The sequence below is a fragment of the Plutella xylostella genome, chromosome 13 (genome assembly GCF_932276165.1).
Source record: "Plutella xylostella chromosome 13, ilPluXylo3.1, whole genome shotgun sequence".
Classification (NCBI taxonomy): domain Eukaryota; kingdom Metazoa; phylum Arthropoda; class Insecta; order Lepidoptera; family Plutellidae; genus Plutella; species Plutella xylostella.
In genome coordinates, this window is record NC_063993.1 from 37,703 (window position 1) to 181,881 (window position 144,179).

Below are 144,179 nucleotides of genomic sequence, written 5' to 3' on the forward strand. Positions count from 1 at the left end.
TCCGTATTTGTGTGAGACAATCCGTAATTCATAATGAAAAAAGTTTTCAAGGTATTATTAACATTCCTGTGGAGTTTTTTCATGTACTTAAACCCAAATTCAAGAAATAAAAAAGAAATTGAATGAATAAAAAAGAAAGACAAAGTGTAAGTTTGGGCTCGTTTATAGTTCCATAATACCTATGCAACCAATTATGGATTAAAATTTAAGTAAAGAATAGTTCTATAATGTTAAAAAAACGCACTTTATCCTACTTACTGTGTCTTTTAAACAGCAAACCCACATAAGAAATGAATGAATCAAAAAAAGCCTGTAAATTTCGTTTCTATGAAAAAGTTTCTCTTCAGGACAGAGTAAATAAATAATCGAGAAGCTAGAAAAACGCGCAAATGTAGGTGACTCATATTTTTTATGAGGTGTTAAAGAACCCAAAATTTGTACACAAAACTATGTCGGCTCGATAAGTTAACGTAAGTAAGTAAGTAAAGTTTACGAAACAATAATACAATGACCAGTTTCTCTACCGTATTTTTGTGAGACGAGAGAGAGTAATTCACAATGAAAATAGTTTTCAAGGCAAATATTAACATTCCTGTGGAGTTTTTTCTGTGTAAAGCCATGCCAGAAATATCCGTTGTATTATGGCAAAGTCAATACCATTTAAAGGGAAAACTAAACCCCATAAAATATTCGATATGTTTTAGTCAAGTGAATAACCGTATCTCACCAAAATTCATACTGAAAACCGTATCCCACCTAAAACAAAAATCATCAGTACGCCTGTTATAGTGAAAATCATAGTGAAAACAGTTTTAAGGCATAAAAAAACGCAAGAATGATTTGCTACGGTATATTCAAGTCAATACCCTGCTGAAACTGAAAATCATACTGAAAACTGTTTCCCACGTCAAACCAAATCGTCAGTACCCCTTTAATAAGAAAAAATCATAGTGAACACAGTATTTAAGGCGTAACAAAACGCAAGAAAGATTTGCTACGGTATATTCAAGTCAATACCCTGCTGAAACCGAAATTCATACTGAAAACTGTCTCCCACCTAAACCAAAAGCATCAAAGCACCGCGCGGCTGCTTGCAGCCCGCGCCACAACGCAACCTCTAGTTATAATATATATAGCTGGATTACCACTGACTGATTCATTGACATGATTGTTCTCCCAGAAGGAGCCATTTTTTGATATGAAAATGTTTTAGGGAAATGTACAGGGTGCTCAAGTGAGTAGAGAAAAAATCCGAAATTTTAAAAAAAGTTGTAAAAAAAAAAAATTTTTTTTGCTCCTCTTTTTTGGTGACCATACATTTTTTTATATTTCGAGGGTGTGTTTAGAATGTCTGACAGATTATAAAAAAAATATAAAAAAATAAAAAAACAAAATGGCGGCCGAGTTGCAGTGAAGCAAAGTTTAGGGCGTGTCAGACCCGACTTGAGGTGAATTGATCTCCCGGAAGGGGGGGAGGTGGGGGGATGGTGTTTTTTGTAAACGGGGGGACACATGATGAAATTTATGGGAAAATTCCAAAAAATGTTTTTTTTTTAATTGCGGGGGGAGAGGAGATTTTTTTATAAAAACGTGTTTTTTCGGGGATTTTCAAAGCATTTTTTTATTGTGTTCGAGGCATTTGACAGGTTTGACTTGTATAGAGCGGTTGTGTAGTTTGATGAGTAGAGTTGCCATGTGAAAGAATTTTCCCCATTTTTAGGGTAAATTTCGAGATTTTCCCCAAAAACATGAAAAGTAGAAATAGCCACTTTTGATTTTAAAATTTGATGCAGTTTTGTCGGAAAGACCCGCACTAATGACATTTGACCATTTTTATTACTTTCGACTGGCAACCCTGCGCGATAGGCGAGATTATATTTTTTCAGATTTTTTTACGTCGACCCAACTTGAGGTGAATTGATCTCCCAGAAGGGAGGCAGGTGGGGTGATGATTTTTTTTGTACACGGTCTGTTGTATGGTGCAATTTATGGGAAAATTCCGAAAAGTTGAAAAAACAAAATGGCGGACTGCTTTGGCGGCCATTTTGTAAAAGTGACTTTTTTTCACGATTTTTGATTGGTTTTTTTACATGTTTAGAGTGGTTGGGGAGATTTGTCTTGTATGGCGCATTTGTGTAGTTTGTTGGGTAGACTATACCAGTTAAATAAAAAATCCCCATTTTCAGGGAAAATTTTGAGATTTTCCCCAAAAACATAAAAAATAGAAATAACCGTTTTGGATTTTAAAAAATGATGCAGTTTAGTCAGAAAGACTCATACTAATGACATTTGACTATTTTTATTACTTTCGGCTGGCAACCCTGAGAAATACGGGAGATTATATTTTTGAAAAAGTTCGACGTCGATTCAAGTTGAGGTGAATTGATCTCCCAGAAGGGGGGAAGGTGGGGTGATGTTTTTCTTTGTACATGGTTGTATAAATGGTGAAATTAATAGGAAAATTCCGAAAACTGCAAAAATCCAAATGGCGGATGAAGTGGCAGCCATTTTGTAAAAGAGAAATTTTACATGTTTTAAGGCTATTTCACCTGTATTGAGGGGTCTGACAGTTTTGACTTGTAGAGCGCGTTTGTGTAGGTGGATGCATTTAGTTCGCCTATGAAATAAAAACTCCCCATTTTTAGGGAAAAAAACAAAATTTCCCTAAAAACATGGGAAATTTTACATAAATATGCAATTTTATCGTTTTGTGATGGTCTGAGGGGATTCAAATGTATGGCGCGTTTGTGGAGTTAAATGCATAGATTTTTAATTAATAATAAAAAACTCCCCACTTATAGGAAAAAAAAACAAAATTTCCCTAAAAACATGGGAAAATTTACATAAATATGCAATTTTATCAATTTGAGATGGTCTGAGGGGTTTCGAATGTATAGCGTGTTTGTGTAGTTAAATGCATACAATTTTAATTTAAAATAAAAACTCCCCACTTATGGAGAAAAAAAAAAAAAATTTCCCTAAAAACGTAGAAAAAATTACCAACATTAGCAATTTCACCCCTTTGAAGTGGTCAGACAGATTGGTGCATTTGTGTAGATAAATACAAACAATAATTATTTTAAATAAAACCTCCCCACTTGTAGGGAAAAAATCAAAATTTCCCTAAAAACGTAGAAAAAATTACCAACATTAGCAATTTTACCTCTTTGAAGTGGTCAGACAGATTTGTGGTATATGGCGCATTTGTGTAGATAAATACAAAGAATTATTTTTTGAAATAAAAACTCTCCACTTTTAGAGGAAAAAATATTTTCCCTAAAAATATACAAAATGTAAATCAACTTTACCACAGTGTAAGTGCCGAGCGCAGCGAGGCCATAGTCCTTCTACATGCTATACCAAAATAAAACCAGCCGAGCGCATCGAGGCATCCGACAAGTAACCTGGCAGGGTTACTTAAAGGAAAGAAATTTGAGCGAAGCGAGGCATTACGTATCATAATTATCAATATCAATAAATAAAAACTACGGGAAAAATCCCGTTTGAGAAGTGGAAAGCCGAGCGAAGCGAGGCAAAACAACCTAAACCATCATTCCAAAACCTAGAGAGCCGAGCGGAGCGAGGCAAAACTACTGAAACCAACATCCGAAAACCCGAAGAGCCGAGCGAAGCGAGGCTAAAGTACAATTAGCAGCAAGTGCCTATGTAACTGCAGAGCCGAGCGAAGCGAGGCAAAACAACCGAGACTACCATTCCGAGACCTGGAGAGGAGCCGAGCGAAGTGAGGCTAAACTACTTTAATCACCAACTGCCTGTTTAACTGTAGGGCCGAGCGCAGCGAGGCAAAACAATCCAAACCATCCTACCACAAACATTGAAGAGCCGAGCGCAGCGAGGCAAAACATTTCAAAACATCATACCACAACCACTGAAGAGCCGAGCGCAGCGAGGCAATCCAACTTAAGTATTTATAACCTTACCGTAAAAGAGGAGCCGAGCGAAGTGAGGCAAAACAATCCGAACCACCATACTGCAAACCCTGGAGAGCCGAGCGAAGCGAGGCAAAACTACTCAAACCCTCGTCAACACAACTATATAACCTGAGAGCCGATTGTAACTAAGAAATAACTTCAAAGACAAAGTTTGGCCGTGTTCATAGTTCCATACGTGTGCAACCAATTATGAATTAAATTTAAGTAAAACATAGTTCTATAATGTTAAAAAATGCACTTTATCCTACTTACTGTGTCTTAAACAGCAAACCCACATAAGAAACTAAAGAATAAAAAAAGCCTGTAAATTTCGTTGCTATGAAAAAGTTTATTTTCAGGACAAAGTAAACTAATAATAGAGACGCTAGAAAAACGCGCGAATGGAGGTGACTCAGCTAATTTATGAGGTGTTAAAGAACCCAATATTTGTACACAAAACGATGTCATCTCGATACTAGGTAAAGTTTACGAAACCGAAAAATGTCCGTATTTGTGTGAGACAATCCGTAATTCATAATGAAAAAAGTTTTCAAGGTATTATTAACATTCCTGTGGAGTTTTTTCATGTACTTAAACCCAAATTCAAGAAATAAAAAAGAAATTGAATGAATAAAAAAGAAAGACAAAGTGTAAGTTTGGGCTCGTTTATAGTTCCATAATACCTATGCAACCAATTATGGATTAAAATTTAAGTAAAGAATAGTTCTATAATGTTAAAAAAACGCACTTTATCCTACTTACTGTGTCTTTTAAACAGCAAACCCACATAAGAAATGAATGAATCAAAAAAAGCCTGTAAATTTCGTTTCTATGAAAAAGTTTCTCTTCAGGACAGAGTAAATAAATAATCGAGAAGCTAGAAAAACGCGCAAATGTAGGTGACTCATATTTTTTATGAGGTGTTAAAGAACCCAAAATTTGTACACAAAACTATGTCGGCTCGATAAGTTAACGTAAGTAAGTAAGTAAAGTTTACGAAACAATAATACAATGACCAGTTTCTCTACCGTATTTTTGTGAGACGAGAGAGAGTAATTCACAATGAAAATAGTTTTCAAGGCAAATATTAACATTCCTGTGGAGTTTTTTCTGTGTAAAGCCATGCCAGAAATATCCGTTGTATTATGGCAAAGTCAATACCATTTAAAGGGAAAACTAAACCCCATAAAATATTCGATATGTTTTAGTCAAGTGAATAACCGTATCTCACCAAAATTCATACTGAAAACCGTATCCCACCTAAAACAAAAATCATCAGTACGCCTGTTATAGTGAAAATCATAGTGAAAACAGTTTTAAGGCATAAAAAAACGCAAGAATGATTTGCTACGGTATATTCAAGTCAATACCCTGCTGAAACTGAAAATCATACTGAAAACTGTTTCCCACGTCAAACCAAATCGTCAGTACCCCTTTAATAAGAAAAAATCATAGTGAACACAGTATTTAAGGCGTAACAAAACGCAAGAAAGATTTGCTACGGTATATTCAAGTCAATACCCTGCTGAAACCGAAATTCATACTGAAAACTGTCTCCCACCTAAACCAAAAGCATCAAAGCACCGCGCGGCTGCTTGCAGCCCGCGCCACAACGCAACCTCTAGTTATAATATATATAGCTGGATTACCACTGACTGATTCATTGACATGATTGTTCTCCCAGAAGGAGCCATTTTTTGATATGAAAATGTTTTAGGGAAATGTACAGGGTGCTCAAGTGAGTAGAGAAAAAATCCGAAATTTTAAAAAAAGTTGTAAAAAAAAAAAATTTTTTTTGCTCCTCTTTTTTGGTGACCATACATTTTTTTATATTTCGAGGGTGTGTTTAGAATGTCTGACAGATTATAAAAAAAATATAAAAAAATAAAAAAACAAAATGGCGGCCGAGTTGCAGTGAAGCAAAGTTTAGGGCGTGTCAGACCCGACTTGAGGTGAATTGATCTCCCGGAAGGGGGGGAGGTGGGGGGATGGTGTTTTTTGTAAACGGGGGGACACATGATGAAATTTATGGGAAAATTCCAAAAAATGTTTTTTTTTTTAATTGCGGGGGGAGAGGAGATTTTTTTATAAAAACGTGTTTTTTCGGGGATTTTCAAAGCATTTTTTTATTGTGTTCGAGGCATTTGACAGGTTTGACTTGTATAGAGCGGTTGTGTAGTTTGATGAGTAGAGTTGCCATGTGAAAGAATTTTCCCCATTTTTAGGGTAAATTTCGAGATTTTCCCCAAAAACATGAAAAGTAGAAATAGCCACTTTTGATTTTAAAATTTGATGCAGTTTTGTCGGAAAGACCCGCACTAATGACATTTGACCATTTTTATTACTTTCGACTGGCAACCCTGCGCGATAGGCGAGATTATATTTTTTCAGATTTTTTTACGTCGACCCAACTTGAGGTGAATTGATCTCCCAGAAGGGAGGCAGGTGGGGTGATGATTTTTTTTGTACACGGTCTGTTGTATGGTGCAATTTATGGGAAAATTCCGAAAAGTTGAAAAAACAAAATGGCGGACTGCTTTGGCGGCCATTTTGTAAAAGTGACTTTTTTTCACGATTTTTGATTGGTTTTTTTACATGTTTAGAGTGGTTGGGGAGATTTGTCTTGTATGGCGCATTTGTGTAGTTTGTTGGGTAGACTATACCAGTTAAATAAAAAATCCCCATTTTCAGGGAAAATTTTGAGATTTTCCCCAAAAACATAAAAAATAGAAATAACCGTTTTGGATTTTAAAAAATGATGCAGTTTAGTCAGAAAGACTCATACTAATGACATTTGACTATTTTTATTACTTTCGGCTGGCAACCCTGAGAAATACGGGAGATTATATTTTTGAAAAAGTTCGACGTCGATTCAAGTTGAGGTGAATTGATCTCCCAGAAGGGGGGAAGGTGGGGTGATGTTTTTCTTTGTACATGGTTGTATAAATGGTGAAATTAATAGGAAAATTCCGAAAACTGCAAAAATCCAAATGGCGGATGAAGTGGCAGCCATTTTGTAAAAGAGAAATTTTACATGTTTTAAGGCTATTTCACCTGTATTGAGGGGTCTGACAGTTTTGACTTGTAGAGCGCGTTTGTGTAGGTGGATGCATTTAGTTCGCCTATGAAATAAAAACTCCCCATTTTTAGGGAAAAAAACAAAATTTCCCTAAAAACATGGGAAATTTTACATAAATATGCAATTTTATCGTTTTGTGATGGTCTGAGGGGATTCAAATGTATGGCGCGTTTGTGGAGTTAAATGCATAGATTTTTAATTAATAATAAAAAACTCCCCACTTATAGGAAAAAAAAACAAAATTTCCCTAAAAACATGGGAAAATTTACATAAATATGCAATTTTATCAATTTGAGATGGTCTGAGGGGTTTCGAATGTATAGCGTGTTTGTGTAGTTAAATGCATACAATTTTAATTTAAAATAAAAACTCCCCACTTATGGAGAAAAAAAAAAAAAATTTCCCTAAAAACGTAGAAAAAATTACCAACATTAGCAATTTCACCCCTTTGAAGTGGTCAGACAGATTGGTGCATTTGTGTAGATAAATACAAACAATAATTATTTTAAATAAAACCTCCCCACTTGTAGGGAAAAAATCAAAATTTCCCTAAAAACGTAGAAAAAATTACCAACATTAGCAATTTTACCTCTTTGAAGTGGTCAGACAGATTTGTGGTATATGGCGCATTTGTGTAGATAAATACAAAGAATTATTTTTTGAAATAAAAACTCTCCACTTTTAGAGGAAAAAATATTTTCCCTAAAAATATACAAAATGTAAATCAACTTTACCACAGTGTAAGTGCCGAGCGCAGCGAGGCCATAGTCCTTCTACATGCTATACCAAAATAAAACCAGCCGAGCGCATCGAGGCATCCGACAAGTAACCTGGCAGGGTTACTTAAAGGAAAGAAATTTGAGCGAAGCGAGGCATTACGTATCATAATTATCAATATCAATAAATAAAAACTACGGGAAAAATCCCGTTTGAGAAGTGGAAAGCCGAGCGAAGCGAGGCAAAACAACCTAAACCATCATTCCAAAACCTAGAGAGCCGAGCGGAGCGAGGCAAAACTACTGAAACCAACATCCGAAAACCCGAAGAGCCGAGCGAAGCGAGGCTAAAGTACAATTAGCAGCAAGTGCCTATGTAACTGCAGAGCCGAGCGAAGCGAGGCAAAACAACCGAGACTACCATTCCGAGACCTGGAGAGGAGCCGAGCGAAGTGAGGCTAAACTACTTTAATCACCAACTGCCTGTTTAACTGTAGGGCCGAGCGCAGCGAGGCAAAACAATCCAAACCATCCTACCACAAACATTGAAGAGCCGAGCGCAGCGAGGCAAAACATTTCAAAACATCATACCACAACCACTGAAGAGCCGAGCGCAGCGAGGCAATCCAACTTAAGTATTTATAACCTTACCGTAAAAGAGGAGCCGAGCGAAGTGAGGCAAAACAATCCGAACCACCATACTGCAAACCCTGGAGAGCCGAGCGAAGCGAGGCAAAACTACTCAAACCCTCGTCAACACAACTATATAACCTGAGAGCCGATTGTAACTAAGAAATAACTTCAAAGACAAAGTTTGGCCGTGTTCATAGTTCCATACGTGTGCAACCAATTATGAATTAAATTTAAGTAAAACATAGTTCTATAATGTTAAAAAATGCACTTTATCCTACTTACTGTGTCTTAAACAGCAAACCCACATAAGAAACTAAAGAATAAAAAAAGCCTGTAAATTTCGTTGCTATGAAAAAGTTTATTTTCAGGACAAAGTAAACTAATAATAGAGACGCTAGAAAAACGCGCGAATGGAGGTGACTCAGCTAATTTATGAGGTGTTAAAGAACCCAATATTTGTACACAAAACGATGTCATCTCGATACTAGGTAAAGTTTACGAAACCGAAAAATGTCCGTATTTGTGTGAGACAATCCGTAATTCATAATGAAAAAAGTTTTCAAGGTATTATTAACATTCCTGTGGAGTTTTTTCATGTACTTAAACCCAAATTCAAGAAATAAAAAAGAAATTGAATGAATAAAAAAGAAAGACAAAGTGTAAGTTTGGGCTCGTTTATAGTTCCATAATACCTATGCAACCAATTATGGATTAAAATTTAAGTAAAGAATAGTTCTATAATGTTAAAAAAACGCACTTTATCCTACTTACTGTGTCTTTTAAACAGCAAACCCACATAAGAAATGAATGAATCAAAAAAAGCCTGTAAATTTCGTTTCTATGAAAAAGTTTCTCTTCAGGACAGAGTAAATAAATAATCGAGAAGCTAGAAAAACGCGCAAATGTAGGTGACTCATATTTTTTATGAGGTGTTAAAGAACCCAAAATTTGTACACAAAACTATGTCGGCTCGATAAGTTAACGTAAGTAAGTAAGTAAAGTTTACGAAACAATAATACAATGACCAGTTTCTCTACCGTATTTTTGTGAGACGAGAGAGAGTAATTCACAATGAAAATAGTTTTCAAGGCAAATATTAACATTCCTGTGGAGTTTTTTCTGTGTAAAGCCATGCCAGAAATATCCGTTGTATTATGGCAAAGTCAATACCATTTAAAGGGAAAACTAAACCCCATAAAATATTCGATATGTTTTAGTCAAGTGAATAACCGTATCTCACCAAAATTCATACTGAAAACCGTATCCCACCTAAAACAAAAATCATCAGTACGCCTGTTATAGTGAAAATCATAGTGAAAACAGTTTTAAGGCATAAAAAAACGCAAGAATGATTTGCTACGGTATATTCAAGTCAATACCCTGCTGAAACTGAAAATCATACTGAAAACTGTTTCCCACGTCAAACCAAATCGTCAGTACCCCTTTAATAAGAAAAAATCATAGTGAACACAGTATTTAAGGCGTAACAAAACGCAAGAAAGATTTGCTACGGTATATTCAAGTCAATACCCTGCTGAAACCGAAATTCATACTGAAAACTGTCTCCCACCTAAACCAAAAGCATCAAAGCACCGCGCGGCTGCTTGCAGCCCGCGCCACAACGCAACCTCTAGTTATAATATATATAGCTGGATTACCACTGACTGATTCATTGACATGATTGTTCTCCCAGAAGGAGCCATTTTTTGATATGAAAATGTTTTAGGGAAATGTACAGGGTGCTCAAGTGAGTAGAGAAAAAATCCGAAATTTTAAAAAAAGTTGTAAAAAAAAAAAATTTTTTTTGCTCCTCTTTTTTGGTGACCATACATTTTTTCATATTTCGAGGGTGTATTTAGAGTGTCTGACAGATTATAAAAAAAATATAAAAAAATAAAAAAACAAAATGGCGGCCGAGTTGCAGTCAAGTAAAGTTTAGGGCGTGTCAGACCCGACTTGAGGTGAATTGATCTCCCGGAAGGGGGGGAGGTGGGGGGATGCTGTTTTTTGTAAACGGTGAGGCACATGATGAAATTTAACGGAAAATTCCAAAAAATGATTTTTTTTTAATTGCGGGGGGAGGGGAGATTTTTTTATAAAAACGTGTTTTTTCGGGGATTTTCAAAGCGTTTTTTTATTGTGTTCGAGGCATTTGACAGGTTTGACTTGTATGGAGCGGTTGTGTAGTTTGATGAGTAGAGTTGCCATGTGAAAGAATTTTCCCCATTTTTAGGGTAAAAATTCGAGATTTTCCCCAAAAACATGAAAAGTAGAAATGGCCACTTTTGATTTTAAAATTTGATGCAGTTTTGTCGGAAAGACCCGTACTAATGACATTTGACCATTTTTATTACTTTCGACTGGCAACCCTGCGCGATAGGCGAGATTATATTTTTTCCGATTTTTTTACGTCGACCCAACTTGAGGTGAATTGATCTCCCAGAAGGGAGGCAGGTGGGGTGATGATTTTTTTTGTACATGATCAGTTGTATGGTGCAGTTTATGGGAAAATTCCGAAAAGTTGAAAAAACAAAATGGCGGACTGCTTTGGCGGCCATTTTGTAAAAGTGACTTTTTTTCACGATTTTTGATTGGTTTTTTCACATGTTTAGAGTGGTTGGGGAGATTTGTCTTGTATGGCGCATTTGTGTAGTTTGTTGGGTAGACTATACCAGGTAAATAAAAATTCCCCATTTTTAGGGTACATTTTGAGATTTTCCCCAAAAACATAAAAAATAGAAATAACCGTTTTGGATTTTAAAAAATGATGCGGTTTAGTCAGAAAGGCTCATACTAATGACATTTGACTATTTTTATTACTTTCGGCTGGCAACCCTGAGAAATACGGGAGATTATATTTTTGAAAAAGTTCGACGTCGATTCAAGTTGAGGTGAATTGATCTCCCAGAAGGGGAGGAGGTGGGGTGATGTTTTTCTTTGTACATGGTTGGATATATGGTGAAATTCATGGGAAAATTCCGAAAACTGCAAAAATCAAAATGGCGGATGAAGTGGCAGCCATTTTCTAAAAGAGAAATTTTACATGTTTTAAGGCTATTTCACCTGTATTGAGGGGTCTGACAGTTTTGACTTGTAGAGCGCGTTTGTGTAAGTGAATGCATTTAGTTTGCTTATGAAATAAAAACTCCCCATTTTTAGGGAAAAAAACAAAATTTCCCTAAAAACATGGGAAATTTTACATAAATATGCAATTTCATCGTTTTGTGATGGTCTGAGGGGATTCAAATGTATGGCGCGTTTGTGTAGTTAAATGCATAAATTTTTAATTTATAATAAAAGCTCCCCACTAATTGGAAAAAAAAACAAAATTTCCCTAACAACATGGGATAATTTACATAAATATGCAATTTTGTCGTTTTGTGATGGTCTGAGGGGTTTCGAATGTATGGTGTGTTTGTGTAGTTAAATGCAAACAATTTAAATTTAAAATAAAAACTCCCCACTTGTCGGGAATAAATCAAAATTTCCCTAAAAACGTATAAAAAATTACCAACATTAGCAATTTCACCCCGTTGAAGTGGTCAGACAGATTTATAGTATATGGCGCATTTGTGTAGATAAATACAAACAATAATTATTTAAAATAAAAACTTCCCACTTTTAAGGAAAAAAATGAAAATTTCCCTAAAAACGTAGAAAAAATTACCAACATTAGCAATTTCACCCCTTTGAAGTGGTCAGAAAGATTTGTGGTATATGGCGCATTTGTGAAGATAAATACAAACAATAATTATTTAAAATAAAAACTCCCCACTTTTAAGGAAAAAAATGAAACTTTCCCTAAAAACGTACAAAAAATTACCAACATTAGCAATGTCACCCCTTTGAAGTGGTCAGACAGATTTGTGGTATATGGCGCATTTGTGTAGATAAATACAAACAATAATTATTTAAAATAAAAACTCCCCACTTGTAGGGAAAAAATGAAAATTTCCCTAAAACGTATAAAAAATTGCCAACATTAGCAATTTCACCTCTTTGAAGTGGTCGGACAGATTAATCGTATATGGTGTATTTGTGAAGATAAATACAAACAATTTTTTTTTTAAATAAAAACTCCCTACTTTTAAGGGGAAAAATATTTTCCCTATAAACATACAAAATGTACTTAAATCAACTTTACCACAGATTAAGTGCCGAGCGCAGCGATGCCATAGTCCTCCTACAAGCTATACCAAAATAAAACCAGCCGAGCGCAGCGAGGCATCCGATCGACAAGTAACCCTGCCATAAAGAAAAGAAATCCGAGCGAAGCGAGGCATTACGTATCATAATTATTTTTATCAATAAAGAAAAACTACGGGAAAAGTCCCGTTTAAGAAGTGGAAAGCCGAGCGAAGCGAGGCAAAACAACCTAAACCATCAATTCAAAACCTAGAGGGCCGAGCGGAGCGAGGCAAAACTACTGAAATAAATATCCGGAACCCGATGAGCCGAGCGAAGCGAGGCTAAAGCGCAATAAACAGCAAGTGCCTATGTAACTGCAAAGCCGAACGAAGCGAGGAAAAACAACCGAAATTATCATTCCGAGACCTAGAGAGGAGCCGAGCGAAGCAAGGCTAAACTACTTTAATCACCAACTGCCAGTTTGACTGGAGAGCCGAGCGCAGCGAGGCAAAACAATCCAAACCATCATACCTCAAACCTTGGTGAGCCGAGCGCAGCGAGGCAAAACATTTCAAAACATCATACCACAACCACTGAAGAGCCGAGCGCAGCGAGGCAATACAACTTAAGTATAACCTTACCGTAAAAGAGGAGCCGAGCGAAGCGAGGCAAAACAATGCGAACCACCATACTTCAAACCCTGGAGAGCCGAGCGAAGCGAGGCAACACTACTCAAACCCTCGTCAACACAACTATATAACCTGAGAGCCGATTGTGACTAAGAAATATCTTGAATGAATAAAAAAAAGACAAAGTGTATGTTTGGGCGTTTATAGGTCCAATTATGGATTAAATTGAAGTAAAACATAGTTCTGTAAAAATTGTCTCAAACAGCAAACCCACGTAAGAAATTAATGAATAAAAAAAAAGCCTGTGTATTTCTTTTCTATGAAAAAGTTTCTCTTCAGGACAGAGTAAACTAATAATCGAGATGCTAGAAAAACGCGCGAATGGGGGTGACTCAGACTTATGAGGTATTAAAAAACCCAATATTTGTACACAAAACGATGTCGGCTCGATACTAGGTAAAGTTTACGAAACCAATTTTTTTTCATATAGATTAGTTTCTCTACCGTATTTGTGTGAGACAATCCGTAACAGGAACCAATTTTTTTGAGTACGAGTACGGGATGGAGTGTTGGGATATGGTCCGAATATTTGGATGCGTCTTTGACTTGAACACCAGAAAGATCCGCTACGTCATTGTAAAGTATACCTACCTGAATTTTCCTACTGGTATTTTTAAGGCGAAATGAACCACAAAATACCACTAAAGTAATTATAATAGCAACATTTCATAATAAGAAAATCATAAGCATAAAACCATAAGTATTCTTCACTCAAATTTGAATACAAAGGAAAACGCCAGAAATTTGGTATATTATAAGTAAAGCCAGCTGACCGATTATTATACTTAGGGCCTGTTTCACAATCTCTGGATAATGGCTACCTATCGGTTAAAAGACATGCTGTCACTGTCAAAAACATTATGACAGAGTGAAGAGAATGTATTTTAACCGACAGGTAGCCATTATCCAGACATTGTGAAACAGGCCCTTAAAAAACTGTTTTGAAAACAAAAACAAAAGCATCAATACCGACATGATATCGAAATTCATAATGAAAATAGTTTTTAAGGCCTAACAAAACGCAAGAAAGATTTGCTACAGTATGTTCAAATCAATACCCTGCTGAAACCAATATTCATACTGAAAACGTATAACTACCTAAAACAAAATCATCAGTAGGTACCCCTTTAATATAGAAATTCATAGTGAAAACAGTTTTGAAGGCATAACAAAACGCAAGAAAGATTTGCTACGGTATGTTCAAGTCAATACCCTGCTGAAAATGAAATTCATACTGAAAACTGTTTCCCACGTCAAACAAAATCGTTAGTACCCCTTTTATTTAAAAAAATCATAGTGAACACCGTTTTTAAGGCGTAACAAAACGCAAGAAAGATTTGCTACGGTATATTTAAGCCAATACCCTGCTGAAATGGAAATTCATACTGAAAACAGACACCCACCTAAACCGAAAGCATCAAAGCACCGCGCGGCTGCTTGCAGCCCGCGCCACAACGCAACCTCTAGTTTTAAAATATCCCTTATACACCTGGAGTGCGGGACTTCTCCAGGGTTGGTCGTTAACGACGGAGATACTCCCCCGCCTCCTACCCTTGCGAGTAGGAGCCTGACGCCACGCTAGACCCGTAGGTACCACAACGCCAGTAACTTGAGGATTTTTATTGAGGTTTTCTCCTCTTGAGCCGGCCGATTAAGGCAAGCTCCCTGGTCCCAGGCCGCGAGACATGACCACGTCACCTTGGGATAACAGGTTTGCCGGCGGTGACTTGTAGAAAAGCCTGTCTAGCAGCCTGTGAATTCACAGACCTAAGACCCGCCGCCCGTGGTTTTTGAAGAGGTTGTCTCCTCGTGGCCCCTATCACGAACTGTGAGAGCGGCCCCCGTTCCTCGGAAATATCCAAGGGATACGGGTTGCCCGGAAACTAATCAAATAGCACCGCGCACGGGCGTTTCCGCCTCCACCTTGGATTTTTTACAGAGGTTTTCTCCTCGCAGCCCCTCCCACACAAGGAGAGCGGCCCCCGACCTTATGATGTCCCACCACAGTACATCCAGGGTTACGGGTGGCGTAAGCAAAAGCATGCCCGTGGCTGGGCACGCTAGCCGCCCATGGGTTCCTCTTGGTTTCACCGTATCAGTCGAGTTAAAGCGGCAGACTCGACAGTTACAGCTACTCAGCCCCCCCGGCACGACAAGCCGAGAACCCTTCGGGGGGGAACCTAACCTAACCTAACCTTTTTTTTTTTTTTTTTTTTTACGTGGGGAAATGCCTAACGCATACCCAGCCGCTCGGGGAAGCGACTGGGTTATGTCGGGCTTGCACCGACTAAAACCCCACGGTGGACTCCATCGCGCTTTTTGGAGGCGTCCCGGGAACCGCCTTGTGGCATACTACCGGTAGCCTCCGCGCAACCTAACCTAACCTAACCTAACCTAACCTAACCTAACCTAACCTAACCTAACCTAACCTAACCTAACCTAACCTTTTTTTTTTTTTTTTTTTTTACGAGGGGGAAATCTTCAGAAAGATTCCCGCCGACCTCGGGGGAGGAAGGCGGGATATGTGGGATTTTTACCCACTAAAACCCCCTCGGTGGCCACCATCAGTGCAGGTAGGTGCTCCGGGATCTCCAGGGGAACGCACCGGAGTCACCTCGCACTGTGCCGCAGCTCTTCTCCGGGAGACTCAAGGTCTCCCAACTCCTTCGCAGCCTGCGCGGCTGTACATGGCCACATGCACAGCCGCTCTTCCCGGGGCCGCTATTATGCGGCGGCTCGGACCCCCGTCCTCACCGCGCACAGCCCCTACCCTCCTTTTGGTCGCCTTCTACGACGGGCAGGAGATACCGTAGCCTTATTCTTACTCCCGGGCTACAGGGACGCGACGGGCTCACCTGGCCTGAGCCCTTCGCCGTCGCCTCCGAGCTGGATCGGCCCTCTCCCGATCTCGCTCTGCGGCCTCTTTCTGGACCATGACGGTCTCACAGAACGAGACCACGGCCTTCCAACACTCCTTGCCTCGAGTCATGGCTGCCACCACTGAGGGCAGTGACAGATCCGGCCCGATCCTGTTAGACAGGATCTGCCTTTCGGACTCCCACGCTGGGCACACTGCAAGTGTGTGCTGCGCGGAGTCCAGGCTGCCTTCACAGTGGTGACACGACGGTGCAACCTCACGCCCTATCCGGTGCAGGTACTCACCGAAGCAACCGTGCCCGGTCAGCACCTGCGTCAGACGATACGTGAGGTTGCCCGGTCGTTGCATCCATGCGTCGAAGCACGGAAGTACGGCTGCGACAGCTCGCTGCCGACAACTTCTCGGCTCCTCCAACCGCTCCCGCCAGTGCTCCAGAGCGACCTGGTGCTCGTATCGCCGGACGGCTGATGCCGGCTCCGCATCGGCAACTTCCACATTGTGTAGTCGCTGGTACACTCGAGCGTCCATTTCCGCCAAGATGTCGAGTGGCGGAAAGCGACCCAACAAAGTCGCCGCATCGTACGATATCGTGCGATATCCGCGAACAACGCGGATGGCCATCTTACGTTGGACGCTGTTGAGCAGTGCTCGGTTGCGTCGGACACCCGTCAGTCTCTTCGACCAGACAGGTGCTCCGTAGAGGGCCATGGATCGCACGACTCCCGTATAGAGGCGGCGGACTCCTTCGCAAGGACCCCCCAGATTCGGAAGCAGCCCGTGCAAAGCACCAGCTACTTTTTGTATCCGGGGGGCTAACCTTTTGAAGTGTTCCTCGAATGACCAGCGACTATCCAGGACTAGGCCGAGGTAGCGCATATGCCGTCCTATGGCGATACGAGCATCACCAACTTGCACCGCTAGGTCAGGTGGTTCCCTGCTCCTAGGCAGTTTGTGGAACCACAACGCCTCGGTCTTGTGGGGCGCTGTTTTGAGACCCAGCTGGTGGATCTTGCCAATCACTCTGGCCACAGCATCTTCCGCCCTTGGTATAGCCTCCTCGAAGGAGGCCCCGTTAGCAACTACCAGTGTGTCGTCGGCGTAACACACTGTGCTAACACCATCTGGGAGCTCAACTCGCAGGACCGCATCGTATGCTAAGTTCCACAGAAGAGGGCCCAACACCGACCCCTGTGGAACTCCGCAACTGACATCCCTCCGCGATAACATACCCTCTCTACCCGGGTACTTGATATACCTGTTCGACAGGTATGACCCGACTATTCGCTGCAGGTAGGAAGGCAATTGGTGGTACACAAGAGCCTCCCTAATGGTTCCCCAAGGGATGGAGTTGAACGCATTAACTATGTCTAGGCTAATAGCCAGCGCAACTCCCCCTTGGTTCACAGCCTGCTCCGACAGTGAGCGAACGCGAAGTATCGCATCCACTGTCGATCGCGCAATCCGAAAGCCGTACTGACTATCCGAAAGGTCGGGACCATCCCGTCTCAGGTGTGCCTGGATGCGATCGGCGATGACTCGCTCAAAGAGCTTGCCAGCCTCGTCCAGCAGACAGATGGGTCGGTACGCAGAGGGAGAGTCTGCGGGCCTGCCTTCTTTCTTCAGGAGCACCAGCGTGGCCTCCTTCCAGTCGGTGGGGAACTCGCCGTCACTCAGGCAGCGGTTCAGCATATAGATGAACTGTCTGAATAAACCAGCCCTGAGCGCCAGCACCCACACACGTCCTGGTATGCCATCGGGGCCGGGAGCGGTGTTCCGCGCTCCGAGACGCCTGACTGCTCGTTCCAGCTCCGGATCCTTCACTCCTAGCTCGTCAGACCACGTGGTCGGGTCTAACGGGAGAGGGTCTTGTTGACCTTCCTGGGCCCTGGGAAACAGTGTGCTGACCACCGTCTCTACCAGAGCGGGTTCCAGGGTTTCGGTCAACGGAGGGACCCACGGACGCAGCCTGCCCAGTACTGATTTGTACGGTCGGCCCCATGGATCCCTGTTGAGACCCTCCAGGAGCTCTTTCCAGGACCGAGCCTTCGCGTCTGCAATCGCGAAACGAAGCGCGTTTTTGGCCTCCCGATAGGCGTCATAGGCGGTACTCTTTTCGGCCTCCGTTGCCTGGCGTCTTCTCCGTGCTCGGGTGTACTGGCGTCGACTGCGGAGACAAACCGCGTGCAGCTGCGCAATTTCCTCTGACCACCAGTACGCCCCTCTGCGCGTGGATGGCTTGGCCCGGGGCATCGACGCGTCACAGATGAACGTCATCGTTTCCCGGAACCAATTGGCCTCCTCTTCTACGCTGACGCCTTCGGCCGGTCTTCCCGCCCATGACGCTACCGTTGCAGCAGCAACTAGGCTATCCCGGTCCAGCGATTTTAGTGCCCAGCGGCGTTGTGCAGTGTCCGTGCGGATGGTATGGCCAGCTGGCCGGAGGTTCACCTCAAACACGACGTGTCGATGGTCCGACAGGGTTACCATCTCCTCAGCCACCCTCCATCCAGACACAAGACGTGCAGCAGGAGGAGTTGCCCATGAAAGATCCACGATCGACTCCCCCTGCCACCGCACGCACGTGGGCACGGACCCCCGGTTCAATAGCCGTAGGTCGAGCCCAGCAGCCCATTCCAGCACTGAGTCTCCCTTAGCGTCGTCTGCCTCCCCGCCCCAGGCTCTAGAGTGGGCGTTGAAATCGCCCAGGACAAGCACGGGGCGAGGCAAGCATCTGCGAACACACAGCGCTACCGCATCCAGATGAGACTCATACTCTGCACGGGGACTGTTGGGGGACAGGTAGCAGCCCACTACCGCCATAGGGCCCAGCTGAACCGCCACAAAGCGCAAGCCTCGCTCGAGGAGAGTGCACGGGGGGTCACCCGATCCACCGCACCAATAAACGGCGACGAATCCTCCGGTATCGCCGAACCATCGGGGGTGATTTGGCACTCGGTAAGGATCCGACGCGACTGCCATGGCAACCGAACGCTCCGCCAGAGTATGCAGGAACAAGTCCTGTGACTCTCGGCAGTGATTCAGGTTGCCTTGCAACAAGTTTATGGCTGCGAATGGGAAACCTCCATTGCCTCCCTCGGGCCCGTGTTGCCCGTTGGAACCGGCAAGCTGGCTGGGACCGGTTCATCGGCTCGTGGGTTGGCAGGCAAGGCCTGCGGCTTCTTTTTACGGCCCTTTGGAGGAGTGCACCTCTTGCTGCCCAGCCGGTGGTCTGATGGCCTACCGAGGTCGGCACAAAGAGGGCATTTCGGCCTATCCGCCCTGCACTGGCTTGCGCGATGACCGGTCTCCCCACAAGTGTAGCACCTGTCGCTTCTGTCAACAGAGTTGGGGCACTGGCGGCGGACGTGGCCAGTCTCGAGGCAGCGGTAGCACTGCATTGGTCTGGCCGCCAGGACCTCAACTCTCGCCGATGCCCACCCCACGCGGATGCGCTTCGCTGCTGCCAGCTTGCGCACCGCAGAGAGCGGACACCGGACCCACGCCGAATTCAAACCCGACCGTGCTTGTCGGATCTCGCCCACCTTGATGTCGGCAGCCTGGCACTCTCCCGCATTCGCAATCGCCGCGGCCAACTGAACAGGCGAGATTGCCTCATCCAGATCCATGACGCGCACCTCACCCGTCTTAAAAGGGCGCGCGATATGGACCGGCATGTTGGCTAGGGCCTCCCTCATTTTCGCGACAAGATCGTCCGCATGCTTCGAGCAGTCTGCGCCAGAAACCTCTAGGACGAGGCCCCCAGTCACGGCTCGCTTCATACGGACGGTGCTAATGCCGCAGTCACTCAGGCGCACACGCTCCTTCGCTGCTGCCATGACAGCAGCGTATGTGACGTCTGCGCCCTCCCGAATTGTGACGGCAATAGCTGCCGATGAGGGAGGCTTCGCCGGAACCACCTTCTTCGTCTGTGCCGGCCACTGCGATGCAGTGACCACTGCTTTCGGCTTCTGGGCTTTCCTGCTCACTACGGTGGCCCAGGTGCTTCCTCCCGCTGCCGGAGTAGCAGAGGATGGCACTGGTTGTGTACGAGCCACCGGAGCTGGGGTCTCCACAACCCCCTTCTTCCTCTTCTTCTTCCTTTTTTTGGCCTTAGGCCTGGGCTGTGTCCCTGGGACTGCCCCCACTGCTGGCCTATTGTGCCCGGCTGACGGTGTCGAGCCGACACGAGGTGGAGTCTTAGGAGCGGAAGCGATGGACGCAACTGCCGCAAGTTTCTTGTCCATCAAACTCCCAATGCGCTCCATCAGGCACCGCTCCCATTCTCCCGAAGGTTCGGGGGAAGGCCTGACAGGCGAAACCGGCGCTACGACCTGGTCCTGGGTCTGCCGGAGTATTGCCACCTCCTTGGCCAAGTCCTCCAGCCTCGAACTGAGGGCGGCTACCTGAGAGCGCAGCTCTGCGTTCTCCCACTCTAGCCTCTCCTCGTTCCGGCCCGACACCGTGCGTTGCACCAGCTCTGTGGTAGCGGCCTGCACCTATCTCGCGGCAAGGCGAAGACTGTGAACGAAGGTGCCCTTCAAATTTCTCGACCTGTCGGCAACCCCTTCGACAGTGGACAGCTGAGCTGCAATAAAAGCATTCAGATCAGCTGTCGGTCGTCCCTGCATTTCTGCCAACAGGTCATCCACCTTTGGTAGTGAGGCCTTCGCTCTGGTGTTGGAGGGGGTGAGAGATTGGCCAAGAATCTCATCGTCCTCCCCACTTCCATCCCTAACCGAGCGCCTTAGCACTCGGCGTTTTGAACCCGGCGGGCTGTTATTGGCTCCCGGGTTCCCCCTTTTCCTGGGCCGTTTAGACACGACGTCCGATGATGTCATAGAGATAAATGACACCACCGACGACGTGTCCGACCCGACACTGTCTCTGCGCTGAGACGTGCGCTCAAATGGGCGCGCAAATTCTTTATCACAAATTGAAACTTCAATACCTGACACATTGTCACAAGTAGTTTTTTCTAAATCATAAAGGTGCAAATTGCCCCCCCCAGAATACGAGGGGCAGCCCGAGCCAATTGGCTCGGGGAGGGATTCTCCAGTTACGGGACCCTCCTGGGGTACAATATCATCTATTTTTTGTACCTCCATGATTTAGAACTCCTCCACCTTGGTGTTTGGTCCGCGAGAGTTAAACTCAACCTCGACTCACTGTCACTAGTACGAGTGTAGTAGTTGCAGAGAGCCGAGGCTCCCTATCCGCCACCTGGGACGCGCCACGTAGGGGTTCACCTCCCCTCCCACTTAGACAACTAAGCAGGTCCGTGGAACCTAACCTAACCTAACCTAACCTAACCTAACCTAACCTAACCTAACCTAACCTAACCTAACCTCACCTGCCACACCCACCCCTGCTACAGGGTAAAGAGGGAGGGCCGTGGAGAAACGGCAACGAATGTAAAACGAATGCCTTCAGACTGGAAAATTACAACTTGGTGTTCCAGGCCGAACTGGTGGCAATTTCAAGGGCACTGAATCTTATCGCCAGGGAACCCCATGTGAAAAGAGGCAACATACTCAGCGACTCTAGATCTGCACTGGAGTTGCTGAGGGACCCATCATCAACCCATCCCCTGGCCTACGAAATTAGAAAAAAGATATAAGATCTAAAAAGGGCTGGGGGTGATGTTGCATTTTATTGGGTCAAAGCTCACATCGGGATCCCTGGCAGTGAAAGGGCTGATGAGTTGGCCAAGAGAACAGCATTAACTCGACAAGACTCGGCGGCGTACATTTCGTTTCCCCTCTCTCATGCAGAATATGCAATTAGATGGGAGACGACGAAGCAATGGCAGGAGAGGTACGCAACCTCCCCCACTGGCCGAGTCACCTTCTTGTTCTTCCCAAATGTCACGTCAGCCTACAAAATCCTTGGTTCCTTCACAATGTGCAACACCAAGGCGCAGCTGTGGACCGGACACGGTGGCTTTCGAGCGTTCAAACTCTCCGAGAGCCCATGCTGCTCTTGTGACGATGAGACTCCGGAGACCATAGAACACCTGTTGGAGGAATGCCCTAGGTTTGGAGCTGCTAGGTTTGACTGCGAACAAAAGGTCAAAGGAAGAATAAGAAGTGAGCAATTCCCTGCTCTCATGGCCAATGAATCCACACGATCAATGTTTATGGGTTTTGCCTTAAATGTCGTAAAGCTAGCAAACGGTGCGAATAGGACCAGTGATAATAAACTGTGATAATTTTAGTATAAATAAAAAAGATTTTTGTAAATAAAATAAAAAATTATAATAATAATAAGCTTTAACTTATTTAATTGTAATTTATGATATAATTTTGTTTTAGATTTAATGAAATTAATTTATAATTATTTATTGTAATTTGTAAAATATTAATTATTATATGAATGATGCATTATATTATGTTATAATGCATTACTATTGTTATTATGTTTATTTTAATGTAACTTTAACTTACTGTCTCTTAAACTTTATTCTTCTGTTTCTACATTGTATTCTTCTATTGTTTCTTTTCTTTATACTGTTTAATTTGTTACTGTATCATTTTGTGTATTGTATACCTACTTTCTCATATTGATTTTATTATGGAAAATGATTTAAATAAAAATAATGCTTTAAATTAATAATGATAAATGGTAGGGGGTTTTTAGCCGGTAAGAGTCCGGCACTACCTGGGTCTTCCCTTCCCAGGTGTCCATGATGGATTTTCCCCCTACCTATTGCAATTTTAGTGTTGATAAAAGAAACTTAATTTATTAATTTTTGGATATATAAAAAGTTATAAAAAATCATTTTAAAGTATTAAAGGTTGACGCATAAATAGCGTCAATAAACAAAGTTTCAATTTAAAAAAAAACCTAACCTAACCTAACCTAACTGACGATTCAAAATCAAGTCAAAATCTGGTATAACATTTTGTGCGGCTTGCAATCCAGCTCCAGGAGACGCGGTGTTATTACGTTCATTTAAAGCAGTGACAAGTTTTTCTACCAATGTATTTTCGTTGGCTGGTTTCGAGCAATACGATGAATTCTGGTGTCGGTGCTTTTGGGCGGACACTATTGAAGAGGAACGATGTTTCTTCCTACTACTCACGCACCGACTTTTGTGGTTCATAACAAGAGATGAATTACTGTCCGAAGAACTAGGCCTGTATGGACGTTTACGGGTCTTGCTGTGTCCGCGTTTGTAATGTACGTGATACCTGCCACTACTATCCGTCGAGTCCGATGATGAATTTATACTGCGATACCTTCGATTTGTATGCAACGGAGACCTCGACCTACTCATATGATCTCGGCGGGACGAGACTTACTCCTTGACCGCCTATCTGAAGTTCCACTTTTATTGCGCCGCGGCGTTTATGAGCGTTTTCGACGCGATTTACGCCTGCCAACGTCGCGAAGTTGCGGTGGAGTAGAGACCTACCCTACTTCTAGTGTTATCGCGTCGGTCACGTGTATTGCATCTACTACAACTTAATGGAGGAGTTCCAATCTCTGACTTATCACTTTCCATTTCGCAATTCCTATAAGGATAGAAGGATAGTAGGGAACTAAAGGAATGAACTGTTTTCGATTTTCCTCAGTTATATTATAGCTTACAACAATTATATTTATTTCGTATCCACTAGTGGGATATCAGATCGCACTTCTGAACTTTTAAATTCACAAGTTAAACACTTTTTAGCTCAAATATAATACTTTTTAACCGACTTCAAAAAAAGGAGGAGGTTCTCAATTCGTCGGGATATTTGTTTTTTTTTTATGTATGTTCACCGATTACTCCGCCGTTTATCAACCGATTTTGAAAATTCTTTTTTTGTTGTATTGGGTTGAGCTCCCAGCAGGTGGTCCCATTTTTTTTTCAGAATTTTATCTCATCCCCAAGGGGTAAAAACAGGGTATGAATTTCCATTTTGGGCACATGTTAACCGATTCTAATGAAATTAAGAACGTAAATATAGTTATAGCAGGAACTGTTCATTTTTGAAGTTGGTGCCATATTTCTTCAGATTACTTTGTCACCGCACCAACATCAAAAAAGAACAGTTCCTGCTTAGGTATATTTGTACTGTCACATACGAGTAGAATTTGTGTAAACCTTAAATTATTTCTTACATTTTAGTGGTTTTTTGAAGTCGGTTTTTTTTTTTATTATTATATACGTCAAATATCACACGGGCTTAATAATATTACAGAAAGTAACGATTAAAATTACATAATCTTAACAATTATTAATTAATTATTTATTAAGAAAACCGTGCAATCACCAACACATGTTATTGGCAGAATTGACAGTGTTAGTCACACACAGTCAGAGAGCCACAAAAACAAAATTGTAATAAGTATAAATATAATTATAAACTGTATGCTGCATGCCAATAATGGAAGTAGAAAAATAAAATTTCTAGCAAGACATCCGTGCTTTACTCGTGCTTTATAACAAAAATAACTCGGTAAGTGTTTTAAGATGATCATCACCTTGCTCTTTATTTTCATAAAAATCTTTAACGTGTTTTTGCTGTTAGTTCCCTTTGATTTACTTTTATCAAAGGGGAAGTCACTGAGCGAATATTGTATTATTTTAGGGGAAGGTGAAAGTTGCCGAGGAATCATGGGAAAGCGTTATTTATGTGATTATTGTCACAAAAGTCTGGTGGCGGCGCCCTCCGTGGTGCGGACGCACCAGCGCGGGCTGCTGCACCAGCAGCTCGTGCAGGAGCACTACCAGCAGTACAAAGGTTAGCCATTTTTATTTATAAGGGATATTTAGGAAGATAGGCTCAAGTGGTAGACGTTAGTGGAGATGTGCAGAACCTCTAGGACATTGGTACTCAACCTTTTTTATATAAGGGCCACAAACACGTTTAAGCATTGACATATATATTACTGCGTAAGGACAGGCCAAACCACTCAAGAAAATGGCACCCACGCGTTGGCCCTAAAATAGACATTTTAGGGCCAACGGTCCTCAGTCGACAGTTGTCTGTGACGGAGAGATGAGTCTTTGTTTCTTGTGTAAATATGCCTATTTATGTTGTGAAAGGCTACAAAAACTATGATACGAAGGTCAAAAAGGAATATGGAATATCATATCATCCTGAATTAATAAATAAACACATTTTAAAGCGATAATTATTTTACTACCAAAGTCTACAATGGCCGCACGATGTAACCTTGTACGGACGTCCGCATGCAACTCACTCATATTATTATGTACCTACTGTCCGGTGACGGTAAAATATGAACGCACATACAAGGTTGCGTCGTCAAGATAAGTAGCTCGGCTCTGACATAGTTCCAACAAATTATAACAAATTATGACAAATTATGCCAGTTATTTTGCTTGTATGAAGAAGGTTTGAGTAAAATGCTCTGAAGGGCGTATCCTTCCTTTTGAAATCATTGCGTTTAAGTCATGGTGTCGCGGGACGCAAGCATTTTTTTTTAACTAACTATTATCAAGCGATGTAAACTATTGAATAATAATATAAAAACATATGCATATACTAACTCTGTGTAAAAAGTATCGGGATTAGATCAATAAAACAAAAAATGATTGTTATTCATCCAAATTTATTTTATCTCCTTCAAAGTATGCTCCTTCAGAAACGATAGGTACACATACGCCAAAGAATTATTTAATCATCACAACATTTTGTTGAACGCTGTTTCCAGAGTTGTGTTTTGCACTCACGGCGAATTTTCCATTTTGTCTTCTATCGATTGTTAGTTAAAGTCATGTTGACTGTTTTCTTTGACTATCGTGCTGTTGTGCACTCGGAATTCTTGCCAGAAAGTCAAACGGTAGGAAAATAATATTATTAAACCCTGTAGCTGATTCGAAGCCTAAACATAATGAGAGTAACATCCGTTTTTCCCCTTTTATTTCTTGCTTTGTGGCGGATTTCCGCTGTCTCTGACGTCAAGTCCGCTAGGCAGTTTAGTCAAGTTTGAGTTTTGACGTTTAGTAACTTGATGAATCTTGCTCATTGACGTCCATTCCCCTGGACCGCACGGTTGTCTGCGGAGCGCTCTGCCAATCAACCGTGCCAGCAACAGTAAGAATTTAAAAATTTATTTTTAAATTATCTTGTTTATCCCTAACGGTTTTACCGTTCGTAAAAAATATTTGCTTTTATGTGGTAATAGGATTTTATGTGTTCCAGTATAACAATTGTGGATTTTATACAATATTTTTTCCAGAAATCTAACGATTGTTTTCAGAGAATTTGTAAAGTGGAAGTGAATCTTTAGAAATGAGTGAATCCAACTTAAATACAGTGCAAGGTGAAGTGGAGGCGACCGAAGTAGAACCAGCCCCAGGGCCAAGCAAGGGTCGCCCTGACTCCTCGGATTCTTCTACGGAAAGTTCATCAACAACTTCATCCGATTCCTCCGGCTCGGATCGAAAGAAAAGGAGGAAGAAAAAGTCGAGGCGTACAAAGCGCCGCCGCCACGACCTGTTGGAGAAACTGGCTAAAGAGGTTAGTGAATTGCGTAATCAAGTGCAGTACCGTAGCGATCAGTGCAATTATGAACAGTCTTGCCCGGAAGTTGATTTAAATATTAGTGGGGACTTATATAACGACTCGAACGCCCAGTGCAATGACGAAAACTCCCAGGCAGATTTTAATCTGAATCTAGGCACTTCCCTCAAACAGCCAGCAATACCTAAAACGTCCGATGAGTATTTAACGTTGTTACTCCAAGTGCAAAGATTTAATAACAGTGAATGGTCGGAGATTAGATACGCTGAAGCACAAAAAAGCTACAGTACTGCACCGGGTTACACAGAGCTCGATACAAACGAGGAAGTGCGTGCTTATGATACTGCCCGTAACCTGGCTTTTGCCGAAAAAAGTTATGCTGCTCTGACAATGGCCTTGCTAAAGCAACAAACTGCCCTGCAAGAAGGTATACGCAGTTTCCTATCCTGGGTGCGCAACCCAGAGAATTTATCGTACGATAAAATCAACGAAAAAATTGTTGAAACTTTTACTGGTGGTGAATACTCAAAAATATCAAATGATCTTCTTCAAATGGTGTGCGGCCACAGAGCGGACATGGTGGAGCAAAGAAGGGAGCTCATTCTGTCCTCCGTGAAAGACCCGCTCATTAAAAGTAACCTGCGCAAGGTTCCTCCTTCTTGTAAATACCTGTTCGATTCTGAACAATTTACACTAGCCCTGGAAAAGGCCGGAGGAGTAAGGAAATCCTTTTGGCCTAAGCAAACAAACAAACCGGCTGCGCAAGCTGGTAATTATGAATATTCTAGAAACCCCGCGCAGGGGATTAATTGCAACAAGCCTAACGGTGCTAAAAACAAAGCTCCCGCGCAGGGATGCTCTCACTGGCCAAATAACAACAGGTCCCAAAGCCACTTTTACACAAACAGCTCTGCGCAAGGGCCTAGCAACTCTAATGCTAATCACAGACCCTCCACCTCAAACATAAAACCAAACAACTATCGCGAAGGGAGGGGGGGGCACTATAACAACAAGCAGCAGCGACCCCGTAAACGACAGGCATCGCCTTCGTTTCGATCAAAAAATAAACGTTACAAATACTGACTCGAGGCCTTTTCGGGCGGGCCAACTGAAACATTTTGTACATACATGGGCCAAGCTGGGCGCACCAGCACGACTTCTGAAAATGATAGAAGGGTACCGCATTCCATTCTCTCGCAAACCGCCATTGATACATCCGCATCACACAAATCACATTCATACACCTCCTTCAGAAGAAATGTCCCACCTAATATCACAAATGAAAAAAGAAAATGTACTACAGCCGGTACCAAGCTCACCCAGCTTTCTTTCAACAATGTTTCTAAGACCCAAGCCCGACGGATCACTACGACCGATTTTCAACCTGAAGAATCTGAACAAATTCGTGTGTACGCCACAGTTTCGACTGGTGAATATGCACAAAGTTCCAGAATTCCTACAAAAACAGGACTGGATGGGAAAAATCGATATTTCCCAGGCCTATTTCCACGTGGCAATAGCTCAAAGCCACAGATGCTTTTTAAGGCTCATATATCGCAACGAACTGCTGGAAATGACGTGCCTACCTTTCGGCCTCAGCTCGGCGCCATCAGCCTATGCCTCCATAACCGCATGGATAGCACAGCTCCTGCGAGACGAGGGCATAAGGACACTGGTCTACCTGGACGACTTCCTCTTGGTCCACCAAGACCCGACCACCCTGAGCCAGCACTTGGACTACGCGGTCCAACTGTTGAACCAACTGGGTTGGCAAATAAATCGAGCGAAGTCAATCCTGAAACCTCAAAGAACCCTAGAGTTCCTGGGAATCATTTGGAATCCATGGTCCAACACAAAAACCCTACCGGACAAAAAGACTGCCAAAATAAAATCCAGTATAAATCAAATTCTATCCTCAGGGCAAGCCAGCTTCTCAGAAATTCAATCTCTAGTCGGCCTACTGAACTTTTCGAGCTTCGCTGTTCCGAGGGGCAGATTGAATTTTCGTCACATACAATCATTCAACCACAATCTGCCAGAAATAGCGCAAAAATTCAATGTACCAATTCTCGCCAAAACAGAAATGAAATGGTGGCTCAAAAATTGTTACCAATCAACAGCCATACACATAGCGCCACCGTCTCACTTCCTGACGACCGACGCGTCGGACATAGCCTGGGGGGCACGGCTGGACAATACCAATATACAGGGCCTGTGGAGACCGCACGAAAGAGACCTTCACTGCAATCAAAAAGAGTTACTCGCAGTCCACAAGGCAATAGAACGAATGCGAACGACATTAGCCAACAAAACTGTAATGCTACAAACCGACAACAGAACAGTCATCGCATACATTCGAAACGAAGGAGGAACAAGGTCTCAGGCACTGATGACCTTAACGTTCAACTTGTTTGCACTACTGGATCGGTACAACATAAAACTGACAACGTTCCATATTCCGGGCATTTACAACAGCGAAGTGGACCACCTATCTCGGAAAATGCTATCACCGGAATGGCACCTGCTGCCGTCAGCGCTGGAAACAATATTCGCCAAATGGGGAGTGCCGACAATGGACCTCTTTGCATCGAGAATAGCACACGTGGTGAAGGACTATTGTTCGATAGACCTCAGCGACGACCAAGCGAAAATGCACGATGCGTTCGCCCATCCATGGTCATTTCAACTAGCTTGGGTATTTCCACCACCCTGTCTGATGCCACGCGTACTGAACCACTTGAACAGTGCATCAGGGATATATCTAGTAGTAGCTCCTCGGTGGGAACGAGTATTTTGGCGACCGGACCTGAAACAAAGAGCGTTAGGCCCACCACACACGATCTGGAACTTACGCCAAGTACTAGTGGATGCAACGTCAGGCCATCCTCCTCCGAAGGTAGACGAGATGACTCTGGAAGTATGGAGATGTGGGGGTGGTCGGATGAATTACCAAACTGGTCACCAGAACAGAAAAAACTTCTACTGACAAGTTGGCGACCATCGACCTTGAAAACTTATAGGCCAGCATGGAATCGCTGGTGTGAATGGGCGAGGACAAAGGGAGTTGCCCCTACTAACCCCTCGGGTTCCGATCTAGGAAGATTTATTATCGACTTGCACCTTATCCATAAACTTTCTTACAATTCTATACTGCTACACAAGTCGGTAGTTTCTACTATGTGCAACACTCACTCATCACACCTTAGTTCAGACAGCGTGGTTAAACATGCACTAAAAGCCGTTGCCCTACAAACCCCAAAAGCATCCAAATCTCCAATATGGGACATAGATATTGTAATAGATTTTATATCTAAATCAGATACTCAAACAAGCAGTTTGTATGAAGCGTCAAGACAAACAGCAACCTTGCTTCTATTATGTTCGGGCAGAAGGGTCCACGATCTCACCTTGTTACGAATTGATGCAGATCACTGTGTGACAATGCATGACTCTATAATATTCTGGCCCGAATTCGGATCCAAAACTGACTCTTATGATTATAGACAGTCCGGTTGGAAACTGTTAATGAACAAAGATAACCCAGCGCTAGATCCTGTAACCTGGATCAAAAAAGTTATAGCTCTGTCTGCCGAACGACGAAAACATAATGATGTCAAAAACTTGTTCATCAGTACATGTGGTGCTCCAAAAGCTGCATCCAAGACCATCGTAGGAACATGGGTTAAATCTGTTCTAACAGATTCCGGAGTAACGGCCACTCCCGGTAGTGTCAGATCCGCTGTAGCATCAAAAAGCTGGATCAATAATTCTCCCCTGGATGAAATACTGACTAGAGGTAACTGGCGATCAGGCAATACGTTTGCCAGATATTACCGAAGGCAAGTTCTAGAATCTCAATCTAACCCAATATCAAGACTTTTTGATTCCATATAAATATAAAATTACTTGTAATATAAACAAGGTACTTAACTTAAGTATATAATTTATGATTAAATCCCTGATAAGGGTCAATATGATGATTGACAAAGCATATTTTGTATGATTACTTACATAATTAATTAAGTATAAGTACTTAACATAAGCAATAATGATCACAGTTAAACTTGATTGATGTTTAAAAGAGAAAATATTATTTGACCTTGCTAATTGCTGTCTCTGATTTACCTACCTATTTGTGTCCAATTCATTTAACTAAATAAGTAGTTATTGATATGTAAAAAATAAAACATGTATAAAATCAGAATATTTATTGTTTTTATATTTAAAAGTTTACAAATAAAGTTAGTAACATGAATTCATAATCACACATCTTTTATTAAATCACATAAATGTGGATTTACCAGCTCTCCAGGTACTTCATGTAAGTGTGTCATGTCTTGATTTCCCAAAAACACCTTCTAGCTATATTATTTGTCGTAGCAAATCGTATTAGGTACACTGCACTCCTACAATGCGAATACATCTACTAGATGTCATCTAGTCACATTGACGCCCTAAGTCCGCCAGGCGATAATAAACAAATCTCATTATGTTTAGGCTTCGAATCAGCTACAGGGTTTAATAGACGTGTTTTACCTACCAATAAAACACTTATTAAACACTTACCTGATTCGAAGCCTAAAAGATTAGCGCTGCCTGGCGCTAAGGAAATGAGTCAATGAGCAAGATTCATCAAGTTACTAAACGTCAAAACTCAAACTTGACTAAACTGCCTAGCGGACTTGACGTCAGAGACAGCGGAAATCCGCCACAAAGCAAGAAATAAAAGGGGAAAAACGGATGTTACTCTCATTATGTTTAGGCTTCGAATCAGGTAAGTGTTTAATAAGTGTTTTATTGGTAGGTAAAACACGTCTATTTGCGGGTTATATAGAATTTCATTCAGCAAATTTGACGAAAAAAGCCAGATTTGAGGAAAAAAATTCGGGAAAAGATTTTGCACCACATCATCATTGTGAATGAATTTGTGAGCAAACACTCAACAAATAGGTACCATCGAGCATCAACTATATTAACCAGATATAGCTGCAGCTCATGGCTTTAGCTTATTATTTTTTTTAACTCAAATTACCACTTTGAGGCACTGTTTTCAATCGATAGAAAACAATAAGGAGAAATCGCCGCGAGTACTAAACACAACTCTGAAAAAATCGTTTAAAAAATGGCATCAGTATGTGTATCGTTTCTGAAGGAGCAAATAAATTTCGATAATAACAATCATTTTTTGTTTTATGGATATAATCCCGATTCTTTTACACAGAATTTATATTCTCTATTATCTCTCATGGCACGCGGGCCACTGATAAAGGCCGGCGGGCCACATGCGGCCCGCGGGCCGCAGTTTGAGTATAGCTGGTCTAGACCATTGGTCTCATCCAAATTTATTTTATTACCTTGGATGAATATCCAAATCTATTTTATCACCTTCAAAATTTGCTTCTTCAGAAACGATACACATACGCCAACAAATTATCCAATCACCACAACTTTTTTTTAAACGCTGTTTTCAGAGTTGTGTTTAGTAGTCGCGGCGATTTTTCCTTATATCGATTGAAAACAGTGCTTCGAAGTAGTAATTCACGGCTCTAGCTTCTTTTTTAGAGCCAGAGCCGTGAGCTGCAGCCATATCTGGTTAATATGGTGGATGCTCGATGGTATTTTTTGAGTGATTGCTCAAAAATTCATTCACAATGATGATCCTTGTGCGAAAGGCGCGATATCGTAGTGCAAAATCTTTTCTCGTTTTTTTTTTCCACAAATCTGGCCTTCTTCGTCGAATTTGCTGTACTAAATTCTACATAACCCGCAAATAATATCTTTTTCCTACCGTTTGAATTAATGGCAAGAATTTCGAGTGCACAACACCACGATAGTCATAGAAAACAGTCAACATGACTCTGACTAACAATCGATAGACGACAAAAGAAAATTCGCCACGAGTACTAAACACAACTCTGGAAACAGCGTTTAAAAAAATGTTGTGATGATTGGATAATTTGTTGGCGTATGTGTATCGTTTCTGAAGGAGCAAATTTTGAAAGTGATAAAATAAATTTGGATGAATAACAAACATTTTTGTTTTATGGATATAATCCCGATACTTTTTACACAGAATGTATGTATATTCTCTATTATCTCTCATGGCACGCGGGCCACAGAGAAAGGCCCGGCGGGCCACATGCGGCCCGCGGGCCGCAGTTTGAGTATAGCTGCTCTAGGACCTCAATAACAGCAATCAGGTTATTTAAAGCTTGAGGTTTTAAGTATATGTAATTATTATGCCTAGTTAGCTATGCCTTTCACTACAGTGGAGTTTACTTTGTTTAACTCACAAACAGCAATTTATTACTCTTAATGTGAACAACTCCCTCACTTCTCAGTGTGCTGACAGTGGAGATATCCTGGGGTAAATGATAGGGGTCCCATACATAATTGAAAACACCTGCCTAAGAACCCGCCTGCATATTCTACTATTTTACATTACCTAGCCTTTCAGTACCTAAATTTAAAAGATTATTTATTAAAAATTGTTTTACTTACTAAAATATTTTTTTCAGATCCTGATGTTATATTAGCTGAAGAAGCTTTGAAGAAACCATGTCTCCGGTTTGCTAATGGAAGCTGTAGTTTCGGAGGGCTGTGTCGATACTCACACTACTCAAATGAAGAGTTGGATAACTTAAAAAGAGCAGGTAAATGATTGTACAGTACAACAGTGCTGAGCATTGTATTAGAACCCTTACTATATTATGAATGAATAGTATGCTATAAATCCATTGCACAAAAATAAAGTATTAACATTGTTATCTAATCTAGCCTCATCACATGTGCCAACAGTGCCACAGCTACCAATCTATTGGTACCACACCCTTACTTTACTATTTTAATAGTAAGTATGCACAGAGAGTATTACAGTATAGTTAAGCAATATATAATATTAAAGAAAGTAAACTACATTTAAATACTATGTGATGATCTCCACACTTGGCACTCCAAATATCTATCGCGGGCCTGGCTTGTGCTACCACACCCGGGACCTATTGCACAGCAGTTGGGGTCACTAACCACTACAAAATTTATTTTTATTAGTTGTACAAAACTTAAAGTCTGTAATTCTAAATAAATTTTCAAGAGGGGTTGATTCGTCCATGGTCTTAAGGTATTTTCTTTTTGTTACAGTAGCCGTGACAAAGGCGAATAGCGGAAGCGTCCCCCAGCCACCGCCCGAGGGTCTGTACCAGGAGCTGCAGCGGCTGCGGCCACCCGGGCTCGCCGTCAGCTACAATGCTGATGGTGAAACCAGTCTGTTCCCCTGGAAATACAATGTGGCATTCGACAAATACGCTCTACCCCCCAGCCTGAAAAGGATGGATGATGACGACTTTTCTTTTCCGTGTAACCCTGAGTGGGGCTTAGGATGAAAAACACTACGCCTACAGTCAACTTTGTTATTATAAAAGGGTGTGTACTAGAGTAATATTAGTTCAATGGTATACTTACATACATTCCTTTTGCTGAACGAACCTAGTCATGGGCATCATTATGTATAAGTACCTACACTTTTGTACCTTGTCCCAATAAAATCTGAAAGGACATTGGGCATTTTGTATGGCAATTTAGGGAAAAGATAGATAATATTTTATGGTGACTTTTTCGTAGTAGGTAAATTAGTAAAATAATTACAGAATATTAAATCTGGTTGGCAACACTATAATTTAAAAGTATTTTCAAAAAAGCGGGGCAAATCGCCCGATGTCTTATAATACACTTAAGTAGAAAACTATTTGCAAACCCAAGAAACCTAAGCAGGAGGTATAAAAGAACAGAACGTGGATTTGTTAAATATTATTATTTTACTAAGCTTTAACATTTAAAATGCACAAATAACACAGTAATGGTTGAACCATTTATTTGTAAAATATACAACATAGGCCCGGAGACCTGTGCGATGGTGGAATTCAAGTTTAGGCGTTAATACTATTAGAAATCAAAAAGAGATTGTTTAAATAAAAACTTTTTTAAACATAATATGTTGCATAATTTGATTCAATTTTGAGAACTATACTGGTCGTAGCTACGTATACAATGCAATGTCATATCACTCAGGTTAAACGGTGATATTATTTTTAGAGTAAGATGCATTAAGTTCTACACTGAATGAGCAACATTGGCCACAGCCACACTAAAGTGTAAGTACAGAAGTGAAACGTACATATATTGGAAAACTATTATTTTAGGTATTTGTATTGTGAAATTTTAACTACTTCTTTCAATGGTTTAGTAATTGGAATGTTTATGTGCGATTCGAGTAAAAATGAAAAGTGCTAAATTGCCCAGAATCTTCCCAAATTGCTCATTCAGTGGCAATTTATAACACCGGCAGCACCTGCCATCATATTAGAATTATTAAAATAAAATGCATAGTTAAAAACTAAGTACAGACGGACCGCAAAGAGATGATAGAGTATTATAGTAAGGACCAACAAAATTACAATGTCAAAAAGCTATCTGCAAGCCTCTTAAACAATAAATTACTATCTCTCCACGGTTCGTTAAATAAAAAACGGGCCTCCAAACATTTGCAATGAATTAATTATTACAATAATTTGTCTATCAATCACATCATAACTAATATTTTTCTTTAATGTAAATACAAAATGTCCACAGTGGAATTCGAAACAAACGGGACTCGAGCCAGGCGAGTGTGTATAAATTAAACTACATAAGTATATCATAAATTATATACTGTGTATAATGTGCACACAACACATTCCTCCTATCGTTTAGTAGATCACTCATACCGGACAAGCTGTATTGCACATTGCACAAATATGATCCGTTAAGTTCCGACCTCAAACATGGCCAAATAAAACAAGAAGCTGACGAAAATTATACATGAAAATGTATACTTTAAACGTACTAGTCAGTCAAGAGTGAAGTCAATACTTATCACAATAAAGCAGATAAGTAATGGTATGAAGGCTCTGTACTGTAAAGTTTGAGGTCTACAGTGGATCTACAGTGGAGGGTGGTGCGAGGAGTGTTTTCAGCGTGCAGCGTTGCAAAAAACCTAATAAAACTGAAAGTAGGTATAGCTGTTGCTACATGGGTTCGATTTCGACGTGGACAAACGTCACTATATCGCGATTCACCATAAATACGATTAGTACAAATCGTATTAAACAAGTTTAACGACGTCGATAACGAACTCATGTATCGGCCGCAGCTCATTTATACAAAAAGTCGAATGATAGTTCATTTGTTATGGAAGTAGATCATTAAAATGAAAATTACAAGTCTCTAGAACAAATTCGCATCAATCGCACGAACACAAATCAAAATTGGGACTGTAAACCCGCGGCTGTAAATGACTTATCAAATAGTAAGCGACAGTCCGTGAGAAGAGGCTGCACTCTGAAAGCACCGGGAGCTGGCGGGGGGTCTACTCCACGTCCATGTTCTCGGCGGGCGCCGGCGCGGGCGCGCCCTCCGCGGGGGGGTCGGCCGCGGGAGGGGGGGTCTTCTCTTTAGGCTTTGGCTTGTTGAGGATCGGGTTCACGGTGTTCTCAAAGTTCTGTAAAGGCAAAAGGCTAAGTTCGTAAAAAGTTCACGTTTGTTTTGTTTGCTACTAAATAAATGACTGTCTGTGTCCATTGATTCGGCTTCACTCGGTAAAGATGCAACATCGGTACATAGGTGAGAATAGTTTGACAGTAGGTACATAAGTCGGCGTCCACCGAGCCAGCGGCAGAGCGGGCGCGGGCAGGGCGGGCGCGGCCAGGGCGGCGGCACGCACTGGTAGTGTACAAATACTACAAATCTCCGGCCCCATAGATTAAATAGGTAGACGTACGTCGTGGGCGCGGACTAAGAGCGGGGTAAAGAGTTCTCCCACAATATTGCCGCAGCCGGGCGGGTCGCAACGCAAAAAAAATTGGTCGTATCGCTCGAACACATTTTAAATGAACTAAAAGAAAAGTAAGCGTGCATATATCCCGATTTAGGACATGTAGAAGTGTGAGCCGACGCGCAGTGGATCAGCGGCCACCACCAAAGGTTAGCTTAGATAATAACAATGATAGCAAGTAACCTGTCGCTCGGTCTTGATCTGCATGACGGTGATCTCGGGCGGCGCGTGCTTGGGCGCGGCGGCCAGCGTGCCGCGCGCGCGCTCCAGCCACTCGCGCGCCGCCGCCGCCGCCGCCGCCGCGCGCGACGCCTCCTCCGCCGTCAAGTGGGCGTATTTATCGTCACCCGCTCTGAGGAAAGCAAAGGATATGTATTAGCGACAGTTGAGAGCGGTAGTAGCTCAGTCAGACAGATGCGGGTTCGAATCCCGGCGCTGACATGTACCAGTGAGTTATTTGAATTTAAGAACGTACAATGTATACCATCGCTCTTATGGTGAAGGAAAACATCGTGAGGAAACCTGCATATCCGACACATCTGGATAATAATAATATGTGAACCCACCAACCAACCCGCAGTGGACCAGCGTGGTCAATGCTCATTTGTCCCTCGACATCCAACACTACTACAAGGCACTACTTTTTAGTGATTATTGATTGAAGTCGATTTATTATTGACGCTCTAGACAGCGCCTGTTATATTTAGTTTTGTATGGTAATATGAATAGTTGTTGTTGTGAGTGTGTTGTGTGTGTATATTGCGCTCACTTGTACAGGTCGAGGGCCTTGCTGGCGCGCTGTATGGCCAGCGAGTAGTCGTCCAGCGCGCCGGGCCGCAGCGCGTGCTCGAGGCGTCGCTGCTTGATGGGCTCGCCCTCCGCGCGCAGCGCCGCCAGCTTGTCGCTGTACACCTGCAATCATATTCATCACGGAGTCAGTTTAGCTGTATACAAACATCATTATTAAAAGATCTTCCCTTTCACGTGCTTTTACAAAATTCCACCCTGTATACCTCGAATAAAATGAATTTTCGACCCGGGTATGGAACGCCCGACTGGCGATAAAATCAGACTTACTTGGATAAAAGCTCGTTACTGGATGCGAACTATACATTTCCGCATCTGATCATTACCAGCCACCTTTCGCAAGTAATTACTCCAGCTATAGTGTGACCATTAACTGAACTGAACTCGCTGAGGTATGCGCGCAACAAGATGGGGGGAGAAATCGGCTACTGCGCTCTGTCACGTCTCTACCTCTGGCGGCCCCGCGCCTCGCCGCGCATGCCTCAGGGAGTGCACCTCGGTAATGGTCACACTTTAGTGGCAACACTACTCTCACAGCGCCACGCAACCTGGCGGCGCCACTGGCCACTCACCTGGCGCGGCTGGTGCTACACACACTGACCTGGCGCGGCTGGTGCTACACACACTGACCTGGCGCGGCTGGTGCTACACTGACCTGGCGCGGCTGGTGCTACACTGACCTGGCGCGGCTGGTGCTACACACACTGACCTGGCGCGGCTGGTGCTACACACACTGACCTGGCGCGGCTGGTGCTACACTGACCTGGCGCGGCTGGTGCTACACACACTGACCTGGCGCGGCTGGTGCGACACACACACTGACCTGGCGCGGCTGGTGCTACACACACACTGACCTGGCGTGGCTGGTGCGACACACACACTGACCTGGCGCGGCTGGTGCGACACACACACTGACCTGGCGCGGCTGGTGCTACACACACACTGACCTGGCGCGGCTGGTGCGACACACACACTGACCTGGCGCGGCTGGTGCTACACACACACTGACCTGGCGCGGCTGGTGCTAAACACACACTGACCTGGCGTGGCTGGTGCGACACACACACTGACCTGGCGCGGCTGGTGCTACACACACACTGACCTGGCGCGGCTGGTGCTACACACACTGACCTGGCGCGGCTGGTGCTCGCCGTCGTCGTACAGCCAGGTCTCGAGCGCCTCCAGCTCGGCGGCGAGGCGCGCGCGGGCGGGGGGCGCGCAGTGCTCGTGCAGCCCCCCCCCCGGCGCGAGGGCTCCGCGCAGCTCGTACACGTACTCCTCCAGCGCGTTGCGGGCGTCCGCGCGCTCCTTCTCCTGCCGGTCCGTCGCCTGCATCTTGCCCTGGAGGAAACATATGGTATGAGATGAGTCCTATCGTGGGAGTGGTAGATAGGAAACACAAACTCAGGGAGTACAAGTTCACTGTATTTAGGGTTCTTCGGACACGTAATATGCAAGTGAGGTAATCTTTGTGCTTAAAACTGTTATATTAGAGATGTGTGATGTTACAATGGTATTTAAGTTAGTTGTGATAGCGTAGCTTATGACCGCGCTACTATGATGAAGCCAACAATGTTCTACAAAGGAATTTCTAGCTATTAAATAATAAGTAATGTAGTGTAGTGTACCTCCTGCTCGGTGTAGTTGTCCAGGTCGCGGGCGGCCGCGCCGTGCGTGCGCGCCTCGATGGGCAGCTCCACCGTCTTCACCAGCACCTTCTTGCTCTTGTCCTTCTTGTCCTTTTTGTCATCGCCCTCCTGTAATGCGCGAGCCCTTTTAATACTTTACAAACGACCGGCCCCCACCACTGATATGCATGGATTGTTTGTTTCATTATGGGCCTTTGAGAAAGACTTTTGATTGTTTTAGAGTTTTAACAGACAATTTCATAGAGAATTTAACGAGATGAAGGTTCGTTGGACAATCAAAGGACTTTCTTCAAAAACCAAAGCATTTCTAGGTTAGTTACGCATTTAACTTCCATGCAACTCAGTGACCCATTTGCACCCAAACCAAATTAAAAGCGGCTATTTAAATAAAGGGCAATCAATAACCATACATTACTTTTGTGACAATCCCATCTTCTGACCGCTGGCCGAAGTAGGTTTTTTAACCACACGCACAGAAAAACATGCGTGGACACAGAATAAAGGTAATTCACAAGGACAAAGGTATAAACAATGCAACTAAAGAATCTGAAATGAATGTTCAGATGTAATGTGCAAATGGGGCCTCGGGGAGGGTGGGGGTGGAGTAGATACTGTGATGTCTGCTGCCGGCAATCTATTTCATTCTTCTGCTTTTCATTTAAATTTCAATGTCACATACAAAGACTATTGGTAAAATACCAGATACGAACACAACGGGATAAGACAGAGAAGGAATAAATATAGCATTTTTAAAACTATTTACTCATTATCTGTCTGTCCAAACACTTGGCATATGAGAACTCGACCGAGCAACGCGCTGTATTCCCGAAACAAGGGCATGCACTTAATTAATTACAATCCGTAAAAAATCTAAGGCTTGACAACACCACGACGCAAAACCAAAAAAATACTATACAAGAAACGGCACCGCGCCGTGGCATTGCCAAGCAACAGTGTCTATTCCCACACGCCAAGCGTCACGCGTCACACGTCACACGTCACACGGCCGGCAGCAGACAGCACTCGGCACACGGCGGCACGTACCCCGATGAACCAGGACCCTACTTTCTGTGTCCACGACGGTTTCTCCTCGGCGTCGCCTTGCCCCTCTCTCACCTCTGTATTCTCTCCCCCATTCTGCTCTTGGCCGTTCGTTTCCATCGGGGCCTCCTCATTGGCCGGCTGTTCGCTAGAGTTCTCCATTTCGACGTTCTCATTGGCCGCGTCAGCTTTCTTCTCGACCAATGACGCGGAGGCTACAGATATGATGCCGTGAATGTTTACGCGCACTTTCAGTTTCACTTTCTGCGATTCTCCCTCGGGTGTCGGCGTCACGTCTTTGATGTGCCATTCACCTGTGGATGTTGGGATTGGGTTTTAGTTTGGAAGCTGAGTCAATATCGCTTTTAGTTGCCAATAGCCTCACTATCCATAGATTAACACTGTAACAGCGCGCATGCGCTTAGTTTTCTTTGATTTGTACTCCTTCTTTTCGAGATTTATTCCCGCGCTGCAATCCAAATGAGGGGGAACCTTCTGTTGTGAAGTTTTTTATTTAATTTTTAGTCCGTACTGAAGAGCTGTTGCGATGACTCACCGATGAAGGTGTCGGGGTAGGGCACCGGGTCGGCGTAGTAGGCGCGCACGGAGAAGGGCTCCTTGCGGTAGAACGTCAGCATCTTGGAGAACGGCGCCGCGTGGTACGCCGGGAACACCTGCACAGGACACACACAAGCATGTTAACGTAATAACTCCTGCTAATTATATTCAGTCAGGGTATAATCCAAAGGAAATCAGTGGGATCTTGGCCTCACCTTTACACTTCTGCACCTTGTCAGGCTATAGATTCAGAAACTATCAAATACTACCCTATTCTCTCTGGGGTGTGGTGTAGGCATCTGCACCTGGCTCTCTCGGGTGGCAGTAGTATTAGTGAGTGTGTGTACCTCCATGTCCGTGTGCTCTCCGTGCGCCGCGTCCCACGCCAGGCGCACGGCGTAGGGCTGCGTGTCCGTGACGCTGAAGTCTCGCACGCGCACGGCGGGGCTCAGCATGGCGCACTGCAGCGCGCACCCGCGCGCCACCGCCTCGTCCTAAACACACAAACATTACATTTAAACATCATTATAATAAGGGAATGCAAAATGAAGAGTATTCTAATCCCACTTTGCATTTTACGTCGTTTAAATTCGGCTCTTCAGTGTTGTGGTATGGTTTGGATTGTTTTGCCTCGCTGCGCTCGGCTCTCCAGTTAAACAGGCAGTTGGTGATTAAAGTAGTTTAGCCTCGCTTCGCTCGGCTCCTCTCCAGGTCTCGAAACGGTAGTCTCGGTTGTTTTGCCTCGCTTCGCTCGGCTCTGCCGGTTTTCGGATGTTTATTTCAGTAGTATAGCCTCGCTCCGCTCGGCTCTCTAGTTTTTGCATTGATGATTTAGGTAGTTTTGCCTTGCTTCGCTCGGCTTTCCACTTCTTGAATGGTACTTTCCCGTAGTTTTTCTTTATTGATATTAATAATTATGATACGTAATGCCTCGCTTCGGATTTCTTTTATGGCAGAGTTACTTGTCGGATGCCTCGCTGCGCTCGGCTGGTTCTATTTTGGTATAGCTTGTAGAAGGACTATTTAATTGTGCGCAAATTATTAGCTATATTTTTAAAATGATTCTGTGTAAAAATTGTTTTTTGTGTGCAATAAAGTGTAAATAAATAAATAAATAAACATCATAACATGAGCTACTTAAACTCACTCAAAATTAATTGCTACAACGGTGTAAGAATTACAGTGTTGCGATGTTCTATGATCTGAACATATGGCCTAGTGTACTATATGTCTGTATATGACGCACCTGGTTGAGCGTGGTGGAGGCGGTCTTGCCGAAGACCTGCTCGATGAGCGTCTTGACCGCGGGGATGCGCGTGGAGCCGCCCACGATCTCCACGGCGCTGATGTCCTCGGGACGCAGCTCTGCGAGGCAATACAACATCATAAGACAAAATATACATTAAATTTTGTTATACGAGTATTGGAAATACTACTGCATTAGTCCTTACTGGGCCGCGGAAGTGTTAAGTGTAAGTTGCCATCGACACGACAAGAAGAAGAAGAAGACTGCATTAGTGACACTGAAGCGGCTCGACTCAGAAATGTACCGTAAAAGTAAGGTCATAAACCTCAAAAGTTCTATTAATTAGGAGGGAGAGGGAGAGACAGAGACAGAGGGACAGGGACAGGGAGAGACAGAGTGAGAGGGACAGGGACAGGGAGAGGGAGAGACAGAGGGATAGGGAGAGGGAGAGACAGAGGGAGAGGGAGAGACAGAGACACTCACTGGCGTTGGGCAGCAGCGCGCGCAGCGTGCGCTCCACGCGCGTGAAGGTGTCGGCGCAGATCTCCTCCATCTGCGACCGCTGCAGCTCGCCCGACACGTCGCGCTCCTCCATGAAGCACTCGATGTTGAGCGGCAGCCGCGTGCTGTTGGCCGACATCTGCTTCTTCAGCTTCTCCACCTCCTGCATGAGGCGCAGGAACGCTCTGCGACAAGTAGGGTAGTGTCAGCTTTTGTACACAGGTTAATAAAGAGGCTCAATGTTATAGGGCAGCTAAATAAGATTGATTTGAATAGTTCAATATCAAAATATGTATACCTCAACAGGCCATAATCTATGCATATCTCGTCAATAATAACTCGAGACCAAGACAAAAGTCTCACTATCTATGCAAAAAAGCTGTATACGTAGAGCGCGACAAGTAATGTCACGATTTGGCCGTTCCATTCACGCCTTGAGTGGCCATATGCATTACATATGCTCACGCCTGTCTCCCAGAGGGGTAGGCGGAGCCTATGGACCTCCACGTGCCACGATCCTTAAATACTTGTTTTGCTTTCTCTTCATTTATAAGCCTCCTTATACACGCTCGGCGGTTCCGGAAACTCCTGTGGCTTTTCTTGAATATGTCGTCATTTGGTCGACATACTTTCGCCTAGGACGTCCCCTACCGACACTAACATTCATCACCACACAGTAGCCATATGGCACTAGAATATCCTTAATGACGGGGCCTTTGTGAAATGGTGGTAGATTATGACTTTTGACAAGTAATTCTAAAATTCTACGTCGAAAAATAAACGATTTCATTTCATTTCAACATTCTGTCCGCTGTAAAGTCGACGGCACCCACCTCTGGTTCTTGCTGGCGTCCAGCTTCAACCTGGCTTGGAAGTCCCTGGTGAAGTGGTCGGCCAGCGCCAGGTCGATGTCTCTCCCGCCGCACTGCGCGTCCGCCGCCGTGGCCAGCACGCGCAGCTTGCCCTTGTTGAACGCACACGCCGACACCTGCCGGGACCGGGTTGAGATTGTAGTGTACGTTCGGTTCGGTTAAGAATGGCCGTGTACAGAGTGTTGCTAAAAAGGTATACTAAGCCGAAATCTACGTGTGCAGCATGTTAGATCTAAAGCTAGGTCTACGCTAGACGAACAGAGCACGAGCGGAGCACGAGCCGAACACAATTCGTATAGTGTAAAGCGACCTACAAAACTCGAACGCGCTGCGAACATTTCGTTCGTGCTCGGCTGCGTTCCGCCTGTTGTCGGTTTTTTAACCGACTTCAAAAAAAGGAGGAGGTTCTCAATTCGTCGGGATATTTTTTTTTTTTTTTATATATTTTTTTATGTATGTTCACCGATAACTCCGCCGTTTATGAACCGATTTTGAAAATTCTTTTTTTGTTGTATTGGGTTGAGCTTCCGGGTGGTCCCATTTTTTTTTCAGAATTTTATCTCACCCCTAAGGGTGGGTAAAGGGGTAAAAACAGGGTATGAATTTTGGACACATATTAACCGATTCTAATGAAATTAAGAACGTAAATATAGTTCTTATAACAATAAAATATGATGGTGACCTTGAGCTGATCTGATGATGGAAACGGAAGGCAGTCAAGGGAACTCCTCAACGGTATATAGCAACTACCTCGTGTTTAGGCTTGAATGATTCGTATTGATTAGTAGGACTTTTTGGTATCATTTGCATCTTACTTTTGATTAAAAATTATTGCAAATAAACTAAAAACTATAAAATAAAATAATAATTTAAAAAAATAAAAAACCGACTTCAAAAAACCACTAAAATGTAAGTAATAATTTAAGGTTTACACAAATTATATGTGACAGTACAAAAATATACCTAAGCAGGAACTGTTCTTTTTTGAAGTTGGTGCCATATTTCTTCAGATTACTTTGTCACTGCACCAACATCAAAAAAGAACAGTTCCTGCTTAGGTATATTTGTACTGTCACATATAATTTGTGTAAACCTTAAATTATTACTTACATTTTAGTGGTTTTTTGAAGTCGGTTTTTTATTTTTTTAAATTATTATTGACGAACACAAAGGGTTTTGCCCACCTTAAGTCGAAAATGAAATCAGAATGTCAAAATTCGCGCTTAGTACACCCTTTTTGCAACACCCGTATATTGACATAAAATACATCATAATGCATCGCGTACAGATAGGTAGCCCTGCGATCGCCAATCCGCACTACCGAGCGTGGCGATTATAACAAATACCTCCCATAGAGAATGAGCTCTATGGCAGAGGCATATGTGCAGCAGTGGACGATAGTGGGCTGATGATGATGACTAGTTTAACAGCGAGCTTCGCCGTAGGTGTTACGCTTCCATTTATCCCAGCTTCTTAGTTATGTTGATGTTAAAGATAGTACTAAGAATTTGAAGAGACAAAACAAAATGATTTTCTAATGAACACTTTGCAGAGGCGTAGATTGCAGTCACATTATTTACAAACAAGTCGGTAACAACAAGAAAGCATCGTTTTCAAACATTAATTAAGAAGCAAAACCAAAATCTTTATTTTCGACCGCATCATAATAAACGCACAATAATAGTAAAATTATGTCATAAATTTGTATTGAGATTGCGTATGACACAATAACAAACCGTAAACCAAACATTAGGAGCACTTAGGGAGTGGTTTTACAGCAGTGAATCAAATAATTTATGTTCCATGTTGATAGTTTATGTTTATTTTAAGAAAAATATATACTAGACAGAACGGACACGCGAGGTCAGCGGCGGGTCAAGGAGTTAAGGTACACATCCATAAATGCGTAGACATGCGGCATATGGCGCTACTTTAAAAGCATTATCCCACTAATATTTTTTATCAGGCTTCTATACAAACGTCCTAACTTGTTTGTTAGTTCATGGGCAAATGGCTGAACGAATTTAGTTAAAACTAAAAACCTTAGGATTAACATATACACTCTTTATACCTGCCGGTTTTTTTCCCAATAAGGATAAAGGAACTCTGAGCCCATTGACACTTTCTCCCCAGACGTACGTACATAATTAAATTAAATTAATTTTATTTAATGATCGCACCTGTATAACTGAAATAACCTGTATTCTCACCTCTATTAATGTAACTGGAACTTATATCTGAGACACTGGGTAAGTGGAATACCTCTATAAGTGAAACGATATTGCAGGACCCTTGAAGTCTCACTTAACCAGGTTTCACTGTAATTACCTGAAGCGCGCTCTGTCCGAAGTCGACAAACACGACGTTGCGCGGCTTGTCCTCGGGCGCGGGCAGGTCCTGCTTGTAGATGCCGTACGCCAGCGCCGTCGCCGTCGTCTCGTTCATCAGCCGGAGCACGTTCAGGCCTGGTGGGCAGGGAGTACAAGGCAAGTTAGATTGTGGGTTAGCATTGAAAGCTTTGTTTAGCTTTGGTTAAGATTTTGAAAGAATATTACAGCATGATATTATAAAATTTAGAATTGTGGGAATGGTTACTATTAAGTTCACAGACTCGATCAACATCACAATGCATACCTATTAAACTAAATTAGATTCAATTTGTGTAAAGGGTATTGATTTTCTGTACAGCTATTCAATCACAAGGTCAGAAGGTCAAAGAGTATGACTGGAAACTTCTAGTTAGAATATCAACATGCAATGGTTAAATGGTTTCAGAAGAAACTTCTAGTTAAAATATCAACATGCAATGGTTGAATGGTTTCAGAAATGTGATCATGTCACAGTGATATTGATAAGCAAACCACATGGGATTTTTTATCGTTTTTTATTTGGTTTCGAACAATGTGTTATGTTATGTATGTTACATCATTAACTTCTATACAGGGTTATTGGTAAGTAGACCGGATCCTTTCAGGAGGTGATAGAGGAAGGCATTTCCAGTCGATTGAACCCTATAATGCATTATCCGAAACTTAACCATTTCTAAGATATTTAATATTTAAGTTTTTTTTAAATTTTTTGCCGAAAATTTATGTTTAAAACCGAAAATAAATAAAAATTGCCATATTTCAATATTTTTTTTGGTTGTTTTGCATTAGTAATACCTTAATACACTAATTAAAATAATCAAATGTGCATTATTCGACTTAAATTAGACACAATACCTCAAAATAGTTAAACATTTTAAAGAAATATTCAAAACGCCAAAACAAATAAATTAAATTAAAAAAGAATTTCATATGACATTTTTTTGTGCACTTTAGTATGGAAGCCCATGTTAAGTTTTCTCCGTTTTCTCTGGTTGTTTTGGCCATATCTTGGTGATACCTTAATCGATTTGATATTGAAATATCTTATTTGAAAGCTTATAAGTTGACAATGTTTTTAAACTGAAGTGCACAAAAAAATGTCATATGAAATTCTTTTTTAATTTAATTTATTTGTTTTTGCGTTTTGAATATTTCTTTAAAATGCTTAACTATTTTGAGGTATTGTGTCTAATTTAAGTCGAATAATGCACATTTGATTATTTTAATCAGTGTATTAAGGTGTTACTAATGCAAAACAACCAAAAAAATATTGAAATATGGCTATTTTTATTTATTTTCGGTTTTAAACATAAAATTTTGGCAAAAAAAATAAAAAAGCTTAAATATTAAATATCTTAGAAATGGTTAAGTTTCGCATAATGCATTATAGGGTTCAATCGACTGGAAATGCCTTCCTCTATCACCTCCTGAAAGGATCCGGTCTACTTACCAATAACCCTGTATAAATTTGCCTTTTCACCAGATTTGGAAGATTATAATAGGAAATTATTATATTCTATTCATATAAAAAATCACACAATTTATTTTAAACACACTGAAATATAATTAATTGTTCCAAATATGCTAAATAGAAGAAGTGTAATATGTTTTAAATTATTTGTATTAGTAATGATTTCACATAAATATTTGTATTTTTAGTGACCACATAAGAGCGGTGGTAGCTCAGTCGGGTAAGCGTCCGCTTCTCACGCAAGAGATGCGGGTTTGAATCCCGGCGCTGACATGTACCTATGAGTTCTTTTAACTTTAAGTACAATGTATACCATTGCTCTTACGGTGAAGGAAAACATCGTGAGGAAACCTGCATATCTAGATTTAGCACATCTAGATAATGTGAACCCACGAACCCGCAGTGGACTAGCGTGGTGGGAAATGGTCCAAGCTTAGGAAGGCAGTTTAGACCTTGGGGATATGCACAAAGGTTCCACTCGAGAGAGCCAGGTGCAGGTACTTAGACCCCCACAGAGAATAGAATAGAATAGTGACCACCTACATTAACAGAGAGATGATTTGTCTGAAGTTCAAGACGCAACATAGATTGCAGAACTTACCAGCAATGGCAGCCGAGTCCAGAAGAGCATTACGTTCTGCATTGGTGAAGTAGCTCGGGACAGATATGACGCAGTCATTGACCTGAGTCTGCAGGGCCACTGTTGCACTGTCCTTCAGCTTTGTGAACAGCATTGCGGTTATCTGAAAGAACAATATATATTTATTTAAGATGCACAGAAACAGTGGTGAATGTGGTGATACAGACTAATACAGAGCTGCTTTAAACATGAATTAAAAGTGTGAAAGACAGCATAGATACAACTGCATCATTGTAATTTTACCTCCAACTTATTTTGACTGTTTTTTTATTATATATGGAAGTGTTGTGTTACCTAAGCTAGAGGTAACTAACTATAGAATTAATAATAAGGCAATTAACTGTATCACACTGATAAAAACAGTAAGTGACCTGTTCCGGCGTGAAGACATTGTCCTCTTCTAGGTAGTTAACACGGATGCCGATGCCGCCATCACCTCGCTGCTCCACTTTGAATGGGAAGTGCTTCAGTTCCTTCTGGACATATGGGTCATTGAACTTTCTGCCGAGTAGCCTCTTGAAACCAAACACGGTGTTCTTCAAGTTGGTCACAATCTGGTTCTTGGCCGCCACACCCAGGATGCGGTTCTTGGCAGAGAATGCTACACATGATCTGAAAAACACATTACAAATTGAAAGGAATTTCAACAGATATTTTGGTTGCTTACATTTTTGTAGGTTTACTGTTTTAAATAAAATCAACAATCACAGATGCACATAATACATGTGTGAGATAAATAATAACAGATGCATATACATACTACAACTGCTAGTAGTAAGTACTCATGCAATGAGTCAACTGCACAAGACAATGACCCTTAGTAACCTAGCACACTAGGGGCTGAAGGTCATTCTTATGAGAAGCATGTATGAAATGTTGCTCCAAATATCATCAGCATTGTTAGTTTACATGCAATTTAAAAAAATAAACTAAATAATTTGTTCAAATTATGTGCAAATACAATGCAAAAATCGAAAATCATCACAGGTTTCTATGACAACCATATAAATGCAAGCAAAATTGTTAAGATAATTAAGTTGGAGCCAATGGTGCAGGTTGCCAGCACAGGATAAATTTAGGTTGTCTTATGCGAACTGTTACATGTATAGCACATTTTGAAAAAACTACCTATATGAGTGCAGAAATCAAATTCAAGGATAGGGAAAGATAAGGGATTTAGGTTATGAAGATAGAAATCAGATGCAGGTTTAAGCATAGGTATACATGTTTTGAACAATTAGGCATAGTTTATAGAAGATGATGATGACTCAAATCCACATGTTTTTGCAATAAAGTAAGCAGTATCGATGCTGACTATAAAAGGAAGTGCATTTTTGGTGGAAGTATGGGAACATCAGTTATGATGACTTGAACCAAGTGTACTTACGGTGTACCGCGAAGACTGTAATCGTTGGCTATTGTTTCGATGCCACCTGCTTTCGCCACAGCAATATAACACGATTCATTACCGAAATCAATACCGATGACAGACATAGCAGCCATCGTTGCTAATAAATATTTTTTTCAAATGGAGACTCGAATAACTATAAACACAAACGAAAATTGTAACACGTTAAGAAACGTGAAAAGCACAATAGAATAAAACTAAATTCGGTAGATTCAGTCGCCGGTAGGTCGTAAGTAATCGCAAACTTGCACTCTTTCAATGAAATCGCGCGTGCTCGTTTCCCGAATTTTCTAGAAATGACAGATCAGAAAATTAGTTTGACAGTTTTTCCATAGACAATAACCGTATTTTTTTTAATTTGTAATGTTTATTTATCTGTGCATATAAAGCCGGGAAAAAATGTAGCTCTATGGCCCAAACAGAGATTGTATTCCAGGAACGTAAATCTATTCCAGCCTTTTGGGAGCTAAATTAAAATAATATTATCTGCTCTTTTTCTATCTATCTAAAAAAATATTCAGGTTACTACTCTACACTGTTCAAACTATCGGACGTAAAGGCTATATTACACCGGGGCAACACTGTGCGGCATTGAGGCATGCCACAAGGCCGCATGCTACAAAGTCAAAAATGTCGCACATTGTGGCAAGAACCGTGCGGCACGACAACACCTTGCGTCATGTGGCAGACTGTCGTAACTTGTATCCGGGCACAATGGATTCCATGCGACATTTTTCTTGCGTCAAAACAGTTTTCAGTTAAAATTAGTATTTATTTATTTATTTATTTATTTATTTATAAACATTGCAGTGATACATAGGGTACAGAAGAATTCCCACAAAACCAATATTTTTGGTTTGACTGTGGGTAAAGTAGTTATTGGATAGTAAAAATTTTAAATAAGGCACCATCGTCTGAAGACTGAGACTGAGACATTCTGAAGTCATCTTCTTTTCCACCAACATTTTTTCTTCCGTTGTATGTTGTATAGCTACATGGCTTAGCAGTGCTAAATAAGCTACTGCTAAAGTTACTTGATCAGCCATATTCTATGGTGTATGTATCCCCTCGATCGAACTAGAAGACCAGTCACTCCTTAAAACAGCACGATGCTTTGGAAATTATCCAGGCACGATGTTGCCTCGGCGTAAAATAAGCTGCCGTATGCCACATATGCCGCAAATGCTTTCTATTTGTAGCATGCCACAAGGTGCCATATGCCACAATATGTAGCATGCGGCACTGTTGCACGTTTTTGCCTCGGACGTAACCTTGGACTAACCTTTAGATTTCAGACGTTCGAGAGTGATCTGGCACGAACTGTTCCAACCGCATCCGCTAGTGTGTCGGCAGCATACGAAATGTCACGTGTCACTGTCTGTGCATTCAAAAATGACAAATTGTATTGTCAATGTCAACATCAACATGGTCGGTGAAAAAGCTGAATTGAAGTGATTCCAAGATTCCACATGGGAATATAAATAAAACGAAAGTAATATGTTGTTGTAATTTCAAGTGTATTACTAAAAGTGTCATCCCGAATCAATTGTACATATATATAAGAGAAACATTCAATTATTGAGTTACAAAAATGAGGTTTAACTACAAGGTAAGTGGTAAAAAAACAATGTAAACAATACTTTCTAAGATGTTTTTAACTAGCTTTTGTTATAAATTACCAGAATATATATACATATTTTACTATCTTAAGGTATTTCACTTGAATTTCCAGTAAAATAACTATTCAATAACTGTATTTGTTGTCCAATATTGACATGCATTTTAAAATTAACCTAAAAAAAATGTTTCTAAAATAGTTTCAGAATCTGTTGGGTACTGTTTACAAGAAGGGCGATATTGTATTCACAAACGATGGCGACTGTGTTATCAGCCCTGTTGGTAACAGGATAACAGTGTACAATTTGAAACAGTAAGTTAATTATAGGTACTATTTTTTACTTAAATATTTCAAAACTAACTTTGCAGTTCAGGATAATTGAGTAATGAGCTTAATTTTTCAGAAATAAGAGCAACACATTATCAGTGGATAGCCAGTACAATTACACAGCTTTAGATGTTTCACCAAATGGATCAACACTTCTTGCAGTCAATGAAAGTAAGTTTTTTTAAGGAACTAAAGATTAAATATCATTTATCTGGTAGCCACGCAACATGCCACCCAAATGAAACAGTTGGTCCTTTATAAGGCTCTGGGTGTTATGTGACCACAATTTTTTTAGCTGTAAGGTGTTAGCTGTTGCTTTATAAAGTTGAGTTTTTTTGTATCCAGAGGGAGAGGCCCAGATGATCAGCCTGCTGACGTGCACCGTCATACATCGGTACAAGTTCAGGCAGCAAGTGAGTGCTGTCAAATTCAGTCCTGATGGGCAATACTTTGCAGCATGTGTTGGTGATACAGGTACTGTTTTAATATTTGTGAATTAATTATATCTGATAAGCTTAGTTTTGCTTTTAGGACTGAGTAGATTGGAAGAACGAAAGGGCATAAACGAGTTATGATTATAAATACCTTTACACAAAATTAATGTATTTTACTTCAATAATAATTAGGTATTATATCTCCTTTCTATTAGTTTTTTGTTTAATATGCTTCTTTCCATTTTGCGTTGAGTTATCTTTAACCTTTTAATGTTGTTCTTCGTCAGCGCCCATGTTTGTGCTCCGTATGTTAAGACTGGTAGTATACAGGAGTCAAAGACTTTGGCCTTTAATTTCATAAGAATTTGTTTGTTTTTAAATATGTGTTTTAGGCTCCAAAATCTTTTCCATCCATTATTTATTCTTCTGTTTATTTCTTCATTGTCTTGATTTTTGAACGAAACTGTTTTGCCTAGATAGATAAAGGTTTCGACTTGTTGTAGTTCTAAGTTTTCGACGGATATGTGTATAGGTTCGCTTGTATTTGTCATCACCTTTGTTTTCGATATATTTAACTGTAGTCCAACTTCTTTGCATTTGATGTTTAGTTCCTTGATCATTTGTTGCAGTTCTTTTTCTGTGTTTCCGAACAGGGCAATGACTGTCATCAGCGAAACGGATATTTGATAAGTATTTGCCATTAATGTTTACTCCCATACTCTCCCAGTTCAATGTTCTAAACACATGTTCTAGAACAGAGTTGAAAAGTTTGGGGGACATGCAGTCTCCTTGTTTAACTCCATTGTCTATACTAAACGCTGATCCTAATTGGTCCAGTTTTATTCTAGCTGAGCTAAGTTCGTATATTTTTTTAATAGTATTTATGTATCTCATATCTACTCCATCTTTAAGTAGTGCTTGCCAAACGTATTGGTGGTTTATAGAATCGAATGCCTTCTGGAAGTCAATAAATGCGATAAAGAGCGGTAGTTTATATTCGTTTGTTTTTTCTATCAATTGTTGCATGGTATGAAGGTGGTCGGTAGTGCTATATCCTCTTCTGAAGCCGGCTTGCTCTGGAGGCTGTTGTTCATCTAGGCATTGTGTGATCCTTATCAATATTATTTTGGAGAATACTTTGTAGATCGTCGAAAGAATGCTGATAGGACGATAGTTATTGATGTCATCTGCATTGCCCTTTTTAAGAAGGAGAATTATCGTCGAAATAAGCCACTGTTCTGGTATTTCCTGATTATGTAGAATTTCGTTAAATATGTCCGCCAACGGTTGGAGCAGTGAATTTTTACCAATCTTGAGCAACTCTGCATTTATTTTATCTGTGCCACTTGACTTGCCATTTTGAAGAGAGTTGATAGCGTTTTCAATTTCAAAGACAGTGATGTCAGGTAGGGCATCTGAATTTATTATAGTTGGAATTTCGATATTTGGTTGAATTATTTCGTTTGAATAAAGTTTTGAGTAGAACTCTGTCGCCGCTTGGACTATGTTTTTCCTTTTGTAGACTTTAGATTTATCAATTGGTTTTACATTTGGAATCCAGTTTCTTTCAGTTTTAAGATGTCTTTCTAGTTTCACAATAGAGCATGATTTTTCCAGGAAGTGACTTATGCACATATTTTCATATTTTCTTATAGTGAAACTATAAAGTCCTGAAATTAATGTTTGAGGAACTAAAATTTTCAGGAGCCTGGCACCATTAGAAAAGAAACATAAAAGTCATAACAATTGTTTATGTCAATAGGCGGTTGGCTGTTTTTTGAATTTTCTTATTAATTATAAGGATAATCTAGATAAAAGCAACAATTTACGCTTGGTTGCAATTAGGAAGATGAAGAAAAATATTCGTAGTCAAGCTAGTGAAGTTATTTATCGAGTTTTAATACAATGTTTAGCGGAACATCAAGATGGACACATTTTGTCGAATTTGGAGGATGTTTACGCTCGTACAGCGTCTATGACGGGTATTTAGCATTGTACAAATTGTAATAACTCATTTTATATTAGTACCAACGCTTCATTTATCGATAAACCTAGGTTTAGAGCCCAAGTCGAACATTGTTTACATACCACTGATTGTAGGTTTCATCTGGTTTCAGTTGAGTCAAACCTTAACATTTTGATACTTGAAGATATATTTTTTGTCTACTTACTAAATTCACATTGTGTGAATTTGGGGGGCATTGAGTAACTCAAAAAGATTTTTTTATTTTATTTTATAGTTATATCGGACCAGCGTGCCAAAGAGGGCAAAATATGGAATATTTCTAACTCCTGGAAGAAACATAACTGGCCGTCCAAATAGAGAAATTGATGTCTTTACTATGTGTGCCCTTCGTCAACAGATCCAGTTTTTTTATACAGTTGTAATAACGTTATCTAAATAAATATTTATTGGTTTCACTATTAGCCTTCATATTAACACCTTCTAGCTTGTATAAGAGCTTTTTTGTGGATGGTAAGTTGTTTTTAAAATACATAAATAGGTAGGAAGTTATCAGGCAAAATTTCAAGTATCAAAGTCAGTTATGTTTCGCTATATAGGGTTGCTACATGAAAGATAGCAGTGCCCTCATTTAATTTCAGGACTTTATAGTTTCACTGTATGTCTCGTCGGATTAACCTTTTTGTCGTTTTGTTTAGTTCTTTGAGGTAATTATTTTGGTCTTTATTTCTGTTAATTTGTTTTGAGATTGTACTCCTTTCTTCAATTTTATCCAACGTTTCCTGTGTTAGGCAAAGTTTTGTGTTCTTGATATTAGGTAGTTTTTGGGCTGCTAACTTTATTTCTTCCGTTACCGTATTATATTTCTCTTGAGTGCTATGGCAACATTTAAGTTTTTCAGTAATTGATTTTAAATTTTCGTTGAAGAGTTCGTTGTGAGTTTCGCTTGTGTAACAAATAGATTTGTGATCTGGATGCATAGCCTTCCTGTTTCTTTTAAAGTTCAGTAGTAATTGACAGCGTATTACTCGGTGGTCAGAGAAGAAATTAAAATTGTTAATTACATCAACGTCAGTGCATCTTTCTACATTCTTTGAAAGAAAGAAATCTATTTCTGCTTTTGTTTTAACTAATAGAAAAAACACAGAACACAGAGCTTAGAAAATTAACCAAAGTAACAGATGTGATTCGACATGCCAAAAAACTGAAGTGGAAATGGGCTGGCCATATCATGAGGCAAACTGATGGAAGATGGACAAAGGAGCTGACTGAGTGGTGTCCCCGATACTCGACCAGGGGCGTGGGCCGCCCGGCCACGCGCTGGCGCGACGAGCTGGCGGGCTTCACTGGAGCAGGGGAATGCTGGACACGATGCACCGCCAACAAACTTACCTGGAAGAAAATGGGGGAGGCCTTTGCCCAGCAATGGGATGACCTATAAAATACTTAGATTTTAGGTATACATAGTTCAAGTGCATGCATACACATAAATATATTATTATGATAAACAAATAAATACTACTGAATTATATAAATAAATTTTATAATTATAATATTGAATTATATAAAACTAAACTTAAACAATTACCAATTAATATTAATAATGCATGAATTGTGTTACTTTAAACATAATTAAATACTAATTTGAATGTTACATTATAGGAGGCTTATAATAAATAAATAAATAAATTATATCTCCTTATTTATATTTGTCTGATGAACCGATCATAAACTTTTTTTCAGTTTTCATTATGACAGCGCCATGCAGCTTCACTGGAGAATTTCGATCTTTTGTGATGAAGAGAGTGTTTAAGAAGGCGCACGACGACACGACGTGCCTGGACTGGTCGTCGTGCTCGCGCCTGCTCGCCGTCGGCTCCAAGGACACCACCACCAAAATCTACTCCGTGGACTACCTCGACAACCTCAGCATGTACTCACTCAGTGGACATACCGACAAAATAGTTGGTGTTTTCTTTGAAAACAAGAGTTTAGACCTTATAAGTGTGAGCAGGAATGGGCAAGTTTGCTTGTGGGAGGCGAACCTTGATTCAGACGATCTGGTGACGTCATCAGTACAGATTTCACATAAGAAACGCAGGAAGTTGCAAAAAGATGAAGATGATAGTGAGGATGATATAAGTGAGAAGAAAGCTATTGAGAAGGAGAGGGATGATGTAAGTATTTTATTTAAATGCAAAATATTTTGCATATCTTGTAACTTATTTATACAAATGCCTACAGCAATTTTTTGCTTAATAAAAGTAATTTAATATTGGCTGATCACATTATATATTATGTACTTACTTACTTACATGTTCACAACTATAGTCTCCAAGGCACGCACACGTTTCACTGTGCATCTGTTCTCACGTGATAGCTCTCTAGCCAAATCGCCGTTACTAAAATTCATTGGTATACAGCAGATTCAATCCACATCCTTTCCAATAAGAGAGTGAGGCCTTATCCCTTAAGGCATCAGAGCATTATTAACCAATATAACATGTGTTTGTACATATTGCTGGCAGGTGGACAGCGACGACGACAAGCTCGAGGTGAAGAGCGAGTCTTCTCAGAAGCTGGCGTACAACAAGCTCGGGCGCCACTACATCGGGGACGCCATCCGCAACGCCAGCCACCGCGTCAAGCTCACCGCCGCGCAGTACCACAAGGAGACTAAGCTGCTCGTCACAGGTCAAGCATTTGGACAAACCCCAGCTTATATTAAGATAAAGTCCTCTTCACCAGAAAAAGGTTTTCCAGGATGAAAGGAATTTTCAAATTTTTACCGTTATACAGGGTATTAAAAATGGGTAAGCCGAAAAGAGTCGAAGAACCAGTATTTAAAAAAATTAAAATATTTTTATTATATGCTGGGTCACCCTTTCGCATAGATCTACACCCTTGCACTTGTAATAAGCTATGAGACTATTTTTTCACCCACACTCACAATAACGATCATCCCTTTCTCTCCTCCAGGCTTCTCCTCAGGCGTGTTCTTCCTGCACGAGATGCCGGACGTGAACCTGATCCACTCTCTGCGAGTGTCGGAGCAGCGCGTGGGCGCCGCGGCCGTGGCCCCGCGCGGGGACTGGCTGGCGCTCGCCTGCCCCGGACAGGGGCAGCTGCTCGTGTGGGAGTGGCAGAGTCAGTACTGGGAGAATGTTTTTTAATTACTTATAGAATAGAATTAATTTATTCACGAGAAACAAGGTATACATAAGTTATTAAATACAGTAAAGTGACAGTCATGTTTCACCGAGTAATCGGTATGAGAAATATAGGACAATAAAATATACAATAAATTTGATGCATTATTCACAGATTCAAAATAATATATATATACATTATTATTTTTATATGTAATAAGTTCATATACAAATGCCTACAGATAGGTACTTATTTGTTGCTTTTTAAGTTAAATCATATTAAAAAAGGTTATAAATCAAATAAAATGATCGTGAATGTTGCTTTCCGGTGCCGAAATGGGTTCTAGCCCAGCTTGATGCTATGGTATGTATACCACATCATAACGCAAGTTTTCAGCTAGAACCCTTGGGCGAGCAATCAAAGCCAGATATCACGACTGGTCATGTCATGAAATATCTCCGTATTTCACTCTAAAATTAGGCCCAACAACTGATTGGTTTATCAGTAATGATATGAATTACTTAAATAAATAAAGCAAAACCGCCCACAGGTGAACAATACGTGATGAAGCAGCAGGGCCACTCGCTGGACATGACGTGCCTGGCGTACTCGCCGGACGGGCTGTACATCGTCACGGGCGGCTACGACGGGAAGGTCAAGGTCTGGAACACACAGTCGGGCTTCTGCTTCGTGACGTTCCACGAGCATACCGCCGCCGTCACCTCCGTGCAGTTCAGCGCCAACAAGAAGTTCTTCATCAGTTCGTCGCTAGATGGCACTGTTCGGTGCTATGATCTCACGAGGTTAGTTTTTCTTCGTTAGCCTTATTATTTCCAATCGTTAGGGGCTACTCTAATAACGTCGGTAATGAAGGAAATTGACCGATGAAATGTTTACATTTGCGTAAATAGTCGAGACTTACACCTTACACCCCATCCATTTTGCAATCAATCCTAACTAATATTATAAATGCGAAAGTAACTGTGTCTGTCTGTCTGTCTGTCTGTCTGTCTGTTACTCTTTCACGCCAAATCTACTGAATGGATTTTAATGAAATTTGGTATACATACGGTCTAGACCCTGGGAAAGAACAAAGGCTACTTTTTATCCCGGAATTCCCACGGGAAAACTTTTTAAGGCGAAGCGAAGCGCGCGGGAACAGCTAGTAGTAAATATAAAGCAAAGTCATTGCCCGTATATCCCTATGTATTTATGTATAATAATATGTATGCTTAGACCTTTAGAACTAATGTCGGCATTAAATCTATGTCTGTCTCTTGCTATCTGAATACTGTCAAAACAAGGCAGAAATACATGTCATTTAAGATCGACATCAGTTTAATCATTTCTGCACCTCAGCGTGAGTGATTGAAGAGGAGGCTAATATTGAGAAAAGGTCCCTCCGCACAGGTAGGAGGTTTGCTTAGCGCCTAGCGAGTCACCAAGCGAGTAGCTCAGTAAAACCGAAAATTCTAGAACGTACATTTTACTGAGCTACTCGCTTGGTGACTCGCTAGTCGCTAAGCAAACCTCCTGCCTGTGCGGACATAGCCTATCATCATTGGCCACTGCATCTTGACAGATGATTGTTACAGCGGCTGTGGGTTTTGAGAGCCACATTTTCTCATGTGGCTGAACAGGCCTATACGGGCCTTACACTGCTTGTGCGGACGTACCCTAACAGTGTGTGTTTCCTGTCATCAGGTACCGCAACTTCCGCACGCTGACGGCGCCGGCGCTGGCGCAGTTCTCGTGCGCGGCGCTGGACGCGGCGGGGCAGCTGGCGGCCGCCGGCGCCACCGACGCCTTCGACGTCTACGTGTGGAGCGTGCAGTTCGGGAAGCTGCTGGAGGTCAGTAGAAGCTGGTGGTAGATTATGACTTTTGACAAGTAATTCTAATATTCTACGTCGAAAAAATTTCATTTCATATCATTTCATTTCATTTCGGAAGTTAAAATCCACATAACTCTTCATCAGCCTTCTTTCTTTTAGTTCTAACAGAGTGGTTCAAACCCCGCCCCCCTTGTACTACGAGACTATGAAGCGCAAGTGTCTCTCACTTAACAGTGTAGTTCAAACCCCGCCCTCACCCCGCAGGTGCTAGGCGGCCACGAAGCGCCAGTCTCGTCGCTGGCGTTCAGCCCGGCGCCGGGGTCGTCGTGCCTGGCGACCGCCAGCTGGGACCGCTCGCTGCGGCTGTGGCGCTCCCTCGAGACCTCCACGGACAGCGAGGCCATCCCGCTCACGGCCGACGCACTGCAGGTGGCGTTCCGGCCGGATGGGGAAGAGGTGAGGGTGGTTTGCTGTTTATTGATATGGGGTTTTGGCTTGGAGTAAACGGTTTCAGTTGACCACTTGTAACTTGACATATACTGGGTGTATACTAAGCTGAAAGGAGATGTGACTCAGAGGGTCTTTCTGAACAACTTTTGTTCAGAAAGTTTAACGAGTCTAGAAAATGCCCTGTATAATCTGTATATGTCACTGCTGGCCGTCGCTATTTTAGTTAGTTTTACAACGCTGTTATGAGTTGTGTTGTGATGTTTATGTCACCAGAAAAAATATTATTCTATGGCTTATCCTTTCAACACGTAGACAAACGCTATTCCAGCTCTCGGGTTATCACCGACACACAAACAAAGAAGAAGTGAAGTGTGGCGTTTGCATCCGTTCCTTCCCTAAGTAAAACCTACACAAGTAAAACCGAGTTATTATAATGGCGAAGAAAATCAAATGAAACTTTGGCAGCACCAGCGAGTGTGCCTTTCTGGTTCTGACTAATTACATTATTGGGGAGAAAAAATTGCGACTGAACCAACCAATTACAGGCACAGTCACATTAGACGCCATCTGTAATCAGCTTTTAGTTTTTCTCCCCATTGTGCATCTCACCAACCAGCTAACCAGCAGCATCAGCCCCCGTATTATGTAACTCCGAGTGGGGTTGGTTGGTATAAAATGGCTGACAACTTAGAGCATTATGAATTAATAACTTTTTACTGACTTATCTGATTTCACAAACGTTTATGTTGAATGTAAGGATATATTGTTAGGCTTCTTGCATATTTCTTTCACTAAGATTGTTGGTGTTTTCGGTTAATAAGTCTCTAAGTTGATACCAATTATCACCGGTTGCTAACTCTCAAAAAGTTACAAATCAGTACACTCAGTACGTGTGGTATATTCGCAGGTGGCGGTATCCACTCTGGACGGCAACATCTCGTTCTTCAGCGTGGCATCGGGCGAGGCGCGCGGCGGCGTGGAGGGGCGCGCCGACCTGGGCGCCGGCAGGGGCGACACCGACCTCGTCACCGCTGAGACGATGTTGAAGACCAAGTGAGTTTATTGTCTCTGGTGTTGAGGAAAAGGAGAGCTAGAGGAAACTAAGGAATATATAAGGAAAATAAGGATAGATAGTCCAGCTTTATGAGGCCAACCAATTTTCCCCTGAACCTTCGCAGTCAAAAAAAGCAATGTGAACCTCCTCCAGAGTAGTCCTGAGTATAATGTAACGCCTCCTGCCTCCTGATTTGGGCACGCAATGTTCGTCCTACCCCGGTCACTAACACGCTGGCCCCCACAGGGCGTTCACCACAATCTGCTACTCTGCGGACGGGCAGTTCATCCTCGGCGGCGGCAACTCCAAGCACGTGTGTCTGTACAGCGCGCGCGACGCCATCTTGGTGAAGAAGTTCGTGATCACGCAGAACCGCTCGCTCGACGCCGTCAGCGTGAGTATTGCCACTCGTTCGAAACACGAATATTACTGTCGATTCTGAAGGCGGAAATTCTAATTTTAATGCTGTCAAAACTACTGACTCTATGACTGTTCCCTGAAATCTCATTTTATACTAGCATTTTTTTTGTTTGACAGCGTTAAAATTAGAATTTCTGCCTTTAGAATCGACATCATTGTCGACTCAAGTTGATAGCGGAATTCGATAGCAATTTTAGCGCCCCTGTCGGTAACGTTAGAAACTAATAAAACACATACAAACTACAGTACACCGCCAATTGAGTTACTATCGACTAAAATGGACAATATTCGTGATACACATACTGGTGGAAAACTGAAAACGTTCTGGATTTCATTCCGGATATTAAGGTTCTTGAAGCGAAATGTAATGGAATGCTTTTTGACTGAAATTTAAAAAGACCTGAAAGCGAAACGTCTCCAATTTTAAATCAGTGTTAATCCACGGTCATTTCGATGGCACAAATACATTTTATACAGAGGACTCAATATTGAACAGGCCGTTTAGCAATTACTACTACATAGTCATCTAACACCAAACAATAAGTTGTTGGAGCTTTCAAATAAATCTGTGTTACGATTATGACTATTCAGAAAAGATTCTTCACCTCCTAAATATTGAACACTCATTACAGGCCGTACCATATATATTGTGCATTTCCTTTTGTAATTTCTGTTGGTGTGCAATAAAGAATGATGTATCTATCCCCAGGACGTGATAAACCGGCGGTTGCTGTCGGAGTTCGGCAACATGGCTCTGGTGGAGGAGCGCGGGGACCTCGAGGGGGGGGACGTGGACATCCGCCTGCCCGGCGTCAGGCAGGGGGACATGGCCGACAGGAACACTAAACCAGAGGTATACGTAGTACTTTATTTATTGACCGCGTAGTTAAAATTTTTAGTTCTCGCCCTCCGCTGACATATGCGGCCATATAAATAGTTATTATTTTACGGCCAGGTGTCCTACTTACCTACCTGGCCACTGAACAAGAGGACTTCCACGCGGTCGTTGGTCGCGTTATCGCGTGTCAAGCTTAACCCCTTGCATCTCATTTGTAACTCTTCACCATATCTGATACAAACAAAAACTACCCTTATTAGAATGTAATAAGGATTCTGTCCGATGTCTTTCCCCCCTGTTACATTGTAATGTCATCCATTAAACAACAGATTAACAGTTTGCCTACTGGCATCGCGGCCTGTACATAACAATCGTGTGTGCCGTAGGTGCGGGTCCACTGCGTACGATTCTCGCCGACGGGCGACTCGTTCGCGGCCGCCGCCACCGAGGGGCTGCTGCTGTACGGACAGGGCGCCGGCCTCGACGGCACATTCAGGTACGTCACTATATTTGTGTTAGTAGCAAAAGAACCTGGTTTAGCGGGTATTTAAATCAAAATTTTACACATTTATACACACATATACACCGTTGCACACAGTCATGCTAAACGCTAAAACGCTGCGCGCTGTGTACTGATGGTGAGGCAGTTTTATAATTTACTAGCTGTTCCCGCGAGCTTCGCTTCGCCTTAAAAAGTTTTCCCGTGGGAATTCCGGGATAAAAAGTAACCTATGTTCTTTCTCAGGGTCTATATCATATGTATACCTTTCATACAAATCCGTTCAGTAGTTTTGGCGTGAAAGAGTGACAGACAGACAGACAGACAGACACAGTTACTTTCGCATTTATGATATTACTGCCTGTCTCGTAGAGGACATATGGAGCTTGAATTAAACTCAAACTGTTCGCTTTTAACAGTTTAATGCAATTTCGTTACAATTTTGATGTTGATAAGCCGAATACGTTGATCGAAGTACAATGTTAATTATATGAGGTAGGAGAACAATTAATAATTTTAAAACGTTAAGCGCCTGAATACGCTGAATAGCAATGTTGCGCCCGTGCGCCAACATACTCCCCCCCGTTCTTCTTCTTGTCGTGTCTGACCATAAGAAGAGTTGAAAGGGATCTTTCAACTCTTCTTATGGTCTTCCGTCGTGGGTAGTGGACACAGGCGAACCAGTGGACGCCGGACGCAGCCGCGCGTAGTGTTGATGTCCGCTACACGAGACACTCCATCTGCACCAGGGAACAGCCGTACTACTCTTCCGAGGCGCCAACTTAGCGGTGGAACGAAGTCTTCTTGTAGTAAGACCAGATCTCCTACATTGAGTTGGCCTTTGTTCGTTCGCCATTTTGTTCGTAGCTGAAGTTCAGCGATATATTCTTTCTGCCAGCGCAGCCAAAAATGCTGGCGTATTTGCTCTAGACGCTTGTATCTATTTAGTCCACCTTCCTTGAAATCTGTCAGATCTTTGGCAGGCAGTGCATTCAGCCCAAGTAACATTTTTGGTTTTAGAAAGGTTTTGAAAAGGTTCTAGAACCTTTGTATGGAAATCTACTCGTAAGTCTTAGAAGGCTCAATAACCTTATATTAACCTTATATTAACCTCCTGAATGCAAAAAGGGCCCACGTTTTAGAACCTTTCTGAGAGCTACAGCAAAACCTATAGCTCAAACCCAGAACCTTTTGAACTAATAACACAGAACCTAAATATAACCTTCACAACCTTAATTTAACTTTAATCTAACCTTGGAAGACAGCTTTTAAGTTCTAAATTAGTCGTGGATGTAACTCTATAATGCCTTTCCAGGACTTTTGGTTTTTAAAATGTTTCTGTTTAAGATTTTTGCACAGAAAATCAATGCTATATAATAATAATGGCGCTATTACCTGACACTTTCCAAGATTCAAAATGGCTAACTTGTAAGATTGTATTCATACAAAATAATAAGTAAGTAGTTAGGCTGAAGTCAGGAAATATGAAAACCTTGTGCGACTAGCACTTCATTGTGATACTTTAGGATAATAGTTCTGTATACGTGACGGGCCTTCTGTAAATAATAAATTTGAAGATATTTTAATTAAAATAAATAGATAAAATTTTATGTTTGGTGGAAAGTTATATTATAAATAAAAGTACTGTTTATATAAAAACACATATATTTGGAATGGTATAGCACACGCTACTGAATTTTGCCCTAATTAATTAAAATGTATCTTTTTTGCAATGTTTTTTTTTTATTTAAGTGAAAAAATATGGCGGACGTTAGGAAATTACCAAAAAGCATTAATAAACATATTTTGAAGATGCCTTTAAAGCTTTAAAATATTCTTGAAGGACTTAAGTCATGCCTCTAGCTCATAGCCACTGACTTAATGCTTTTGGTTTTCACCACGTAGTCCTAATTTGTTTGCCTAGACAACTCTCATCAGCCTAAAGGTTTAAGATAGGTTTTAAATATTACTTATAGGTGATTTCAACATACCATAACTTAATAGTTGTATCAAGGCTGAAAATTTAACCTTAAGTTCTCACTTTAGCATAATGCTAGCTTTTCTAGAACATAATCAGGAGTCAACGGCAACTATATGATCCTAGAACTATATGCTCTTGAAATACAAGTTAAAATAACGTTAATTTAAACTCTTATCAGCAGCTCCAAGGTTGTATTAATAAACAATTAGTTTTAGGACTTATTAATTATTCTCAAGTACTCAATATGACCAGATAGCAAAGCATTAACCTTTTCACGACCCTTATAAAACCTAAAGGCATTTCTTACAACCTAAGCTCGAATGAAATGATACTTGGGAGTGCTCTTCCTATGATGAAGTGCCCTGGGGAGAGGAAAAGGAAGTCGTTAGGACAGGATGATAGGGGATATAAGGGACGGCTATTTAGAATTGCCTCCACTTGTGCGAAAAGAGTAGAAATTTCTTCGAAAGTAAGGTGAGTGTTTCCTATAACACGTTTTATGTGGAATTTAGCGGATTTCACCCCAGCTTCCCAAATGCCGCCAAAGTGAGGAGCGTAAGCAGGAGTAAAAATGAATTTGAAACCTTCGTGAGATGCAAACTCAGAAAGAGGATTGATATTATTGTTTAGGAAAGAACCGAGTTCCTTGGCAGCGGCAACAAAATTTCGACCGTTGTCGCTAAATATTTCCGCTGGTCGGCCACGGCGCGCCACGAATCTCCGTAGGGTCATTTCGAACGCGTCTTTAGTTAAATCACTCACAGCCTCAAGATGAATGCATTTGTATCGTAGGCAAACAAAAAGGCATAAATAAGTTTTTGTTATTTTAGCTCCGCGACCTTTACGGTTTATTGTGTAAAATGGCCCGGCGAAGTCTAGTCCAACTGATAAAAATGGAAAATCAGCAGTAATTCTTTGCGATGGTAGGTTTCCCATTTTGGGACATAATGTTTTGCCTTGCACTCGTCGACATCGTACACAATTATAGACAGTGCGTCGCGCAATATGTCTACCATTAGTAGACCAAACTGTTTCTCGAACAGTAGCCAGTAACAGTTGAGGTCCGGCGTGCATGTTGCGCAAGTGTTCATGTTCAAATATTAATTTAGTCAAAATATGAGACGAGTCAAGAAGTATCGGGTGCTTCTTTTGGTAAGCATAGTCAGAGGCACTTAAACGCCCTCCAACTCTAATTAAATTATTTTCGTCGATAAACGGGTCTAAAGATAAAATCCTAGATTTGGGACTAAGTGGTTGTGATTTCGATAAAATTGAATGTTCATGACTAAAACTTTGAGTTTGCGCTATATAAAATAGCGAATTCATTGAATTATTAAGTTCATCTGTAGAAAGAATGTCTGTAAATATTTTGATGCGATTTTTTAACATGTAAATAAATCTTTTAACGTATGCCATGATACGCTGCAATTTTGTTAATTTAGAATATTTTTTGAAATCTATTATGTCTTGTTTTGATTCACAAACTGTCACAGTCATAGTTTTAAGTTCAGGCATTTCGTCATCACAATCTTTTGAGTGTAGTACTGGCCATTTTGATTCATCCTGTTTTAAATAACTAGGACCATGCCACCACAGCTCCGAATCATGCAACTTACTGGCACTAGCACCTCGTGAAATTAAGTCGGCCGGATTGCTAGCGGTAGGTACGTAACGCCATGATGAAGGCTGTGTTGTTTCAAGTATTTCACCTACACGATTTGCAACAAATACCTTTAGCTTGTTAGGATTGCCTCTCAGCCATGCTAAGACTACACTTGAATCGCACCAGTGCACAATACGATCGAATTTATACCGTAATGAATTGATTACTGAGTCACATAATCGTGCAGCTAACAGTGCAGCACAAAGCTCCAATCGAGGAATTGTTGTAGGTTTTAGACGAGTAACTTTGGATTTAGCGCATAGTAATCTAACAGTGACCTCACCATTCATATTTATAGATTTTATGTAAATACACGCACCGAAAGCTGATAGCGAGGCATCACTGAAAGAATGCATTTCAATTCTAGTTGGTGAATCACACAAATTGTGACGGATTATGTTGAGACCTGCAATTATATGTAAAGGAGAATGGCAATTTCTCTATAGCGCCATGACCCAGAGCAGCCATTGATGAAACATACACTGATGTGTAGTCCGTGACTACAGTATATACTGGTATTAATTTTATTATTATGAGGCATGGGAGAACGAAGATATAAGTGCCGAAAGATCAAGTCTTTCTACTGTACTAGATGTTACCCTTGAGCTAAAAATAGTTTTTAAAAGTGTTCCCGTGGGAATTCCTGGATAAAAAGTATTCTATGTTACTTCGGGATAACGGGAACTTGAATAGAATGAAATAATTTTTGAAATTGATCTCTTTATAAAAATAGGTTTCCGAGTGTGAAATGTGCAAAAATAATCTTGATATTATTTGCAGAAATAAAATCATGTAATACATTTTGTGATGCACTATGTATTGGGAATCTCATGATTTAGATTATAAAACTTGTTTGTGCGTGTACTATTCATCAAAAACTTATTTAACGAAAAAATATATATTAATTAATTTACTTTTGAACCCTAATATCTCAAGAACCCCATGGTTTAGATTTTTTAAAATATTTTTCCCTGATAGTAGACATTTTTATCAATAACTTAAAATAGGTTTGGTTAGTGGCTGCAAACTTACGCAAAGCGGGTCAGGTTTCGCCATTCTTCTTTTTGACAAAGTCCTGCCATGATTCTTCTATGTCTTTGGGGACTGGCTGATCCCAAGGAACCTTTTGCTGCCATAGTTTTTGCAATAAAATTTTGGGCACTATTATGCATGGGCTTAAAAGTCCCAGAGGATCAAAAATTTTGAATGAACTTGACATGATGAAGCGTTTTGTGATAGCTACATTTTGAGGTGGAATTTTGACCGGAAAATTTAATGTGTCATTAGACGGACTCCAGCCCAGTCCAAGCGTGCTGGACGATTCGCTTATTGCTAAATTTTCCTGAGTGTTGACGTCCGACACTTCGAAAATGCTGGGTAAATTGGTCTTAAACTTTCGTAATTTAAAGCAACCTTTGTCTAATTCTTTAGTTACAGTATTTAGGATGTGGCGTAATTGCTCAACATCATTTGACCCAGTTATCATATCGTCAACAAAAAAGTCCTTTTGAATTATTGTTTTAACGAGTTCGTCCTCACACTCCTCCCCTACTTGCCAAAGACAACGCGTACTTAAATAACTGGCACTTGCGGTACCGTAAGTGAGAGTATTCAATCTTAACGTCCGGATAGGCATTGACTCATCTTCCCTCCATAAGATCAGTTGCAGGTTTCTGTCTTCATCAGCAACGAGAACTTCACGGTAAAACTTTTGAATGTCTCCCGTGAGTAGATATTTGTACTGCCTTGCTCTGATCAGTATGGAAAAAAGAGAGTCTTGCACATGTGGGCCTACCATCAGTATGTCATTGACCGAGAAGCCGGAAGTGGAAGGAGCAGAACCATCAAAGACCACTCTGATTTTGGTTGACTCACTGTCCTTAAATATAGCGTGATGGCACAAAAAATAAGATGGATTTGGCTTAACCTCCGGAGATTCTGAAAGATGACCCAAATCAGCATATTCTTGTATGAATTGTACATATTGTAATTTTAGTTCTGGATCCCTTCGAAAGCGCTTTTCTCAATTCAAAAATCTACGTTTAGCCAAATAATAGGAATCTCCGAGGCAGTCAGATGAGTCAATTAAAGGTAAATTTACGCAAAATCTACCGGTATTGAGACGAGTTACATTTGCTTTAAAATGAAGCTCGCATGCCTTTTCGTCTTCACTTAAATTATTTTTGTGCGGAACTTCTTCTAAGTCCCAGAATTTGGTAAGTAATTTTTCTATTTTGTCTGTATCATAGGATTTTGTAGATAGTTTGTTGATTTCGTCTGCATTGCAGGATTGTGAAAGTAAATTTTGGTTTTGGTCTTTATTATTTGATTTTGTAAGTGAATGCATAGGTAGATTTTGTATTTCGTCTGTATTACAGGATTGTGTAAATAAATGTTGTTTTTTGTCTTTGCTATTGGATTTTGTAAGTATATTGTCTTTTTCGTCTGTATTACAGGAATGCATAGGTAGATTTTGTATTTCGTCTGTATTACAGGATTGTGTAAATAAATGTTGTTTTTTGTCTTTGCTATTGGATTTTGTAAGTATATTGTCTTTTTCGTCTGTATTACAGGAATGCATAGGTAGATTTTGTATTTCGTCTGTATTACAGGATTGTGTAAATAAATTTTGTTTTTTGTCTTTGTTATTGGATTTTGTAAGTATGTTGTGTTTTTCGTCTGTATTACAGGAATGCATAGGTAGATTTTGTATTTCGTCTGTACTACAGGATTGTGTAAATAAATTTTGTTTTTTGTCTTTGTTGTTGGATTTTGTAAGTATATTGTCTTTTTCGTCTGTATTACAGGAATGCATAGGTAGATTTTGTATTTCGTCTGTACTACAGGATTTTGTTGTTGCATGATTGCAGTTAATTTTGTTTGTCTTTTTTGATTTTGTATAAACCGGACCACTGATTAACCAACCAAGTTGAGAACTGTGCAATTTAGGGTTGTTTGGACCTAGGGACCTTTGCTCACATCCCAGTATGTCCCAGAAAATATCTGCTCCAATCAATATTTGTATTGGAGAAGGTTGGTGAAACATTGGGTCGGCCAGTTGAATATTTTTTGGTAGTTGTAAATTTTGTATGTTAATAGATTTCCTGTTAGGTCGTCTAAAACAAAACAGGAAAGCGTCACATTATAGCTTGAATTAATTGAACTTAGTTGCGCAACGCAACTTTCATTTACCTTGTTGGTAGAATTATTGCCAATGCCAATGACACTCAAGTCAACAGGATTACAATTTAATGATAGCCTTTGCTGCAACGACTTGCAAATAAATGATGATTGGCTGCCACAATCCAAAAGAGCTCGAACACGTTCCATTTGTTTGGTAACCGGGTTCGTAACTTCAATTAGTGCTGTAGATAGCAACACTTCCTGTTTCATATTTTGATCGCAAAAGTTTGAAATTGTCTCTGACTGATTGACAGAAGTGTTTGCAGCGACATTGTTTGGTTTATGCAGCAAAGTGTTGTGCTTCTTGTTGCACTTGCGACACGGACCCATGCGACACTCATGCACTGGGTGCCCTTGGCGTAAACAATTAAGGCACAACTTGTATTTTGATACATCAGCCAGCCTATCCTGAATGTTTTTAGATTTAAATGTAGGACAGTCATAGATCCTATGATTTTGATTGCATATTATACATAGGTAAGATCTTGGCTTTGATTCGTGACTTGAGTGACTTGTGTTGGCAAATGATTTTGTGTTCATAAATTGTTTTTGTGTATTTTGATTGTTGTTGTAATTCGATGACTGCTGTGGCCGCTGAAATTTAGAATAATTATTGTCAGATTTATTGCGATTTATTGATTCGAGTACATTAGGGGCCGTCCATTAATCACGTGAGGCTCAAAAGGGGGGGGAGGGGGTACGGAATACCTCACGAAACATCACGAGGGGGGAGGGGGGGTCTCGTTAGACATCACGTGTATTAATTTTTTGTCAAAAAGCACTAGGTATTTCTGAACCGAAATTTTGAACGGCGCAAAAATTTTAACGATTTGTAGTATGACCTTGATTGACTCCGATAGGATTTATAGGATTCAAATAATAAATTTTATTGCAAATACACATAAATATTTTTCAATTAAAAACGCAATTTTCGTTATATTTTTTGTAGTCAAAAATAGTCTTTACATAGACTTCCAAAAAAATACACGTGATCCAGGGGGGGGAGGGGGGGTTGGTCCCAAACCTCACCAAATATCACCAGGGAGGAGGGGGGGTCAAAAAATGAGAAAAACGACCTCACGTGATTAATGGACGGCCCCTTAGCACGATCAGTTAGAAATTTTGTGAATTGTTGTAATGTCGGAAAGTCATCTTCAAGAGAATTACGGTACTCTTCCCACTTCACGAGCGTTTGGCTGTCAAGCTTTTGGGAAAATGTAAATATTATTAATGTATCCCATTTGTCAGTGGGCTGGCCAAGACTGCCTAGCGCACGTAAGTTTTTAGTGATGTGATCAACAAAGAACCGTAATGCACTTTCAGATTCGCGAGGGTTCTACCTCTTTTGGCATAAGATTTATTTGCCTAATCTCGTATTGCATAGTAACGTTTGGTCAAAGTCTCGTTACGCCGAAAATCGTATGGCATAAATATCGTTTAGTAAAAAGTTATTTCGCATAACATTGTTTAGCCTAATAATGGTATGGCCAAATCTTGAATAGCCTAATAATGCTATGGCATAGGTTTATACAAAGTAATAATATTCGTTTGGCTTTAACTTTGACGGAGCTTCTCCCTAAATAGCGCAAACTGAAGACATGTATTGTTTCCGCTATGTGGGAAACGCTCCGCTCCGCTTCGCTGCGCTCCGCTTTGGTTTTGATGAACATGTGCACCTAACACGCTCCTCCTCGCTTTGCTCGTCGTCGCACCTATTTTTAGGTTTCGATCTCATGGGGTTTGTAATAATTATATTGGTCGTTAATTTTCGATTTTTTGATCATACAATATCGTGATTTTCGGGATGTAGGAGAAAAATACCACAATTTGTACATTTACTACATACTTAATATATTATTTATTAAGATAGCATTAGGAGAAACAAGATTATACATAGGTATAGACGAACATAAATTTGAGCAAACGAAACTTAGGTGTTTAAAGATTGTGCCTAAAGAGTTTTAGACGAAACGAGCCTTATGCCACATAAGTCTTGGCAAAGTGATGGTTCGGCCAAAAAAGTTTAGACCATACGAGTTATGCGAAATGAGTTTTGGTCAATAAAGATTATGCGAGATGAGCGGAACCCATTCGCGAGCCATCGGTTGAATGTTATGCAATGACTTGAGGTGGTGAGCTATCAGTATTCTATTGTTGTTATAACGCTCGCATAGTAACTTCCAAGCATCATTATAATTGGCGGAGCTTATTTCAATATTCAAAATAACCCTCGCGGCGTCACCTTCCAAATACGATACCAAGTAATGAAACTTTTGGATGGAAGATATTTTCTTGTTGTTATGGATCAAATTTAGGAAAGTGTCGCGGAAGCCCAACCAGCGGAATGGTGAGCCATCGAATTTAGAAATTTGAATCTGAGGTAGTTTAATACCATCATTTTGACAATCGCCTCCACCTTGTGCCTCCTGCCAATAAGAATTACGTCTATCGCGCTCCTCTAGCACAGAAATCTCATTTTGATAATTTAGAATAGTCTTAGCATCCGCAATGCAATCAATGATATTTTGTTCAATATTCTCGCGTTCATCCAATTCGTCCCTTAAATTTTCGGTATTTAAGACCTCAATCTGATCCTGCAACTCATCAAACTTAGTAGACAAGCATTCAAACTTGCTAAGTTTGACCGTTAATTTAGCTAACTCAATAGTTTCATACTGAGTGCGACCCGTAAAACTTTCTAAGTATTTCTTAAATTTTGTAATCTGCCCCTTTACTGAACTGCGTTTAGCAGATAATTCTTTATATTGTTTCGATAATTCTTTAGATGAATCATCTGAATCAACTGGCGCCATTTTATAAAATAAATTTAGTTATCACAATCAACAATTTAGTTACACAATAGCAAAGTGGCCAAATCAAGTTTTACGTTTCACACGCAAATTGAGTAGGTATTAAGTGTAAATAATATAATTGAATTTAAATCTCACGCTCCTCACTCCGTGACACCTGCCGAACAGGAAGCTGGGACCGCTTACCACCGAGAATTCAGCTTGAGCTGACGTTGGGAAGTCCTATTGGCATACTTCGTGGCTCGCTTTTGATGCGAGAACCTGGAATTGTTCGGCAAACCCGGGTTAGAAGGCGTGTATAGACATAATTTATAGCGAGGGACAAGTAATGTCCACCTTACTCTTATGTTCACAAAACTTACAAGTAAAGAACAATGGAAAAATTAATAATGTTAATAATTTGTTTTAGAACAAAAATTTCAAAAAAGTGAAATCAGTTATGTGTGGTGGGTTACCCAGGGAATGTATTTTGAAAGTTTTGTGAAAATTGTATGAAAAACAAAAAAGTAGGTGGCACTTTTGTGTATAAAAAATTATAATTTCAATAAATCATTTTGGATTAATATTTTTTGAAATCTGATTTGATGAAAAGTTCTTAGGTCCCACAGGGAAAGTGTTTTGCGAGTTTTATAAAATTTTAATGAAAAATAAAAAAGTAGGTGGGATTTTTGTATAAAAAAAAAAAATAAGAATAAATCCGTTTTGGGCTAGAATTTCAAAATTCTAATGCCACAGATAGTTGGTAGGTAGCAAGGGGAATATTATATTTTGAAAGTTTGAAAATTGGATGAAAGATAAAAAAGTAGGTGGTACTTTTGTATGCAAATTTTGAAATTGTAATAACTTCTTTTGGGTTATTCATTTCAAAAATCTGACATCACAGCAAGCTGGAAGGTTGCACAAGTGGAGTATTTTGAAAATTTGGTGAAATTTGGATGAAATTTGAGGAAGTAGGTGGGAATTTAGTAATTTGGTTTGAGGTTATTTTGTTGAAAGATGTTTTGTTACGTATATTTAGGATGTATTTGGGTGAATTAGGACAGGTTTAGGTAGGAAACTGGAATGAAGGAGACCTTGGGCACTTATCTTTGTAGATGGTAGACTTCTCTGCGGTGTGAGGCTTTTGCTGCGTCTCTGCCCGGGATGTCGGTGGCAAGGTGGACCTTCTGCCGTACGCTGCACAGGCTTCGTCGCTGGTGATGGCTGGTGATGGCTGCTGGTGGACTGCAGGGCTGCAGGCTTCTGGTCACCACGCGGCTGCAGCTGATGATGCCTTCTACGACTCAGTTTTCTCCAGAAGTTGCTGTCCGTGATCACGTCGGGGTCACCAAATTATGTCTCGTAGAGGACATATGGAGCTTGAATTAAACTCAAACTGTTCGCTTTTAACAGTTTAATGCAATTTCGTTACAATTTTGATGTTGATAAGCCGAATACGTTGATCGAAGTACAATGTTAATTATATGAGGTAGGAGAACAATTAATAATTTTAAAACGTTAAGCGCCTGAATACGCTGAATAGCAATGTTGCGCCCGTGCGCCAACACTGCCTCTGTGGTCTAGTGGTAGAAGCTTCGCTTCACGACCCAGAGGTCCCGGGTTCGATTCCCGGGTGGGACCATCAATGTATGTTTCTAAATTGTGGTTCCAAATTTGATTAGGACATAGAAGGCTGATCACCTGATGTCCGAAACAGTGAAACGATCCATGCTGTCGGATGGGCATGTAAAGCAGTCGGTCCTGCGCCTAGCTCTCTCCAGTCGTGTCGGTCAATCCGTCCCATTCTAACGTCTTCCATAATCTATTCCTGCGTAGATGGCTGATTTCAAATGAGATTGGCCGCCGTGGTCGAAATTCGGCTAGCTAGGAGGACATTATTATTTATTATTATTATTATAATACATGTTTTAGCATGCAACAACTCACAAACACTCACACCTTGTGTGCTAGGGTGTCTAAGTAATAGAAGAATTTCTTTCTTGTTATTTATCAAATAAGCATCCAAATTGTAATCATGTCCCCCCCCCAGGCCATTCCGTCTGGAACAAGGCGCGACGCCGCTAGCCGTGGCGCAGGCGCTGGCGCGGCGCGAGTGGGGCGCGGCGCTGCTGCCCGCGCTGCAGCTCAACGAGCCCGCGCCGCTCGCGCGAGTGCTGGAGGCCGTGCCGCACACCGACGGTGAGGCAGACATTCGTTGGATATCCCTATCCCTATCCCTATCCCTATCCCTATCCCTATCCCTATCCCTATCCCTATTCCTATCCCTATCCCTATATCCCTATATCCCTATATCTATATCCCTATCCCTATCCCTATTTCAAACCCATATCTCTATCCCTATTAGTGATGTAACGAATGTGTGTTTTTGGACATTCGCGAATGCGAATATTCAGTTTGTGTTCAAATTTGGAGCCATTTCTATGGTTTAGTGGCAGTCTCGTACCGAACGAGGTACGTTACGTTCTAGGCGAATCAGAATCCGAATCAGACAAGCCAATACTAGTCGCAGTTTTTTATAAAAGTAGTAACAAACTGCGACTGTGTGCGGTTTCTGAGGATGACTTACACGAAACATTTAAACTTATTTAAATCTATGGCTGTCTTGTTCTGACATTACAGGGTTATTGGTAAGTAGACCAGATCCTTTCAAGAGGTGATAGAGGAAGACATTTTCAGTCGATTGAACCTATGCAATGCATTATCCGAAACTTAACCATTTCTAAGATATTTAATACTCGTATTTAAGTAAGTTTTTTTTTACATTATCAGCTTATCAATTTATAAGCTTTTAAATGAGATATTTCAATATCAAATCGATTTAGGTAATATCACTAAGATATGGCCAAAACAACCAGAGAAGGCGGAGAAAACTCAATAGGGGTTTCCATACTAAAGTCAACAGGACTGAAAACAATCACACTTTTTACCTTTAAATTGGGGTAATCTTGTTAATTTTCCTATTCAATTTTGCCCGCCTGTGCTGGTTGTTTTGGCCATATCTTGGTGATACCTAAATCGATTTGATACTGAAATATCTTATTTGAAAGCTTATAAATTGATAACGTTTTTAAATTGAAGTGCACAAGTTCTTTTTACGTTTTAAATATTTTTAAAAAATGTTTAATTATTTTGAGGTATTGTGTCTAATTTAAGTCTAAAAATTCACATTTGATTATTTTAATTACTTTATTAAGGTGTCACTTATGCAAAATAACTTAAAAAAATAATAATAAAATATCTTAGAAATAGTTAAGTTTCGGATTATGCATTATAGGGTTCAATCGACTGGAAATATTCAAGTTACCTCCTGAAAGGACTCCGGTCTACTTGCTAATAACCCTGTATACTGTCAAAATACGCTTTTTGTTTGTTTAAAGAGTTTATGTCTTATGAAACTTTTAACATCTAAAGTTTCATTTCCCACAGTTTCGTTTCGTTTATTTTCCAAAAATATATTATTATTATAATAGGTACATAAGTTTACAACAAAAACCTGCCGCTTAAACCACGCAGGAAATACTTAAATAATACCAAATGATAAAGTAAGACTGGTAATGTGATTAAGAGGGTAACTTGTAATAAAAAAGTTATAAGTAGACGAATGGATATTGTTAACCTACCAATATTTTCAAATAGTTTTTGTTAATAATTGTACTGATATTCGCAAAACAATCGCACCAAATCTTGTGAATGCGAATGAGAATATCCAAAAACATGCGAATATTCGCGAATGCGAATATTCGTTACATCACTAATCCCTATCCCTATTCCAAACCCCTATCCCTATCCCATATTCCCATCCCTATGCCTATTCCAAACCCATATCTCTATCCCTATCCCTATTCCAAACCCCTATCCCTATCCCATCCCCATGCCTATCTCCATCTATATCTTTATCTCTTTCTCTATCTTCACCTCCACCATCTCTATCTGTATGTTTGTCCCGCAGTGGAGCTGACTCTATCATCGCTGGACGCGGAGTACGTGGACCGTCTGGTGGAGCAGCTCGCGCGGCAGCTGGAGGCGTCGCGGCACCTGGAGCAGCTGCTGCGCTGGGCCCGCGCCGTGCTGTCTGTGCCGCGCCGGGTGACGGCCACCGCCGCGGTCAGGCGGCTCGAGAAGGCGCTCACGGTCAAATATGAACAGCTGGCTAAGATGTGAGGGTTCTATTCTATTCTCTGTGGGGGTGTAAGTACCTGCACCTGGCTCACTCGAGTGATTGTGCATATCAGTTAGATGTGAGGGTTTTTTGTAAGTACACACTCTTTAGACTACGAAACCTGAAAAAACACATTATTTTTAACCGACTTCAAAAAAAGGAGGAGGTTCTCAATTCGTCGGGATCTTTTTTTTTTTATTTTTTTTTTATGTATGTTCACCGATTACTCCGCCGTTTATGAACCGATTTTGAAAATTCTTTTTTGTTGTATTGGGTTGAGCTTCCAGGTGGTCCCATTTTTTTTTCAGAATTTTATCTCACCCCCAAGGGTGGGTAAAGGGGTAAAAACAGGGTATGAATTTCAATTTTGGGCACATATTAACCGATTCTAATGAAATTAAGAACGTAAATATAGTTCTTATAACAAAAAAATATGATGGTGACCTTGAGCTGATCTGATGATGGAAACGGAAGGCAGTCAGGGGAACTCCTCAACGGTATATAGCAACTACTTCGTGTTTAGGCTTGAATGATTCGTATTGATTAGTAGGACATTTTGGTATCATTTGCACCTTACTTTTGATTGAAAATTATTACCTACAAATAAACTAAAAACTATTAAATAAAATAATAATTAAAAAAATTAAAAAACCGACTTCAAAAAACCACTAAAATGTAAGAAATAATTTAAGGTTTACACAAATTCTACTCGTATGAGACAGTACAAATATACCTAAGCAGGAACTGTTCTTTTTTGAAGTTGGTGCCATATTTCTTCAGATTACTTTGTCACCGCACCAACATCAAAAAAGAACAGTTCCTGCTTAGGTATATTTGTACTGTCTCATACGAGTAGAATTTGTGTAAACCTTAAATTATTTCTTACATTTTAGTGGTTTTTTGAAGTCGGTTTTTTTCATCTTCTTCATTATTGCTCATTTGGATTCATTACAGCAGTGGGGACGTGATGGGTCGTGATGATAATGATTAATTTTAAAAAACCGTAGACGATATCAACTGTAGGAATAATGAAACAACACTCATTGCAGATGCGACTTCAACAAGTACACGATGCGGTGCATCCGCAGCGCGGGCGCGGAGGCGTGCAAGAGCGAGGACAGCGACCGCGAGTCCAGCGGCCGAGGCACGGCTTCCAGCGATGATGATGATGATGATTGAATAAACTGTACAATAATATGTTGGATAATATCAATTATTATTTTTTTAATAATCCCTTATTGCCCAAATATATCGATAAGTATTATCTACCACTCAACCCACAGGAGATGCAAGAAAATTTAATTAGAAGGTGTGCAAACAGAAAACAACACTAGTACTCGTACGTAATTGATTTAAACAAACTTAGGTCACTATTCATGTGTTTTCTATAAATAAGTTTTCAGTTAAAAGTCTTTTTGACGGTGTTACCACAAAAACTAGAACTCGTAGAACAGATTTTTGGGGCTGCAAAATTAACGAAACCTTTAATTATGCCCTTGATGGACCTGCATTAAATTTTTCGGTCATACCTAATTAAAATGTAATATTTTCTGGAGCAATTTAATTAGGAGAAATATCAAGTAGACCCGAACTTATAACTCAAAGTTGGTTCTATTATAGGGTTATAGCTCATCATAGAGAAGTAATAAATAGCCGTAGCTCACCTTCACACTGGCAGTGCAACTGGCGTTTCCTATTTGATATGGAATTGCGAATTGTTATCGGAAAATTCCTAGTACAAGGACCGGAGCTCTAGCGATGAGTTTTCACTTGAAGAATTCTCTATCGTTTTTAAATCGTCGAGATTCCTGGAAATAGGTGTTTGACGCGGAATGAATAGGTTTATTCTACTATTTTCATGGAAATACGAATAGAAAAACGGGAGTAGTCTTTTTTTCAAAATACCTATAAGTATCCCATTGTTTCTATGAGTGTTGCCAGAAAATACCTTTTGTCCAACACCGTTTTCCAATATAGGTACGTTGGTTTAATGAATACCTAGGTAGGTACCTACTTGTGTAAATAAATATAACTTTTAGACCAAGACAGTCAAGAGCTGATGTTCTCTATAATGTCAAGGTGGCACAGGAAGGAGGAAGGAAAACCATAGAGCATGAGTTATTTCTGATGTTCAAGGCAGGGCCAGACACGTTAGTTCTTAGGCAAGTACGAGTATACTTCTAAGTATACTTCTATTCACGAAATATGACCCAGAATTGCAAAATATTGTCAATAGTAGCTCGTGAGTCTCATAGATGCTGCTTCGATGCTTCCGTCAACGTCTCCGTCGTTAGCGGGAATAAAATTCAAGTATGTAAGTACGGATTATGTAGGTAGAGTCAGCAAAATAATTAAATACATTGACCACCCCAGCGCAATCAGTTTTATCGTATGACTCATGGGTGGGAGATAGACGAATCAAATAATTCACAAAATCAATTTCAATAAGTTTTTAAGCTGGGGTGGCTTATGTAGGTAAGTATCTCTTTGGCTGCCCCTACCTACCAGCCTCCAGCTACTAAAGATCAGATGATGTTCAAACGGCTAAACAGGTCACGATGACCTTAGCATATTACAATGATGTAGTTTCAATATCATAAAATTAGAAAAGAATTCTTCACATTAAAACGGCTGGACCGATTTTCATGAAATATGGCTAAGGACACTCGAGCTTTCACTACCTATAACCCCAAAAAAAAATGAAACGGAAATTGGTGTAGTCTTTTGGGAGCTACGCTACCAGACAGATAGTACACAGACTAGTTAAATTTATAATATCCCTCCCTTATTTAGTAAAAATTGAAAAAAAGCAGCTGTTGGATTAAAAATTTCTCACATGAAAAAGGGCCTACCTACCTAGGAAGGTACTTAATTCAAACGAATTCATGTTCATATTAACTTTTTAAAAGTCGCTATTATGTAAATAAACAACAAAGACCTTGCATGTTGTAGGCACCTCGTCTTATCTTCGGCAACCTCACCTAGTAAGTAATACTACTTACTACTCTGCACAGCCTACCTACAAGCATAGAATAACTAAGTACTACAGAATGACAATGTCATAGTAAAAAATCGTAGCCATAAAAAAGCTTGAAAATTTAAGCAGTTTCCAGATGGCGCTATACGTTTCGTTAAGCGGTTTCTAGGTGGCACCACTATCTATGGATGAATGCAATGACATCTATCTATTCGATGGTCGTCGTAATCTTGGAAACGGCCAATAGATGGCATTTTAAGCATAAAATATAAATCTTTGAATTAAATATTATTCTCTTCATCTAATGTGCATGCAGTTTGGTAAATATTGCACTCATAAACTTATGGAAACAAAATAATGCTGGTACATACTTAGGTACTATATCATTGTCAACTTTGTAAGAAGATATTTATTTTGCTCGTACCTACGAGAGTCAACTTGAGACCCGCTACCTATACCCGTCTCTTTCACTCTCACGTGATAATAGAATGGAGTGAAAGGGATAGGACCATTTTTCAGGTGTCAAGTTAACTAGCGTAAGTATACTTTGCTCGCTTATGTGCGCGGTCGCCGCCCTCGCACCATCGAGTCAATATTGTATCATAGAACGAGTAGGTACCTACTTAATGTATTTTGGTAAATTAAGTATTTAGTTATCATCATCATCAACATCAACAGCCAACGCACGTCCATTGCTGACCATAGGCCTCACCCAAAGCACGCCACAAAACTGTCACATTCGCCGAGCATTCGCCCCGAATTTCATAATTTTGCTAAGGTTCATTTTTGTTTGTGTTTTTTCCGTATCTCAAAGTACAATCGACAGAAAAGGTTTTTGCATTTCTTAATTGATTGCATATAAAGTGATTATCATTTAACTTTTAGAAATATGTTGACTAAAATGATTATTATTTCATAGAATAGTATACTTAACTAGCCAAAGTTTAACCTCAGTAACAGTGAAAAGTAATTTACCCTTCTCATTGTTTTAGCTCTTACCTGAAACTGAAATAAACGGTTTATCGATGTACTTACTTATACTTACTATACTAGTACCTACTCGTTATTCTATGATACCATTTGTTGAAAATATTACTTATTCATTACCATAGAATAACGAGTAGGTACCTTCTTAAGAGGAGAGTATACATACCTTTACGATTTTAGCGAAATAGTTAGGTATTTAAGAAAACGTTTGCTATCGCTTGTACTCTCATGCCCCGGGCACGGGTGCGACAGAGATATACTGCAGCTCGCGACTGACAATAGGTAAGTACCTACTTTTCTGAATGAAATTCTGGTTTTGGGAGAAAACGTTTTACACTAACTAAATACTTACTTTGGGAAAATAAAGGAAATAAAATGGGAAAATAAACTATGGATATATTTTAATAAATATTTATTTTTTATTTATGTTGTAGAATTCGTAGCTTAGAGTGAGGCTTAAATGCAACAGACTCACGAATTTTGCCTCTTTTACACTAAAATAAAAATGTATTTTTACTAATATTAAGTGATCAATAAGGAACTTAATATGTTCTTGGCATAAAAATGCCATCAAATCTTCTGCCTCGCATCTCAAATATATTAAAATACTCTTAATCAGATTTGCCTTTAAATTTCTTAAATGAATCATGTTATCAATATTATTATTGAATTCTCCAAGCACTAAATCGATAAATTTCTCAAATATGTCACTCGGCGTCTTAAGTTTTATCGTATTTAAGAAACCGTATGTTACGGTCACGAGCTATTTGTATTTGCATCTCTTTTATTCACACAGAATGTTATATCTATTGTACGTTTCTTGAGCGAGAAAATAGTCGATAGTTCATAATTTACTCGCCGTTGTTCGGACCACTGCCTAAGGATTGTTAGTCAGTGCATAGTCGCATTCGAAGCTGGAGGAGAAAATATTATGCAACTTAAAATCTTACCTGAATGTATGATCCATAGAAGCAGTCGATCTTTATCGTGCACTGGAAATCGAAACATTGAAATGTCTCGATGCGTATTTTCACAATTATGATATGCGCACTTTGTCATTTTATTGCGTTGGGCGTAAATCGGAGTCAATTAATCACAGTATGCACAAGTCAGTAGATAAGTAGTCGAAAACGGAGTCCAGGGGATAGCAGGGGTCAAAACAGTACGAAAACGATAGGAAAACACGATATATGCGATTCGCAAGGAAACCAAAGAACGCATAAAAATTGTTTTTTCAAACCTACCTACGCATCGAACATTATTACGTTCTGTTTTAAGCTGTTTGTTCCTTTTGTAATTTTATATATTATATTCATTGTTTCCATTTCAATTGACTAAGTAACTTTTTACTAATATAATAGGAAGGAAAATAGTGTTCAATAATATAAAAATCTTTATTGAAAAGAGCGTATTTTTTTTATTGGTAAGTTTTTTATTAATAGTAGGTACTTATAGGTTTACGTAAAGTGGAAAACATCACACGTTCCCAACTAATGGCGCTCACTATTGCCATCTAGTGATTATTCGTTAGTACTACTACGTTAGCAAGTAAACTCGCAACGTCTTCTTTCAAAATGGATTATGCAATAATTTAAGATTTCGACAAAATTCTACCACTAACGACATCTTACGGATGATTCAAAACTAAACTATCTAGTTACAACCGGGCTAAGGAGATTGTCATTCTTTAGTACTTAGTTATTCTATGCTACAAGTAAGGCAGAAAAAAAATATGTAGCGTGCCGCTTTGCCTACATTATGAGTAGTATTCAAAGAGTGTAGCTTAACTTATTGACTAAGAAATGATTAATTCATGGATTTAATAAGTACTTATATTAATTAAGTGTAGGTAAGTATACCTACATAGTTTGTTAAGGGTGACTGTGGTATACTGTATCGTCGTCATAATCGCTTTGCAGGTTTCGGTACCCCGACAGATATAGGTATATGATGACAACTTAATGTTGGTAACTTTGGGATTGCTAATTTTACCATTGCGAATGGAAATTAACCCAGTGACATCCATCCCTAAACCTGTTTAGTTAAACCAAGGCCAGCGTTTACTAAAATATGGACAATGTGAACAAATAAACAAACTTCAGGAGGCTTACTCCAGCTTTAGAAAAAACGAACGAGAGCTGTCATGCAATCGGCACGTTTCATGCAATGACATAGAGTCGAGGTTTGCGCAGTAATGCTAGCGAGAGTGCCGAGTGCCCCCTGTGCTGATGCCGGTACAAATAATTGCACACAACAAGTGACTTTTAAACCGAGGCCACCTAGGTCCAGTCTAGAGCCCATTCTGCTAATTGAAGCCAGAACAGTGGTGATGTGACGGTGACGACACACAATATACACTAGGCACACAAAGCTTTGTGTATAAAACGAACTCATAGCACAAAGCGTACCTATTACATTTACCTAAAACCTAAAGCATTGTCGGTCCCAAGCTTTGCGGATTGCGGAATAGAAACCCTCACTATGCTGAACCTACCTACTGAACTACCCTCACCTGCTTGAAAGTGGAAGTAAGGTTTGTGGGCATATTTGTATAATATGTATTTATGTTATTATTGGTAGCTGCACTATACGTAATGTACCTAGGGCTAAATCTATAGGGCAGATCCTCAAAAACACGTTAATATAGAATACCTATATTACCTACTTTTGCAAAAGGTAAAAAAATCATAGTACTTAAGTAATTATTTATTTAAAATTAAGTAGGTAGGTAACTAAGTACCTACATCATAATAATTTATCTGTAGTACTTACTTAAATAATTCTCACGAGAGTATCTTAGAACGTGCTGTATCAAACAATAATTACAGCGATCAATGTTCTAGCTAGACAGATACATTTAATTATGAAAATGTCTAGACTTGAAGAGCAGCCTAATCTAACTAAGTTACAAATTGCTTTGATACAGCTTCCGAAGACGTGCCGATAAATTAGGAAACAGAGCACGAATTTGTGTCTAGAAACTTTGTAAATTTTACGTATAGAACTACTTAAATTATATTTATTTATTTGAAGGTTGTAAAGAAATTGGATTGCGCGACCCGAAGCTTCAGATGGTTCTCTGGTAGAGATTGCCATTACCTCTCCATGCCCTCCAATAAGCTAATATGTATCTACAATTAAGTAAGTATTAAATTTAATTACCTTATACTCTATCTGAGTTTTTTTTATTTTAAAGACAGCTTGCAAAAACATTGAAGATATCTACTTAGGTATAGACTACAACAGAACTAACCTCTGTACCTTCTCTCCTATTATCCCCGTTTACCGTAGCAATTAATAATTTTCCTTCGGTAAAAAGTAATCAATGCTATGTTCATTAGGCATCGGCTTTACTATAACATAGTTCTAGAAAATTTGGATCCTATTCAATAGAAACAGAGACTGGTATTACTTATGTATAGCACGGTCGGCGCTCACAATGATTCTCAGAAGCCTCAAATGCTATACTTACGAAGTACATACGTAAGTACTTATAAATAACTTATTAACATTTTCGTTTGTTGTTTTTGGTATGTTTTAGGCAACTCTGTTACGTAATGTTTATTCAAAAGTCACAAAATAATTCATAAGTGCTTAAGTATGAACCATTATATGCGAAAAGCTTCTATATTTCAAAAGCCAGGGTACTAAGGGACTGTTCCAAGTATGTACATACTTTAGCACTAGGTAACTTACGTTTCCTGTTAGGTATGTATACTTAGTATTACATAACTATCTACATAGGAGGGTAATTTCATTACTTACAGTTCTTACAACTTACTCTTTTTTATTTTATTTATTGCCATTCTTCCCTTGGCTTAAGTAACAAATTTTAATCGGAATGGTGAGATGTTAGATAGATAGATAGATACATTAGAAATTTCTAAAGTATAGCCTTTTTGCAACACCCTGTTTATCACTCACTCCACCATACCGGCCCAGCGACTGCTACATCACGTAGGTACACTAGGTACCGCCTCGCGTATCAACTTAGCTCCTACATTTTCAATTTCAAATTTCATACCTCAAAAATTGTTTTTGAACTGAGTTTAAAGTGCAAACTGTTTTTGGGGCAAAGTAACAAGTGCCACAGAGATTCTAAGACTACTTAATCATTATGCCTGTTAGATGCTTTAGTTAAGAGAGTCTAGTTTTAGAAGCTAGAATATCGAAGCTGGTGTTAGTAGTTAGTTAAGCTTGTAAAATCTTCAAAAGTTACTATCTTAGCTTGAAAAACTAGCCTCGTTTACCGGGCATTACAGCAGCAAGTACCGAGTTGTTCAAATACCCATGTAGCTACAGTAGCTAGGCGATGCGTTTCTGTGAAAGTGCTAAATTGTTGAAAAGGGAAACCACAGGATGTTCACAGCTCCGTAACAGATTTTTTGATCAAACATTAACGCTCTATCGATTTGAGTGCAGCGCGGCGGTGATTCACCCTTGACCTAGAATTTCATAGATGATCGGTGATGGTGTGGTAGTGTTTGTATTGTTATAGTGCGGCCTTGGACACGTCACTATAATTGAGCCATTACAAACGTGCGAACCTAATCATAGTGTAAGTATATTAGTAGCTGACAATACGTAGGTATGATGAGCAAGCTGAGGACACTATTAGTTCCTAGATCAAATTGAGTTTACTACTGCATTACCAGCATCAGCCCATAATCAAATATGTGCATAGGCCTCTCCTAAAGAGGCGTAAAGCACGACACTTGTTTTCGGCTACTAGCTATGGGCTATGATTAATTGATCATTAAATCATTATGCAGGTAGACCCATCCGTGGTTTGGACTATATTATTTTGATGAATCAGTCTATCACCTTTCCCTATCCTATTACATAATCATATATATATATTTTTGGTAAGTAACTGTATCGCGCCTTCGTTAAAAGCACTACCAGCATACCACATACCGGCGTGTAAAGACTAGTTAGTTAAATGAGATTTTTCTCACTAACCGATGTAAGAACCACATGCCACGTACTTAAGGAATGTAGCAATTAACTAAATGAATGAAACCTTTATGAGTTGAGCCGCCCGGAAGGGTAGTCGGTCTGTCGTTTCAGTTTAACTTTACAAATAACGATAGATACACAATTCATTTTTAAAACGCGACTTATTATCAAAGCCATTAAACTTAAACTAAGTTAAGTATTTTGTAAAAGCACTAACTAGATTAGATTCCATATTTACAATTCCCCCCCCTGCCCCTGGCTCCTCGTCCTGGCTATCTCTGTGGTGTGGGCCTCGGCTGGGGCATTCCCGGAAAATTGAGTTTCATTAGGGTTTGCGTCCATAATGATATGAAAATACTAAATTAGGTATTATTATTCTAACAAATTTTACTCGTCATAAAATTGTAATAAGCATTTTATTTAAATAAAAAAGTTACTATTTATGCTCTTATTATCAATTAATCACAATATTACTGAATTAGGTGGATTTCACCAATCGCTAATAAACGTATTTAGCCGCCTGTCAAACGTCTGTCAGTTAGTACAAAATTTATTTAACATTTTGATTTCAATACAATTTGAAATACACTCACGAGAAAAGAAACAGTTCCACTTACAAAATGCCACCAAATGGCCCCAATTTCTTTAAAACATTTAAAAGGAAATTTGAACAAAATATTTACCTATTTAGTTGGTAATATTCTGATTGTCATAATTAACTTAGTTTTTTCCGTTTAGGAGTAATTTGGTGATTTTCTCAATGGAACTTTTTCATTGCCCGTGAGTGTACGTTTAGTGTTTGGTAAAATTTAAGTGACCCTAAGAGGTATTAACTAAAAGTTTTTTTTACTAGGTAGGTACCTAGTACCTTAAAAATTTCATAATTTTACCTGTACGCTGTACGACCCAGTTTCTAGTCAAGTAGGTAGTCTACCTAAGTATGTACTTACACCTGTTGCTTTGAAGTTTTCAGCTGTAAATACAGCAGTCGGTCTTTTTGTCGTGCTCGAAAAGAGTCTCCCCGAGGGCCGAGTGACGTATCAACTCTGTATATCAATAAGAATCTGAAGGTTCTCAAAAAACATAATGATTTTAATCACCATTCCCAGAACAGGCATGGGACTTTTGAAAACTTTCGAGAGACTTGTTTTTATCTGCTTCTGGACTTGGCCGCGGATAATAAGGGGTAATTACTGCAGCCTACAATGCGGGCTGCGCCCACTTCTTGTTGAGCTCCCGGCGCGTGGGGACCGCTCCGCGTCGGGGGTCTCGCGGTGGTCGCTTTCAACGTCCTGCGCTTGGGCATTTCGCAAAGCACCTTGGTGCTGGTCCACTTTGTCTCGTCTCGCCGCTGTCAGTGATCAGTCAGCCGTCGGTGCAGGAGGACGTGTCGCATGACTCCGATGACAGTTGCACGCGCGAAGTTGGGATCGTCGCGCGATTAGAACCTTTTAGTGCGATCTTGCGCAAGCGCCGCCGCCGCCGCGCCGCCACCTCCGCCGCCGCCGCTGAGAGCTGGAAAGTGTTGTGCTTGTGGGTTACGTGAGAGCTAAGGGCCCGGGTACATTGAAAGCGTAAACAATTCTGAGCACAAGGTAATTACCGAAGCTAACTTGCGAAATTTATGATTTACATCCTAATGATTTGGACGTCATTTGCGGAACACATTTTGATGTTTTAATGGATGATTAACTTTGAATGGCGCTACAGTAAATGCAAATCGTCATGTGTCGTTAACTCATCTATTATTTAACAAATGGTACTTAAATCTGCTGAGTATAATGGTTGTTATGCCATCTTATTGCCTTCATACAATTATCGTTTACAAATTCACAATAGAAGGGTAGGTTATTTTGATAGGGGTATGAATGTTGAATTACAATACCGTCAGGTTTTCTGCTGGCTTTGCAACTGAGAACTGAGAACATCAAAATAAGCCGAAGTTAACTTAAAATCTAGTGCTATGATTGGATGAATTATTGTCATTGATTGAGCAGAACATAAGCTTGTGCTAAGGTTGATTTACACAATTATTGTGTAATGAACCTATAGCCTTTGTCTGTAGACAGTCGGTACCTGTATTATACCTATCTACCTACTAAGTAGGTTAGTCACTACGTAGGGCCTACCTCAAGGTCGAAATGAACATTCTAAAAGCTTGATATTAACGCAAAACATGCAAGTTTGTATTGAAAACACATAAATGGGGTTAGGTGCTGCACTCACTTTTCGTCAGTTTCTTACAATGTCCGCTAGTTGGAGAGGCAGCCTCCGCCATAGATAAGGGAAGGTTTCCTGTTTTCCAGTCAACGTGATATATTAGTTCATTATTTATGGCGGGTGGCGGGTACACAAAAAACAGGGTAAAACCTTTCCTGCGTTTTCCACATTCGTAGGAGTATAATTGATGACTCCAGAATTTTATCGGTAGGTATCTTAGTACGGTTTTATATAGTACGGTTACGGCCTTGATAAAAATTACTGATGACATCCGTTGGGGCATGGAAAAAGGTGAGCTTACTGTATTGGCACTGCTTGATTTCAGTAACGCCTTTAACACAGTCGACTTTGAAATACTGCTAGGAATTTTGAGTTCACTCAACATATCTCCAGGAGCTGTTGGCTGGTTTCATAGTTATTTGTATGGGCGCCGACAGCGGATTCGTGTAGAGGATTCCTTTTCTACGTGGTGTAACTCTTCTGCCGGCGTTCCACAAGGTGGCGTTTTATCTCCTTTACTTTTCGCTGTCTTCATAAACAGCATTTCTCATAAATTTTCTTCTTTCTACCACTTGTATGCAGACGATCTCCAAATATATATGCAGTCAACACCGATAGATCTTCCTGATGCGATTTCAAGTGTCAACTCCGATTTGAATAGCATATCAGTGTGGTGCAAATCCTACGGATTGAAAATTAATCCAACCAAAACACAGGTTGCAGTACTAGGCAGCCCCAGATTGAAGTCGAGAGTTGACTGGCCCCAGATACCTCCGATATCCTTTGATGGCAACATTATTCCATTCAGCAATGTTGTAAAGAACCTTGGTATCTACATCGACAGCAACCTAACTTGGGCTCCGCAAATGGCTGCATTGAGCCGAAAGATATTTGCGTCTGCTTCTTCATTAAGGCGTCTGCGCAATTTTCTACCAACATCTACTAAGGTTTCGCTTGTTGAAACCCTTCTTCTTCCTCTACTCGACTACGCTGACGCCAGCTATCCGGATCTCACTGAGGAGCAATTAAACAAACTTGAGCGCCTTCAAAACTTCTGTATACGAATAATTTTCGGCTTACGAAAATTTGACCATATTTCAGAGTACCGCAATAAACTCAAGTGGCTCCCGATTCGCCTCCGACGGAATGCACATATTCTTTCTCTCTTGTACTCAATACTTTTCAACCCATGTGCACCAAACTACTTAAAGGAACGGTTTGAATTTCGTTTGAATGCGCAGGGAAGGCCTATGCGTTCATCTCAGCAACTTCTACTGGAATATCCTGCGCATTCGACCAATTTTTTTACCGACTCTTTTACGGTTCAAGCAATTAAGCTGTGGAACTCTCTGCCTCTAAGTATCCGTAGCTCTAAATCACTGCAGGTTTTTAAAAGTTCTGTTAAAAAACATTATCTGTCTCAATAGTTACTTACCTACTTTCGAGATGTTGTATGAATATAGGTATTTATTGTATATATATAGGATGTATGTATGTTAATAATGGTATGTAGGTATATTAGTTAGAATATGTAACTTATGTTAGTATTTATGTAGCTATAGTATGTATGGTTTATTTAGCTATATTATAAGTAGTTAGGTAGTAGGTACACCGCCCTCAAATTTTCTTTAGTTTTATTTCTTTATGTTTAAGGTTACCTGTAAGAGATCGCTCTAAGCGATAAGGTCGCCTATTGTTCATTGTTCCTAGTTTATAAGTTCTCTTTTTTTATATTTTAATTTGTGGTGTTCAATAAAGATATATTCTATTCTATTCTATTCTATCTTATGATTCCGCAGAGAGCTGAACGTAACAGACACAGTTAAAAAAACTGATATAACTAGGAACTTTTATTACTTTGCGCCTTTGAATCGACGACGTGAGTAAACTTAATGTAAGTATTATTATAGTAGATCAATTTTTAGCCCGGCTAGCACCACCCTGATAAATCTCGATTTAAGAAACGTCAGTCCATATAAATTTATGACATAAATCGAGATTTCACACCAAATCTAGATTTAATAATTATGTTGGTGCAAGTGGCCCTTAGTTTTTCTTTAAGTGTGGATTTATGTAAAATACTTGGTGCTACCGTACCACAACCATTGCATCGCGTAAGTACCTTACGAAACTGACATAACTTCAGTGGATGGTACGGTAGCTGGAGTAAGTACATAAAGTACATAAAAGTGTGAACATAAGTGAACATAATAAATAAATAAATAATAAATAAAAAAATAGACCCGTCACACTGCGCGTCTAGTGTGTACTGGCCTTTAGTAACGCGCGGTGGTTCCTGGACCTCCTATTCAATAAGTGGCAGATTTGGGCTCATCCAATAATCAATTTTCTTTCATTTGAACATGATATAAGAATATCTTTTGTGAATATCCTTTCATTTTCTCTCCATGACCCCGGGTCAACGATCAAGGTTGTAAGGATCCAATTAATGAGCACTACATAGCTACCTCAAACATCTTTCTTCCTTAATATTTCTTATATTCAAACCAAAATAAGTTCTCCACTTCTTCCAACTACGTTCATCATTATTGTTTGGGTTTTCACATTTCTTACGCCTCGGCAGTCAGACGGTCTTTCACGGTTTCAAACCCTAGTTTTTCTTCGACTCCCTAACAGGACCAGGTCAAATTGTAGAGGGTCTTTTAAGTTAACACCACACATTAACGATCTGACTTGACTGATAAGATAAGCGATGCTGTTAAAGCATCGATATTTTTTAAGGTGTGGTGCGGTGGTTGTGAGGTAGCTAGTAGCTGTCATCATAGTAGTCCGATTGAGATCGAATGCATAAACGCAATATATCTTAAAACGTATTACAAACAATACCTTACAACTCTAAGTTCCGACTTGTATTTTTACATATATAGTACCTATACATTATACTTCCTTCAATGTACCTATTTTTATGCGATAGATATTTTTTGTGACTAATGTTTTTGTGCTGAGAATACGTACTTACTAAATTTATTACTGTTTTTCTGACTCGTTTGTTTATTTGAATAATATACCTACATCATTATATTACCTGTAACATTATGGTTGAATGACGAAATAGGTCACCCTTTTCCAAAAGTTGTATCAAGTATTATTACATATTGATTTGATGACATTATTATCTTGTCAATGTCCCTCGGTACTACCTGCAGGCTAGTCAAACAACGGGTAGAATTTGGTCAGTGAATTTCTCGAATGCAGGTCTCATTAACTAACTCTGAGATAGAAAAAAAAGAGCTGTTCATAAAATACATTTTTAGTTGTTAAAATCGAAAGATTAAATAAAATCATAATTTCTTATTATAAAGGAAAATAATTTTTCTTAATTATTCGACAGATTTAGTCAAAAATATTCCATAGAATCGTCACAGTTGTGTTACAGCGAGCAAGTGTTTACATTTAACTAAGCGAGTAATATCACTTAACTAAATACTTACGTTTGCATTTTCACTCTAGCCATGAGTATTGTTTATGACTCATCCTAGTTAATTAAAACTCACAATCGATGCAAATGAGCCAGCCCAGCGTATCTACAGTGGGCGCCGAGCAACCTTGCGTTACGGATCTCTCCGACAACAGCCTTGTAGGCAAGCCTTAAGTGAAGGTTCACGGATAAAAATGCTATTCACATACCCAAAACACTGGCTGTTTATAATGTCAAACTGCAAAACAAAAGAATGATAAAACTCGATAGCCTCGAGCCTCATGTTCCTAATTTGAATAAAAACCATCCTTATTATAAGTTTCTGTAGCTGACTGACCTACTTTATGAGTTATTCATTTTCTTTTAACTGCCGCATGCCGCTGGAAAAATAGATGTGTTGTAATTTATTTAGCTGGGTATGCGATGCGTTGGTCTGTCTGTGGCCAGAGCGGCAGCGACCACGTAGAAATGGATGAGTTGAATGGCTTTTAGAAGTTAGTATTATTTATAATGATTTAGGCAACGCAGTAAGTGAAAGACTCAATACAAATTGGCATAGGTGTACCAATGCACGCACCTAAAGAAGCAGATTATGTGGATGCTCTTATGCAATAAATACCTACTGCTTGCATATAGTATGGTAACAAGACAGTAACAACAAACAACAACATTAGATCTATATACGTTATAGAAATGTGAGCGGCAGTCAATGTATCACTTTAATCGCGTTAGTCTCAGCGGCTTCTGTGTTCCGTGTGCCGTGTTGCACGGCACACGGGCGGGACGCGGGACACAGGGCACTTCGGCTGAAACTCCGGTTTCCCAATTTCCCATTAGACTTTAGTGCACTACACGTACACTCTAGGGAGAGGTGGGATGAAAGAGATAGTTTAAGAAAAGGTGTGACTCCTTTTCATAAACTATCTCTTGTCACAGTTTTAATGAAACAAATATTTTATTAACTTTAGTAATTAATTAAGTGTTAAAACTTTGTCTGTGGTTGCGTATTAAGTTTATCACATCCCCTCATCCCCTGGAAAAGAACTGATAATCTTCAAACGTATTATTTTAGGATAAAGTAGAAGTGAAAATAATAATATATATTTTATGTATTGATGTCTGTTTATCGACTGTCAGTGTCATTTTGTATTATGTTTGTACAGGCCAGTGCTTTACTTGTAATAAGGAGGTTTTACCTTTTCAACACCCCCCCGCAATGTAAACACCCTGTACATACAAACCAAAAAATATATTTAAAAAAAACTCGTAACTCGTAAGTAAATAAAAAAAACATACACTTAACAATATACACTTAACACAAACACCATAAAAATATCATCCTGTATATACATCTATAACTTTTCACAACATAGAATACGTACGAAAGAGAAATATACAAAACAGGTAGGTACCTAGACTAACCCTTAAGCGTTTAAACATCTATTGTGCTTGAGTTTTGGCAAAGGTTTAGTCAAAATATCTGCTACCATGTTGATACACGTATGATAGTGTTATGTTTTGGTGTGAAAGCGTATCTCGTACGAAATGATGTCGGATGTCAATGTGTTTTGTGCGTGAGTGGTATGCATTGTTGTGGGCGAGTTTTATCGAGCTTTGGTTATCTGTGTGAATGATTATGGAATGAGTGGTGACGAATATTTTAGGTAGGTTGCTAAGGGCATGGTATGTTTTGCTCTCTAGCAACAGCACCTCAACCAGCAGGTTCTTGTCGTCGAGTTTCTTGAGCTCGCGCAGCAGCGCCGTGGCCAGCTCGAGCGCCTCCGAGTGCATGCCGGTGTCGTAGTACGAGTACAGCGCCACGAGCCGCGCCTCCAGCGACTGCCGCAGGAACGTGCGCCGCTCCTCCTTGCCCACTCGATGCACTCCTTGCATAGCTGCACCTCTATCCCAGTCCCGGCTTCCAAGTCGAGGAAGAAATCGACCAGCGAACGCACCAACTTGGCAGCTTTCGCTTTGCTGATCAAACTTAGAAATGGCCTCGTAGCTTTTATGAGCTCGGCCAGTTCTTGGGCTTTACCTTCTTTCTTGTACTTTTCGCCGAGGTTTAGGATACCCTGCTCCTTAGCACGTATGTTTTCTTCATCATCCTCGGGCACTTCACCAGTGCTAACCATCTCTGTCATGTGTGAGGTAGCTGTATCTAATTGAACGTTTCGTGAGCCGTTTTTGCTGACCGAATGACTGGGTATATCGACTCCTCGCAGGTTAGGCACAGCTTAGCTCGTGCCCGTTGGTCCTTCCGCTTGGCGTCGACATCATTGGGGTCGACTGCAGCCGTGACCACGTCCCAGAGGTCGAGGTCGATCAGCATGCACTCCACCGCAAATGCCCAGTTATTAATTTTTTTCTTCCCATCCAATGATTTCAAAAGGAAGGATACGCCCGTCATAACGATTTGTCAAAAGAAAATGGCACCCGCGCGCTGGCCCTAATTTCATACAAATTATGACAGATTTATGAGGTTTTAGGGCCAACGCGAGGGTGTCATTTTCTAGAACGGTTGGGCCTGTCCTTACGCTAGTAATATATAAGTCAATGTTCCCATCCAGCTTTGTTATACACATCGTGGACGAGGGGACAGCAGAAGACATCGTCGACGGTGCCGACTGCTTTAGAGCAGATGTATTTTGAGAATGCATAGCACAGTCGTCTTTTATATAAATTATTTATTCTACCTCTGGGCCCATAACCTATTATTTTAGGATAAAGTAGAAGTGAAAATAATAATATATATTTTATGTATTGATGTCTGTTTATCGACTGTCAGTGTCATTTTGTATTATGTTTGTACAGGCCAGTGCTTTACTTGTAATAAGGAGGTTTTACCTTTTCAACAAAACGGCTGACCGAGTTTCATGAAACACAAGGGGGTAACATAACCTATCACCCTAGAAAACAATTCTAAAATCGGTTCAGTCGTTTAGGAGCTATGTTACCACAATCAGATACTTACACAGACACGTTAACCTTATAACACCACTCTTTTCGGCGGGGGCTAAAAACGAAAATTATTGCCAAATTTTCAATAATTATTGTACAAACGTAAAATTACCGAAGCACCAACTACTTATGAAATAATTCAAACAGAATCCACTCTGGCTACTCAAATACTAATAGGTTGTAACTTGCCTGTATTGCACTAAATTTTAACAATTTCATAAAATAATTACACAGTAAATACATAGTTTACCAGTAGGTAAGTAGGTATAGTCAAGTTTCTCTGTTTAGTTTTGCAAATCCAAAGACTTCATTAATTTTGTTCAGCTCGACAACTCCATGGAAGCGCCTTCGGTAAGAAGTTACCCCGTTTTCGAAGAACCGCCTAATTTTCTTAACTGAATTTCCTGGAAATGCCGACGGAATGGATTGAACCAGAATGAACCCAAGACTTTCGGGTCAATGGCGTAAAGCCACCAAAATATTAGGCACTTGGAAAACAGAGAGTTGCAAAATTCAATTAAATATTATTAGCCGAAAGTTCAAGGAATTTGGTTACGCATCCTGTCATTCTCGGAAATCCTTCCTAGGACCTACTTTTTTAGGAAATAGGTACACTACAAACCTATACACATAGGCTTAGCTAAGTAATCTTAAATTGGAAGAAGATTTAAAAGTATTTTATTTAAAACAATATTATTTAATTTTAAAAATAGAAACCTCTGTTTTACGAATGTATGCTCTGGAGTCTGGACCAAAGAAACCTGGCCCACTCGCCTTACGGATTTTTAATACTTAAATAAGTTCCCTACCATACTCATACTACCAGCTCAGAGGGCCAGGTGTAGGTTTTTATAACCGATCGAGCAGCGACAATCGACTCAAATTCCAATGGCGTGGAGCCGCTCCCACTGGACCTAAAAGTTACCAGTTGAAGCTTTAGAGTAGTCTTGTTGTTGAAACTTGGTAGGTACATAAAATGCACCTCTACGCAGCATGTATTCATGATGTGTAGCAAACTATTAATATATCTCGTATGACCAGATACAGCCCTTAACTTTACAACTCTACAGCATTAATTAATCTTATAATAAATGTTATGAAGCTAGAGCTAGAGGGGTCACTCTGGCTTACAAAAAATGTAACTTCCGAGCTCAGCCGGGCAAACCACGACTCTATTAAACGTAACGATGGTATATGCCAACTCTCGTTCGTTCTTTTCCCCTTAAGGTTGAGTAACCCTCCTTGCCAACAAGTGTAATATGTTCGTGAAAAGTTGATGTAATTAATCTCCTGTGAATATTAACTAAGTTACGCTTGAGAGCTAATGAAAATTAGTTTTCAGACTTAGTTTCTCATGTATTGGAAGAAAACCCTAGAGTTTTCGAGCATTGATGCTCTGCAACGTTAAAAAAACTTTATAGGTAGGTAGGTATTATTTTCTATTCTAGGTATAACCTTGGGTATTATACATTATTTACTTAGGCATTTTCAAATCAAGTGTAGGTATAATAATTGTCTGCGGTTTTCAAATATTATCATGCCTAGCTACCTATAGTAAAATTACTTACGTTATTATTAGGCAAATAGAATAGACCTGTTTCCCGCGAGTTTCACCAGATTTATCTTATTCTGACAGCGCCATTGACATTACTTTGACTACCTATACCAGAGTATAGTGCCACAAAGTTATCTGTTCCGGTGAGAGCTCACGTATATGTCTAATATTTCTTGATTCTATAAGATTTTAAGTTATCCTGTAATGGTAATTCACCCTTGCGGTTTTCATAAACCTATCTAATCTATATGAATATATAATTCATAGGTCAGTTATGAGATATGGATCAATTTAGTTCGCTCTCACCGGAACAGATAAGTTTGTCGCACTATAAATCATACCTATTATGATTTGTCACAAGAGACAACATTGAATCTGCGCCATAGACTTAGTATATACTACACAACAAACACAATACGCACAATCACAGGTTCTAGTCGCAAATTCCAGTCTAAGCACTACTTACAGCTTGTGTGATTGTGAACACATTGCCCTGTAGTTATTGAGTTTTTAATAAGTACCTACATGTATTCCATCAGATGTAGAGGTGCCTACGTTTTGTTAAAATCATTCATAGTAAGTATAATTTGCTACCTTATCGAAATAAAATTAAATGCTAACAACGAATTAATTAATTAATAGTCATTTTCTACGTTGTATACTTTAACTACTAAAGTTACTTACTTACTATAAATAAAGCGTAACCGTGTTTATACCGATGACTGTAGTTACATTATTACACAGTGTACGGCCTGTATCTAACACCGGGATGACAATAATAGACCAATTTATATTCTCGATTGAACATGCCAGACTAATGCCAGACATTCAACAACTTTTAATTATTTAATTGTTCCTACATAGATAAAGCATTGATTGATAAATAATTTTATTGGTTTACTCACTAGCTCTTGCGCATGAGCTTTGATGCCAATGCCAATGCCTATGCCAAGATTCCATGCGTCGAAATTCCATGTCAATATTAAATTTGTTACACAAATTCACGAGTACGTAAGTATAGAAATTAATCTAAATCTAAAACAACATTGTACATAATGAAGTAAGTTGGGCATTGTTCTCATAAAGCCATTACGGGGCAGTCAGATAGACTAAGTACCCACTAGGAAATAGTTCAGAACTAGCCAATTATGGCTTAATCCAGGTATTTACCTAGTGCACAATGCGCCAGCCACTCGTGACCTAATACCGCCAGGTATTGTGCTCTTGCATACGTTAGGAGTTGAATAACAAAATATGAATTGAATATATGAAAAATTATCCGGAAGTTGTGTATAAATGAAAGCTTTAAAGAATGTTTTTACGTTTTTTAAATAAAAAATCCTAGTGTTACAAAATGTATAAGTGCTTACTGTACTACAAGCTACATGTCTGTGTTGAAGACGTTTACTGCCTCTGTTTTCGAATGTTTACAGCGCAGGACAGTTTAGGGCCAAGCAAGCTGGCCGCTCACTCTGAACTACGAGACGGGTCTTTTTGCCCCAAAATTTTACTACTCCTCTAGGTTAGGTTAAACTAGCTGATTTTTTCTTCTTACACTAATAATTATTACCTGTAAAATAATATAATATGTACCTACATACAAGGGTACAATAAAAAGGATACAGATCAAACAAAAAATATGATTACTACACTTCGTTCATCGACGCCTTTAGATCATTCGACTGAAAAATACAAATACTCCCCTTGGGTAACTACTTTCATTGAATCTCATCTCGGTAATATTTTTCACAGAAATGTGGCTAAATATAAATATTATATAAACTTTCATATTTACTGACTTATTAATACCCTTATTTATGCCCTGATACATACAAATATTTATACTCTAAGCCTGATTCCATACCTTCACCGCACATTTACAATAAACATAGAACAACGCGGAATCGGGTGGCAATATCAAATCTGACAAACGAAATGTTCGATCCATACTAATTATACAATACAATACAATACAAAACACTTTATTTGCACCAATAACAAAAATTACAAAAAAAAAACAAAACTTAAAAATAAAACAGTACAAAAAGGCGGCCTTATTGCTTATAGCAATCTCTACCAGACAACCTTTGGATGGAAGAGAGTAAGTCTATATGATTGTGAGGTAGTTGTGGTGCATGTATATATATATATATACATATATATAAAATATATACTACTTAAACAGTACATACACTAAATAAATAAATAAAACAACAAATAAATATCTAATAACTATATATATAATATATATATATATACCTATAATATACTTACATAAATAATACACATTACATAATATTATATTCAACTAGTTAGTCAGTGACTGTAGGTAGTGCAATTTGACCCTTTCTTTGAAAGAGGCCACAGATGGTGCACGTCTAATTTCTTCAGGAAGAGCATTCCAGAGAACCACTGATTTCGTCGTAAAGGAGTCACCGTAGAAGTCAGTTTTGTGCGGCGGAACTAGCAGTCGCAAGTTCTGAGCAGACCGAAGTGTGCGATCGTGTGAGCAGTGCCGAAACTGAAAACGCTCTTTTAAATATTGAGGGGATGCCGGGTTAAACAGTATGTTGTAGAGAAGCGTTAAGATATGAGTATTCCGTCGAAGGCGAATAGGAAGCCACTTGAGTTTTATACGATATTCGGAAATATGGTCATATTTTCGTAAACCAAATATAAACCGTATACAAAAGTTTTGAAGTCGCTCAAGCTTATTAAGTTGCTCCTCGGTGAGATCGAGATAGCTGGCGTCGGCGTAGTCAAGAATCGGTAATAATAGAGATTGAGAAAGCGCAATCTTAGTGGATGTAGGAAGGAAATTACGCAATCTCCTAAGCGAAGCAGCTGAGCCGAACACTTTTCGGCTGACTGATTCAATTTGTGGTCCCCAAGACAAGTGTTTGTCGATGAAGATTCCCAGGTTTTTGACCGTACTCGCAAATTGTTTCTGGACATTATCAAAAAGCACTGAAGGGAGATGAGCAAGGTCTACATTGCACAAGAGTCTAGAACTGCCTAATATGATGACTTGAGTTTTAGAAGGATTCACTCTAAGTCCATGTCGTTTGCTCCAGTCGGATATGCTGTTCAAGTCACTGTTAGTTAGTGAAATAGCCTGAGGTAGATCAGAAGGAACTGCATGTGTGTAGATCTGAAGATCATCTGCATAAAGGTGGTAGGAAGAAGACAGATTTTCAGAGATACTATTAATGAAGATAGCAAACAGGAGGGGGGACAACACGCCACCTTGCGGTACGCCAGCTGAGGTACTGCACCATTTAGAAAATGAATCATCGATACGGATGCGTTGCTGGCGCCCGTGCAAGTAACTTTGAAACCAGCCAATCACCGTTGGAGATATGTTGAGAGAACGAAGAATCCCCAGCAATATGTCGAAATTGACAGTATTAAAAGCATTGCTGAAGTCAAGAAGGGATAGGATAGTAAGTTTTCCATTTTCCATACCCTGGCGAATATCATCAGTGATTTTCACAAGAGCAGTGACCGTGCTGTGGCCAGGGCGGAAGCCGGACTGGAAGGGATTCATGAGATTGTTGCGAATGAGAAAACCACTTAATTGGCGATGAACAAGTTTTTCAAGGACTTTGGAGAGGAAAGGAAGAATAGAGATAGGTCGATAGTCGGAAAAAGACGATGGATTGTGTTTTTTGGGAAGAGGGATAATTTGGGCTTCTTTCCAAAGGGTGGGGTAGGTACTAGAGATAATGGAGGAGTTAAGGATGTGTGTGATGATGGGAAGGATTATGTTAAGTATAGGAACTATCATATTTCGACTTATGCTGTCACTCCCAACAGCGTTGGAAGTAATGGAAAGAATACTCTTCTCAACATCACAATCGGAAAATTGGCGAATATTAAATGAAGGGAAGTCGGGTGTTGGTATGGAGGAAAGATCATTAAGAGTTTTGATTTTAGTAGCAGAGTCTAAATCAGAGGTAGAAGAGAAATGTGAATTCAGAGAATCTAGATCAAGGTCTTTCGGGACGACGTTATTACGGGCCTTACCAACACCTAAAGACTTAAGAAAATTCCATACTTTGGCTGGATCGCCATTTTCAACAGATTTATGGATATGGCGTCGTTGTGCGTCCCTACACACCTTATTGCAGTGATTTCTTAGAGCTACAAATTTCAGTTTATTCCCTTCAGTAGGCTGAGATTTATATCTTGATTTGGCAGCATTTTTCTGGGAAATAATCTTCTTAATGTCATCAGTCAGCCATGGCGCTGGCAAGTGCTTTAACTTGATCGCCCTGACCGGGGCATGCACGTCATAAAGATTGGTTAGAAGTGAATTAAATAGAGACACCTGTTCGTCGACGCTGTCTGCATCTAGAACAACATTCCAATCAGTATGCCGTGCATCCCTTCTCAGTTTATCCAAAACCATTCCACCAAAATTGCGCTGAAGAAGAATTCTTGGCTTAGCCTTGGGGGGACGAATTTTATAAGAAAGGAAGATGAGGTCATGATAAGAAAAACCATCAGCCCCACATTGACCGTGCTTAGCAACATGATTTGTAGAAGATACTAAGATAAGATCAAGAAGAGAGGGAGTAACGTTGGGAAAGTGATGGGTGGTACTAAGAGGAAGGATATTCATGTTGCTAGCTTTAACAATAGATTGAAGGCATGAGGATCTAGAATCATTCTTTAATAGACACGTATTAAAATCACCCATTACTATACTATGTCTATAATTAGGCGTGAAGTCCGCAATGAGATTCTCGAATGATTTAAAAAAATTGACTTTACACGAATGGCTATAATACACACCAAGTAAAACCTTGGTGTGAGAAAGAGTCACTTCAATAAAAAGATGTTCGCCTGCATCAGACGGAGGTGGTTGAGTTGACAAACTCAATATAGAGTAGGGAATATTAGAACGGAGATAAATGGCAACTCCTCCACCCCGAGAACCGGTGCGGTCGTTGCGAAGCAGGTGAAAACCGGGTAATTGGTAAGAAGAGGAAGGGAGACACGGCTTGAGCCATGACTCGGAAATTAAAATAGCATGTAAGTTTTTGTTATCAAAAGAAGCCAGCATATCCGAGAAATGAGACGGAATACTTTGAGCATTTATATGAACAACGTTGAAGTTTTTAGGGACATCACGGAACTGACAGTCTAACACCTCGGGTAAGGAGGGAAGACTCAAAAAGCTACTACAACTACTGTTTAACTCATCCGAAGAGGCACAAGAATCAAATTCTGCACTATCCGAATCGCAATCATTACTATTGTTGAACATAATAATTTATATACCTATAAAATATAGGGTAACAGTACCGGTTATCGGCCACTTAAGCGACTTGTTGACTTCAGAGTTAATTTCTATCATAATGCTGTGTGTCAAGATTTTCCAAAAAAATATCATTCGATCTTTCAATAGTCTTGTTTCATAAAACCTAACGTTTATAGACGTAGCAGTGATACATGATTTTCAAAAAAATATTTTTCGTAAAAATAGCAAATATACCGGTTATCGGCCATTTTACCCAGTTATCGTCCACGAGTGCACTGGTTATCGGCCACCTAATTCACAGTAGAAAAACGAGTTTTATTCAGTAGTTCAGGGTTTATGAAATAACAAATTAAAATCTAAAGTCAAACAAATAGCTACTCTTGGCATTGGCATCGATAAACATTATCGGCCGTTTTATTATCTAATGGCCGGAATCAGGTTTAATTTTACCTATTTTCTGCCGCCCGCTATTTCAGACGGCCGGAATTAGGTGTAATTTTTACCTATTTTCGGCCGCTTTTTCGACGGCCGGAAATAGGTTTTGTTTGAACTGGTTATCGGCCGCTAAACATTCGTTATTTTTTTAAAGTCATATCTTTGAAACTATGAGGTATTCTGGCGGCCGGAATCTAGTTGTCAATTCACAAAATTTTAGCTGTTCACTAATATAATGGAATCTATGTTAGTGCATTTAAGGTTTCCGCAATATAGGCAAAATTTAATTACTCCAATATACCGGTTTTCCGACCACCCGGCCGGAAACTAAATTTTGGAATAAATCGATAACCTATTGTCCGACCACCGAAAATATTACAAATTATGAAAAAGTTTGTTAGTTTGGGCACTTGAATATTGAAATTAAACATACTTTAATTCACACAAACCAATTCAATCACTTATAAAACAGTAGGAACACTTAAAAACTTACCTCTGAAAATCAGTCCACCTGCTATTTTTTCTGCTAAATTTGCCACGAATCCACACACCAAATTTTGAAATGGTGACTGAGGGCTAAGTTCGCAAATTTCGAGGTCATGCCGTCGGATTATGAACCGTGATGTTCGTCCAGGTCGAATGGCGCGAAATTAGAAAGGAGATGTCTCAATACTATCCTATTATTAAAAATAACGTGCGAAGTGGCCGGAAAGGGGTAGTGGCCGGCAAACTGGTACGTTTACCCTACCTAATAATATATATATATACTATATCCCACTTAATAATTAAATTACCACTTAATAATTAATAATTATGTCATTGTGTGATAAGTAAAACACTTTTTGTGCAGGATTCTTCCGCTTTTATTTCAAAAAAACAAGGTAGTTTTTGCTGATCAACATAATATTGAATAAATACTCAAACTATATTTGGATTAGTTTTTACATGAATAAAAATGACCTTGCACAAACGAATGGACATAATATTGTATAGCTGAGATTTGACGAGGATGAGTCATGATTCTCATGAAGCTATTGATTAGTCTGAATGCGGAAGATCATCCAGCATGGTGGACAGGATGGAGCGACACAATGCCGCCGCCGCCGCCGCTCCCTGCGGTACGTTCAAGGCCCAGAAGCGTTGCGACGGTCGAGAGACACAATTCCGAATGACATCATACGAGTACATTATGTAAGTGCGCGAATATCAGAAGTCCTAGTGGGAGTTTTGCGCCGTTTTCCTTTGTAATATGTTTTAAGTAAGTACGTTTTACTGTATGTTTTTTTAGTATTCGTTACAATAATGTGACAGAACAATAAACTGTAAATATAGTTTTAATGAAGATAGTTTAATAATTAGAGGCGACATACGTAGTTATTTCCATTCTAAAGCAAATTAAGACAAATGCCACACTAGAACAATGGAAATACAAGATTTTTATGCTAAGTACTAGCGTTTAAATTTATAATGAAGATAGTTTTCGGTAAGTAGTTAAGTACCTACCTATCGCAATTTTGGTTAAATGCTTTATTGTAAATGTTTTAAATTTGATTCAATGCGTTCATAGATTGGTATCTACAGTATACCTATGCGTAATAGATTTGTTCTAAAATAACTTTACAAAATGGACCAGTTTGACTCCGTAACTCCGTAAAGGTAGTAAGTCGGTAAGTGGATGAAAAATGTATAAAAACCAGAGATTGTAAAGATAAGAGTCCCACAGGATTTTAAACTTACTTAATAAAAGTTGTTCGGAAGAAAAACGTTTTGTCGAATAAGTATTTCATTGAAGTTCAGCAGTTATGTCAATCTTGCCTTCAGTTGGGAAGTTACGACTTATAGCTTGTCAGAACTTCCGTTATTTGTTTGATGTTATTTTTTGGGTTGTTCCGAAGAAACAAAACATACTTTGTGAAGATTTTACATACAAATTCGTTTTTAAAAGTTCAACGGTGAATGATGTGACTTTGATTAATGAATCAGAAATTTATTCACAGTTAGTTTTTAGTAACGAATGCACAGCTTGCAGCGGCAGTAGTGCAGCCTTAGAGATTCTCTGCGATGAATAACTTTTTCGCCGTCCTCAGGTCACGTATCGCTTCTTTCTGGTCGGGGCTGAGCGGCTCCGGAAATGCAATCCTGAATGCTGTATCGCAAGATATCACCAATCCTTTTTACAAGCATTGGATTGGATATCTGTTCATCAGGACGCGAATCGCAAATGACTGTCTTTTGCAAATAACTAGTGTAACCCTATACATTATACTAGTTATTATTGTAAGACCTAAGACTGTAGATGTAGATTTTATATTTTAATTTTAATTATTTTTAAAACAATATGGGTACCTATGCATTACCTGAAATAAATGACTATTTATTTTATTATTTATTTAATAAGAATTTTCAATCATCGATAAATTTTCTTTATCTTTTTTTACACATAGGTACTTTGTATCTTTTTTTACTTCGGCAGGCACTTTCTCGTGGTTTGTTTTATTGCGGTGACCGGACGACCGGCCCATAGTGACCGGTAGTGCGTAGGTACTAGATACCCTTATTTGGGAAAGCACGTGATTAAAAGGACGATTGGACGCACGAATCTGTCGTAAAATAGATTCCATTGTTTTATTTATCCTTTTGATAATTTCGATATGGATAGGTATCTACTAAGTTAATAAGAGTGATAATTAATACAGGATGTTTCAAAACTGCTATTGTTTTCGTAAATATAAAATAATTATGTACATAATCCTTTTTTTTTTTCAAAAAAATAAAATTAAACGTTTGGTATGTTACCAATTTTGTACACCACAAGGAGACAGGTCTCATTATGGCGCATCAGAGGACAAAGCACCAATAATTTTATTATTTAGTGTTTTGTTCACATTGACTGAGGTCTAGGTTAACATGTAAACCCACGCAGTCTGTTACTGAAGAAAGGACAAATCAATTTGTCAAATACGATGCATTCGCATAAAAATATCAACATTATTATGTTCTTCTTCATCTCGAATGTCAGTGTCGTGAAAGCTGGTAATTTTTCCCGAGTGCAGGTCTGACTTATGACACAAGGGACATGAGAGCATTAGATGTTATATCGTGGAGCTCCATGCTTGTTGCCCGGGTTCGATTCCTGGCTGGGAAAATATAGTTCTTGAAATATCACACTTATCCCTGTCTGCCGGAAGGACGAGAAAAGTCTATGGATCGCCATTAAAGATTATAACAGCTATATTTTTCAATAAATTTAAAATGTTCATAACTTCCATGCATACCTGGCTAGGGTTCCCGCCATAACCCGTAAGCTCTATGAGATTAAGTTAAATGGCGGTAAAACGCCGAGCCAGCGCGTCCTCGTAACTTTGTACCGAGGACACGCGAGGAACATAAAATGGCCGCCCAATTATAATATTTTCACACCCAACGCGATCACTTTGATTGTGATAGAACATGTCGTTATAGTAACATGTCTAATTAAATAATCATTCGCCTTGTGTTTCGTATTCGATAACTTAAGTAAGTAATTATCCATTGCATTTACATTCAATTATTATTGAATGTGAGATTAAGCAGCAAGTCAATTTAGACAATAGCTGGAGCTGCCTCATATATTATTCACCTGCCTATGCCAATCACTCCACTTACTGAACATGCACATCTAAAGTGAGTTTCAGCTTTAGCCTGTTTAGGTAAAATAATCCGAAGCGAAGTTAAAACACCAGGCGATTGTTTCAATGAACGCTTTATTTTGCACGGATGAATCGTTAAACGACACCGCAGCTGCTGATAAAAAAAAATCTAGTCTGTCTGTAGTCTGTAAGTCACCACTAACAGACACATTTATGTAGATATATATTAAATGTATGTATCAAATGTATACTTAACACCCCTTATTTCAATCGTGGTTAAAAATTAAAATAGCCCGCCTGGATCTGTGCTAATGGTCCACGTACTGAAGGGAGCTGCTCACATAAAAAAGGGTTTTTGTTAAGAATTACTAAAAGATATGGCAGATCACAGGAATGCGTGCCTCCGCGGCCTAACGAGGGTTGGGACACCTCCCATTGCTCGTAAGTAGGTATTTTGTACAGGTGTTACTGCTACATGTACTTATTTGAATTTCGAGTGTTTGTATGTAGTAATACTATAAGTATATGTATGTATATGTATACTGTAGAGCAGGGATGCACAGACTTATGAAGACTAGGGGCCACTCGGACAAATTATGAACTGATGGCGGGCCGCAGAAGTAAGACAATAAAGAATAGTGCTTACAATCTTTTTTTTTATTTATTTGGCTTTTAACACGTAAATACTGCTTCCGTCTTGCAAATGAATGCAAGGCGGTTTCAATTTTATTGTTGATTTAGCACATTTTTAGAGCAGAGTTTATACGCAACTCATTGTACGTTTTATCAATGCAGCGGCTGCGGTAAAAGTTCAGTAATTTACTTTCGTTGTATTTGTTGCGTAAATCTTGGTCGTTTTGAATGTCAATAATTTCTAATTGATCAGGTTTTTCAAGTTCCTGGAAATCCCTTTGCTTTTCTGCCAGAAAAAAACCAATTTTTTCTACTTATTAAATTAAGAAATCGTTCCAGTGTCAATCCACGACTTAGCTAACTTATTTCTGTATAATACAATAAATCTCTATATTCGGTTTCGATGTCATCAAGGAATTGTTTGAATAAGTACTTTCGAACATTTTTTTTTATTAAATATTTTTCTATTGTACGAGAGTATTATTTTTGATGTCGGCGGGCCACCAGTATTCGACCGGCGGGCCGCGGTCTGTGCATCGCTGCTGTAGAGTAACATAAGGGTGGTAAAATATATTTCAATAGCTCAAAATTCGTTACACCACGCTATAGCATTTTACTATAGCGTAAGTCCGATATGTAAACCTAAACATGATTATATTATTATTATTAAATGCTCTGCTCTGCTCAAAAAGTAGAACATTGTAATTTTTTGTGGAGGAAGGCGTGTTGCCAATATCTGAGTAGACACGATGTAAAGGAGAGCTCAGCTCGCGTTGAATAACGTTATTGCCTTCTCTACTGATGTGTCACAAACATGTACATGTTCCTTTGCAATTTCGGTATGATTTGTTTTGGAGTAAGTAAGATATTTTTCTGCAACATTCCCCAATATTTGTTGTTTACATTTTTGTCAACTAATTAATTTTAAACGGTGGTGATGTGAGGGCTGCTCAAAAATCCGAGCTCCCAGAAAAAAACAGAAAATCGTATGATTTGTATATCCAGCCTCAAGGATAAATTAAAAAAAAGTTAGTTAATTCTGATGGTCATTTGATTGTTCTATCCTTTGTTTCCAGATACACCTTTCAAAATGGGGAGAGAAGAAAAGAAAGGAACCATTGTTCTGGAAAACTTCAACTCCACGTAAGTTTAAGACTTATCTTTACGCTTTGAAACTTTTGTTGCATCACCCAATTAAGGGTGTTTTTAATATGTATTGTCCCGCGTGTTATTAACGCATTCCAATAAATACTTGTATAAAATGAACACTTGCGGATGTCACACGTGCGAGGCAATCCCGCGTGCGACATCAAATCCGCGCGATATTAAAAACATCTTAAAATGCTATAAGGATACCTTTTGGAACTGAGCTAGGTACCTTCTTCGTCATAGTAATATGTTCAAGATAAAGAGTCCCCTATAACAACCCATAATGAATTATCACAATTCACAGGGGACACCTTGTGTCGATCGAATCGTACCGCCCATTCCTCTTATCATTATGCCGGATCTGTGACTTCACTCATGTGTGTGAATTGACCTCTATCATACTTAATAGAATGTAAACAGAATTTATGCTAAGGATAGATCTAGATCATCATCTTATTTTGTTTAATTAATATTATATTTTAAATAATTCTTCATGAATAGATCATAAATGAGAGTGGTAGGATCCGGGCAGCGGTCCCGCATTCCAGTCCACAAACGTTTCACAATCGACAGTGAAATCGTGGCACATCGACGCTCAAACGCTCGAATTGAAAGGGGAATCCAATGGTCCTGCGATCCCGAATGATGTTGACACTTGTCTTGTCGCTAGGGTATGTATGTATGCGTTGGGTTTGTGAGAAACTTTACCGACAGGGGCGCTTATCTGAAGGGGTTCATGAAAGGAGTCTCCTCCATCGTCTCATCCTCATCTCCTCATCACGTATGTCTGGCGCACCCTGGACAGTCAGTGAAAAACCCTGGTTCTAGTATTTGTCACCAAAACGATAAGAGGTAGATCAATACCTCATAAATCTCGGTCAATCGAATATCCTACAGAGAAATGTGAAAATTATTCGGGATCGCAGTACTGTTGCCGAGCAGAGCATTATGAATTCAGTATCGCTTTGAAAACGCTTTGAGTTCCCTGGAATACAGCGCCCGTGGTGTTGTTATCCCAGATTTAAAGGGAAGCCGGAGGGATATATTTTATCTTTGGCAATAAATTGTGCCGTAAGCCGAAACAAATTTTAGATACTTAGCACATTGTCTAGTTAGTTTCAGAATTGAAAAGTTTCTTATCATTTGGTAGATATAGTTAAGTTCAAGTAAGCCGACCGCCGAAGGCATTTTTGGATTCCTAGGATGTGCGGGGTAACTCGCGACAGAACGCGATAATACGAACGATATCATTGGTTCACACTATGGCACTTGGTCTTCATTGTACTACATCAGCAGTGAAGTTATCTTTTATATCTGCACAGTTCGCCGCCGTCTTGGTCATCTTTCGTGAACTGAACTGTACTTCCTGTGACTTTGTGTTAATATTGGGGAACAAAACGTTGCCATTAAATTAATTTGATTTCTATTAAGATAAAGGCCATGTTTCACAGGGTCCGCAATGGAAAGTTTTCAAAGGCTGTAGTTGAAAAGTTAAACTAATGGCCGCTTTATTAGAAGATTAGTTATCGTATTCAAAGAATCATATTTCTCTCATTCATTAGTCTATAAAGATTTTATTAGTTTTATATGAATTTACGAATATTAATACGCCTCCTTACAAACTTAATTTGCCCCTCTACATACAGGATAAGAATCTGACCAACTTGAACAAAAGCGTGTATGTAACACTATCCGTGGTTCCACTATTTACACACTGTATTATATGTATTATATTTATTTCTGTATTATACAGGGCGAATCTAACGGCGAACCCCGGCTTCCAGTCGTCGCTGAGCCTCGGCCCCGGGGTCGCGCCGGAGAAGGCCTACGACCCCTTCCAGCATCGCCAGGTGGAGCACCCCAACTCGTGAGTACCATATTACTGAAGCATTACAAACGTGGGTGTATACGAGACAAGCCTTCCGAGTCAACTGTCACCTTTGTGCGGCGCAGCGAGGGCAGTCAGCGTATGGGCACAGCTAGCGGGGGTAGGGTACTCAGCGAATGATCCTATTCTGACTGGGTGTAATCTTGTGACCACGGTGACTAAACCTAGAACAATCTAAAACATGCTAAAACCCCATGTAAAGTTTTAGTTTGGATAATAGCGAATTATTTTTGGTATTTCTTAAGATTATAGCTATAATGTCTTCGTTTCTATCACACACACAGAGTGTTACCCTGCATGCCAAAACAAATAGGAATAGGAAAATCGAATCACGAAGCTCGAATATTGTGCCTAGCCGTAAGTGCCTAAATACATATTGGCATACGGAATATTCCTAGGTCTCAGCCTTCAGTTTGATGCCTTCACACAATCATAACAATGGAATGGAACAAGGGTTATCAATTATTCAGTATAGGTAAGACCTATCCGTCTAGGTATTTACAAGAATAATCTTGCTAAGAATATTGTGTGTCTGCTGTTTCACAATGATTAAAAGGCTTGGAGCTTACAAACACTCTACAAACAATATTCTGATGCGCTGTTAAATGTAGTTAATGCTGAGTAGTTGGGTGCTATGTCACTGCAACTTTTACATTTCTCGTTCATAATAGGTATTATGTGTTATTGTTGGACTACTAGTATGATTTATGAGCTGAAAAATGTAACAGCAATTTTGTAACTGGCCTGGCGCTGGACCCGTTAAGTAATAATATGTATGTTTTTGTATGTTTTTTAATGTGGTGTTCAATAAAGTAGTATTCTATTCTGTGTCCCCTTAGGACGCTAGGGTCGCTGGCGCACCTGCTGAAGTCATCCCTCGGGTCGGGCATCCTCGCCATGCCGGCGGCCTTCAGGAACGCGGGGCTGGCGGCCGGCGCGCTGGGCACGCTGCTGCTCGGCTTCATCTGCACGCACTGCGTCTATGTGCTGGTCTGTATTGCAATGGATTCCACGAATGGACCTTGTCGAATGACTTATTATGAGTTTTAGGCCGTCCCCATAAGAAGAATATCGACAGGCATAGAAACGATGGCAGTGCTACCATAATTATGCAAACTACTCTTCTAGTACTATTCTCAAAGAACTTTATAACATTGTTTTGCTAGAAATAGTTGTTAACGAAGCTTTTCCTGAAGCAAAATAAGAAAGAAAGTCACATAAAAGTATTTTAAAGTCTACTTACCAGAATACAAAATGTATAAATAAGCGCCTTGAAAACTACACACTGCTATTTCTACAGTATGTTTATTTACATATATAATAATTGCTTATTATACATGGCTCAAATTGGTTAATATTTACTATACATATATACATGCCTACAAAGTGGAGAGTTATGAAACCTGTTATCGGTAGATACAGTTATTGAAACTGGCATATAAGGCAGGTTATCAGGGCTAACTTACGCAGCAAATTAGCAAATATTCCTAATAGGTAACAAGTAGTAACAACCTTGGAAACCCTGCGTCAACTCCGTGGGTGAAACACAACAGTCTACACACACATTTCTATTGTCTCTGGCTTCACTCCCTTCATCATTTAAACCTCCCCGTGGTGTCCGCAGGTGAAGACGTCCCAGGAGGTGTGCGTGGAGGCGCGCGCGCCGTCGATGGGGTTCGCGGAGACGTGCGGCGCCGCCTTCCAGTTCGGGCCAAGGCGCCTGCGCCCCTGGGCCGGCTTCGTCAGGTAAACAAACAGCTTCTACATGAACATGAGGTACCGTCTGCTGCATTAGGCCCGGGTCTCCTATTACGCGCCGTAGGTCGCGTCCAGTGTCACGCCGTAGGCCGCGTCACGATGCTCATTACATCTACGCGCCAACGTCGGCGTGTGAGGGAGACCGCCTCAGTACATTGCAATAGTGAGCATCGTGACGCGGCCTACGGCGTGACGCTGGACGCGAACTACGGCGTAAATAGACCCAGAGACCCAGGCCTTAGTAGTTAACACTGTAGCGTCAATGTTTGAATGAATGAATTGTCAGTTGGTGAGTTTGACAAGTGTATAGCTATTTATGCAGCTGACTGTACATGGAAGTGGCATCCTCGAGTAACAGCTTTGATCAACAAATTTTGGTATACCAAGGCATGATGGGGTGACACAGGAGGTCAGTCTAAATATCTATTGGAAATATATGAAAAACTGATTCCACTCACTGTAGTTAAAAGCTCCCAGCAAAGTAGTTTATATGGAGAAACTAAAAGTCCAAAAGTAAGAATAAAATTTCTTCAGTATGTTTCTTTGAGTCACCCCTTTTCGGCTTACCCTGCCTATGCCCTTTTTAAAACCCTGTATAGAGCACCTTAGAGAGTGACAAACGGTAAGTATATTTGGAACGCTTTGAGGGTGAGCCCGCGGGTGAAGATACAGAAAAGGTTAAATACTGGTTTCTTGGAAACTGTCTTACTGCAGAGTTATCTACATGCGGTGTTGAGATGTGAATCAGACCTTTCCCTTCGTGAATATTCAGTCAGAGCTGTGATTTTCTAAACAATTAGTAGTGTCAGCAAGCTTCACCCAGTAAAGACTAGTGTCGTGACATGACTATTGATGTCTGCCTAGTAATTCGGTACTGCCACAAATGGTCTTATTACTCCAGAGGAGATATTTTATACCCAGGAGTCCCTTGTTGTTGTTTTTGCCATTATAATAAAATCTATTCTATATTATAATCTTTGTGGGGTTGTTAGTAAAGTATATAAAGGGACTAGAGGTACAAAACCCCTCACAAGTCTCTTCAAAGGGACTGCCGAGCATAAAGGGCGGCGATAACTGTAGGATTGAGGCGAGTTCTCGAAACGCAACCGTAGCGTGGGACAATGCGCGATGGACCGGACAATGTAGATTGATGCCGGTGGCGGGTGGATGAAAGTCGAGTAGAGCCCGTTTGTACGTCGTGTATACAGGGTTATTGGTAAGTAGACCGGATCCTTTCAGGAGGTGATAGAGGAAGGCATTTCCAGTCGATTGAACCCAATAATGCATTATCCTAAACTTAACCATTTCTAAGATATTTAATATTTAAGGTTTTTTAATTTTTTTGCCAAAATTTTATGCTTAAAACCAAAAATAAAAAAAATCAATCATATTTCAATAATTTTTTTGGTTGTTTTGCATAAGTAACACCTTAATAAAGTAATTAAAATAATCAAATGTGCATTATTCGACTTAAATTAGACATAATACCTCAAAATAGTTAAACATTTTGAAAAAATATTCAAAACGCAAACGTCCGTCTGTGCTGGTTGTTTTGGCCATATCTTGGTGATACCTTAATCGATTTGGTATTCAATTATCTTGTTTAAAAGCTTATTAGTTGACCATGTTTTTAAGCTGAAGTGCACAAAAAAATGTCATATAAAAATCTTTTTTAATTTAATTTATTTGTTTTTGCCTTTTGAATATTTTTTCAAAATGTTTAACTATTTTGAGGTATTATGTCTTATTTAAGTCGAATAATGCACATTTGATTATTTTTATTACTTTATTAAGGTGTTACTTATGCAAAACAACCAAAACAAATATTGAAATGTGGCTAGTTTTTTTTTATTTTCGGTTTTAAGCATAAAATTTTGGCAAAAAATTAAAAAAACCTTAAATATTAAATATCTTAGAAATGGTTAAGTTTAGGATAATGCATTATTGGGTTCAATCGACTGGAAATGCCTTCCTCTATCACCTCCTGAAAGGATCCGGTCTACTTACCAATAACCCTGTATAGTGTACATAAGTTTATGCATATGACTGTACAACTATTAATATGCTTAGTAGGTATATGCAGGCATATAGTATATTGTATATTGTAGTCATTCAAAAACAGCGATACGGCTCGCGACCTATCACGTGAGTACAAATGTATAGCGAAAAGCGGTGACTCAAAGAAGCATACATACATACATAAAGAAACATAGGCGATAAGTCCGCCTTTGTGTACACACGGCAACCTCAAATGGTTGGCAGGGCACACTAACGTAGTGTATGTGTGCACACTAACGTTGTCTATGTGTGCATAAACGCAGAAATCGGTTTACACACCAGTAACAAACCACACACACACACACAACAGCACAAACGAGTTTGCGCGTAGGCAAACGCCCGTATACCAGCTGTGACATAAAAATATCAACCGGTAGTGTTAATTAAATAGCTATAAAATTGAAGTGAAGCAAAATTTCACTGCTTGAGTCTATACATTTCGTAGCTCATTGGTAGAATGTTAGACTTATGAAACATAGGTCGTGAGTTCGAGTCCACTAATGGTTATTTTTATTTTACTTAATTCAAATTTTGCGTTATTTAAACGCTGTTGAGTATAAAATTAATTCATTTGAAACTGACAAATGACTACAAGCTGCACAGCTGTCGACTATTTCTCTTCGCCAAAAATATATGATTCGTTCTTCATTTGAGAGTTAAAACCATTCTACCCTCATACAATATGAATAAACGAAATTTGTTTTTGTTTTAGTGACAATTCACCTCTGCGTCTGCATAGTGATTCACTTTGTGATTTGTCAATTTAATTAATTACTCTTCGCAGTCACTATGGAAAGTCTTAACTTAAACTAAACCATGTTATAAAGGCGGAGATAATTGTATTTATATGAACAAAATATTACAATTAGTGAAATCGCAAGACGTTTAACGGTAAGTAACATAGAATTGCAAACATTTTATTTGACTGTTAGAATATTTGTATATGCTAAGTATTTGTTTTTTTGTTTGCAGAGGAGAACTGTTCAATTATGGGTTCACCGATACGCAGATTCGGGACATGTAGACAGTAGTCGTCTATACGGATGCATCACCACGCCATCGAGAAATCGTAGCTGCACATAGCGCTGATCCGTTCTGCAGCACCCGTTCTACGGCCACAACACATAATCTATCTATCCCTACAATCCGTACGGGTTCACTTGCGTGCTGCTGGGTTGCGGTGTCGGAGGCCGACGAAGAAAATTGCTCTAACCGATCAGCATCGTCGAAACAGAGTGCGTTTTGCGACTGACTATTTTAAACTTTGATTGGTGCAACAATGTTGTGATATTTAGTGATGAAAAGTCAGACAAGGATGGACGTAAGATATTATGGCGAAAAAGTGGTGAAAATTATAGTTATTGGGGTTAGCTCAGTAATTTTTATTTTTCCATTTGTATAAGATTTTAGTTATTTTGTTAAATACTTATCATTATTTACAATTATGGGTAAGCCAATGTGTTAATGATGTTATTGTTACTGAGGTGAGAATAAGTTATCTTATTTCTAGCTAATTAACATGTTGATTCATATAACTAATGACTTGCCTATTTACTTTAGTAAAACAGCCAGTCCACCCTTGTCTGATGTTTATTATGATTTAAAACTGCAAATTGAAAATTTTCCTTATTAATATAAACTACAACTATGTTTTAAAAAGAATAAATTTGGTAATTTTAACACTTAATAACTTGTTTCATTTACTTTCTGTGTTGCTTTTATTCGTATATACTACAATACTATTATTAACCATCTTAAAAAATAAATTAAATTTATTAAAAAACAAAAAAGGAATATTGTAAGTTCAGTGGGAATTGAACCAGCATACCGATTCAATTAAGTCTTGTATCATAACAACTGAGCTATTCAATCTATTACAATGCCTTGCAAAATTTTGCTTCATATCATAAAAACAATGAATCATTGTCACTGGCACAACTACATGCTTACAATATCCGTGTGTGGGTTGCCCAGAACTAAATAATTACGTCGACGTCGCCGACACACACATACACTACCTGCGTTAGTGTGCCCTGCCAACCATTTAACGTTGCCGTGTGTACATAGACTGTCAAGCTTACGAGTCACCTCTGACTACCCCTTCGAGGATTACAGTAGTGAGCATATACTGTATGTATGTATGTATATGCCTGACCTGTGATTTCTACTGGTAAAGTTTTTGCAGCTCCTACACATTCTTAATAAAGTGTACTGACATATTGTTATTTTCAGGACCTTCATTGACTACGCGCTGACGTGCACGTACCTCGCCGCACTGTGCGTCTACGTCGTGTTCATCGCTGAAAATTTCAAAGAGGTACGAATTTTTCACATTAATAAAGTATATATAATAACGATTATAGAGTTTTCAAAAGTGTTATTAGACAGCTGAAAGGGTGTGTGGATTTTCAAAAGTTGTTTTTAATGACTTCCAGCCACTTCCAGCGCTACACGGCCACACCCTGTCAAATTATTATACTTTTTTGTAACACTCTGTATAATTATTAATTTAAATGTTTGATATTATTTTCTTTCACTGAAAAATATATTCATATAAAATAAATTCATGCTAACCTCAGCAAGTTAATTAAGTTAAAAATATAACTTTATACACCATTTTTATTATGGGATCTCATAATAAAGTCTTCAAATCTAATATTATTTTTCATAGCAAAGGCTCTGAAGTTAAATTATAATCAAAATGTGCATGCTAAAAGGGTTTGCTTTACATTTAAAGACAGTTTAATGTAATTAAGTATTACGAATGCAATACACAGCTCTGTCATTTGCAAAAAAATATAATGCCCCGAGTTTGTGAGCCGGGGGACGTAAGGCTAGCTTCATTCGACGAGACAATCACAGCGCCCCTTGTGTATTGTATACATACAATTTGGAGGAACAGCAACTGGTGCAACAAGCTGAGTGAATACACACTACATAAGATTTAGATATACGTGGGTGGTCTGAAAAGTTTCCGACCTAACATAGATACAAGATTTTTTTTCTTAAAATTTATTTTTATTCTTCTCCATAGCCTGTAAAACAGTAATTAGGCGGCGCCAAAACACGGATTTATTGCGCCTAAACTGCGCCAACAGAGCATTGGAAATGTTCATTCGAACACGTCGTTGTTCTGACGTTAGCAAACGCGGCAGCCAACGCGCGGACAGCCTTCTCATGTCTAAATCTTGATTTAATATGTGATAAACACGTTTTCTGGACATTTTCATTGCCTCTGCTATCTCTCTCACTTTGATTCGGCGGTCGTCTAACACCTTTTAAAGAACTTTAGCGATGTTATCGTCAGTAGGTACAGTTTTTGGACGTCCCGAACGTTCATCATCTCCGAAGCTCTTACGGCCACGTTTAAATTCGGCTGCCCAAAATTTTACAGTGGTAAATGACGGTTAAGAGTCCTCGTACACAGAATTTAACTCATCTTTGATTTGCGTAGGGGTATTCCCTTTCAAAAACCAATATTTTAAGACAGCTCGATACTCGATTTTTTCAATTTTCACAGAAATGCTCACATCTACTCACTCAAACGACTGTAAAATAAAAACCACGCGTCAAAAATGGCTGAAACTTTGAAATGTTGCTGTCAAAAGATGCACAGTTACATTCCCTGACTTTAATTGATGTGTGCTGCCATCTTCACGTTGAGGTCGGAAACTTTTCAGACCACCTACGTACATACCTAGCTCCGTTTTATTCTACTTATTTTCAGTTGTAGTTAAGGGCCCGTACAGGGTGACGTGCCGCGCCAATTTTGGGTTTTCAATGCTCTTCACACAGCACACGCAGTGACACGCACACATGTAAGTTTGCACAGTGGGTCGATAAACTTTTACTCGCCAACTTTATTGACAATTATGTTCAAGTACATTTTGGGTGATTTTAGGGTAAGTAAGTATAATTCTTACTTACACTGGTAGGCACCAGGAAAGAGTAGAAATTAATAGGGGTGCCACTTTACTCTATACTCGGAACCCGATTAGCTTTCTCAAACAAATGTGGTATTTACTTGTAGAAAGGTAACTACAAGTATTAAAGTGTAGATAATAAGTTTCGGGGATCCTCCAGCCAACTGAACCCCGACGACAAAGCAAAGTAAATACATAGTGTCGCAAAAGGGCTATACTAAGCCAAAAGGGGATGACTCAAGGGGTCATTCTGAACAACTTTTGTTCTACGAGATTTGCAAATTCGCGAAAAAAAATATTCGTTTTCCATGGTAAAAAGTCACATGTCCAACAAAGTTTCTATGAAAAAGGTTTTTTTTTGTTAATTTCGAAAACTCGTAGAGCAAAAGTTCAGAATGATACCCTGTCTTACTCCTTTTTACCCGACTGCCGAAGGAGGAGGGTAATGTTTTTTGATTGTATGTATGTATATATGTATGTTTGTCTGTTTCTTTGTTCCCTCCTGTAGCCTAAACGGCTTGACAGATTTTGATGTATGAGGTATTGTTAGAAGCGTATTGATGGCGCGATGGCTATAGGCTATGTGACGTTCCATTAAAATGTACATAGCGCCCTCTTGAGGACATAACGTGATGATCGAAAAAATAATAATTCAACTTTGCCGTGTAAGGTATCAAATGAAAGGACTTGATTTTCACATTACAAAAATATGCATATTGAAGGTAGGTATTTAAATAACAACACCAAAATTATTGAAATAAAAAATGATCATGAACTACCTACCGACGTAAAATTTCATAAAATAAAAACAACTAAAAAGTTACAAATAAAAAAATACAATTATAAAAAACCGACTTCAAAAAACCACTAAAATGTAAGAAATAATTTAAGGTTTACACAAATTATATGTGACAGTACAAATGTATGAGCCACTCATACATGAGACTATTTGATGACAGCGCGTACATGCGCGCCCTCAATTAAGGAAGTCGTGACATCTGTGTAAATACACGATTATTACATTTACGACTATTATAAGTTTAAGCTTTAGTACATTATAGACCTTTATACGTATCGGTTATGTATTCATTGACACCCTGACATCCTGACATCTCTAATTGACAATAATCTTATACAGAGTGTGACATTTGCATACCGCTCTGTACATTGGTCCTTCGAGCTATCGAGCTGGACCCCGCGAAACGTACGGCAAACGGGTTTAGTGACATTTTTTATCGTTTGTGTCGGGTTGCGTGGTGCGGTTCGGAAAGTGACATTGACATATTCTTCTTTGACACGGTTCCTGAGAGGTCCACGCTGCAGTTCACACCGCAGACCAGCCGCTCGCCAGGTTGTGAGTGACCGCCAGCAGCTGCCGCAATTCAAGTAAGATCTTTCCATTCTTACATTCCCTGACATTATGGAGAATTTGCTTAGTCGTCAAAAGGCGATTATAACAACAATTACGCAAACTCGCGATAATTTCAAAAAAGACTCTGCGCATAGAAAGACAGAGGCCTATTTGCAACAACGTATTGACACTATCAGCAACCTCTGGAGAGAGTTTGAAGATAATCATGTAAAATTAGAAACATCCCCTGACAAGTCGCATGATTATTTCACTAAAAACATCTACCATACTACTAAAGTATTGTATGAGGAGGTTTATACAATGATTTCTACATTTGACACGTCTGACATACTCAATAAGCTCACCATGCAGGCAGGTTCTAGTGTGGGGCGGTTTGACAGCCCACGACCGGCGTTCCGTGAGGAGTCAAAGGTTGGGGAGCTTATTAAGCAACAAAATACGTACTTCCGAGCGTTCAAAAGGATGATTGACAACTTGAACATCGATGACATAGAGGAAAAGTGGGAAGTGGATGATGAATTACGTAATTTGCAGACGCGTTGGAACCAAATGGATGCTCTACACTTACAAATTGACAACATTTTGCAGGGCTCAGACCCATCATATGACACCATGTTTATGAATTACGAAATGACATACAAGCAAACCAAGCGACAGCTAAACAAGAGAATAGGCGCAATGAACCACCAGCATCAGATGACTCCGCAGGTGGATATTCCAAAATTTGCAGGCGACTATTCACAATGGCCAACCTTTTTAGACCTTTTTACTGGCGCGATTCATGCAAATCCTGGGTTGTCAAAAGCACAGAAGATGCAGCAACTGAAGGGAAAATTGCGTGGGGAAGCAGAACGACTCATACAACACCTGAATGTCTCCTCTGACAATTATGACACGGCCTGGGACATTCTAACCCATCGCTACAACAACGCGCAGATTTTGTTTACTAAGCAAATAGAAACATTTTTAAACCAAGCTTCCATACAGAAACAAAATGCCGTCGAACTAAAGAGGCTTCATGACGTCACCAATGAATGCATCTATGCAATCCGGAATCTGGGAGTTGACACTACAACATGGGACCCGCTGTTAGTCCATTTACTGGTAAAGAAGTTGGACTCCCAAACCTACACCGAATATATGGAGTCTCGTAGCGCTCCACGTGACCTTCCTACTTTCGACGAGCTGATGTTATTCTTGGAGGCTAAGTTCACAGCATTAGAGCCGCTTAGTAGAGGGGAGAAGGCAGACATTGCAGTGACAAACAAGCAGCCGCAACGACACATTCGAGAGAAACCGGAAAAATCGTTTGACACAGCAAATTACAACTACAGCAGATTTTATAATGCAAATGCAGTCGTCAAGTGTGGAATGTGCAATACTAGCAGTCATGCACTCTACCAATGCAAAAAATTTGAAGCGTTAACACCTGACATGAAGCTAAAAACTGTGTCAAGGCAGGGCTTGTGTATCAACTGCCTCTATTACCACGAGCGAAATGTATGTAACTCGAACAAGCGTTGTCGAGAATGCGACGGGCAACATAATACCTTATTGCATGCAGCAATAAAGGCGGAGCAAGTAGCACCGAATAAGTCGGGCAAACATCGACAACAACCTCGTCAGCAGAATGCGAACCACATTGCCAACGACGATGATGAAGTATTACTCACCACGGTGCAGGTGCGCGTGCGGGCGGTAGATGGCACGTACATTACTCTTAGAGCCCTTCTGGATCAAGGCTCCCAGGTTACTCTCATCACCGAGAATGCTGCTCAACGTCTACGACTGCCACGACAACATACAAGCGCCTTGATATCGGGTGTGACGTCGGCCTCGAAAATGGGCAAAGGAAAAATACAATTAGAATGCAAGTCTATGCATGATGATTTTACTTTCACCACAGAGGCACTTGTCATGGCTAAGGTGGTTAATAATCTTCCCAATCATTCGATGCCTAAGAAAAATTATCAACACATGCAACATTTGCAATTAGCTGACCCCGAATACAACATCTGCAGGCCCATTGACATGCTACTAGACGCAAAGGTATATTCTGAGATACTTATGAATGGTTTACTTAAGGGCTCGTCATCTGAACCAATTGCTCAACAGACCAAACTTGGCTGGATAATATCAGGGCGAGTAACGTTTAATTGCAATGTCGTTATTCATAATCTCGAGGATATCTCCACATATTGGGAACTGGAAAATGTAATGGATGACAACAGTGATATGACAAAGCGTGACCAATATTGTGAGGAGTTTTACAACAAAACTACAAACCGTCTATCCGATGGCCGATATGAGGTAAGACTACCCATGAAAAATAATTTTGAATCACAGCTGGGAGTCTCAAAACCACAAGCCGTTGCACAATTCATGCAGCTGGAGCGGAAGCTCGCTAAGGATAAAGGGTTACATGACAGCTATCATCAATTTATAAATGAGTACATCGAATTGGGACACATGAAGGAGTGTGTGACGAGCGCAGATACGCAGTGTTTCTTGCCGCACCATGGTGTCCATAAGCAAGACTCGAGTACAACTAAACTAAGAGTCGTGTTTAATGCATCAGCTAAGACATCAACCGGCCACAGTTTAAATGACTTGATGGAATGTGGGCCGAAGTTACAAACTGACATTCAAAGTTTATTGTTACGCTGGAGGACACATCGATATGTGTTGAATGCTGACTGTGAAAAGATGTACCGGATGGTTTTGATTCATGAACAGGACCAACTACTGCAGAAGGTCATCTGGAGGAATACCCCGCAGGAAGCACTCAAGGAATTCCAACTCTGCACAATTACATATGGAACACGATCGGCGCCCTGGCTTGCCATGAGAACCATGCAACAACTGGCGAGGGATGACGCTGATAAGTACCCCCTAGCAGCTGAAGTATTGACGAATGATTTCTACGTCGACGATTTATTGACAGGCAGTGACAGCATAGAGGAGGCACAGAAAATCAAACATCAGTTGATTCAAATGTTGCACGGTGGTGGATTCAACTTAAGGAAATGGTCGAGCAACAGTAAACAGCTATTAGAAGATCTAACAAAAGAACAACTCAACCCGTCGGTCATCGACTTCAAAACCGCGGACTCGACAAAGGCGCTCGGACTTAAGTGGAATGCAACTACTGATAGTTTTACATTTCAATGCAAAATCGAACAACATGACATGACAAAACCGCACACCAAGCGAAGAATCCTATCTGACATATCAAAGGTGTTCGATCCGCTCGGCTGGTTGTCGCCTGTTACAGTGAGGGCAAAACTGCTATTCCAAACTGTATGGAGCACAGGGACGGACTGGGATGAAGAAATTAATCCAGAAATGCAACAAGAGTGGGTCGGACTCAGGAAAGATCTTGACAGTATAAACAAATTTGACATATCGAGATGGATAGGTGACACACATGTGCCCTGTGAATTTCATGGATTCAGTGACGCCTCCGAGAAAATGTATGCATGCGTTGTATACCTAAAATCAAAGGATGATCAAGGAAACACCACCATTACTCTTATTGCAGCAAAGACGAAATTGGCACCACGTAAAAATCCTATCTCACTGCCACGATTAGAACTGTGCGGCGCGCTATTATTGACGAAACTGATGACTAAGATTCGTCAGTCAATGCAACTGACGGCCAATGACATACCAACATACGGATGGTCCGACTCTATGGTCGTGCTAGGATGGCTTCAAGGTGACGCATCGCGTTGGAAGACCTTTGTAGCGGCGAGAGTCAAAATGATAACTGACATTATGCCAGCTTCGTGTTGGAGGCACGTTAGATCGAGTGACAATGCGGCCGACTGCGCTACGAGAGGACTTACCCCATCGCAACTTGTGGACTTTCCTTTGTGGTGGGAGGGCCCTACTTGGCTAAAAAATGACATTTACGAGAGTAGCACAGTGATTGAAATACCAACTATCGAGGCAAAAACAAAACATCAAAACAATGCAGTTCAAATGACAACTCCGCTGATTGAAGAAATGCTGATGAAGCACAGTTCAATAACCCGGTGCGTACGAATCATGTGTTGGGTTTCGCGTTTCATTACCGCTACTCGGGGCAAGGTCAATGTTACTAGAACTGCCTACTTGACACAAACCGAAATAGAAACGGCATATAATTGTATCGTAAAATCGGTTCAGGCGCAGACGTATGAAACTGACATTGCACAATTAAAACAAAAGGGTACAGTTGGTACTAAGAGTGACCTATTAAAATTGACACCGTTTCTGGATGAAAATGGAATAATAAGAGTAGGAGGACGACTGCAAAATGCAAACTTGACAGATAAGGCCAAACATCCCATCGTCATTCCGAACACTTCAAGGCTGACTGAGCTGCTGATCAGTCAAGCTCACAAAACCACTCTACACGGCGGACCGCGATTGACACTTGCAGTACTTCGGGACCGTTGGTGGATTGTCGGAGGCAATAGAGCCGTGAAGAAATACATTCGCACGTGCGTACGATGCCGCCGATTCGACAACAACAAAGAAAATCAGCTGATGGCAGATCTGCCTATATCCCGTGTGAACCCATCACCACCGTTTACACACACCGGTGTCGACTTTGCGGGTCCAATCGAACTGAAAGTCAATAAAGGGAGAGGCGTCAAGACATGCAAAGGCTACATTGCAGTGTTTGTATGTTTTGCTACTAAGGCAGTCCACCTAGAATTGGTGTCAGACCTCAGCTCTGCTGCATTCCTAGCCGCATTCAAACGTTTCTGTGCTAGACGTAATACCCCAAAACATACCTACAGCGATAATGGCACTAACTTTGTCGGCGCAGCAAAAATATTAAGACGAGAATACCAGCAAGCCTTACAAATATACATCAATGACCCCTTCCTGACTGACATCGCTGAAATGGGAGTCACGTGGCATTTCAACGCTCCCTCTTGGCCTAGTGGTGGGGGAATTTGGGAAGCTGCCGTGCGCAGCATGAAGCGTCATCTGAAACGAGTGCTGGGCCACCAATTATTGACATTTGAAGAGTTCTCGACACTTTTGACACAGATTGAGGCGTGCCTCAACTCGAGGCCCTTGTATGCACTGACAGAAGACATTGAGGATGACGTGTTGACACCAGGACACTTCCTAGTTGGAGCACCGTTACTTTCATCGCCATTCTCAGATATAAACGTACAATGCATGAAGACCAGATGGCAGCTTACTGAACGTATGCATCGCGATTTTTGGAAGAGATGGTCAACTGAGTATCTGCATCATCTTCAAACCAGAAGCAAATGGCAACAGCCGAAACGGAATTTGACCATTAATGACATTGTCCTGTTAAAGGAAGACAACTTGCCACCCTCGAAATGGGCTCTAGGCAAAATAACTGCATTGCATCCGGGACAGGACGGACATGTACGTGTCGTTACTGTGAAAACCAAAGGAGGACACACAAGGAGACCTATTGTCAAACTGGTACCTCTGCCAGTTCATCAGAAATGTGACTCCGATAACGATAAGCCCAGCAACGATACCACTGCACCACCAAAACTGACAAGGGCAACCCGTAGTAGGAGGGGAAAGCCAAGCCTCTTAACTGCCACCTTACTATTATTAATGACACTCGTGACACCAACTACACAACAGCTATGCAAGGTGAGCTCTCTGAACACCAGCAACGTGCTATATTTTGACAAGGTTGCGGATTTAGGCATCATTCAAGACCATTGGAAAATGATTGTCTATTACAACATGACAACATACTGGCAGAGCATGCAAGATATCAGCAACTATGTTCGAGGCCTATCCGAACTTTGCCAACGAGATCAGAGGTTAATGACTATCGCCGCGCAATTCGAGCACGAATTAAAAGAACTGCAACATTATAACACCTTGCTGACCACGCCCACCCGGTTACGTAGGAAGAGAGGGTTGATAAATGGAGTCGGCTATGTCGCGAATTCGTTATTTGGAGTCTTAGACGATAGATTTACCCAAAAGTATGAAGAGGATATTGCATCTATAGGACGGAAAGAAAATCATCTCCTTACGTTGTTGAAGAACCAAACATCGCTCATCGAAGCCGAAAACAACATCCTGAAACGAAATGAGGCAGTCATGAACAAACAATTTGCGATCATTAATCAACACATGAAAGACTTGCAACAAAACACGAATCGCGCCGTGAACATCGGTGAAACTGCATTAGAAGCACTTTACATTATGTCTTCTGCAATATCGGTCGACGTCATCATTTCCAATCTGAGACGGATACAGGAGACACTAATTGACACTGTCACCAACATCTACCACGGCAAGATAGACATGCACCTCTTATCGCCAGACCAAGTACGAGAACAACTGAGTATTATTTCTGGCCACCTGCAAGAAGATCTCACGGTCCCCGCCAGCGACATCACTGAGCTATACGGCCTACTACACGTTCAAGCGAAGGTGACAAAGAAGTACTTGGTTATGGAAGTCAGAATCCCCTTACTAAACCACGATCATTACGAACTTGACAACGTAATACCAATTCCCCAAAAGCAAGGTGACTACGCGGTGTATACCACGACACAAACGAAATACATTGCCATCAACGTACGAAAGGACACCGTTATCACCATGACAGAAACTGACATTCAAACCTGCATTAAACAGAATGACAACAAATTACTATGCCCCTTAAAAACCCCCGTCTATAGCCTCAAAACACATGAGTCATTATGCGACATGCGTCTGAATATAAATAATGACATTAATTACTGTCGGTCTGAGACAAAGAAATGCACAGACACATGGGTCAAGTTACACGCACGCGACTCTTGGTTGTTTACATGCTGCCAGGAATGCTACGTTCGCATTTTATGCCCAGCTGGAGTATCGCAGAAACGCTTACAAGGCACGGGAATCATTGCACTAGGTCAGGGTTGTGTTATGAAAGGAGACACCTACAGCATACATGCACACTATGATTTTATAAATCGAATGTATGTACAGCCGAAGATTGACACAATAAAACCCTTTATATCATCCCCACTGAATGAGATCATCAACACGACGTTGCCACACTATACAGTTAACACAGAAAACCATACCCAACTATATAATGAAATACAGCAGAAAATTGACATACTGAAGTCACAAACTCCAGATGCATTCACTAATGATGAGCTTCCTCACCACATCGTGAACTACAGTATTTCATCAGCACTAGTAGCGGTGATACTTCTGTACACCCTGTATAAATTAAAGCAAAGATGCAAGAAGCGGCCGCGTACGCGAGAGGAGCCTCCGATCGAGATGACCCGGCGGAGGCCGGGAGTGAGTGAGTGCAAGTGCAGTGTTGCTAATGAGGTAGTGCCCTGTCATATACAAGTAGCCTCACCAGTGAAGTGTTGTGACTCAAATCAATCTTTGAACAATCTAAATAAATCGACGTCCTCATTCATGATAGACCATACAGTGACATTTGATTAAGACATTTTGCATTAGATTTTGTAATTATTTATAGTTAGTAATAGAACTAACTTGCACTAAACTATTGTTACTGCACATTGACTAACGTGATGACATGTAAATATTTAAGACTAGATTTAACCTTGATTCAGTTAATTAGTTAACCTAGGTAGCTTTCGTTCTCTTGGGTGGCAGTATGTATGAGCCACTCATACATGAGACTATTTGATGACAGCGCGTACATGCGCGCCCTCAATTAAGGAAGTCGTGACATCTGTGTAAATACACGATTATTACATTTACGACTATTATAAGTTTAAGCTTTAGTACATTATAGACCTTTATACGTATCGGTTATGTATTCATTGACACCCTGACATCCTGACATCTCTAATTGACAATAATCTTATACAGAGTGTGACATTTGCATACCGCTCTGTACAACAAATATACCTAAGCAGGAACTGTTCTTTTTTGATGTTGGTGCGGTGACAAAGTAATCTGAAGAAATATGGCACCAACTTCAAAAAAGAACAGTTCCTGCTTAGGTATATTTGTACTGTCACATATAATTTGTGTAAACCTTAAATTATTTCTTACATTTTAGTGGTTTTTTGAAGTCGGTTTTTTAATTTTTTTAATTATTATTTTATTTTATAGTTTTTAGTTTATTTGCAATAATTTTTAATCAAAAGTAAGATGCAAATGATTCCAAAAAGTCCTACTAATCAATACGAATCATTCAAGCCTAAACACGAGGTAGTTGCTATATACCGTTGAGGAGTTCCCTTGACTGCCTTCCGTTTCCATCATCAGATCAGCTCAAGGTCACCATCATATTTTTTTGTTATAAGAACTATATTTACGTTCTTAATTTCATTAGAATCGCTTAATATGTGCCCAAAATGGAAATTCATACCCTGTTTTTACCCCTTTACCCACCCTTGGGGGTGAACTAAAATTCTGAAAAAAAATTGGGACCACCTGGAAGCTCAATGCAATACAACAAAAAAAGAATTTTCAAAATCGGTTCATAAACGGCAGAGTAATCGGTGAACATACATAAAAAAAAGATAAAAAAAAAGATCCCGACGAATTGAGAACCTCCTCCTTTTTTTGAAGTCGGTTAAAAAACTAAAAACCTGACTGTACGCTAAAAACATGAAAACGAGTCCCAATGTTAATGGAAAGTATCGCAGGCGGGGACCAACTTGACCGCCACTCAAGGCCGTTTTCTAAGTAACATTCAGCTAAATGGTGAACCCTCTGCTGGTATAATTTGTTTATATACCGCTTTTTCAATACCTGTAAGTACATTTTTTGGCAGCATAATATTTTTACTTAATTTTAGGGTTTCGAACGTCAAAAGAAAAAAAGCAACCGTTATAGGATCTCTTTGTTGTCCGTCTGTCTGACTGACTGTCTGTCACCGCCCTTTTTCTCAGAAACGGGTAAAGATATCAAGCTTATATTTCGCATAGATGGGGAGTACCCCATAAAAAATATTATGGCACTCCCTGTCCCACACAAGTAAATTGGGGCTTATATTTTTTCCAGTTATTTTGATGTGTATCCTTTTTTTTCTTTGTTGTTTTATATAAGTATGTGTTTCTTTTCTTTAAATCTGTATTATGTAGTCTGAGCCTATCTGAAACCTAGTTAAACATTGTGAGATATGGCGTTTCGACTTTCTCCGTGTTCGGCATCATAAGGGTCACAGTGACAGTTAAATAAAGTCCATTTTTCTCTCCACCTTTAATTTGCAAGGTGCGGGTGCCTATATAAAAAGAGTGAGTCGCCCGCGCGCCTCAGTTGGTTTTTGATTTTTGAAGTGAACACTTCGGCAAAATGGCTCAATGTAGCCACGGTTCTCGTCGGCTTCGCTCCGACGGGGAAAAATATAATATTGAATTTGCGGAGTCTTCGCTGCCGGGAGCTGTAGCAATGGCTGCTGCAGCCATTGCTGAGGATTTCGCAACGAAGGTTTGAGTTGATAAGCCGTGAGTAAAATGCTATTATTTACTGCTTTTAAAAGCTCAGCCACTGGTCATAATGCTCCGGCGCTTGGGGTTTTTATCCCACGCAGTAGGGTCCGATTCAATAGTCATGGTGATGATTGATCACATATTCCGGTCCTACTAGTGGCGCTTGAGCTAGATACTTACATGAATGACCGCTTTAAGTAAAGCATATGTTAATTTTATACAGGAAAAAATTATAAAAATATATTTTTCTACCCTCAATTTCTAATATTTTTAGAAAACAGTTGATAAAAACTTTGCTATTACAATAATGCACTTGATTATAGCTTATGTAAGGCTTTACAAACAGGAGCTTTCCAGGACCGTCATAGGATTTTTTACAGGAAGAACGTGGCTCCGAGTTTCAGTATGTTGGGACATTGTGGCATGTGCGGCGAGTAATTTGATCCGCCGGTACCTACCCGCTGAGGGTAGGCAGGCCGATTCGGTGAAATTGAAGTTTCGTGTAACCTGCACCCGGGCCTGTGCTCCTGCGCTGGCTCGTGGCACCTGCATCGCAGCGTACACCCGGCCCTGCGCTCCTGCCCTGGCCACCGGTTCGTGCCACCTGCATCGCAGCATACACCCGGCCCTGTGCTCCTGCGCTGGCCGCCGTCTCGTGCCACCTACATCGCAGCGTACACCCGGTCCTGGCCCTGGCCACCGGTTTGTGGTACCTGCATCGCTGCATAGACCCAGCCATGCACTCCTGCCCTGGCGGCTGTACACCCGGTCCTGGCCCTGGCCACCGTTTTGTGCCACCTGCATCGCAGCGTACACCCGGTCCTGGCCCTGGCCACCGGTTTGTACTACCTGCATCGCTGCATAGACCCAGCCATGTACTCCTGCCCTGGCGGCTGTGTTGTCCCACCTGCATCGCTGCGCACACCTGGCACTCCTGTTCTGGTTGCCAGATCCAAACGCCCCCTGTCTGGGAAGAGATTTTATGCTCAGCAGAACCGCCTGCACTATTGCTAGCACGGTCATCATCATCATCATCAGCCATCATTATGAGTGACTTATTTAGAAGGTATCGAGTAACGTGCGCTATTCATCAGTGATTTTGGCATATGCAGACGAACGTTTACTGCCAAGGTTGGTCATGTTAGCCATACAAGGGCACACCAACGAAGCCTGAGTAACCACCTGCAGTCGCCGTAGCCGCATCGGCATGGATGACGACAAATCGGGTAACGTGCACCGCTTCTAAAAGTGTTATAGCACTTCAATTTTATGCCTCCGCTGAGGTAGGGTATTCTATTAAAGCAGCTTTCTTCTGAGTGACCTAGACTGCTCCTGGGGATAGTTGTGCAATAATATTTTTTTATTTTTTTTTTTATTTTATTTCGATGTCTCTGCTGAAGAAACTGTCTAATGCAGCTTTTGTTCTAAACTGCCTAAAGATCATTGGACTGCTCATGGGAATGGTGACGCACGGTAAGTACAGGAGCGTTACTCTATATGATCTCTGATGAGAAACGAACGAACGAGAGCTGTCGTGCAATCGGCACGTTTAATACATACAAACAGATAGAGCGGCTCGCGCCGCAGTGCACTGAAAGTTCGTTTTTCGTGATATAAAGTGACCCCCCAGACACTATCTTAAGTGTCATGACACATCGGCAGATTCCAGCTTTGAGTCTTTTCTTTTCTCGGCTGTGAGCAAAGTGAATCCCACCGGCGAGTGTTCAACCTAAAAGCACTGAGCTAATTCCTGATTTCGTGGAAGTCGCTGTTGCTATACCATACCGCTTCACAAGTTACCGAATTTATTATGATCCTACTGTCGGGTGATCATGATCGGAGTGTCATCGCGGTTTCTGAGTGGCACCATATTAGCTGTCTTCGTTATGTCCCAGTGGATTGTGAGTGTGTATCCGAGCTCTTTGTTGAAAAATGCGTGAACCTCCTACGCAGCAGCTGTCTACTAGTTGTGTATCGAATAAATCGAGTAACGGTGCTCTTGCACGAGACGACTACCTTTTGGTAAAATTATAACTTCCACTATTCTGGGAACATGCATATACCTACTGTGTACTGTGTATCACATCACGTGTAGCCGCAGCCCTACTCAATGTACGGGGCTAGATAATAAACAATGGCAGTCGTCATTAAATTTCTATGAATTTCGAAGGTCATCATTTGGAGCACAATCCAAAGTGTGAAAGTACCTATTCATGCCTAAACGGCTTCTCTAATGAAAATGTATTTTTAATTCGATTCTGGCGCAAACGTTTCATAACTATTTTTCAACACTGTATCTGCTGAAACTACTTAGACTGACTGGTTAAGATGAAGACGTGCCGTTTTCACAATTCCATTTTGAGTAATCCTCAACTGTTTTATGGATCTTTCAGTTAGTTATGTAACTAGTTACCAAGTAAAAAATTACTTGTGTCATGCTCGTACTCGCATCTCATTTAGGAGCTCTCTGGCCTCTAGCTGAATGCTAGAACTGGTATATATATCTACTAAGCTAGTACAGAGTTATAACCGGGCAGCGGTGACGTGGTAGCTGCTTGATTTATTAGAGTTTGCTGAAAACTTTCTAAATAAGTAATAATTATTAGTCATAATATTAACTCTTCGCAGTTCTTTCAGAATGCAATACCAGGTCGCTGAAGTAGGTAACCTTCCTTAGCTGGACAACAACAACAACAAGTAAAGAATGTCACAGTTATTCGCCGTTCCACTGTCATATCGATGTCCAAGGACTTTTTCTTGGGTATAGCTAACTACCTAAGTTTACCTATAGATAGCCGCAAGCTATCTGCTGTTGGCGAACTGTCAGTTCTGATTGATAAGTCAGGCTCGAGGTGGCTCGTCCAACTGTCCATGTTCCCGCCACCATGATCGTTGCTTCCACAGATTAGAGAGTCTATGTTGGCTGTCGTTGCATCAGGTCTGATCAGGTACAACTAACATCTTTACGTACCATCTTTATTTAATCGAGCTATTTTATTTTGTTTTATCTAGGTTGACTTAATGGTTTCAAAATCGAACCTACAACAATGTAAGTAGGTACCTACCTACGTACCTTTGAAGTTGCAACAAGGCGAAGCCTTAAGGTTTTGGCCGAGACCTGCCCGTAGTGTTGACGAACATACCTAAAGGTGACCTTGTTAATGTTTTTCATATGAAGTACTGAACATTTTACTTATCCTGGTGGCATGACTGATCATTTACTTACCCAGTTAAGACATGTTAGCCGGGTTTCATTTATCAAGTATTATAATTGTTATTGTTGTGTTAATCAATCTTTATTAATTGATGTCATCTACCAAGGAATGCTGCCAGAGCTCATAATATTCACACATGATGATACAGAATGATAGTAGCCCACAAAATCGGTGCAAAGGCTTATAAAATAACTTTCCTTCCTAGTAGGACTGCACTGGAACTCGTTAACCGCCGAGTTAGTTAGAATACAAAATTAGACTGTGTGTTACTTGTCAATCTAGAATATGAATATAGTGACCTGCATCATGTTTTGAAAAACTGAATACTTAGTTATCCGCCAGTGTCACAGCCTTCATCTAATCTTTTCCAGTAGCTGATGAGGCTGAGATATTTAGTAAAATTATCTTCCCTTCAAGCACCACTCCTCGTTCCAAGGACTAGATGCCGCGCCAGGTGTTGCAGGCCGTGTCGTCGTACAGTGCTGACTGAGCAGGTCCTCGAGGCTCCAGGGTCGGCTGCTGCATTTCTGAAGTCAGTCCAGAATTACATACCCTAGTCAGCATGTGCTGACCTGAGCCCCAGCGGCCTGGATCGATATTCTACATTTTACAGCTTGACTTGACAATAACAAGATTTTGATCAATAATTACTTATAAGTATTGCTTTCGAAGAGGCACTGTGTGTATCCATATGTATAAATACCTACATATATGTAGGTATAGGTACATACCTTCCATAACTTTCTGACAAGTCAGGAATAATAAGGAAGTACTTAAGTCTTAAGTATACTTATACCTTTCTTTTTAGTATATCTATTACCTAGAAATCTATGCATTATAAATTTATAGATTCAAATATTTATCTACTGATATACTCATCAGTAGCTTATGGGTCACAGTTGGTTTTCCCTCCACCATGCGATAATAAACACATCTCACAATGTTTAACTAGGTTTCAGATAGGCTCAGACTACATAATAGACGCATTTTTCCTGAAATAAAAATGACATATTATGTATCTAGCCTATCTGAAACCTAGTCATTTCTGCATGGTGATATTACAACTGAGGCGCGCGGGCGACTCACTCTTTTTATATAGGCACCCGCACCTTGAAAATTAAAGGTGGAGAGAAAAATGGACTTTATTTAACTGTCACTGTGACCCTTATGATGCCGAACACGGAGAAAGTCGAAACGCCTTATCTCACAATGTTTAACTAGGTTTCAGATAGGCTAGATACATAATATGTCATTTTTATTTCAGGAAAAATGCATCTATTTTTTTGTTGTTGCTGTCTATGTGTCGAAAAAATGTATCTTTATCTTCAAATCACGCCATCTATCGTTTGTTTTTTTTTGTGGCTACTGTCTATAGAAGAAATTCCGTCATTGACGATTTTACGTTACGAATTTATTTTTATTTATTTTATTTTTATTTTTACATTTTCGTGGAAAATCAACAGCATTTTGTTAATAAATAATTATTACTTATGAACACATAACAACTTGATGCCATTAACAGAATGAACTTAGTAAACCCAGTAAACCTAACACATCCAGAGGAAAAACAAAATCTCTTTCTCTCTCTCTGAAAAACATACTTAATAGCCCAAACTCGATGCTTTTAGCTATTAACATCTTTGAAATAAAATTGAGCCACCACCGTGTTACTGCCCTCATCAGATCCTCACGAGACCATACCTCAACCAGCACCAAGAGACTGTATTTTTGATCCCTAACCTAATGTTCGTGCGTATTGTCATCACTTAGATCCATTCGCTATATTCCTGCTCCTCATCAGACCTTTACGAGACTGTAATATCACGAGAATATTGCACACTATCTAATTTAATTTAATGTATTGAATATACTGGAAGAATTATGCTTCCTCAATTTCAAATCAAATTATGTTGGTGTCATAAAAGTTGAAAAAGTGCAATGACAACCAATGTGCAGTGATTTTGTATCTGTACACGATAAGATCGCGAGCTGTCAGTGCTGCCTAAACCGACGTGACCCTTCTTTGGAGGCCAGCGGCCAACTGAGTCAAACGTCACTTGTGTTTATGATTTTATAACACAGAAAGCCGCCATAGATATTTGTATGAAGATTTGAGGGAAAAAAATTGCTCAAGTTTGGGATTAATTTACACAAAATAAATGTGTGTTTATTAAAAAACAAGGTATTTAGCGCCTAGTCCAAGCCTTTAACTTTATAATATGATAAAAATCATATGAAAATTCTTAATAATTACGACACAGTTGTTACAATACGGGAGTGTGATTGACTGGTTTTTCTTGATATTCTGAAATTAATTTACAGTTATCCATAATCATTTACTTAAATTCGAATGATTCAGCACCTAGCTAGACTCTTCAACAACCTGTGTGATTTTTTTCAAGGCTGTAGAGCATCATTTACTACATAATTCTATGACAATGCCAACCCTCGATTCCCTATTGCAGACCCTTAAGCCGAAAAAGATTGATTCAACTCACCGTTATATAACTTTTTAAAATATGAAATATATTCACTACTAGCTGTTCCCGCGCGCTTCGCCTCGCCTTAAAAAGTTTTCCCGTGGGAATTCCGGGATAAAAAGTAGGCTATGATCTTTCCCAGGGTCTAAACCGTATGTATACCAAATTTCATTCAAATCCGTTCAGTAGTTTTGGCGTGAAAGAGTAACAGACAGACAGACAGACAGACAGACACAGTTACTTTCGCATTTATAATATTAGTTAGGATTAGGATAGTTAGGATAAATAACTAAAAAGTTACGTGACGAGTGACGAGTTAGTATGGAGGAGCAGTATATAACTTAGTTTTCGAATTTTCCAAAATCCTAGAACATGAAGTAGTACAGAATGATAGACTGAGTCACTTCCCTTCCGCTTACACACTTATACACTAACGGGCAATGAAAAGGTTCCACTGAGAAAAACTCAAAATTACTCCTAAACGGAAAAGGCTAGCTTTATGACGCCTTTTCCAACATTGAAGTATATTTAATAGAACATCAGGGTATTACCAACTAAAAACAATAATATTTAAAAAAAAATTAAATGTTGGAAAAAATTGGTATCGTTTGGTGACGACTTTTTGTGAGTGGAACTATTTTATTGCCCGTGAGTGTACTTACCGCTCTTGCACCTCTCTGTATATATTCTTTTTTCTCTACGAGATAGTCAGAGGTGTACCCACTTTTCACCCTCGTGACTTTCCGTTTACCCGTAAAATTTTAAGCTGATATAACAAACTCTATAAACGTTTATGCTACTATTTCTGACGATAAAAACATGATAAAGATATTTTCATAAAAGAAAATAAGTATATATAACGTGTCAAAAAGAAGTACAAACAGGAAATTGACAAAATATAATAAATATAAATCAGCTGAAACGAAACTGAAATAGTAGTTTATCATATTTTTTTATTGCTGAGTGCGATGTTTCCGGATTTTCCCTGTTTCATAGAGTGAAGAGGGTCGCTGTGTTCGGACAGGTCGGGGAAGAAATAACTTTATCTAAATATATCTTTCATTCATAAACGCATAGATTCTGGAAACTTTGTTGCTCTATTCTCATAAATTGTGCTCAATAGTGTGGGGAGTACACGAATAGGCACATTTTGGTAGAGTATAGGAGTACCTATCATGTTACTATGGACTATCTAAGTTTTCTTTCGCGATTTCTTCCTTTGCGAGATGGTCCCATAATGAAAGTTGCTCAGAAGTACGGGAAGTTGGTAAAATTCCACCCTTTATAACCATTAAGTACTAGCTTTTCTTACGAGTTTCGCTTCGCCTTAAAATAATTATAGTATGTGTTAATGCAGGGTGTCAGACTAGTACAAGCCAAGTTTAGTTTTAAAATATCCAGACTTTTCTGTTTTTTCTTTACATTTATTATGATAGTAACACTCTTCTCGTTCCCAGGTGTTAGACGAGTACATCCCCGAGTACAAGCTGACGGTGGAGGTGTACTGCGCGCTCACCCTCGTGCCTCTAGTGCTGATCTGCCAGATCCGCAACCTCAAGTACCTGGTGCCGTTCTCGGCGGCCGCCAACGCGCTGCTGGTGGTCTGCTTCGCCATCACCATGTACTACCTGTTCACGGACCTGCCCAGCCCCGCCGACCGGGAGATGGTGGCCAGCGTGACGCAGTGGCCGCTGTTTATTAGGTGAGTATTACTTACAGGGATCACCTCTAGATACTTGACTGTGATGTGCATGTCATGGATGGCTCATCAACGGTACTTTATACATGTTACGTCCGGTGCACTTTGGGCAGACGACTGACATCTTATCTCACTGGCTAATCATTTCACTGGACTAGTCTTTACCACCGACACGCTAAGAAGAAGGGTGCCACAAACTACCCAGCTTCTAACCAATCTCTCTTGTCCCCAGCACGGTGATCTTCGCGATGGAGGGCATCGGCGTGGTGATGCCGGTGGAGAACGAGATGGCCAAGCCGCAGCACTTCCTGGGCTGCCCCGGCGTGCTCAACGTGGCCATGACCATCGTGATCTCGCTGTACGGGCTGGTCGGGTTCTTCGGCTACATCAAGTACGGCGACGACGTGCGCGGCAGCGTCACGCTCAACCTGCCGCAGGACGAGATGTAAGTGCTATAGGAACCATGATTATAAGGTGGAAAAGAGGTGGGTGTAGTAACCCGAAAGGGGGTGAATCAGGGGTCCTTCTGCACAAAAAAAGTTGAAAAAAAGCGCGTGACCAACAAAGTTTTTATCATCATCATCAGCCAATAATCATCCACTGCTCTCCCAAGGAGCGTTCACAAAGTTCGCTCCCAAAGTTATCGAGACTTTTTTGAGAATCGTCAAAAGTCATACATTAAAATTGTTTCATCAATTTCTTGAGTCACCTCTTCTCTCTTACTAAACATTTTTTAACAGCCTGTATACGTTGTAGTATCTCAGTGAAGACTTAAGTATCTCCATCTACTTTCGGTTCATTTCCATTAATCGTGAATGGATGGTCCGGATTCTCTGTGATTCTGAAAGCTTTTCTTTTATTGTAGGCTCTGAAATTTGTCTACAGTAAATGTATTTTCTATCTTTTGTATTTTCTTTGGGTTCGAATCCAAGATCGAATCTATCCTAGACAATGGGGCTTTCTACAAAACTAAATAGACTAAGTGCCTTGATTCACGTAGCAAAACTTTAACGATATCCCGGCGACCGCCGTTTTTGTGGTCGATTAAGGCGACACACTACAAGGCTGAATTACAACTGGAAACGACTAGGTATTAGGACTAGGAAATTCTGTTAGAACGAAGAAGCGATCAATGTCCAGGTATATCAAATTGCGACTTATATTTATTAATTTCTTATTTTGGAATTTCCTATTGAGCTATCGATGAATTTCATAGAGAATAACCTACTTAGCTAACATAACAAGGATATTTTTTGTTTCATCGCCATCTCGGATGGGACACCTAAAAGCCATAGGCGCAATAGCTGCGTAGTGGCTCGGATGTCGTTTTCATTTATTTACGTGAATCAGTGCACTTGGTTTTCAATTTAGCCGTCACTATTGTCATCTCTCTTGATCGGTTTCTTTGGGTACAATATGTGTGATATAACATATTTTTATCGGGTATATTATATGTACGGCGCACAGACTTGGTCTCTGACCGAACATCAGAAGTCCAAACTCAAGGTTTGCCAAAGAGCGATGGAGCGTACTATACTTGGTGTACGCAGGATTGACCGAATCCGGAACACCACGCTACGCTCCTCGACTCGTATAACTGACGTGGGCGCACAGACTGCGAAGCTGAAGTGGGCCTGGGCAGGCCACGTCTGTCGCATGCACCCGGACCGGTGGGCTAGAGTTGTCACCGAGTGGGTGCCCAGTGATGGACGTCGGCGTCGCGGAAGACCCAGACGGAGATGGCGGGACGACCTCGACAAGTTTTTACCTCAATGGCCGAAGGAGGCACAGGATCGGGACCGGTGGTCAATTTATAAGGAGGCCTTTGCACAGCAGTGGGACACCAATCAGGCTACTTAAAAAAAAAAAAAAAAAATTATATGTAGAGTAATTAAAAGTCATGACACGTGTGTGGCAGAATATCCGGGGACCGAAATTCGGGGTCCAGTGCTTAGTTAGATTAGTGTGTGCAGTGTTAAATAGTGTAGTAGAAGTACTCAATTTGTTGATTGATAGCACTTTATTTTTAGTATCAATAAAAGTAAACCTAAAATGTTGCAGAAAAGAAAGCCACCTTTAAACTTTATTTTATTACTCACGCAACAGATAAGTACACAGCCATGTGTAAACAACTTTAATGGTAAAATCGATTGCATATTTTCGGCATATAAGGGCCCGGAGTCAACAAACCCGCCTGAGGGCCGCTCACAAAGTAATAAAAACTCGTACGAGAATACTTTAAAAACCAATTAGTAACTTCAAAATTTAGTATAAATTTGGAAATGTTAGTTAACACGAGTGCTTATGTAATACACGAGCGAAATTACAAAAATAGATTCCGTAAAGTTAGAACTTGACCTCGCACTCTGCACTAGCTCGTGTCGGTAATTCCCAATAATCGAATCAGGAAGGAGGAGCAACAAAAAACAGAGCAAAAAGTGTAATGTAAGCTAAAAGGGGTTTTAGAACTCGTTGCGAACGAAATAGGTGTAGAAACTTTATGAACCCTTTTCAGGAACAACCTGTACAAAGCGAGTCTGTAAACTAAGTTATAAACTCCTGTATCGCTCGGTTTTGGACACTCTGGTGGGTATTGGTTCAAGTTCAAGAGTAGGCTTGAGAAAAATGTCATTCACCTGAATTCTCACAAATAATTGTTTATTTACGGTACTTGAAAGATCCGCGCAAAATTTCGTTGCATGTGCATTTTTATTGCAAAAACATTACTTTTATGCTGATATTAAATTTGAAAATTTCATCGGACAATGAAATTATTATTCTTTAGAGCTTTATGAGTTTTACTTGTCAGTTCGTGTAACTAATAAATAAAATCAACTAAAAATGCATCTACAATAAAGTACTATCTAAAAAATAAATACAATACTACTAATCGTTTATGTCGAGCATAGTCATCGCCGTTTTTATGGTAATGAAAAACGTGTTTTAATCTTCCCAACAAGCCGCAAGAGAGCAGTTAGATTGACTTTTTAGTGATTAAATATATTTGTGGAAATAAATCCCTGATGCGAGAAATATCTACGAGCATTCGTGATTGTTAATGGGCCGTCGCAATCGGTTTGAATTGTTGAATTTGGAATAGATTTTACCGTTCAGCTGGCGAAATAAATGTTTTGATTGCTCAGATTTTTTAGCCATTTGAACCCACGAAATGCGAACTCGCAGTCTTGCAGAAAGGTTTTCTATAACAATGTATTTTGTACCTACAGGAACTTTTCTATAAAACAAACAATTGATCAAACAAATTGAGCTCAATAAAGCGAAGCTTATCTAAGGGATTGCCGATAAAAAAAAACGATAGCAGCGGTTAAATAAACAGATTATAATAAATTAAAGGCTGTATATTGTATAACTTTTTTATTCTGGCGTTATTCCAGTATCGGTTTACGGGTAGACCATTATATATTTTCGTTATCCAACTTTTTGGCCGACGCTTCAAAAGGAGTTGTTTGGGAAATTTATAACTGTATTGATGCTGTATTATTATTTTATAAATTTCGTCACAGAAACATAGTACAGACAGCAAACGAGTACATCGCGTTATTTTTGTTTCGTTTGTTATAGAAGTATTTTATTTTTTTCTTTTTCTTCTTCTAGTGCCTCTCCACTACTGGAGGTTGGCGGTCAGCTCTGCATACTCCTCTCTATTCTTCGCCAAGCGCATCAGCTGTTCCACGCTGGCCACTCCCGTCCATTCTCTTATATTGCGGAGCCACGACTATCTCCTTCTGCCCACACGTCTTTTAATTTAAAGATCCTATTAATAAAAATACTTATGAAAAATGTTTATTGTTAGTACTTATGTAGTTTTATTATAGGTATAGTAATTGTTTTAGTTTTAATCATAACACCTTCCTTTGGCAGTCCCGCACAAGCCGCTAAGATCCTGATGGCGGTGGCGATCCTCTTCACGTACACGCTGCAGTTCTACGTGCCCATGGAGATGATCTGGAGGCAGCTCGGAGACAAGGTCTCCGCGCGGTACCACAACATCACGCAGGTCTCCATCCGGACCGCGGCCGTCGTTGGCTCAGGTGCGTTTCATACCGGCACGAGCGAGTACAATCATCATCATCATATTAATCATAGTCCACTGAATGACAATACATGTATACGTAGATAGAGACTGTAATTGGGCAAAAACTTGTGGCATTGTCCAGCGCGCGGGGAACATAAATCCGCACGGCACGGCAATATACAAAGCTCGCCACAAAGCTCCGAAGCGGATTCGCAGCCTGATCGAATGTATTTCAATGTCATTTATTCACACTGCTGAGCTTAACTCACCTCTTAAACAAACAAAAAATTACTGCTGGCAGACACACGTTTACACAGAATTCTCAGTACCTTTAAGATCATATCGCACATAAACGTAACGTAAACGGATCGGTCGGAGGCGATCCGTTTACGTTACGTTTATTGTGTGCTGTGACTATTATACGATTTAGGGGTTAAAAATATGTATGTATTTTGGCAGTGGCGCTGGCGGCGGCGTTCCCTGACCTGGAGCTGTTCATCAGCCTGTGCGGCGCCATCTTCCTGTCCACGCTGGGGCTGCTGACGCCGGCCGTGGTGGACTCCGTGCACCGCTGGGAGCGCGGGCTCGGCCGCTTCCACTGGATCCTGTGGAAGAACATCTTGGTTGGCGTGCTGTCGCTGACCGCGCTGTTCGCCGGCTCCTACGTGTCTATCAGGGGCATCGTGGACCGGTTCGGCGAACCCGCGCTGGCGGAGCTCAGCGGCAATAGCACTGGCAGCTTGTGATGGAAAAGTGGTCCTGTGGAATTGAATTTGGAACGATGCGCGCGGGTTTGAAAAAAATTGTTTGGGCAGCGCCGTTTACACACTTACTTACTTTACTTACTTTAATAGAATACTTACTTTTTGTATTTTTTAAAATTATATTCTCGGTCAAAAAACATGGTAGGATAGGTACTAGTTTTATTTAGAACTGTACAAATTATCTGTGATTACAATTATGTTCTGATTACGGGCGTGATTTCTATATGCTGGTAGTACATAACAGAGTTGTAGATAATAACATGTTGCATCGTAATAATAATGCACATGTAGGGTAACGTAACGTACCTAGGGACATTTTCGACTACCCCAACTTTGAATGAGGCTATCGCAGCGTACAACTAAGATATTCATGTGAAATTTTCTTTATTCGGTAGGATATATAATCTATTATCACTAGTATTTGTGCTAAAGCTTTAGTGTGGCCAGATTTTATTAAATTAAGATAAAAGTAAAAATGCTTGTTTCGACCCAAGGTACGTTACACGTTTGTACCTTGGGACACTGTTTCCTATAGCTTTGTACTATGGAAAATGCAAACTTCTAAATAACGTCTTATATCTCTGTTCTTATTGATTTACTGCATCTCTCATCTGTCTAGTTTCACTCTGGCACTAATAAGAACAGAGATATAAGGCGTTATTTTGATGTTTGCATTTTCCATAGTACAAATTCATAGGAAACAGTGTCCCAAGGTACAAATTTAATCGTGTCCCAAGGTACAAAAAAGCAATATTTAACCAAAATTTAAATATCTTTATTTTTAATTAATAGGAATCTTTCAGATAATTGCCATGTCATAAAATTAAATAACTGAAAAGTTATACTTGACATCCATGTCTTTATTTTGAGCATGCCTCAATGAGATAAAGCAACACAAAAAACTATACAAAAGCTACTTTTGACTCCAAAAAACTTCATATTGTCTTCACCACACACTTGATGCTGGTATGATCACGAGACTCACTAGTTTTGCCAAGCGAGTAAAATACTATGCCTAGGGTAGAATTTTAATGTGTTTATTTAGCCGGTTTTTAAAATACAATCAATGTCCCGAGGTACAAGCGTCCCAAGGTACGTTACGTTACCCTACCTATCTAAGTTTTTACTCGTGTCTCAATTTTATCAAAAAGTTGTTATAAACAAAAGGCGACTCATTAATTCCACAGCTCAAACCAATATTGTAATGTTCAGATCGTCGAGTGAACTCTGGGGCAAAAGCTAGTCGAATATAATATATTATAAAATAAATTATGTTTCATATCTAATTCAATTATATCCAGACATGGGGACATATCTATGAATAAGTTGACTTATATGCATAATTTTATGCGTTTTCGAGAACTGAGCTATTTTAAATAACTATGTAATAATTCCAAGATCGTAAATAACTTAGCTATTTGAATAACAAATGACATAGCTTCATGCAATTAAAATATCCTATAACATAGTTTTTAATTGGATTGCTGAGCTTAGATTCAAAAGCTATTGCTTTGGTACCTACCATAATTAGTATTTTATTGAATCGTATTCACTGACTGACTTATTATTAACTACTTAATAGTAAAAGTAGGTACTTACTCAATATCAATGTTATTAAAACTTATTCATATATTTTGGACACGCCGTATAAATTTATATATCATCTCAACTCCACTTATTTCATCATAATAGTTTAGAAATATGTAGTTAGGTATCTTGTATTTATTTGATAGATAATAATGTACTTTTATAAATATGGAGTAATAAAATTCGGCTAGCAGTAAAACTGTTTAGTAGAGTTTAAGCAAAGTCTGAAAGACAAAACTGATACTTAGGTACCGCAAAAAACTAGCGCGGTTAGGTACTGTTGTAAAACCTCAATCCCGCCTTTATTTTATGCTTAAAATTTGAAAATTTAGAGGTCTTTGTTCAGGGTGGTTGATATTAATAAATATAGTTAAAAGAATTATGTTTAAAACTTTGTTTTACGACCGATTGTAGATTATTGACGTAATTGCGTTTATTTTGTAAGATCCGCGAGTAACTTATTGCAAATTTGACTATAATGTGTAGCCATTTTTGGTCAAGTCACGTAAATTACTATTGAATAAGTACTAAATTAATGAAAAATGGAGTACATAAGTTAAACTTGTCTGATATAGGCATACAATGTTCAAATCTACGAATATTGCTAAAAGCTTGACTTAGGTACTTCCGTAAATCCGTCCTTGAAATAGTTTGCACGGAGCTATTCGGAGAGCCATCTGTAGAGTGGATTGCTTCTGTGTAATAAGTGAAATGGCACGTCAGGTAGCCCCGTGTGAAAAGGTTAAATTCACTTCGGAGCAATGAAAAAGTCCCACTTACAAAATGCCGACAGCAAAACCCCTAATTTTTTTAACGGACTTCGAAAAAGGAGGAGGTTCTTAACTGTTGATATGATTGAATTATGAAAATTTGAATACTTACCATATTTACGTTTTTACTTGGTAATATTCTATGCGCTGTTAAATGTAGGTATTTACTTCAATATTGCAGACGGCCTTTTATTAAGCAGTGTTGTATGTCACAGGAACTTTTTCATTGCTCGCTACTGTATATTAAATTTATCTTAGCGTATAGTTTTTAATATGTGATAATGATAAATGTTAGTTTTTAAACCTAAATATTTAAGAGAATGTGATGTGATAATTGGTTTTCATCAGTAAGTATTAAGTAGTTTTGAAAACACAATAAATTAATATTAAAACACAAATATAAAAAATGTTTCAATGTTTTCTGACCATTATATAGCAGATTTAAACTACACAGCAATAAAATCTGTGTTACAAAACCAACAAACTTTTGCTTTTATTTGTACAAAGCAGTCGAGTCTGGTGAACGCAACGAAATTGAGAGTGAAGAAATAGGTTTGATGTAGAGTTTATATTTATTGATTCTGTGCTATATTTGGTCGGTTCATTCAACTTTGGCATTTATGACACGGCTTTTAAGGCACGCAATTGAAGGTACAATTGCTAAGGCTGCAGTATTTTAGGTTGCATAATGTGTGGTGTAATATCAAAGTAAAGAGAATGTTATGCCTCCGTTCAACCAAAACCAACATGGTTGCATTTGTGTAAGTAATAAGTATGACGTGCATCCATTACCCCGTACTGATCTTGATATGGATGTTATGGACCCTCCTCCTATGTAACTTAAACCTGAAGACACAATTATATTTCTTTAGAGTCACGGCGATAAACTTCGTCAGTTTTGGTCATCGCGACTCTAAAGAAAAAAAAACTCCTCTTTATATACTTAATAGTATCCTACTAATCCTACCCGGAGCCAGCGGGCCGGAGAGTGGAAACTCTCAGTTAGACCACAAACTTCGTCCGCTATTGAAGGACCGCATCCGCAACGAAGCGATTCGAGAGAGAAAATTATCAACACTGACCAAAACATACGAATGAGTAATAATTATTAATGGACTAGCTATCATTAATATAAGGACTCTATGACCCAATTCCTGCCCTGAGGGGAGCCAAGCGGATACCGATGGACTGTAAGCGAAGTTGCAATAGAACAGTGGTAGGTAAACGTACGTAATTAGTAGATATACATAATACCTTTGAGGCAAATCCAAGCTCGGTAAAAAGCAAGTAGTTCTTAAACTGGAATAGAACTGTTGAGACAAAAAGCTCTCGAAAATACCGATGTGGTTAGTAGTTAGTTACCAAACATTACGTGAGGAATGCGCAAGGGTCAGACTTAGGGCAAATTTGATTAAAGTTATCTAATTTGTTTGGGTATCTATTTGCATGGATGGGAAAAGTTTTGCTTCGGTAACCTTAATTATACCAAACAACCGCATTCGAATTTACCGCATCCGAGAGTCTTAGCAGGCGTTTTGAAATAGGGCCCAATTGAATACCTTAATGAAACGTTACAACTACTCAGCATTGTGTCTATGTGCATTTAAGTGATCATTACTTCTAAAGTAGAGCCCAGATTTTGTGGTTTCCTTCAGTAAGAATTCTCAGGTAGAATTTTATATACGAGTACACTTGTCCAAAATTAATAATGCACATGCAGATCTTCACACCAGAATCATTAAATCGTAAGAGCCTTAAAAACAACACTTTCATTTTGCACCTTGTTCGAAACAAATAGGAGTCAATATCATGTGTCACATAATCGAAAACAACCAATCTGTCAAAGATTTCTATGCGCATTATCAATTTTGGAGCACTGTACTAACTTTGTATCTAGTGTACCACCTCTGTCAAATTAAAGTTATATTATGTTGAGTCACTTATTTGACCTTCTAACCCTTCGATGATTACAGTCGTGAGCATATGCCATGCATGTGTGCAAATAATTATGAAAGTTACTAGAAAAATTACCTACTTTACCTCTAGTAAGTGTTAAACAGTTTATGACACACTCGAATGATTAATACTTGAGCAGCTTTTTACTGTGTAAGTCGGCTAAGGGCAAGGCCGAGCCAAGGAAATCAGTTAAATACTTTAACTTAAAAGGACAGAGGAAAACTTTTAACATAAACTTAATGAAGGTGAAATGATTTTGTAATGGAATCCGGTTTTAGTTGAGGTAGGCAAGGAAATGCATAACATTACGTTATATTGATGAACACACTTAATAAAAAACACAGTCAGATGACTGTGAGAAAAAATAATTGAGACCTTTGTGATGTTATCAGTGCAGATAATAGCACTCCTCCCAGTAGAGCAACAGTTCGTCCGTTACTAGTCGCGTATCGCTGCTTTTTGTATATAGTGAGCGCAAAACTAGCAAACTGTGAACATTCTAACTTTGTGAGCATAACCGCAGCTTTGTCAGCAGCGAACAGTTTGCCTACTGGGCACGCAACCTGCGGGGCACCCCAGCTTCGTTCAGTGAGTTCAACTAAGAGGTATCGTCATTTTCATAACATTTACATAAGCTTGAAGAAACTTATAATATTGGAAGGTTCCTATTTTTTTCCGTGCTGAAAAAGAACCAGCTTCTCAGTTCATTAGAATTCCGTAGTGAAATCTGCATCGATTTGCAATTTAAACGAAGCTCCGTCCGTAACCTTTGCATCTATTTGAAAATATTTTATATTCCTAATAAAAAATATCCCTTATTTGTAGAGATAGTAATGATCATATTTTTGTTCACCCGTCTTTAGCAAATCTACCCAGATTGGAACCTGGCATGCTTCATAACTATCATCCAAGACAAATTAAAATGAATAATTAATGCCCTAATAAACTTTAGGGCTTAACCAACTAGCTGAACTCTCGTCTCATATCAATAATACAAATTAATACTAAACTGTAGTTTAAATGCACATAAATCTTCACTAAACTCTACGTATTCTTGCATATTAATCTATCACCTATCAGTCTCCCCCATCTTGTTTAATTTACCATCTAGAGGTGTCTGCATCATAGCGTGCACTTATAAATGCAGGTTGCTTGCCTTCCTAATTATAACTACGATGTATATTGTAGGTACAGTGTTGCATGCACACAATCTCGCCAGACGCTGGCCTAGAATCGAGACGGAAGGTTGAATGATCGCCGGTTGTGAATATATTAATATATAAACACGTATTTAAATAAAAAAATATGGTTGTATTTAGCCGCTAGCTGTCGAGCCTATTGGTATTGAAGTTTTCAGCATAATACCGAGGTATGCGTGCGCCTGCTGAAATACCTTAGAACCGCAGTACTAAAACGTAGAACCTTAGTTGAAGGAGAGGTCTATGTCCTGCAGTGGACGATGAGGGGGATAATTTCCGGGGATTTAAAAATTGAACGAAAACCAATCATCGGTTATTGAAACTTAATGTACTTAAAAATTGCATAAATGGGTATTTACGAGTAGGTCTGAGAACGGGGGATCTCCCTGTTGTGCAAAAATAATTTCTCAGTAATCATGATAACGCCCCGTAGGTAAGTACATAGTGTACATACTTACTTAGGTAAGTACTTCTAGGTATCACAAGCAGA

General features: G+C 40.0%; 5 protein-coding genes and 1 pseudogene across 10 annotated transcripts; 4 read left to right on the forward strand and 2 right to left on the reverse strand.

The window, feature by feature from the left end:
• Positions 1–24,389: 24,389 nt before the first annotated feature.
• Positions 24,390–34,222, forward strand: LOC105380917 (zinc finger matrin-type protein 5). Of its 2 annotated transcripts, none has more exons than XM_048624828.1 (4): positions 24,390–24,499; positions 24,632–24,784; positions 33,052–33,186; positions 33,674–34,222. In XM_048624828.1, exons 2-4 carry the CDS (start codon positions 24,658–24,660, stop codon positions 33,913–33,915), a joined length of 504 nt encoding a protein of 167 aa, XP_048480785.1. In that variant the 5' UTR covers positions 24,390–24,499; positions 24,632–24,657; the 3' UTR covers positions 33,916–34,222. The 2 variants fall into 2 exon arrangements, with proteins under 2 accessions (XP_048480785.1, XP_048480786.1); XM_048624829.1 differs by having other exon boundaries at positions 33,677–34,222.
• Positions 25,863–28,993, forward strand: LOC125489315. 2 transcript variants are annotated; one of them, XM_048624826.1, is made up of 2 exons: positions 25,863–26,104; positions 26,271–28,993. In XM_048624826.1, the coding sequence occupies exon 2, from the start codon at positions 26,303–26,305 to the stop codon at positions 27,614–27,616; it is 1,314 nt and encodes a 437-aa protein (XP_048480783.1). In that variant the 5' UTR covers positions 25,863–26,104; positions 26,271–26,302; the 3' UTR covers positions 27,617–28,993. The 2 variants fall into 2 exon arrangements, with proteins under 2 accessions (XP_048480783.1, XP_048480784.1); XM_048624827.1 differs by having other exon boundaries at positions 26,035–26,104; positions 26,250–28,993.
• Positions 34,223–34,327: 105 nt separating the features above from the next.
• Positions 34,328–49,269, reverse strand: LOC119692219 (heat shock 70 kDa protein 4). Of its 4 annotated transcripts, none has more exons than XM_048624825.1 (15): positions 48,943–49,269; positions 47,927–48,167; positions 47,517–47,658; positions 45,404–45,540; positions 43,037–43,191; positions 42,186–42,388; positions 41,703–41,821; positions 40,804–40,950; positions 40,455–40,572; positions 39,974–40,212; positions 38,837–38,947; positions 38,340–38,549; positions 37,171–37,313; positions 36,585–36,753; positions 34,328–36,068 (listed from the first exon to the last, which is right to left on the reverse strand). In XM_048624825.1, the coding sequence occupies exons 1-15, from the start codon at positions 49,056–49,058 to the stop codon at positions 35,937–35,939; spliced, it is 2,382 nt and encodes a 793-aa protein (XP_048480782.1). In that variant the 5' UTR covers positions 49,059–49,269; the 3' UTR covers positions 34,328–35,936. The 4 variants fall into 4 exon arrangements, with proteins under 4 accessions (XP_048480782.1, XP_048480781.1, XP_048480780.1 ...); XM_048624824.1 differs by having other exon boundaries at positions 38,837–38,965; XM_048624823.1 differs by having other exon boundaries at positions 39,902–40,212.
• A 1,113-nt stretch (positions 49,270–50,382) lies between these two features.
• LOC105395049 (periodic tryptophan protein 2 homolog) lies at positions 50,383–76,559 on the forward strand. The gene is made up of 17 exons (XM_048624940.1): positions 50,383–50,572; positions 50,781–50,893; positions 50,985–51,079; positions 51,254–51,382; positions 55,049–55,482; positions 55,834–55,999; positions 56,285–56,452; positions 57,006–57,258; positions 58,160–58,307; positions 58,554–58,745; positions 59,647–59,792; positions 60,040–60,187; positions 60,923–61,066; positions 61,438–61,547; positions 73,217–73,365; positions 75,137–75,344; positions 76,396–76,559. Exons 1-17 carry the CDS (start codon positions 50,555–50,557, stop codon positions 76,523–76,525), a joined length of 2,751 nt encoding a protein of 916 aa, XP_048480897.1. The 5' UTR covers positions 50,383–50,554; the 3' UTR covers positions 76,526–76,559.
• Positions 76,560–85,493: 8,934 nt separating this feature from the next.
• Positions 85,494–138,461, forward strand: LOC105395048 (proton-coupled amino acid transporter-like protein CG1139). Its single transcript, XM_011566970.3, has 10 exons — positions 85,494–85,864; positions 105,484–105,550; positions 107,310–107,423; positions 108,284–108,434; positions 109,069–109,190; positions 113,493–113,577; positions 133,136–133,380; positions 133,610–133,822; positions 137,260–137,429; positions 137,873–138,461. The coding sequence occupies exons 2-10, from the start codon at positions 105,498–105,500 to the stop codon at positions 138,157–138,159; spliced, it is 1,440 nt and encodes a 479-aa protein (XP_011565272.3). The 5' UTR covers positions 85,494–85,864; positions 105,484–105,497; the 3' UTR covers positions 138,160–138,461.
• Positions 91,396–92,086, reverse strand: LOC125489338 (annotated as a pseudogene).
• Positions 138,462–144,179: the final 5,718 nt, after the last annotated feature.

Coding starts and splice junctions, on each gene's coding strand:
- LOC105380917 (XM_048624828.1), top strand. CDS start 24,658: ATGGGAAAGCGTTATTTATGTGATTATTGTCACAAAAGTCTGGTGGCG. Junction 24,785..33,051: donor GCACTACCAGCAGTACAAAG/GTTAGCCATTTT, acceptor TATTTTTTTCAG/ATCCTGATGTTATATTAGCT. Junction 33,187..33,673: donor GGATAACTTAAAAAGAGCAG/GTAAATGATTGT, acceptor TTTTTGTTACAG/TAGCCGTGACAAAGGCGAAT.
- LOC125489315 (XM_048624826.1), top strand. CDS start 26,303: ATGAGTGAATCCAACTTAAATACAGTGCAAGGTGAAGTGGAGGCGACC.
- LOC119692219 (XM_048624822.1), bottom strand. CDS start 49,058: ATGGCTGCTATGTCTGTCATCGGTATTGATTTCGGTAATGAATCGTGT. Junction 40,213..40,454: donor CTACCCCGACACCTTCATCG/GTGAGTCATCGC, acceptor CAACATCCACAG/GTGAATGGCACATCAAAGAC. Junction 36,069..36,584: donor AGATCAAGACCGAGCGACAG/GTTACTTGCTAT, acceptor TTGCCTTTACAG/AACTTTGAGAACACCGTGAA.
- LOC105395049 (XM_048624940.1), top strand. Junction 56,000..56,284: donor GACTAAGCTGCTCGTCACAG/GTCAAGCATTTG, acceptor TCTCTCCTCCAG/GCTTCTCCTCAGGCGTGTTC. Junction 75,345..76,395: donor TATGAACAGCTGGCTAAGAT/GTGAGGGTTCTA, acceptor CACTCATTGCAG/ATGCGACTTCAACAAGTACA.
- LOC105395048 (XM_011566970.3), top strand. CDS start 105,498: ATGGGGAGAGAAGAAAAGAAAGGAACCATTGTTCTGGAAAACTTCAAC. Junction 133,381..133,609: donor CAGTGGCCGCTGTTTATTAG/GTGAGTATTACT, acceptor TCTTGTCCCCAG/CACGGTGATCTTCGCGATGG. Junction 133,823..137,259: donor AACCTGCCGCAGGACGAGAT/GTAAGTGCTATA, acceptor TTCCTTTGGCAG/TCCCGCACAAGCCGCTAAGA.